Raw genomic sequence first — 144179 nt, 5'->3', positions numbered from 1 at the left:
ATCGTGTGGTGCGCTAAACAACATCCTAGAACAGTATTACATGGATACTACATTTGTGAGTATCTCAGAGCGTGCGGCAAATACAGCCACTGTAGCGGACATTTGTAAATTTGTCATGGACTCCTGCGTGCATGTTGGGCGACCGTTTTTCAATGAGGAGGGTGAGTTAGCGACTACAGAGAAGTACGAGAGGCTCAGAAACTGGAGCAACATGCTACGCGTCCCGGATTACATGTTGCCAGACTTTGGAGTAGGGAAAGAAAAGAAGCAGTGAACATATGACATATGTTTGTAACATAACTTGATTGTTCGATCGTATTTTGGTGTTAACTTGAATGATGTGATATATGTTTACGCTGTGTATGCATATTTGGGTGCTTTGATCTTTGTTTAATTTAAATTTAAATTCAAATTCAAATTCAAAATAAAAAAGTATTTTTAATATAGAAAATCTTTAATCGAGGCGGACAAGTAATAACAACCACCTTCGTTAATTGTTTAATGGAGGTGGGCGTCTTTAACCACCCGTCTCGGTTAATATGTTAACGGAGGTGGGCGGTTAAGGGCACCCGCCTCGGTTAATAAGTATTAACTGAGGTGGTTGCCTTAAGCCGACCGTCTCGGTTAATCGATTAACTGAGGCAGGCAAAGCAACCGGGCCGCCTCCATTAAGTTTACTGTAGTAGTGTATTCTTTTGGGGGCTATATAACCAAGGACTAACGGGCCTTGGGCCGGTGGCTGAGCATCCTTCAGCCTTGGTGGCTTGTGTAGTTGTGTTTGGGAGCCCTCTAACTCACTTGTGTTTACAGGAGTGCGAATCGATTGCGAGTGACTGATCTCTAGTGCGTTGCTTTATGAGATTGTATTGAGTGGCACTAGATGTTCATGTTGTAAGCCGGTGCTGCTTGTTACTCTTGGAGGTTGCCACCTCCTAGACGGCTTGGTGGCTTGTGGCTCCGTCGAAGCACGCAAGAAGATTGTGCGGTGCTCTAAAGAAGTGCTTGTGAGGGGTGTTGTGCTCGCCCCGCGAGGATCGCGAAGAGCAACTCTAGTAGAGCGTGCCATTGAGTTACCCTCACTTTTTGGGGTAGGTTCTTGCGGCGCCCAACATGTGGGCTAGGTTTGTGAAACACCTATTAGCTGCCGAACCACAAAGTGAGCGGTCGACACAACGGGGACTAGCGTGTTGGCAAACATGTGAACCTTAGCAGAAAAATCACCATGTCATCCTTGTTCTTCCCGTTGGTTTGTATTCCCCATACACAAGCTTGTATTTACTTTCATATATATTGTGCTTGTGTAGTTGCTCTTATAATTAGTTAGCTTGTGTAGCTTACTAGTTACCTTATTATTTGTGCAGCATAGAAGTAGCTCTCTTGCGTGACTAATTGGCTTGAGTAGCCTTGTTAGTCACATGCTTAGTTTGTGTAGCTAAGTAATTTGCTCTCTCTAATTTGGCTTGTGTAGCCTTGTTTTTGAGCATTACTAGTGAGCTTAGGAGCTTTGTGCTTTTGCTTACTAGTTTGTGTAGGAGCTCCCCCGGTGCTTGAAGTATTAGTTGCATAGGTTTGTGTGACCTTGCTTCTAGAATTGGTTAGGTGAGCTCTAGCTAATCCGGCACCTTTGTTGGCTAATTAGGATCTTTTATAAGGTGCTTGAGAACTTAGATAGAGGGGTGTAGTCTTGGCTAGACTGATAGTTTTAATTCGTATTTGTTTCTATTAGCCGGCGCGATTAATTTTATGACATGCTTTAGTTTAAAGTTTTTGTTGTAGCTGTAGATCTATATGTTTATGTGTTTAATTCACAACTGCAGCTATTATGCTCGAATTATGGTGAAATTTTTATAATAGGCTAATCATAGTATGCTTAAGCTATGCTAAAAATTTCAGATTCAAGGAGCACATACGACTTAGTCTAAACTTTCAGCTCTGTTAGCACGTATGATTCTGCCCTTCCGGCCTTCCCTAGTCATCTGATGCAATAATGTGGGGGTGGAGGGCTGGAGGCGGAGGTCTACTCTTCCTTAGAAGGGTCAAGAACATGCCCAGAAAAGACAACGGCGCCTGACGTCTCCTCCACGATGAAGAAGGTGAACGGGTGCTCGGCGACGAAATCCACAGGCTTCGGCGGTGGCGGAGAGTCATCATACAGCGAGCAACCCATATCATCGCACTCCACGGTGACCGCTGCTGCCTCGCTCCCCGCCTCGGTCATCTCGATTACTGCCTTGTGGATGACATGGCTGACAAACACGCGACGCTCGTCTTCCTCAAGGAGCATGTCGGTCATGTTCGCCTCCGCTTCATCGAAGGGCAGATGAAGCCCCAGATGTTTAAGGTCCTCGGCGACTATTCTTGTCTCAAAGCTCAGCTTGAACTTCGGCAGCCGGAACTGGCCGACGGGGACACACTTCAGCGGCAGATGGTCGTGGAAGAACTTCGGGGACGACGCTATCTCCTCTACCATGCCTTGCAGACCCTTGCGGTCGTCGGGGAGGAAGACACACATGCAGAACTTGGGTAGGCTGTGGTAGAGCATCCAGTCCCAGTTGGACTCGTTCATCATCTCGTAGGGCAGCTTGAGCACCTTGAACCCGGAGTGGCAGTCGATGTACTGGTACGACCAGCTCTGCAGGAAGGGCACCTCCACGGAGCTCCCGTCCAGGCGGTGGAACTCGCGGTCGACCGTGTCCTCCTTGTCGAAGGGGTCGCGCCACTCTCCCTTGAAGTAGATGGCGTTGGCGACCACGTGCACGGTGTTACGATTGTTGTCCTCTGGGTTTAAGACCTCGGTGATGAGGTTTCTGGTGGCCTTGGCCATCCAAGCATTGATCTGTTCTCTTGATTTTTTTGGCTTTGAAGACACAAAAAAGGACAGAGATTTTATGGGATCCTAGAGACCTAGACAGTCCTACTAAGGTTTAGCCGGGCCGGGCTGGCACGACGTACGGCTTGCTGAGCCCGTCATATCCGAGCACCGAGCTACACCCCCGTGCCACAGGTGCAGCCAAGAAAGATGCGACGCCGCGCTGCTGTTGCCATGCCACAGCGCCGTGCGCCCTTGATCTGCCGCGCTGCCGTCGAGCGCGTGGACCTGCACGTGCCCCTGCGTTGCCGTGCCACCCCACCACAGCGTGAACGCTGGTTAGGTACGCGGTCCTCTTTGCGCTCCATCCGGCGGGGCCGCCATCGCCTCAACGCGCTAGTTGGGCCGCACTGCCACTTCCTCCGCGCGCATCCGGGTGGGGCCGCGCTGCTCCTCATCCGTCCATGTCCGGCGGGGACCGGTTCACGCCGCTCCTGTGCGTGTGTTGGTAAAAAAAAACTATTTAAAAAAAACTAGTTTTTTTACCAATTAGCATGCACTAAACCCTATAAACGAAAGGATCATCATCTTAACATGCATGTACCTACTACAATTGAAAGACAAAATATTTTTCAAAGTACACTAGTACATAAATGAAAATGATTTTTGCTCACGGTCAAAAACGATATTCAGGGCCGGTTTAAAAACCCGCTACTATGCCATAGATTGTAAAACTGTTTTTAGAAATCGATTTTCAGGGACGGTTCTTTTAAGACAACCGTCCTTAAAAATTGATTTTCAGTATCAATTGACTTAAGTCAACCGCCCCTAAAAATAATTTTAAAAAAAGTGATTTCCAAGGACGGTTTAAAAACCGTTGTTAGAAAACGATTTTTAGGGACGGTTCTCTTAAGACAACCGTCGTTTAAAATCGATTTTTAGTATCAGTTGACTCAAGTCAACCGTCCATAAAAATATTTTTTAGAATTTTTTAAAAATCATGTAGAGTCTAATAAAAATAAGAAAAAAATATTTTTAAGGTGGCCAGAAGCCAAGAGGTCTAACTACAGACCACAAGAATTATTTTTCGCTTGCCTGAGAACAAGTCGCACCCGCTGGGGATTTGAACCCACAACCTCTCATGTGTCCCATCCTCTGCCACTACACCACACAACTACCCGTGACTATTTATATGATGCTGTCTATCTGTACTAATATGTACGAATCTTGTAGTCAATATTTTGACTCGTTAACAATCTTAAATGAGAAAACTTCCAACTACAGAGTTTTAGATCTCATCGAGCACTACAACTTTGATATAGGACATTTCTCCATCCAAGGTCATTTGAAGAATTCAAAATTTTAAAATCTGAGAACTTAATATAAATATCTGGGCTCTTAAACGATCTCGAATAAAATTTTCATCAACTACTGGATTAAGGCGCTTTGCTGGGTGCCGAATGCACCCGGCAAAGGCTACTTTGCACTCGGCAAAGCCTTTGCCGGGTGCAGCACTCGGCAAAGAGCCTCCGACAAAAAATTAGTCAGCAAAAATTTCTTTGCCGGGTGCTTTTTATCGGGCACCCGGCAAAGACTTTGCCGAGTGCAAACCCGGCAAGCGGCAAAGAAAAGTGGTCGTTACGGCATCGGCTCCGTCATCCCTTGCTTTGCTGGGTGCCATGTCAGAGGCACCCGGCAAAGATTTTTTTAATTTTTTTTTTCAAATTTTCTTTGCCGGGTGCCGTGCCGGGAGGCACCCGGCAAAGATTTTTTTTTTATATAATTTCTTTGCCGGGTGTCGCACCGCGGGGGCACCCGACAAAGAGTTTTTTATTTTTTTTCGTAATTTCTTTGCCGGGTGCCAGGTCATGGGGCACCCGGCAAAGAATTTTTTTTTTGAAAAAACTTTGCCGGGTGCCCTGGCCCTGGCACTCGGCAGAATTTCCAGCTTTGCCGAGTGCCAGGGCCAGGGCACCTGGCAAAGCCTCAAAAATTAATTTTTTTTTTATTTTGTTTTTTGATTCTATAATCACAAACACAGCATATAAAAGATATATATCACATCTGAAGCATCACAAAGACAATATAGCATATATATATCACATCCATCTCATCACAAACTCAATCCCACACATATATATCACATCGCGAATACAATACCTCACACATACGACATCACAAACATAATAGGTCCAATTACCATCGAAACAAGTCGATAGTGGATCACAGTGCATCACATGTCCATCAAGCGGTGAAAAAGAGATACAAACTAAAGGTGGGGAGGAAATTGAGTGCCTGGTGAAGGAAACTCGGCACCGCCTGCTTGCGCCTGAGATGGGTCATTCGAACCCGCCGACGGAGGCTGCATAAAGGACAAGATATTCAGGCACTTAGAGTGGGTCATCTAATGAAAGCACTAGTCGAAGCAATATGGATTCATACTCACTAGACTAGCTACAACTGGCGGCGGCGCTGGAGCGAACATCAGCACAGGTACACCGTTCACTTGCCCAAAGTTCTGCAGGAACATCGTAATCTCCGCCAGCTGCTTGGCCTGTCTCTCCCGCTCGGCCCGCTCGGCTTGTCTTTCCCGCTCGGCCACCTCGGTCCTCGCCGCCAAGTCCCGCAGCTCCTGAGCCATCCTTTCGTTATCGGCCTGCAACATTTCAATCGAATGTTTTAGTAATGTAAAGGTAACTAAGTTATGTAAAAATCAATGTACGAAGAGTTAAACTGGACTAACCTGGAGTGCGTCGACCCGCTGCTATGAAGGGGACGGCCGTTGGCGTATGGCCGGGCCTCCGCTCGGGGTACTTGCTTGGATCTGGGAGAGGGAGGGAACAGAGCCGGACTCGAGGGTGCCATCGCCAAGCCAGTACCGCCCATGCTTCTTGCCCTGTCCGATCCTCATGACAGTCGTGCCATCAATGTCGTCGGTGCTTGGATCCCAGTCTGGCCCCTGGACCGACCTTGCGTTCGACGCGTAGGAGCTGATGCGGGTGTGGGCGCTCGGGTTGCTGTACGACTCGGGTGGGTCATCCGGGCTGAAGGTGACAGCGGAAGTCGCCTTTCCCTTGCGGGCCAGTCCATACGCCATGAACGTGGACAAAGGCTGGCCACCATGCGACGCCGACTGCGAGAAAGACAACAAGATGATTAGAAGTAACATGCAGAATTGAGCGTCAGAATACTAAAAATGAATTCACGTACCCAAGCTTGCTTGTACGCGCCGAGGCTACGGCTGCCTTGGTGGTGTGTGGGGCCTGTCGCCTGCAAAGCCCGCTCCCGGTGGGCTTCGTGTTCCTGGATATAACCCTCTGTGAACCACCTGTCCACGATCATCTCCCAGCAGTCGGCAAAGGACTCGCATCACCATGGAATCATCTACATGTCATAAAGAATTTGAGATGTAAGACGACCAAATGAAAGCTACTTAATCTCAAAATGAATTAGTATTATTCTTCTTCATTTACCTCAATGTACTGTTCCCGGGTCAGAGGCATCTGTCTTGCCTGTGTCTTGCTGACTTTCTGACCAAGTCGCGTGGCGTAGTACTTGATGATGCAAGTGAGGCGCTCCTCGTAGTGCATGTCGCTGATGCGTTTCCTGGCACTTTTCACCAAGTTCTTCTCCGCCCTCTCCTCCTGTCCCTCTTCACACCTAAAAAAAGTCTACAGACAGACACAATGTATCAATTCATTATGTCAAAAAGTGTCAAATGAATGCGATCTATTGATCAAAGTTGTGCAAACGAGACTTACCCAGAACTCTCTCCTGACCCGCTCCTGCTTGTCTTCATAATCTGCGTCGGGGGCAGATTTGTAGTGGTCCCATGATTTGGCCGGCCCCACAGTCCCCTTGTGCGTGACAATGCCGGGGTAATAGTGCCTGCACAGAAGCCCCAAGATGTGGTTGGGGTTGCGTGAGTCACCAGGCGACACAACCTCCCACTGCCTGCACAAGTCATTAACAAACATTATTAGTTTCTCTGACAATTTTCAACAGGTTATATGAAGTAGCTGTGATTAAATCTAAAGTTAGTTACCTGTCCCCCTGGGGGCGGATCACTGGGCGTAGGGGAGGAAGCGGAGGCCCAGGGAGTTTTGAGGGACCTCGCAAGTAGGGGCTAGCCACAGCAGAGGCAGTGGAACTACTTCCGGCCTCGTCGCCCTCCTGTGCCTCTCCCTCGCTGTCCGTCGCTCGAACCTCGTCCGTCGCCAGAACCTGCTCGTCCTCCGAGGAGTCCGTGGTACAGCGCTCCTCCAGCACGTCACGCGGCCTGACTAGAGGAGGCTGGCCCCTCCTGCTACCGCTCCCGCTGCCGCTGCTCCTGGCCCTCTGCCTCCTCCCGTCCGATGCGTTCTCTCCGGCATTTGCGTCCTGACGTGCTCTCTGGTACCTCGAGTTCACGTTCCTTGGCCCACTGCTGCCCGCCATCTTTGTTCAATCACCTGCAATTAAAAAGAAACAAACAAGACATCATTACATGTATTAGAAATAGATGCTAAGTAAATAAACAAAACACGATTACAAAATAACATAGTATTACATGTATTAGAAGTAATCATCATTATTGGGATTATCTGGATCATATGTCTCGTCATCACTATCAAAATTGTCCAAATAAACAAGACTGTCTGAAGGTTCAATGTTGCCTTCATCGTCATCATCTAAATGTAATCGCTTAAGCATTTCTATGTCCTTGGCATTTTGCACCTCATCTCCTTCTTCCTCGTCATCAACCCTTTCATTGTCTACTTCCATTCCAATCGCCTCGGTTAAGTCTATCACCAACCTCCCTTGTAGCCCATCTTCTTGATAGAACTCTCCATCATATGTGTTTGGGTTGAAGTTGTAATCTTCATCGTTTGGGACAGCTAGTCTACCATGTGGCGATACCTGGTGCACAATAGACCAACCCTGAAGAGCCTTGTTGCCTTGGCATGCGTATGACAAATAATAAACCTGCACGGCCTGATCCGCCACAATAAAGACATATTTTCCTTGATAGATGGAATCGTGTCGAATCTCGACTTGACCAATATTAGGGCTCTGTTTTGTTAGTCGAGGATTGAACCAGTGGCATTTGAACATGACGAGACGAAGAGGTTTCGAACCATAAAATTCAAGTTCATAGATATCTTCAATTATGCCATGATACTCGAGGCCATCAGTGCCGGGAGTACAAACTCCGCTGTTTGTGGTTTTTCGATGGGGCCAAGCTCGCTCATAGCTTCTTGTGTGAAAGCGATATCCATTCACATCATAACCTGAATAAGCTTTCACCTTACTGTCGAAGCCATTTGCATCCTGTCTCAACTCCTTACTCATAGTTGCATCGGTTTGGGCCTGCAAGCGCAAGAAGGAAAGATTGCCGGACTAAGTACGCGAAACTCGGAATCTCGAACTAGGTACGAGGTAAATTGGACAATACCTTTGTTTTGAACCAAGAAATGAAATCGGGCCTCCCTGCTCCCGGACCCCATGAAAGAAGGGTGTCGGTTTGCCGTGGGGTAGGATCCCTTGGTTGATGCCAAGATACACGAATAAATTCCCTATGCAAACGAGAAAGAATCAGTTGGATGTAGAATAGTGACAGCGTATTTAAACAAGTTCTTTGAGAACTTACTCAATGAACGACTTCACCTCGGGTAGGTTGTGGAACACATATAGCATGATCATGCGCCACTCTTCATTTTCCAACCTCTTATTGGTCAATCCACTTGACCTGCCGAGTTGCCCTTGGAAAAGGCTAAGGTTGGATTCATTCTCGTCAACATTGTAGCGATGGAGTGGATTATGCACGCTAGGAAGGTTCTCCGTGTAGTATAGCTGTGTGAAGTTTGTCACCTCCTCCAGAATGGAAGCCTCTGCAATGGAAGCATCAATTTTGGCTTTATTTCTACATTTTTTTGCGAACGGCCTTCAGACATCTCTCGATTGGGTAGCACCAACGGGCCTGCACGGGCCCCCCCATACGTGCCTCATACGGGAGGTGCACAATCAAATGCTGCATCGACAAGAAGAAGCCGGGTGGAAAGATCTTCTCCAACTTACAAAGCAACTCAGGTGCCACTTTCTCCAAGTTTGCAACCACGGTCCGAGATAGCTCCTTGGCACAAAGCTGGCGGAAGAAATAGCTCAACTCTGCCAGCACTAGCCAGAGATGCTCAGGAACGTAGCCTCGTACCATTGCCGGAAGAAGCCGCTCAATCCATACGTGGTAGTCATGACTCTTCATGCCGTTGACTCGCATAGTGCCTAAGTTCACTCCCCTGCTCAGGTTCGCTGCATACCCATCAGGGAACATTAACGCCTTGATCCATCGTAGTACTTCCCTCCTTTGTTCGGGTTTCAAGACGAAATCGGCCTTAGGCCTTTTCCAGTTCTTGCCGTTTGCAGGAGGCCGCATCACTTGCTGTGGTCTATCGCACAACGTCGCCAGGTCCACTCTAGGCTTAGGGTTGTCCTTAGACTTGTCAGTGTCCATGAGTGTTGCCCAAAGTGCCTCAGCAATATTCTTTTCAGTGTGCATTACATCAATGTTATGGGGCAGTAGAAGGTCATCGAAATAGGGGAGCCTCATCAAGTCGGACTTATGAGTCCACATGTGTTGCTCACCATATCCCACAAAACCACCTTCTTCATTGGGCAAGAGAGCATCTATCTGAGCATGAACCTCGGCACCAGTCTTCAAGTGCGGTCTAGGGTCCGTGACTGCGACACCTTTCCTGAAGTTCTTAGTGTCCTGTCGGAATGGATGGTTGGAATCTAGGAATTGACGATGTTGATCGAACGACGAATACTTACCACCCTTCTTCAACCAAATGAACCTCACAGCTTCCTGGCATATTGGGCACGGGAACTTCCCGTGAACACACCAGGCGCTAAATAACCCATACGCCAGGAAGTCATGCATGGAGTACTGGTACCAGACGTACATTTTGAAGCTTTCCTTTGTAGCTCGGTCGTATGTCCATACCCCTTCATTCCAAGCTTTGATCAACTCATCAATCACAGGCTCCATGAACACACCCATCTTACTCCCTGGGTGCCCAGGAATTATCAACGTCAAGATCACGTTATGTCGTTGAAAGGCGACGCCAGGGGGGAGATTGAGGGGGATAACAAACACGGGCCAACATGTGTAAGGGGCAGACATCATGCCATAAGGATTGAACCCATCTGTTGCCAGCGCGACACGTACATTACGAGCCTCATCGGATTTCAAACGACGCTTGTCATTAAAGCTGGTCCATGCTTCACCATCAGATGGATGCACCATCTTGTCAGGATGGTAGCGTTTGCCATTCTTGTGCCACGTCATCTGTTTCGCGGTTTCCTCGGTCATGAATAGCCTTTGAATCCTCGGCACGAAGGGAAGGTACCGTAGGACTCGGGCGGGTATCTTAAGCTGGGTCTTTTGGCTACCACCGTCACCAGACTCTACCTCCAGGAACCTGGAGGCTTTACACTTCGGACAGTACTTTGCCTCCTTGAGTTCTTCTCGAAATAGGACACACCCGTTCGGACAAGCATGTATCTGCTCATATGGCATCTTTAGTGCTTTAAGGAGCTTATGTGCCTCGTACATGGTCTTCGGCAACACGTGGTTTTTTGGAAGCAGGGTGCCAATCATGGCCAACACCTTATCGAAGCCTTCTCGACTCCAGTTTAAATCAGACTTCAACCCCATCAAGCGACTTATGGCATCCAGCTGGGAGACCTCAGAATGAGCGTGAAGGGGTTTCTGTGCTGAGTCCATCATGTACTTGAACGCATCTACGGCTGCCTGCATCTCCGCCTCCTCACGTCCTTCAGCAAACTGTGCTTGGTGAACGTCATCTACCATGTCTGCTACCCCGGCATCAGCATCGAAAGCCTCGATGCGTTGTCTCACCACCTCCTCTCTCATACGATCAGCTTCACCATGGTGGACCCATCGGGTGTAGTTCGGCGTAAACCCATTCTTGTGCAGATGTGTACCCATGAGTTCCTTGTCTAGCATTCTCCTGTTACCACACTTGCTGTAGGGACACAAAGCCATTTTTGGGAATTTTGCGGCCTTGCCAAATGCACGATTCAAGAAACGATCGGTCTTCTGCATCCATTCATAGCTGGCATCACCCTGACTTGTCCGGCCCGTGTACATCCACTGACGGTCCTCCATCCTCTAGCATATATAACATCACCACAGGTGACCATCAATTGCATCTACGCGGTGTCCCTACTCTCTAATAGGTGAGGATAGGTCCTAATCCCACTGGCGGATGCGTAGATGAGGTTAGTTTCCATGCTCCGCTCCTATCCGAGACGGAATTTTGGCAGCACCTCCCCGCCGTTCTCCCGATACACATCCTGCAAGGGAGAGTGTGTATCCGGAGAACAACGGAGAGGTGATGCCGAAACACCGTCTCGAACCGGAGCGGAGCATGAAAACTAACCTCAACTACGCATTCGCGGGCTGTCCAAAAAGCGTGGACAATCCGAAATAGATACGGTCGCAGATATGCAAAGGTCCGCATATCTCCGACCGCATATCACATGTGGAGATGTCTGGGTTTTAGGCAGCCGACGTCGCAACTTGCTCAAAACTTTCTCAATTTTTTACCAGGGCCTCCACATGTGATAACAAGACACATCGACAAGTTTCGTGATTTTCGGACATCGTTTGGATTTTATATAATTTAAATAAACTTCCCCCACGAGTACATCGTCATGTTACGATAACATGATGCGCGACATTTCATGCCACTTCCTGCATACGGCCTCGACATAGCCTAAATATCATAAATACTATTTTTTGAATGACGAAATTCCATTATTTCATGTACCTGCAGTTCAAATTTGGAATAGTCGGAAAAATTCAATGAAACGGAAAAAATTAAGGAAATATTGTTAAAAAACTCATAATTGTTCCAAATTTTGAAATAGCGATATATTTACTGTAGCAAGTCCCCACAAAAAAAAGGGGTAAAAAAACAAAAAAAAAATAATAATTTGCCGGGTGCCACCCAGGGCACCCGGCAAAGAAGCCTTTGCCGGGTGCCAGGTCATGGGGCACCCGGCAAAGAAATTTAAAAAAAAATTAAAAAAATTATTTGCCGGGTGCCTAACGGCGTGGCACCCGGCAAAGGCTGACGGCCGCTGGCCGCCGTCAAGCCGGCCACCTTTGCCGGCGGCCATATTTTGCCGAGTGGCCGGCACCCGGCAAAGACCAATTTTTGCCGACGGCTGAAATTTGCCGAGTGCCCGGCACCCGGCAAAGGCTGCTTTGCCGGAGGCCTTTCTTTGCCGGGTGTCGCCAGGCCTGGCACCCGGCAAATAATTCCTTTGCCGGGTGCCCGATAAAAAGCACCCGGCAAATTTTTTTGCTCCCGGCAAATCAGCCGTTTCCTGTAGTACGAAGTTTTAGATCGATTGATCAGGTACCATGTTTTTAAGAAATGGATCCATCAGCCATGTCCGAGAAACATGAGAGCCTCCACCCCCTTCCACGGCCGCCTCCTCCTCCATTGCTGCCTCCCCCAATGCCGGTGATGTCCTCCTCTAGTGGTGCCGTCATCCCTCGTGATGGCTGGCTTCTCTGACCTGGACTTTCATCTAGGGTTGGAGATTGAGAAGTTGGTAGCCAATTGCTTCCAATGTACGGTTAGTCCCTCCTCATCCCTCTTGGATTCAAGCTTTCCCCAGTCGCCTCTTTTGGCCGCTCCTCGGTGAGACTCAATGATGACTCTGTCAGTCTTCTTCTCCAGTCGTGTCTTGGTGGCACAACTAAGGATTTCGGGGCCATCCACCTCTCCGGCTGGATGTTTCATTTCTCGGTCTCTTGCACAAAAGTTGGTCTTCTTATCTATAAGCTTAAGAGTTTTTCTTGCAAAGCCTTTGTTGTTTTCTTCCTCCTTTGGGGTAATGGAGGCCCTAATTGGTTAAGAGATTTCGATTGTTAGACTCGAGAGTTTGAAGCTGAATGGACCCTGGTTGGTGCAAAGGGCAAGAAATCCTTCCCGGATGTGGTTACATTCAGCGCTCCCTCTCGTATGCCTAGCTTATCTGTGTTCAAGAGGCTTAGCTATCCCAAAGATTATCAGAAAAAATTTCTCAAGCAACCTCAGTCTTCTTTCCCAGCCAAGGTCCCGACCAAGGCCAGCTCGCCGCCGGCGAGGCAAGCTCTCCAGACTTCCAGAGACGCTGGATACCCAAAAGCCATTAATCCGCGCAATCCACAGGCGTCTGCCTAGGCGGAATCGGCGCTAGCTCCTCAGCCCCTTTCGAATTCAAATCAGTTTTCGGCTGATGGGCCCAGCCTAGTCCCCACAATCATCGGACTTAGCGGCAGCTGTTGGGCCCTGGTGCTCGAAATGTCTAGCATGGAAAGCTTGCTCTGATTTAGTAAGATGCTCAATCTGCTACAACTATGGACACAGGAAAAGATTTTGCCTTTCAAAGGCCCCGCAATCACTAGCGAATCAGGCCCAAACCTTCCTTGGAAGACGTAGAGTCACCTGCTAGGGCTATTTCATCCCTACCTGACTCAAATTTGCAGCAATTCGCCTTCGTCGCTCCACCCACTTGCATAGTGCAACCCTCCACCTCGAGCTCTCCATGCACGTCGATGGCGAACTTCGTGGTTGATCCGCGCCCCGCACCTGCCCCTCGGTTTCACCCTGGAGGAGCCAGCCCTCCACCCTCCCCTTCGCCATGAAGTTTTCGTCACAAGTTTCTACACCTTGAGCAACGAGGACCTGGTGATTATCAAGCTCTAGTCCCAAGTCCACAAGGATGACTTTGGTGATCTGGCCACACAACTCCGCAGCTTATTCAGAGATGTTCATCAGGTGCGTGTGACTGACATCTAGCCATGTCCCCTTGGTGATGCTTTTGTTCGGTTTGGGAGCCCCTTAGAGAGAGAGAGAGAAGTTTCTAGGCCCTGTCTTCAAGTTCAATAGCTACAGTATGATTGTGATCAAGCATGACGAAGCTGAAAATGCAAGAGCTTTTGATCTAGACCGTGAGGCATGGGTGATGCTAGTAGGGTTTCTTGAAGATCTGCGCAATGCTGCCGTCAAGGTTTACCTGAACGACGATGCCAAAATCCCAGACTCAGTGAACAACGACGCATTGGCACGATTCCAACAACCTGGCGAAGGTGGTTGTCAAGGTTTACCTGAACGACGATGCCAAAATCCCAGACTCAGTGAAGGTTAACGCTGGACTCCCTAACAACGGCAGATCGTGAACAGTTTCGGTGTTTGTCCTTAAGAAGAAGAGTGTCCCAGAACTACCAGATGAAGAGGCCGTTGTCACCAAAGGCCCTCTGCACCCAATGCCAGTGCAAGCCCCTCGCTGGACTGGACCAGGCCCTCCAGGACGCTCAGATGCATCTCCAGCTGGTTCTCAGGCCGACAACGCCACTGATGTCAAGTTGGAGGACGCTACTGCTGAGGGTATTGAACCAGCTGTCAGAGTAGAAGAAGTTGAAGTTGCGAATTAGGGTATTCAGTTGCCAGAGAAAATAGTTGCTGTTGAAATTCAGCCCATCCAAATGCAAATCACCTCTGAAGTTCAGCTTCCTTCCGGTCTGCCGAAGCTTGTTCTCAAATCCGTGGTTATCAGTGCTGATGCTCCTGGCTCCTCCACCTAGCCTCTGGTCCTGGATCTCAACAAGGTACTAGTTTTTTTTTTTCACAAACCCATCCTGCATAGTCTGCTTCCTTCTTTATCACAACTTGATTTGGATCCTTATACTCTCATTCCTTGCTATTTCAATGACCCTCTTACTCTGGTTCGACTGGTATATTTACTTCCTCCACAGATCATTGACCTGAACCCAGAGGAAACCCGGAAGGATCTGATCAATGTTGAGGAAGTTTAGGATCAGGATGAGGACGATGTGGTTGAGATCTCCAAGCCACCCATGGCCACACCCAGGGCAAAGAAGCTTAGGGAGCCAATGGACGAGCAATTTCCCAGGCGTAGCAAGAGGAACGCTGAGAAGCTCGATGGCTTCAAAGACATGGCAAGTGGAAAAGAAGCAGCACTGACCCCTCAGGCTCTGGCCATCATCCCTGTTGGCAATGTCTTCCCAGCCCCCACCTCACTCCAGAGATAGTGCAGGGCATTGCCACAGGTTTTCTCCAGATTCAGCCTAAGGCTGTGTCTACTGCCATCCTGAAGTAGGATTCCCATGGTGAAGCTTAAGAAGAGAAGCCCCTCTGCTCCTAGTCCCATTCAGGAGTATTTTAGCTTTTGGTGTTTGCTTTATCTGCAGTCTGCATACTGCCTTTTCCCCTAGACTGCGACCTGGAATAAATATTTTGGATGTAAGAAGCAGTTTAAGTCTATCAAGCATCATGTGGTTTGCCTTTTAAGCTTTGCTAAAACCCTCTATTTAAGTTATGTTGCTTATCTGCAATACCTCTGTGTGACTGATCGGTTTCATTATCTGTGCTCCTGTTGTTGGTCCACCAAACCTGAGTACACTTTTCTCCAATTTTTTGGGGGCCCTATGATCTCTGTTACAAGTCTAACGAGGAAGCCCTTTATTACTGTTTATCATTGGCCCCCTGGAACTTTTTTGACCCGCACTTTCATGTTTTTCTTTTTGTTGTATGTTTGGGGAAACTCAACCAATCTGGTTAGCTGCTGCTCTCACCTCTTTTTTCAGCAATCTCTGATCAGCACACTGGGGAGACTACTCAGATTACTCACCTGATACTCATACTGCATCATCAATTTTGGAGTTTCTCTGAAGACAGATCAACTTTGGAGGCTATGTCCTTTATACAGTACTGGATGGCAACTTGTTTGTCATTCTCTAACCCTTATTTGATCTGCAGCATCAATGAATAACAATAGAAACACAAACATCCTAGTTTGGAACATCAGGGGCATCAATTCTTCTGAAAAATGGGATGCCTTGAGAGTACAAATCTCTGAAAGTTCTTGTCAGATAGTCTGCCTCTAGGAAACCAAAAGAGAGCACTTTGATCCCTTTTATTTAAAGAAGTTCTGTCCTAGAAATTTGGGCTCCTTTGTTTTTTCTCCTTCAATTGGAGCATCGGGGGGACTTATCATGATTTGGAACAGTAACCTTTTTGATAGTTTTACAGTGTAGGTTAATAGCTTTGCTATTTCTATGAAATTCACCAGCAAGTTATATAATAAAAACTTCCTTCTAAGTAACATTTATGGCCCAACTCATTCTGCAGAAAAATGGCTTTTATCACTTGGCTTATGAATTTTGATACATCCAGTTTTGATGAGTGGATATTAGCAGGTGACTTTAACCTCATTAGAATAGTGGAGAACAGAAACAAACCTGGAGGAGATCACTCAGAGATGCAGATGTTCAACAACCTTATTTCAGATTTAGATCTTTTGGGGATCCCCTTCAGTGGCAGAAATTATACATGGAGTAAAATGTAGACACACCCTCTCCTTGTCAAGTTGGATTGGGTCTCCACTTCTTTTTCAACGGGTCTGTCCTTCCCAGCCAACACTATTTAACCTCTATCCAAGCCTATTTCAGATCATCTGCCTTTTGTCATAAATATTGGTAGCAGCATCCCAAAAGCTTCAAGGTTCAGGTTTGAAAATTATTTGTGTAACACCCTAAAATTTGCTCCTTTTGAAATAGATGTAAATTGAGGTAATTTTGAATTTTTGTGCTCATGAAATATAGGAAAATAATTTTTTTCATTAAATTTAAATTCATCATAAGGTAGCAACATGTTTGTGCATACATGCCGGTGCATTTGTTTCATTGAATTATGTGGATTTGATTCAAATTGAAAACATTCAAAATGCTTTTGAAAAATAAATTTGAAAATGGCTTTGAAGTAAAAGAAAAGAGGGAAAAAGGGAATTGGAGAATAAAAGAATTTAAAAAAAGGTTGTAAAATTTATTTTTGAGAACTTACCGAAATTTCTTATTTTCAATTAAGTTGAAAAGTGTATTTGAAACTCTATTCAAATTTGGTTTGGTTCATATTTGAAGTAGGTTTTGAAATAAAAGAAAAGGAATTTTACTTCTTCCCTCTCTTTCCCGCTGCGCAGCTCAAGCCACTGCTGCTCCCCATCCTTTTCTTTTCCTGCACAGGCCCACTCCCTTTTCTTTCTGTCCGCTGAGGCTTCGGCCCACGCCAGCGCGCAGGCCCAGCTCTTCCTCCCCGTGTCTGGCCTAGCAGCGGAAGCCGCCAGCGCACCTCCTCTTCCTCTGTCACCGACCGCCCAGGCCCGCCTGTCAGCTGCTTCCTCTTCCTCTTGTCATCGCCGCTCCGGACTCCGCCGCCACGCTGAGTGTCCGCGCTCACCTCGTCCTCGCCGGTTGTCGTGCTCCCCACACCAGGCTGCCCCATATAAGCTGAGCCGCCCTATAAGTAACCAAGACCCTTCTCCGCATGCCGTTCTTCTATCTACGCACCGCCGTCCATGCCCTAGCTCGCGTTGCTGCCTAGTTGAATCTCGCTGAGGAGCCGAGCATGTCCGCCGAAGCCGCCGTGGCATCCTGTTGTTTCTCCGTCAACTCGAGCTAGCCGACAAGCTTTACCCCGTGGTAGTGAATCTCCAAGCACCGTTTTCCTTCTTCCCTTGCTCTCTGTGTTGCTCTCACCATGTCGTCGAACCTCTGCAGGAAGTCGCTGCTGCTCCGCCAAGCCCGGTGCCGCCTCCGGTCCATCTCCGTTCACGTATAGTGCCTAGGTGAGCTCGCCGTTGCTCTCTCGGTATCCCAGTGCTCTCCTTTCGGTCAACCGAGGCCCTAGGCCTTTTCTCTAGTTGCCCTGGCGAGGTGATCGCCGTCGTACATGGCACCACCGGCCGTGAGCCGTGCATGCTTTGCCCTGTTTCAATTTGCTATGACATCACATGAGGTCATGCATGAGTTTTGTGGCCGTTTTCCTTTAAGAAAACAAATCCAAAAATACAATGGAAATACACATATACTTACGATCATCCTAAACAGTCCGCGTTGAGATCAATGGCTCAGATTAGAACATACCCCTTCGCTGTTCTTTTTGCTAAAGAGCTCCTCTGTTTTCAACAAATTAACCCGCAGTCCATGACGTATTCCGCCAAAACGTTTTCTTCTTTTGAAAACATAGTTTCTTTCGGATTAGATTCAAAATACGTTTTTTATTTACAGTTTTGCCTTTAGATTTATCAAAGCTATAACTTTATCGTTTTAACTCTGATTTGACCCATTCAACTTGCGTTAGGTTCGTAATTTTGTAATCTACATGTTCATAGTACTGTTAAGTATGTTTTCAACTTTTGAAATACGAGGTTAGAATTAATCTATTATTTTATTAAAAGAAATCTTGTGTAATTCATATCTTCTACGTTTTAGCTCTGATTTGACCTGTTCAAGTTGCGTTAGATTCATAGCGACGAGATCTACGTGTTAGTAACAGTGTTTACCATATTACTATTTCTAAAATTTCATGGTTTAAATCATATCTTGATTAATAATAATGCAATTGGATTTTATAAATAAACTATGATTTGGTTTACTTTAGTTTTATAATTCAAATCTAAAATTGACTTAATTCAATTTGTATTATTTATAAAATATCTTATATATATGAATTTATATAGTTAAAATAAATGAAACCTATGGTTTTCTTTTCCACGTATAAAGCTAATCTTTCGGTAGTTGTATCTTTTTCGTTATAACTCCGATTAGTGTGCTTTTCGCGTCTATGTGTTCGTAGCGAGACGTAGATTCGTTTTACAAACTTTTCATCTTAATTTTATGTTTGGTGTACTGTTCTAATTTAGATCTATTGTTTGCTTCGTGTATGATTGCATGGATGCTTGTGTGGTGCTTTATGATCATGTCCTGTCGGTGAGCTTTACGTGTTGAATCAAGAAGCAGATCTTTGAAGATTTGGATTGGAAGAAGGATCTAATTTTATGGCAAGTATAGCATGTGATCGTCCTTGTTGTCCTATACACCTCTAATCATTTAATTCATAATGCATGTGTCTACCTTGACTGCCACTAAGGATTTCCTAGTGCTTTGCTACCTTGTGCCTTGTTACCTATGGGGTATTGCATTGGGTAGTATGATGTTAGTGCTCAATTAAAGACCATGATCTTGTAACTTGACTAATGGTATATGCAATAAACATTAAAAGATGCTTTTTAGCAAAAATGGAACAAGGGGGATAGAGCATTGGGCTATTTTATGGTGCTCTTGATTCCTCTCCCTAAGGACTTATCTGTAAGCGAATATCCAGGACTTACAGTACAGCTGTGAGGGCTACATAGCTCTGGCTTTTGCTTAGTATAAGGACCTTTTCTAGCTTGTTAGTGGTTACCTTTATTGGCATAAGAATGGCTTGACGAATTGGGTATAGTGCGGCCTCTGTCCCCTTGTGTATAGGCTGCACGTCATTGTGCCATCGGAAAGGGGGGCTCTATATCTGTTTGCCGAGTGAATCTAATGGCCCTAACTTGTTAGACGAACCTTTAAAAGGATTCATAGTGAACCCTGCCGACCTTCCTTGGAAGTGGGTCAAGAGATTAGCTACCTCAGGCGAAAGGGTAAATCATGACTCACAGTGAAAGTGTACAACCTCTGCAGAGTGTAAAACTGGTATATCAGCTGTGCTCATGGTCACGAGCGGCCTTGGAACATTTACGGAATATATGATCAATAATGGTTAATGATGAAGAACACGGATGATACCGATGATGAAGATGCACACTAATGATTATTGTTTATGCTGTTCATTATTCATGTTTCCCTGATCATGTATTTATATGGGCTTGTGATAAACTTGTTGCTACTCCTTTTGCTAAAATTGTGACAATTAAAAGCTAATCGCAGTTAAACTAGTGTCAGCCTTTTGAGCCTCATGAACCCCATGTTATATTTGTTGAGTATGACATGTACTTACGCTTGCTTTACTTTTTAAATCTTTGGAAAAATCCTAGATGGGTACCAGATTGCTAGAGTTTGGAGAAATTAGGCTTGTGATCAACCAGTCAGTTGTCCCTGTGGAATTGGAGTATTCACCCGAAGATCAGAGTTGTCTTTCCGTTGTTTGCTATCTAAGGTTATATTCTTTATACTAAGTACGTTATATATTGAGCATTGTCTTACGATATTACCCTTATTTGTAGCTATATGTGAGATTTGACTTCCTAGGCTCACATATGGTGTGTGTCTGATTTTATTCTTAAAACCGGGTGCTGCAATTGGGCTGAACACTGTGACTTCAACAAGATTGTGGACCGTCACTGGCATAGCAATCCCTATTATGCAAATGCAGCAAAAACTGTCTCTGCAACATTCAAATAGCTTAGAAAGGTACTAAAACCTAGATAAAAAATATTTCCAACTTAAGCAAACTCATCCATAACAACAATTGGGTGCTTCTACTCCTAGATGGCTTGGAAGATCAAAGGCCCCTTTCTCCCTTGGAAACTTCTTTTAGGCTATTGGTTAAGAATCATTTTGCTTCTCTCTTGGAATCCAAGAGAATTTATTAGCAATAGAGGAACACCATCCGGTGGGTGAATCTTGGTGATGAGAATACCAGCTACTTCCAGGCCTTGGCCACCTACAACTTTAATAAGAATTTCATTTCAGCTCTGGTTGCATCTGATGACACAATTATCACTAAGCATGATCAGAAAGCTGGTATCCTCCTAGAGGCTTTCAAAAGCCGGCTTGGAGTCAGAGTGTTTTAGGGCATATCCTACAACTTGAGTTCTCTCCTTGAATGTCAGAACTTAGATGATATTGATGATGAATTTAGTCCTGATGAAATTGCTCTAGTGATAAAAAAATTGCCTAATAACAATGCCCCAGGTCCAGATGGCTTCAATGGATACTTCATCAAAAAATGTTGGGGGATTACTAAGCAAGAGTTTTTAGGCTGTTTAATGATTTTAACAGCTCCACCTTGGATCTCAGTAGCATCAATGCCTCTCACATAGCTCTCATTCCCAAAAAGTCAAATCCAGATACTGTTAATGACTTCAGACCCATCTCCCTCCTCAATTACTCATTGAAGGCAATCACTAAGACTTCAGTCAGTCATTCAGCGGCTCATACATGTTAACCAATATGGTTTTATAAAAGGTAGAACCATCCAGGACTGCCTAGGGTGTGCTTTCTAATTTCTACACCTCTATCATCACTCAAAAAAGGTGATAGCGATTCTGAAACTGGACATTGAAAAAGCATTTAATAAAATTGAGCTTCAATTCATCCTTCAAATCTTGGAGCATAAAGGGTTTCCTAGCAAATGGATAAACTGGATCAAAGGTGAAACGATCCATGTTGGTATATTTAACGCACACAGATAAATCCGCAAGTGCACGAATACCGCTGTAGCTTTCACCCGGAGGTATTCCAAGTATCGTATCCATAGGGAAACATGCGAGGTTAACTACAGTCCAACTTAACCCAAAGTAGCAATAAGACTTAAGAAAGTCGGGAGTGTAGAGGAGATCGCTAAGGTCTTCTAGTTCTAATCTCGATAAGCTATGTTTTCTATTGTTCAACTGGGGATATTACTATAGAAAACATAGACAGAGTATGATTCCTATAGCAAAACTATCCTGCTAGGCCTACAACCGGGAGGTGGACTATAGAGGATTCAACGAGGCTATAAGAGTCACCCTCGTGAGCTACCATCGATCTGGAATATAGGGTACATCCACAAGTAACCCGGTCTAAGCACCACGCTTACACCTACAATACTACTTTAACCTATAGGATCCTATAGATTAAAGCACTCAAAGAGCTATGAACCAGATGAACAATATAAACACGATACTTACTTAAATTAGAAGTTGATTACCAGAGAAATCTCAGACGTAGGTTAACTTCCGCTAAGGTACAAGCCGTAGAGAGAGCACCGACATGCCAGCATCTCCTCCAAACTCTTTCCTCACTCTCCATCTCTCTATTTCTAAAGACTAGATCCTATGGATGTCTAATCTTCTCTTGATAGCTAGCTCTAATCCTCATGAGGAGAATATGAATTAGGGTTTCAGGATCTGCTTCAGGGAGGGGGGCAGGGCCTGGTTATATAGCCCTGAGCTTGCAACTTGAGCCCTTGGATCAAACCGACTTAAGCAACAGCCTAGATGCGTCCTCAAAGGCAGTGGGAAACTGATCCTCGAAGATGGCTGACATGTGGGCTCGGGGGAGGTTGGCCGGCCCCACCTAGCGGCGTCTCACCCTCCACTTCGGTGATGTGGCTTCTGGGTCCTTCTAGAGCCTTCCCACGTAGGTGCCGCAATGGAAATCCGTATTTTCCTTCGACGTTTGGGTCCTCCTTGGCGGTTTTCAGATTAAACCCTGCTGGAAACAAAGATTTACCAAAACTCATAGAATTTATTAGTTTAAACCCCTAAACCTTCATTGGTGATTATATTTATGCCCTTATCCATGTTTAATTGATGGTTTATATTGGTGTTAACTACCATCAACAATCCACGATTTCCTCGAAGAGAAATCCATAGATACAAACAATAATGTGATAGTCCCAGGAGATCACGCCATCACATTATCGAATATCAGTCGATATCACAAGTCACACATTGAATACCTATCTTAAAGAGTACAATAGAAGGGTTTACTCATTATTACATCGCCAGTTGATGGAATCACTCAGAGCACATGGCATCTAGAACAGCATCAAAAGGCGCTTCAGCGGGTGTAGACTCCATTCTCCTCAGGCAATCTTAAGCATAGGACAAGAACCTCTAACCCTCCCAATCGTCGCCCTGGTAGTCGTACTTGGGCTCATCACCTGCTGAACAATTATCAGTATGATTTTTACTGGCCACTGGCTCCCACCCTATGCTTTGTGTTTGCTTTGTGGTCAGTGGTGTGCAAGGGTAGAGCAAAAGACCTACATATGGCTGTAGTTTTCCTATACAAGTTCGTCAATATTTTATAAGTAATTCTCAAGTTTTAATCCACTTCTATCCATCCATCCCATCCACACACATCCAAAGACCTCACCACACTCTCGCTCTCTAGGTGGCAAGGACAACTCCCTCTCGTGCCTTGCCTCAATGGCTAACAGCAAGAACTTAATCCAACCTAGGGGGAGAGAAGGAAGGACACCTCTCACTAGTCAAGTGAAGCGAGAAACATAGGAAAGGTCCATAACTGTAAAGGAACGGCGAAGTATCGATCGATAGACCAAAACTCTACAGAGGTTTACACTAGGACCCACAAGATTACCATCATCAGCGGTGCCCCACCTAGGCTGATTTCGGGCTGCTTTACAAACCGGTACGATACCACCCTGCCACTTAGCCCTGAGTCACCCTAGAGTCCACCGGCACGCTAAGACTGTGAAACGTAGTACAAGACCTCCAAGGTCACCACACAGTCTCAGGCAGGTTAGAGGATACGCCCTTACCTCTCTACACTATCAACTACTACCTAGCAGTAGTGGTATCACCCTAGCCAGATCACATTCATCTCCCGCCTAACCAGGAGCGAGTGGTGTGCAATGGATCCAATGAACCAGTTCTCTCAGCATATTAGTCCTTAGGGGCACCAGACAAGACATCTTCTCATATGGGGAACCCAACTCCCCGTGCCTTGATGGCACCTCCATTGTAGGGACTCGCCCCACGAAGAGTCTCCTCCTCAAAATCTACTAAGCTCACATGTACCCGCCACAGGTACCTCACATAGATGATGCTCAGGTCACACCCTCCCGGCAAGACTTGTCCCCAAGACTTGTCGTTGGTCGACTCAACCCTCACCACACACCCAAGACACACGCCAAGATCTCCCTAAGCTAACACCATTTTAGTGGCACCAAGTGCCTTAGCCACTCATAAACATTCCTCCACCATGCATCACATCACAAATATAATGCAAAGTAGAAGCGAGTAGTAAGTAACAACGAGCATCTAGCCTTACAGCGGGTGTGTAGGAGTAAGGTTGCGTTAAGGTATAGGCTTCAAGCAATACTACCATGCAACATATCATAGATCATTTGCAGAAAGTAAAACACTAGCATCTATATAATTGCATGTCTAATAGGATTTTGCGAGGTTGGGTGGGACATGGCACCTGCAGCCTGGTCATCTTTGAGCTCCTCCTTGTACTCGTAGTCCTCCTCCTCAAGCTGCTGCTCCTCCGGGGCTGCCAAACGAGACATATAGCCGCATTAAGCGACTCCTATAGATATTCAGAAAGAAGCAATAGAAATCCAAAAGATCCAAAAGCACTCAAACACAAGCCTATGATGTAGAGCTTATTTTTAGAAAAATTTAGATACTGGTTTCATATTTTTTTTGAGGTCGGATGAATTTCTTATGAATTTTCTAAGTTTAATTCATTTTCTGAAAAAGAAAAAGGAGGGAAAACACAGGGAGGACACGTGGCGGCTTCTGATTGGTCGACGTGGCTTCAGTTAATGACAAGTGGGACTGGGTCAGCAGTCAATGGTCAACGGGCCTTGACTGGGCTTGGCGGGCCGATCATGGGACCGATATGGGCCGGGTTGGGCCGGTCTGGGTCGGGCCGGCCCGAAGACGTGTTAGGCTCTCAGGCTGTCCATGTGGTGGGCTTGGGCCGCTACTGGGCTACGTCCACGGGATGGGCGCATGGTGAACCAGGGCTTAGGGCACCGTAGACCCTCCTCAGGTCTACGATGGACCGGGTGCAGGCGGACTTGGTACACACGGTGCACCGCGCACCGGGTGCACACGAGGTGGCAAGGGAGCGGTGCTCCTGTGCTCGGCGTCCTCCAGGTACTCAATGCGGGCCTCTGAGGGCTCTTCGGCAATGATGGCGCCCAGGGAGGGTTCGACTATGGATGGTGGAGCTCCTATGGCTTCCTAGTGCTCCATGGTACTAAGGCGAGGGTGGCACGTGGTCTAAAGCGAAGCCTTTTGGCTTGCCACGGCTGGGTACGGCGACAGCAGGCACATCGGTCACGGCGGCGCTGCCGTGCGCGTAATTGGAGCCCAAGGTGGCTCCTTTCTACTCGTTTGAGTTCACGGGTGAATCGAGACAGGCGACGCTGGTGACCAAGACATGCGGCGGAGTTTGCTCGACGACAAAGCTTGCGGTGGAGATAGGGTGGACGCACGGCGGTGATCGGCTCTAGCGAACTAGGGCTAGGACTAGGTCTTAGGGCCATCCAACTACACAGCGGTGCTCACGGGGTTATGGCAGACATCATCGGCCCCTCCTCGTCCAGCGAGGCGGTCGGGAATGGCGGGGACAACCTCTGGCGCGGTGGCGGATGGCGGGAGAGGGTGAGGGACATGTGTAGGGTGATCAGGGGCTCAGGGCTAGGGTTTGGGGTGTGCACGACTTTGGCGCTCTCCAGTTTGGACGCCGACAGTCAAGGCAAGGACGGGGTGGCGTCACGGTGTGGGGCCATGGCTGGTGGACATCAGCCGGCTAGGCAGGTGCGAGCTGAGCTGGGGCGGGTGGTCACGGATTATGGATGTGGCAGCCATCCAAGCGAGTGCAGGCAACGGCTAGGGCATGGATGATCGGAGATGCGAGGCTCGGCCTCGGATTTCGCCGGCGGAGATGCTCTTCCTCGGTGAGGGGAAAAGTTGGGGAGGGGCGTGGTGAGGGGGATGACAATTGGGTCCTGTGGGGCCTGCCCATCAGCGGGGTTGAGAGGGGGAGTGGGTGCGGTTGTTCGCGGGGCTAGGCCATGGGCGAGCTAGGCCTCGGGGGCGAGCGCTAGTTGGGCTAGCCGGGCGAGTGCGAGTTGGGCTGGCCAGGCTGGCTGGGCTCCTTTCTCCTTTTCCATTTCCCCTCTATTCCCAAACCTTTTCTATTTCTATTTCTATTTTCCACTTCTATTTTCTAGCACCTATTCATGTATACATGTATTTACTACCTTAGTGGGGTCCATCTAGGTCAACACTAGTTGTTAGGTCAAGCCAGGGTCTGGGCCCACACACAACAAGAGCATTTATTCAAAAAGGGTTGATCAAATTATTGTTAACACTCATGAGACCAAAAGAGAAGCAACTCAAATGTTGTTAATGCATATGCTCACTTCATCTATCTTTAGGGTCTACTTGTGCAACTAGGGTGTCTTCCTAGCATGCTTCACTCACCAAGCACGGGTTTTTAGAATTTTTTTTTTAAAATTGGGATTTTTGGGTTCTGGGATTTTAGGGTTGTTACAAAAAGCCTCCTTGACTCTAGAACTTCTTCTGTGCTGCTTAATGGCATACCTGGAAAACCCTTCAAATGCAAAAGAGGGGTCAGACAGGGGACCCTCTTTCCCCCCTTTTCTTTGTTCTAGCTGCAGATTTTTTTCAAGTTATAGTGAACAAGGGCTGGCAGATGGACCTCATAAAGCATCCCCTTAGTGAGGACTTTGGAGGAGGTTTCCCTGTAGTGCAAATGCTGATGACACTCTACTGATTTTGCTTGCTTCAGGCACAACTCTCTTCAATCTCAAAGGTCTGCTTAGAAGTTTTTCTGACTCCAGTGGATTACATGTCAACTTCAGCAAATCTTTTCTTGTGCCAGTTAATGTCTCAGAGGAAAAAAGCTCACATCTTGCCCAAACCTTTGGATGTGATGTTGGTTCCATGCCATTCACCTATTTTGGCCTTCCACTTGGCACAACTAAGCCCTCCATTCTGGATTTCAGTCCTTTGGTTACAAAGATTGAAAGGAGACTTTCAGGCATCAGTAGATTCCTCTCATACCAGGGGAGACTGATCCTGGTAAACTCAGTTTTCTCAGCTCTGCCTACATTCTATATGTGCTATCTTCAGTTGCCTCCAACAGTGATCAATCAAATAGATAGATATCAAAAGCACTGTTTGTGGAGTGGTGGGGATATCAACAGGAAAGGCAGCTGTCTAGCTGCTTGGGATATTGCTTGCAGAACCAAGGAAGAAGGAGGTCTTGGCATAGTCAATATGAAAAACCAAAATGTAGCTCTGCTCATAAAATACATGGATAAATTTTATAACCATGCTGACATTCCCTGGGTAAGCCTCACCTGGTCTAAACTTTACAGAAATAACAGCACTCCTCCCCATGCTAGAAGCCCAATTGGCTCCTTTTGGTGGAAAGATATTATGAAATTAATGGATAAATTCCTCTTGATGGCGAAATGTAATCCATGCAAAGGCAACTCTGTCCTATTTTGGCATGACAACTGGCTTCAAGACACTGTCAAAAGCTCTTTCCCACAGCTCTATTCTTTCACAAAGAAGCCAAAGTGTTCCCTTTGGTTCTTTGTTGATCAAAGCCTTGACAGACTATTCCATTTGCCCCTCTCCATTCAAGCCTCCAACCAGCTCACTGATCTTCAGGCAGTTCTGCAGGAAGGGGTATGGGATCCAGAGGAAGATGATTATTGGGTCTATTCTTGGGGTTCAAGCACCTACAACAGCAGAAAAGCTTACAAATGTCTGCAAGGTAGCTATGAAGCTTCTCCTCTCTTCTCCTGGCTCTGGTCTGCTGGAAATCTAGGCAAGCACAAATTCTTCTTGTGGTTACTTCTAAGAGACAGGCTTAATACAAGGAACATCCTAAGACGGGAAAACAAATTCTTGGAGGACTACAACTGTGTTATCTGCAGCAACTCAGTTGTGGAAACAAGTTTCCACCTCTTCTTCGAGTGTCCTTTCAGTTCAGACTGCTGGAACTATCTTTCCATACATTGGAATCTCTCTCTACAGCCCCTTGACATGGTCATTGAAGCTAGACTTGCCTTTGGCTCACCCATCTTCAGAGAAATTTTTGTCACAGCATGCTGGATCATTTGGACAACTAGAAATAGAGTGGTTTTTTTATAATGCTAGTGTTTGTTTGAATTCCTGGAAAGTAGCCTTCAAGCATGAACTTGGTTTGGTTTGTACCAAAGCCAAGAGTAGTATTAGTGCCCCCCTCAGTTTGTGGAGGATAGTCTCTTGTAATATCTTCCTCTTTATTTTTTGAGCCTGGTTGCCTTGTAACTTGTACAGTTTATATAATGAAAAATTTAAGTAGGGGGCTCCCCTACTGACTCCTAAAAAAATGAAGTTTTAGATCTCGCCGAGCTCTATAATTTTGATATAAATTTTATCTCCATTCGACTTCATTTGAAAAAGTTATTAATTTATTTGTGCTCTAGCTATTTTTAAACTGCCTTTGAAAATCGATTTCTAGGGGTGGTTGACTTAACCTATTTTCCGAGATGGTTGTTTTAAGCAACCGTCCCTAAAATAATTTTTTCAGAAGTGGTTCTCTTAAACGAACCGTCCTTAAAAATAGATATATTTTCAGTGACGGTTTACTTAATAGAACCATCCCTAAAAATGTATTTCTATGGGTGGTTTTTAAGCTACAGGGCTCCCTGGGATAGTTACAGACGGTTTGCTAAGTAGACTATTCTTGAAAAAAATGTGAGGCGTCCCTAAAAATTATTTAGGTACTAGTGGTAAAAACTGAATTGGCTGCTCATCGCATCAGAGAGAAACAAAACATATACCTTCTCCTACCATGCATAAGTCTACTCGCACCTCAAGGTTGTTACAATATCAAGCTAGATGATAATTTCATTGAAAAATACCCACGCATACGACGTGTCAGTAAAATATGTACCAATAAATTAAAGCTGAACTAATATAAAAAACATCCACGAAATTAAATTGTCGACGGAAAATACATCCCACCTTTTCTAATCAGTATTAGTGTGGGGTCAAACTTCAAAGGCCATCCAATTGGCGTCACAAGTCTTCTTCCAGCAAAAAGAACAAGTATCCCAGTGCGATGCTGCTTAATGAGAAAACCAATAGTTGTGTGAGATCCATTGACTTACCTTTGCAGCCATTAATTTACACTAAACGTGGAAGGATAATATTGTCTAATACCGCTAGCAAACAGTTTTATTAGATTGACAGATTACATTTGCTGCATCCTGCATGACAGAATACTACCAGATCGGATTTCTAGTATTTCTTGCAATCGCCTTATCAAGAGTCTAGAAATCATCAATTTATAGATACGGGTATGCAACCATCCAATAAATCAATCTAGCTAGGGACGGTTATGCAGCGAAATTGATTTCTTGGTGCAATTGATATGTGGTGACAGTAAAAACCTTTCAAAAAAAAACCCAAATCTGCTTTAAAAATAACAATTTTAAATCTTGGCTATCTTTTTTATTAACTTCCTCGAATCTTGTAATGAGTATTTAGGGATATAGATGATCTCAAATGAAAAAAAATTAACTACTAAGTTGTAGATCTCATCTAGTACTATAACTTTTGTATAGAACATGTTTCGATCCAAGGTCGTTTGAAAAAAAAATCAAAAGGTTGAATTTCACAATATGAGAACTCATATATTTGGGACCCCAAACAATTTCAACTTAAAAAAAATATTAGCTAACATAAATTTCATCTTTAGTTGACTACATTTGAAAATTTTATAATGTTTTTGTACTGCACCTATTTTTAAAGGTGAGTCGCATTAATAAACCGTGGCGAAAAATCGATTTCAAATCATGATCGGTGTTTTCAAAGACCCCTAAAATTGCGTTTTTATTTCCTAGAGCTATCTCTAACACCAACTCTCCCTAAAAATGGAGAAAATATCTAGGTGCAGTTGGTAACAATAATCATCTTTAGAAATCAAGGTCCGTCTCTCAAAATAATTTAAGACGCGGCTTTTTCACCAACCATGGCTGGAATAAAATGTGACGCCTCTAAAATCGTTTTTAACTAATGTTTGTCATATTAATATAAAATACTAGAAAAAACTAATAAAGTATCAATTTTCTTATATGTAATAAACATTCAACATGCCATGGGTAAGAAAAAGTATGCTTATTACGTAGAAGCAAATTAAATGAACGCAACTATGATGAGTGAACACGCTGCTTGCCACAATGTCGATATACACGATGATGAACAAACTAGTGTGTGGTTCCTGAAGCGGAGTGGTGCCCTTAATGGGGACGATGCAGATAAAGACAACCATGTGTTGACTTCAAAAGAGATCGGAGAGATGTCATTTTTATATGGGGTATATATCAATATGTTGTTGAAGTAGCATCCTCAAGATTAGCATATTCAATGCTTGAGTAGAATATTAAAATTTATAACAATTTTCTTCACGCGTAATGTCAACTTTCGAGGAAGAAACATGTGCAGTGGTTAACCAGTTGGAGTTTTCCAATGTAGTAGTGGGAGTAAATTACGAAGTAGAAATATTTTATTTTATGATGGAACCAATTAAACGCCACTACATATATAGAGCCCCAAAGAAAAGGGAATAACACTCTATTGAGTATTATTGACGTAGCTAAGACATTTTAAAATCATGCAACCGACGACGCCTCATTATGACATTATCTTGACCATCTAATTTTGGAGTGATGAAGAGATTTTCACTTGTCAACCATTGGATGTGTTGACGCTTAGTTTGGTTACCATACCGATAAGAAGTTAGATCCCTTGATGTAGGGTTTAGCCGACTTTTATGTCGGCAGGCACCTAAGGTATGTTCGCACACTAACCTGTTGCATTGCCTCCAGCGATAAGCGCGATACGCAGGGCCGGTCCTGAGTTTTTTTTACCTGGAACGAAGCTAAAATTTTGGGCCTTTTATATGAACATGATAATATTACTAGTAGTACCCATTGGTACTATATACACACATATACAAAACGTTACTAATAAGCAGTTAACTGAATGCAAAAGCAATATTCATATGGAATAATTTGTATACATATTAAATTACCTCAAAAATTTCTTCTAATGTTCCTTGATGCAAAGTCATCCATGATGGTGTCAATACCAATCTCATCCAACAATCGCTTCTCAATGCATAATGTTGCCAATCCATTTAACCTCTCTTGTGACATTATAGATTTCAAATAGTTCTTTAGCAATTTTATGTTCATCCATGTCGATGTCAACATTGTCTGCCATATGGCCTCATCGTGTGGATTAGCATTAGCTGATTCCTCCACAGCAATTATCGTCAATGCATCTGAATCTCTTGAAGTGCTTGTATTACTCTTATGAAATTTATGAAGAGCCCCTCTCTGTGATTGTATCAAATCATCTATTCGCTTTTTCTACTTTCTTTTGTTGTTGCCAGAAACATACTTTCTTGATGACAAGTACTGTCAAAATTTGGAGAAACAATTAGTAACTATAATTTCACGTGAGAAACAATTACTAGTATCTAAATTTTAATTTTCAGATTCATACCTTGGTGCCACAGTACTGTCAGAAACAATTATTAGTAACTAAATTCCCTGCCTGCTCTGCTGCCTGCTGGAACTGCCGAACAAGGAATCAGGGATGAGAGTTGATTAGAGGTGACATTCGGGCCCTGTGTGAGATCGATTTGCTGGCTTGCCGCCTGCGCTGCTCTGCTGGAACAGTGGAACGGACGCGGAGGCCAGAAGATCGCATGATTGCGTCACGCGGAGCGTGCGTCGGTGCGTGAAAACGGTGAGTGGGATCGGCATCTGGCGTATCGACGTATCCTATTACTATCATACCTGGGGAGGAGCCCATCTGTTCGCTTGGCCGGGGACTGCCGTCCCTACCGCCCCGCCCCAGGGCCAGGCCTGGCGGTACGCAAGACATGTCACTAGAGGAGCCTCGTTGGGAATGTGATATGCAAGACAAGCTGACAAGATCTTTTGAAACCCCAAATCTCACATGCTCGAGACGTACCCAGTTGGGGCATGCGGTGGCTATGGGCTGCCATGCATAGCCGGCTTGACCACTCTAGAGTTTCATAGCCGTTGATCCATCAGCCCTGCAGCAGCGACGAAGAATGAGAGAAGTAGATCAGAAAAGAGGGTAAAATATAGGTAGTAGATTGGTATTTGTTGATTGTGTGTGTTGGACACCTCAATTGGTTGTGCCTCTTATATTTATTTACGGAGGGGTGGCCTTATCCCATAAGCAGTCGAAACCCTTGCAAAAGACATCCAAATACAATTTAGATCTATTTCTGACGTCTTTAATATGTTTCCTACTGGGATAAACCCCCCACTACTGGATTTAGGTTCTTTGCTGAGTGCTTGAGGCACTCGGCAAAGGCCAAATTGCACTCGGCAAAGCCTTTGCCGAGTGCGGCATTCGACAAAGAACACACAGCAAAAAATTGATCGGCAAAGACCTCTTTGCCGAGTGTCTTTTATCGGGCACTCGGCAAAGGCTTTGCCGAGAGCCCCGGGGGCACTCGGCAAAGAAAAGCGACCGTCACGGCGCCGGCCCCGTTGACGGTGGCTTTGCCGAGTGCCAACCCTGCAGGCACTCGGCAAAGATTTTTTATTTTTTTTAAAAAAAATTCTTTGCCGAGTGCCCACTAGTCGGCGCTCGGCAAAGTTTGAATTTTTTTTTTAAAATTTTTTGCCGAGTGCCCTCTTGCCGGCACTCGGCAAAGTTTGAATTTTTTTTAAAAAAATTCTTTGCCGAGTGCCCTCTTGCCGGCACTCGGCAAAGTTTGAATTTTTTTTAAAAAAAATTCTTTGCCGAGTGCCCTGTGGCCGGCACTCGGCAAAGTTTGATTTTTTTTTAAAAAATTCTTTGCCGAGTGCCATGGTAATGGCACTCGGCAAAGCTGGAAAAATGGTTTTCCGAGCGCCCATTTTTCCAGCTTTGCCGAGTGCTGTGACCATGGCACTCGGCAACGGGGTACTTTGCCGAGTGCAACACTCGGCAAAGTGACCCAAAACGGCAATTTTTAATTTTTTTTACATTCCATCGTGACAAATAAATTCATACAATCATATATCTCATCCATCACATATATATCTCATTCATCACATATATATCTCATCCATTACATATATATCTCATCCATCCACACATCCATCCGCACATATCACATCCATCACAATATATATCACATATATAATAATAAGTGCTCAAGTCCATCCAAATAAATCCACAAGTCCATCAAAGTCCATAAATGCATCACAAGTCCATCACCAAGTGGACAACAAATGGAAAAATACAACGTGCACTCATCTCGGCCACTGCGACTGTGGTGAAGGCCTAGCTCCATCATTCGGAGGTGCATGAGGTGGATTATTCGAACCACCGTCAGATGAAGACTGCACAAAGGAGAAAAGATTGCATGTGAGACAAGATTATTTGGATAGCTAATCTAGGAAGGTAGAGGCCATACAAGCAAAGCACAAGCGAAAGTAAAAAACTTTCATACTCACAGGAGTAGCTGGAGCTGCAGGACGCGGAGGCGGAGGTGGAACCAATAGCCCAGGTGGCAGAGAGAAGCCCACACGTTGCCCAAGCCCTTATAGGAACTCCGTAATGTCCGTCAGCCTCTGCGCCTGGGCCTGCCGCTCGGCCTCCCGCTCAGCCCGCTTGGCCTCCAGCTGGGCCGCCATCCTCTGGTGCCCGGCCTCCAGCTCCTGATGTTGCCTCATTTCTTGTTCCAGCCGGGCCTGCAATATTTTACTCCAATGTTTCAGTAATACAAAGCTAATTAAGGTGTGTAAAGATCAATATATGACGAGTAAAACAGGAATAACCTCGAGTGCGTCGACCCGGTGCTGTGCAACGGTCGGCCGTGTGCGAATGGCCAGGCTCTCGCTCATGCTCCGTGCACGGATCTAGGAGAGAGAGGGAGTAGAGGCCGTGTCGATGACGCCGTCGCCAAGCTAGAACCACCCATGCTTCTTGCCTTGCCCCGCCCTCATGACGGCCTCTCCATCGAAGTCCTGGGTGCTCGGATCGTGGTCTGACCCATGGAGCGACCTCGCCACCTCAGTGTATTCACTGATGCGGGAGAGGACGCTCGGGTTCGTGTATGCCTCGGGCGGGTCCTCCAGGTTGAAGGAGACGTTGGACGTCGCCTTGCCCTTGTGGGCCATACACCATGCCTGGAAGTCTGAGCAAGCCTGGCCACTATGTGACGCCGACTGCGAGAAAGACAGCACGATGATTAGAAATCAGGCAGAACTGAGCGTCACAATAGATAAATGAATTCGCGTACCCATGCTTGTTTGTATCCGGCGAGGCTACGGCTATCTTGATGGTGTGCTGGACCTTGCATCTGCAAACGACGGTACCGGACATCCCTGTGCATCTTGAGGTACTCCTCCGTGAACCACCTCTCCACCATCATCGCCTAGCACTCGGGATACGCTTGGCACCACCAGGGAATCATCTACACGTCATCAAGTATTGGACATATAAGAAGATCAAATTAAACCAACTTAATCTCAAAACGAATCAATATTGATGTTCTTCATTTACCTCAAGGTACTGCTCCCGGGTCAGCTGCATCTCTCTTGCGTCTTTCTTGGTTTTCCTCTCTCCAAGCTTCGACCCGTAGTAGGTTATGATGGCCTGGATGCGCACCTCATGATGCATGTCGGTGATGAGTTTTTTATAGGCTTTGGTAGTCACCTGCTCCGCCCTGGCCTCAAATCCCTCCTCGCATCTGTAATAAGTCTGCATACAAAAGCGATGTATCCATTCATTATTTCAATAAAAGTCCAATGAATGCGACGTATTGAGCAATGTTGTGCGAGGGAGACTTACCCAAAACTCTGCCTTCACCCGCGCCGCCTTGTTGGGGTACTCCGCATCGATGGCGACGGCGTAGTGGTCAAACGAGTAGGCCGGCTCTGTCTTTGATGCGTACGTGACAATGCCGGGGAAGTGTTGCCTACACAGAAGACCCAGGATGCCGTTGACTACCCGTGCGCTACCACCCGACACAACCACCCAATTCCTGCACAAGTGATTAAGAAAAATTATTAGTTCTTTTTCATCATATCATATGAAGTAGTGGTGATAACATATAAAGTTACTTACTTTTGCCCTTCGGGGCGAATCACTGGGCGTTGGTGAGGAAGCGGAACCTGTGGGAGGCTTGCGGGACCACGCAAGTAGACACTCGAAGAGGAGTCGGAGGAAGCGGAACCTGTGCCTGCCGCCTCCAACTCGTCGTCCTCGTGCGGCCCCTCCTCCTCGTCCGTCTACCGAACCAGCTCATCGTCCGACTCGTCCACGGGTGCCACCTCCTCCTCTGGCTCCTCCTCACGCGGCGTGGGAGGAGACGGCCCCCTCCTGTGTCTGGCGGTCCTCCTCCTCCTCCTGTCTGATCCCTCCGCCGCCCCCTCTGCCTCCTCCTGCAGCTGGCGTGGTCTTTGGTAAATCGAGTTCACTGACCTATGACGGTCACCCGCCATCTTTGTTCAATCACCTGCAATAAAAAAGAAAAACAAGACATAATTAGAAATAGTATTACATGTATTACAAAAAACATAGTAATACATGTATTAGAAATATTTGCAAAAATGAACAAAACAGAATTACAAAAAACATAGTAATACATGTATTAGAAATATTTGCAAAAACGAACCAAACATAATTACAAAAAACAAAGTATTACATGTATTAGAAATAATCTTCATGATTGAGATTAGCTGGATCATAGGTCTCATCATCACTATCAACATTGTCCAACTCATCAACACTATCCGAAGGAGGAATGTTGTCTTCATTGCCATTGCCTAAACGTAATCGCTCAAGCATTTGTATGTTCTTCAGATTTCGCACCTCGTCTCCAGCGTCCTCGTCATCATCCCTTTCATTGTCTACTTCCATTCATATCTCTTCGGTTAAGTCTATGTCAAACCTCCCTTGTAGTCCCTCTTCTTGATAGAACTCTCCATCATATGTGTTTGGGTTGAAGTTGTAATCTTCATCATTTGGGACATATAGTTTACCGTGTGGCGATACCTTGTGCACAATAGACCAACCCTTAAGATGCTCAGCGTCTTTGCACGCGTATGACGTATAATAAACCAGGACGGCCTGTTGATCCACAATGTAGACATCTTTTCCTGGATAGACGGAATCCTGTCGAATCTCGACTAGCCCAAGCTTAGGGGTCCGTCTCATTACTCCAGGATGAAACCAGTGGCATTTGAATATGATAGGAGTAAGAGGTTTGGAACCATAGAATGATAGTTCGTAGATTTCTTCAATTCTTCCATAATAGTCGAGTCCATCAGTGCCGGGCGTAACAACTCCGTTGTTTGTGGTTTTTCGATTGGGCCGACTTTGCTCGTAGCTTGCTATGTGAAAATGATATTCATTCACGTCATAACCGGTAAATGACTTGACCCTAATGGCACAGTCGTTTGCAACCTGTCTCAGCTCGTCACTTATAGACGCATCAGTTTGGGCTTTCTGTTTGAACCAACAAATGAAATCGGGGATCCCTGGTCCCGCACCCTGTGAAAGAAGGGTATCATTTTCTTGCGGGGTAGGTTGCCTTGATCCATGCCAGGATTGACGAAGAAATTCCCTGTACCAATGAGAAACAAGGGGGTTGGACGAAGAAACAAGGACATACGGCGAAATGAAACAAGTTTGTTCAGAACTTACCTAATGAACGGCTGCACCTTGACAAGGTTGGTCAACACATATAGCATGATACTGTACCACTCTTCATTTTTCAATTGCTTAGTGGTCGATGCACTTGCGCTTCCGAGTTGCCCATGGAAAAGGCTGAGGTTCGATTCATTTTCGCCAGCATTGTAACGAGGGGTGGATTATAAACACTAGGAAGTTTCTCAGTGTAGTATTTCTCTGTGAAGTTCGACACCTCCTCTAGAATGTATGCCTCTGCAATGGAAGCCTCAATTTTGGCTTTATTTCTACATTTTTTGCGAAGAGTCTTCAGATATCTCTCGATTGGATAGCACCAACGGTTCTGCACGGGCCCCCCCATTCATGCCTCATACGGGAGGTGCACAATCAAATGCTGCATCGGCAAGAAGAAGCCGGGTGGAAAGATCTTCTCCAACTTATAGAGCAACACGGGTGCCGCTTTTTCCAAGTCATCAATGACGGTCCGAGAGAGCTTTTTGCCACAAAGCTGGCGGAATAAGTAGCTCAACTCTGCCAGCACTTGCCAGACATGCTCTGGGACATAGCCTCGAACCATCGCTGGAAGAAGCCGCTCAATCCATATATGGTAGTCATGACTCTTCATCCTGTTTACTCGTAGAGTGCCTAAGTTCACTCCCCTCTTTAGATTCGCTGCATACCCATCAGGGAATATTAGCGTCTTGATCCATTCAAGTACTTCCCTCCTTTGGTCCTTTTCAAGATGAAATCGGCCTTAGGCCTTCTCTAGGTCTTGCCACGACTAGGAGGCTGCATCTGTTGATTTGGTCTATCGCACAACGTTGCCAGGTCCACTCCAGCCTTAGGGTTGTCCTTAGACTTTTCAGTGTCCATGAGTGTTGCCCAAAGTGCCTCGGCGACATTCTTTTCAATGTGCATTACATCAATGTTATGTGGCAAAAGAAGGTCATCGAAATAGGGGAGCCTCATCATGCCCGAGATATGAGTCCACATATGTTGCTCACCATATCCCACAAAACCACCTTCTTCATTGGGCACGAGAGCATCTATCTGAGCATGAACCTCGGCACCAGTCATCATCTGTGGTGCAGGGTTTGTCACTTTGACACCTTTCGTAAAGTTCTTGATGTCTTGTCTGAATGGATGGTCAAGAGGTAGGAATTGACGATGTCTGTCGAACGACGAATACTTGCCACCCTTCTGCATCCAAATGAACCTCACACCTTCCTTACATATTGGGCATGGGAACTTCCCATGAACACACCAGGCGCAGAATATCCCATACACCAGGAAGTCATGCAGGGAGTAGTAGTACCAAACGTGCATTTTGAAGGTTGTCTTTGTAGCTCAATCGTATGTCCATACCCCTTCGTCCCAAGCACGGACCAATTCATCAAACACGGGCTCCATGAACACACCCATATTACTCCCTGTGTGTCCAGGAATTATCAATGACAAGAATACGTTATGTCGTTGAAAGTAGACACCAGGGGGAGATTAAGGGGGATAACGAAGACGGGCCAACATGTGTATGGGGCATCCATCATTCCATTAGGATTGAACCCATCTGTTGCCAGCGCGACACGTACATTACGAGCCTCATCTGCTTTGTCATGATGTTTGTCATTAAAGCGGATCCAAGCTTCACCATCGGATGGATGTACCATCTTGTCAGGATTGTACCATTTGCTATTTTTGTGCCATGTCATCTGTTTCGCGGATTCCTCGGTCATGTATAGCCGTTGGATCCTCGGTAGGAACGGAAGGTACCGTAGGATTTTCACGGGAATCGTAAGTTGCCTCTTATGGCCATCATCAGAGTCTACCTCTAGGTACCTGGAGGATTTACACTTTGGACAGAACTTTGCATGCTCGTGTTCTTTCCTAAATAGGACGCACCCCTTCGGACAAGCATGTATCTGCTCATACGGTATCTTAAGTGCACGAAGGAGTTTCTGTGACTCATACATGCTCTTTGGTAGAATGTGGCCCTCCAGAAGCAGGGTGCCAATCACGGCCAACATCTTATCGAAGCCAGATCGACTCAAATTTAACTCGGACTTCAACCCCATTAAGCGTCCAATGGCATCCAGTTGAGACACCGTTGACCGATCGTGAAGGGGTTTCTGTGCTGAGTCCATCATGTCGTAGAACGCCTGTGCGGCTGCCTCCATCTCCTCCTTCTCACGTCCCTCATCGAACTGTCCTTGGTGAAAGTCATCTAACATGTCTGCTACCCCGGCATCAGCATCAAAATCCACCACCCGTGGTCTCACCACCTCCTCTCTCATACGATGGGCTTCACCATGGTGGACCCACCGGGTGTAGTCCGGCGTAAATCCATTCTTCACAAGATGTTTACCCATTTCCACCTTGTTTACCCTTCTCATGTTTCCATATTTGCTGTAGGGACACAAAACTAGGCAATGTCCTTTAGCAGCCTTGCCAAATGCACTGTTCAAGAAAGCATCGGTCTTGTTCATCCATTCTGTGGTGTAATCACTCTGACTTCTCCAGCCCGTGTACATCCACTGACGGTCATCCATCCTCTAACATTTGTATCAGCGAGTAATGTAACCATCAATTGCATCTACATGGTGTTCCTACTGTCTAATAGGTGAGGATAGGTCCTAATCCCACCCACGGATGCATAGATGAGGTTAGTTTCCATGCTCTACTCCTATCCGAGATAGAATTTTGGTAGCACCTCCCCGCTATTCTCTAGATACACGTCCTGCCAAAGAAGAGTGCGTATCCGGAGAACAACAGGGTGGTGATGCCGAAACTCTGTCTCGGACCGGAGCAGACCATAGAAACTAACCCATCTACGCATCCGCGGGCTGTCCAAAAACGTGGACAATCCGAAACAGATATGGTCATAGATATGCAAAGATCTGCATACCTCCAACCGTATCTCTTTCGAACGGGAGACGCCTAACTGGGTTACGCGATCTACGACCATGATACGGAAAGAGGGGTTATACCTAGGGTGGCGGCGGAGTTAGGCTAGCGGGGCCGTGGCGGGTCGGTGCAGTGGCGAGGTGACGCGATGCAGGCAGACCAACACGGCGACGGGAACTCCGACTCGGCTCCGACGGGCTCTTCTCTAAAAAAATGGAACAAAATACTATCATTTAAAAAAAATCGGCAGAACCTCCCCTGCACGGTGAGGTTTCCAAAACCTGCAAAAAACAACGGCACGATGGCCGACGAGCACATATGTCTCAAGAGAAGCCATGTAGTTTGGATATCAATCCATGCAGAAGAATATATCCAAGTAGTACCACTACTTCTACTACTACTTCCACTATTGCCACTACTACTACCACTAGTTATACTACTACTACTACCACTATTGCTACAACTACTACCACTAGTTCTACTACTACTACTACCACTACTACTACTACTACCACTAATTCTACTACTACTACTACCACTAGTTGTACTACTACTACCACTACTTCTAATACTACTACTAGTACAACTAATACTACTACAACTATCACTACCACGACAACAACAAGAGAGAAGGCATACCTGACGGGCGCCAGGGGTAGGGGTAGGCGGCGTCGGGGTCGGGGTCGGGGTCACCGGAGTCGGGAACAGGGTCGGGCACGGGCGGCGTCGGGGCAGGCAGTCCACGAGGCGCGGCAGGGGGTAGGGCGCGGCCGGGGGCAGGGCGCGGGCAGCGCAGGCGACGCGGGCGAGCGGGCGGTGGCACGTGCGTGTGTCGTGTGTGCAGGGTGCGTGGCCGGTGGCCCAGCCGGGAGGGGTTAAATCCCCCCTTTGCCGAGTGCCCCCGATCTGGCACTTGGCAAAGGGTTTTTTAATTTTTTTAACCGCCTCTTTGCCGAGTGTCACCTGGCCTAGCACTCGGCAAAGAAGTTTTTTTTAAAATAAAATTTTCTTTGCCGAGTGTCCCAGATCTGGCACTCGGCAAAGATTTTTTTTTGGAAAATACTTTGCCGAGTGCCCCTGACACGGCGCTTGGCAAAGAATTTTTTTTTCGAAATGTCTTTGCCGAGTGCCCCTGTGAAGGCACTCGACAAAGAGGAATTTTTTTAAAAAAAATTCAGAACCCTCTTTGCCGAGTGCCTTCAGGGGTTCTGATTTTTTTTTTTTAAAAAAAATTCCTCTTTGCCGAGTGCCTTCACAGGGGCACTCGACAAAGACATTTTGAAAAAAAAAATTCTTTGCCGAGCGCCATGTCAGGGGCACTCGGCAAAGTATTTTCCAAAAAAAAATTTTGCCGAGTGCCAGATCTGGGACACTCGGCAAAGAATTTTTTTTTAAAAAAAACCTTTTTTGCCGAGTGCCTAACAGCAGGCACTCGGCAAAGAAGGACGTGGCCGAACACCGTTACGCGGGGCAGCCTATGTCGAGTGCCGCGCTTTTGCCGAGAGCCGGGCACTCGGCAAAGAAGTCCTTTGCCGAGAGTCTTTTTGCCGAGTGCCCGGCACTCGGCAAAGAACTCTTTGTCGAGTGTAATTCTTTGCCGAGTGTGGCACTCGACAAAGAAGGTCTTTGCCGAGTGCCCGATTTTTTACACTCGGCAAAGCAGTTTGCACTCGGCAAAGATCCTGTTTCGAGTAGTGCCCCTCTATATATATGAATCAAACTTCCAATCATAAAGAAAAACCAAGCTATTACTTTTTTCCTTTCCCTAACTTTGCCAATCGTTGTTGTTCGACGCGTCTCTCGATGAGATTCAGCGGCGTTCTAGGTGGCCTTGCCGATCCAACCTCAATGTGCTCCTCTGCGATGGATCTTCATGGGAGCTATTCTTGAGCTCTTTAGGCGAAGAACGGGCTTCAGATTGGCTATACTAACTCGCTGGTCAACTTGAAGCAAGGACGGCCCGATCCTTGTCCCTTCTGACCTCATCCTCGGTGGCAGCGGTGGCAGCCAACATACCACGTGATGGTCGAGGCAGGGTTGGAGAAACTTGATTCCCGCCATTATTCTAAGTCAAGGGGTGGAGCAACTTGGTTACAGCTATGCAGGTTCAAGGCTTACCTCATATAGATTAGAGGGGCATTTGAACACACCATTCCTTTAGTTACCCATTTGCAACACCTCTCGTTTGTTCAGTCTTTGGTAGACCATATGATGAGACTTGTGAAGCAAAAGAGAGTACACTAATTCATGTGTTAGTGTACTTAAATGATGTGCTTGGTTACACTATAAAGGATGTTCACTACATGGACTACCCACGTCACGAAATAACTACTAGTAGTGGGTGTGCTCCACATATTTGTAGTAATAAGACTTTACCTTAAGTATGTATATATATGGTTTGTAATGACGACTTTGGTTTGTAGTGGATGTATTCATTCAAATCTTGTGAGAAATGTGATGCAATAATATCAAAAGTAAAATATTAGATATCAACCTCTATTTAGTATATAAAAGAAAAGAAACAAAAGGTCACTGTCAGTTGAAACAACTAAACCATCATTGACCCCTACATTATACCATAAAGGTCTCTATGAAATCCTAACAACGTCATGGCTCACTGCCAGGTTTGCTGTCTACTTGGCAGTGATCCTCATGCTATTAGTCATTACCGGTCTAGTCTTGAACCGATAGTTATAGTATACTTTTACTAGTATGTTGAGACCCGATCGACAGTGATAAGTGAGCCCTATCATTGCTGATTTTCTCCTGGCGAGCCCAATTTCGACAGTGATACCAGGTTTGGACCTAAGGGTGTGATCCCTGGATTTAATGTAGTATAGGTGAGATTTTTTTTCTTCAAAGGGCACCGCACGGGAGGCACGAATGACTTTCGAAGGTGACTTACTCGAGGTTTGGACATTGCTATTTTGTTTTCCATAGTAGTATAAGCACTAGTTTGGCATAGCTTCTGCAACAACTCTAGGTGCATGCTATTTGGACCTATTTTGTTTACAAACGAGTGTTTTTCAAATAGTTCCACAAGTGTCGTCCATACTGTTGTCAAAGGAGGGTGCTGAATGAAGCTAAAAATAGCAGCTTCTGCCAGCTCCCACTAGCACCAGTGGGCCAAGTGCACGAGGGGTCACATTTCCCCAGGTAGGCGCGGGGATATGGACGACGGTATGGCTGGGTGTGAGCGGAGCCACCGAGGTGCATAGGCTCTAGGGAGGGCAGGTTCGGTAGCCGACACTGGCGCACCTACTAGGGCCTGATGGCAGGTGCGCCCGAGGTTGGTTGAGTTGAGGGTCGGGTGGACGAGTGAAGGGCCAGCGGATAAAAAAAAGGAGAAATAGCATAGGAGAAAAATAACAAAGAAAAAAAAAGGACATTATGGTGTCAAGCGGCTTTACCAAATCAGTTTCGATTCCTTCTGTGTAGAGCTGATGGTAAAGCTAAAGCCAAAATGAGTTGTTCCACCAGTAAAGCGAAGCTGTACCAAAAGAAATCTATGGAGTCGAGACCTCCGTCAACATGTGCCACTTGTCAGTGAGTGTTGATAAATAGATAATCTGTTCCGATCCATGCTCCTGTGCACATGCACAGAGGGGAGTTGTCTCCAATAAGAAACAAACGTGCGTTGATTGTTGACTTTGTGGTAGACTCCCAAAGAGAAATGGATCGGAAGTTAGCTACGGACTTGTGTCGTTACCTACGCGCCTTGTAAGGACCACGAAATTCTGAATTGAAAGCAGCCGAATTCCAACAATGGTGCATGGTAAGCACCGGGAAACTGCACATATACATTATTCTCGGGTCGAAAATGTCACAAAAATGACCCAAAGACAAAGTATGTAGCAACTGCTTGCAACACTCACAGCTATCTATTACATTGTTGAATATCATCTACGGCTGCCTGGCATGCCTCTTCCGCTCGATGTTTGCATGTGGACCATGTGTTTCTACCTTCTCGCAGACGACAGTGTAGCGATAGTTAGGTGGGCACGCAGATTCCCACAGCACAATTCGCACCTCCTCTCTTGGCACAGCTGTGGCTGAACGCAGTAGTTCCTGGACAGTCATTCCCGGCAGCTCAGTGTCGGCGGCCTCTGAGGTGGCCACTCCGGTCGTCTTACCGGCGCTCTTGAGCCTCAGTGGCACAGGGAGTATCTCCAGTGCTAGCTTGGCGACACCAAGCTTCGAGAAGTGATCCTCGTCACCACGCAGCTCCGCGACGAATCTGCGCACGACGCCGAGCACAGCGCCCCAGAATTGCGCATTGAGGTTCGTCCTGAGTAGGCTGCTGAGGACCTTGGCGCCGAAGAATGACCCGTCAAGCGCCGCGGCAATCTGTCTGCCCAGCACCGCGAGCTCCGGGTGCTCCCCGGGATCGCTGACACCGAAGGAGAGTGACCTGAAGAAGTACCAGAACTCCTCCCGCGGCAGTGGCTTCACTCGCATGGCGGCTGTGGTGCCGAGGTCCGCGACGCCGTCGTTCTCGCTGACGACTATGACCTTGCTTCCCGGCGCCGCGGATCTCAGAGACGCACAGAGCGAGGCCCATGCTGCCTCGTTGATCACTACTTCGTATGTGTTTTTAATCACAAGGAGATGCCTGCTCCCATGCCTTCCTGAGACGACGACAGGTGACGTCTCGTGAAGGACGTGGCCACCAGTTCGCAGTGTGCCCAGTGCATCTTCAGCAGAGTTGTCACCAAGAAGAGACCCATAGGAGTACAGGATCATGGCGAAATGACGGCGCACCCTATCGTCGCTGCAGACATGCTTGACGATGGTGCCCTTGCCGACCTCCGGGCCACCGACAAGCGGTAGAACGCCCAAGCTGCTGCTCTCAGTTTCAGGCTGCAGCAGAAAGCTGATTATCTGCTCCCGCTCAACAAGACGGCCAAACATGTGTCTGTCGTCAGATTGAAAGCTGGAGACAGCAGGCCGCCGGGGTATAATAGGGCAGCATGCAAGAAGTAGAATGAATTCCTTCATCCCTTCTGCACACTCTTCCAATCTTCGGAGCGTGGCACTCAATTCCTCGACGACTCCATTGGCATCGGCTGCACAGATGGGTTGAGGAGCATTGGAAGTGCAAAGTCGCTTGGCAGGCCGAGATGAACGAGACAAGGAGAATGACCAGGAGCTGCTCACCAGCAAGGAACCGTCATGACGATGGTCGAGCACATAGTATGCACGGTACATGCCGTCCATGAGCTTGCTGAGCCACAGGAGCAGCCTCCGGTTGTGGGTGAGGTGCCGCCGCTCCGCTTCGTCCACTAGGGCGTGGATCTTCAGAGCAACAAGCTCAAGCTGAAGAAACATCTCCTCCTTCCTACATGTCTGCTTGGCGTATCGGGAGATAAGGAAGGAGATTAGCCTGCTCACGAGTTCACCAACGGCTGCCGGAGCAACCAGCTCCTTGATTACCTTCATCGTTCTTGAGTGAGAGCACGGTGGACCTAGCTATATATCTATGGTTTTGTTTTGCTAGGATCTAATGTACTGCTACATATAGTGTGATTGTTAAGTGTGTGATAGTGAACTACAAAAAGCCGTGTGAACGACAAAATATATAAGTCGTAGAGCCAGTCGGTACGCGGGCGATCAGAGCAATCTAGTAAGCGTGTGGACCAGTGGAAATTCTGGACACGAAACTCCTGGGAAAGTCACATCTGACGTACCGATGCAGATGTACTTGACTGCATTTCAGTGATGCGCCATACTCTCGTTCAACTACCCAGCCCCTACCTTCACAAATACTATTACAGTGTACAAAAATAGTATTCGTTCGGTGTAACTACCCAAATGAATTTCACCATGAGCATCTATTATTGCTAACTGGAGGTCCCTCCACATTAATCTTAAGACTTGCTTGCAAAGATGATAATAAATCATATAATTTCTCTTAAAAATAGAAATCTAGGGTCATTTATTTGAAACACTCTAATTGCCATTGAGAATAATAGATAATAGATATGAGATCTGTTTTTGTTTCTAAAAAAAGAACTTTTCCATTATGAAAATAATCTTAAGTAACACCCTCATTTTTTTTTTGTAAAATATGCACCATTACCATTATGTAAAATAACATAAATGACCCCCTAATCTTCACAAACACTATTCCAGAATGCACAAAGAAGTAATTACATCAGAGACGGATCAACAATGGGTCTTTGATGTGAGATTAGAGACTTGTCAAGATGAAGCACGTATGTGATATGTCAGCTCCAACAAAACAAACTCAACACTACTATACTCGCACATTTTCACAGCCGCGTCGTAACCCATATCACAGTCCAATTTCGGCCTCGACAGTAAGCTGTCGGCAGTGATACTCATAGCCATCACCTTCAGTATCTGAGACTGACTGGGGTGTACACTACACCGCCGTATTGGCTTATCATCCGTCCATGATAAGGTTCTTACTTCCATCGCATTGAAACACGCCCCGCATGTGTGGGTATGCACTAACACCGCCGCATGGCTTATGATCCGTCCGTGATCAGATCCTTATTCCATCACAATGGAGTGTGACCTACTTGTGTCGAGGCGAACATCACCGTCGCTTCAGCGTATGAACCGTCTGGTCATAGGGCATGGTCACCGTCGTGTTGCAGTACGATCCGCCCGTGATGATCCTTTAGTCGATGTCAGGTTAATAAACGATTCGACGGTGATACACTATTGACCCCTGCCGCATCAGACGAATAGCGGTGGTGATGGCCGTCTGCTTCACCAAAGACGAGTGGTACAGCGGTGATGATAAAATAACTAACGGTCTATAGATAGCATAATAAAGGTTCTGCTCCCTACAGACTTACGTAAGGTAGATGTGCTCCGCTCCTTCATATTGGCACTTCTTGATCAGCTTGGCAGCCAATGCAGCATGGAACCCCTCATCTTCCTCCTATAGTCATTGCAGGAAAATCGTTTAAAAGCACTGAGACTCCAAAACCTGCACAATGCAAAGCAACATAATTAATAATATTCAATATACCATTGGTTTAGTTACCAAGCAAAAATTGGACTATACAAAGACATGTCCTAACAACAAAATACAATATATGCATATTTACTGCTCTGCTAATGACTCCATGAACCAGGGAACGTAAGGCACATAGTGAGGTTCGTTCAAATAAATACTCCAGGTACTTTTAGGATAGCGGACGATCTGAACAGGGAGGACATGAACTTTTCTGCGGCTCATGTCATATGCCATCAGTATTCTATCCTCCCCAACAAGGAAAATCAAATTCCATTATAGGTGAACTGCAATCACTCTGTAGTCCACATTGGCAGCTTCAGAACCGAGTCCAATATTGTTCAATCCAAATAACTACAACATGTTCACCGTATGGTTCAATGTACATTTATTAGTACCATAGTCTTCAAGAATCCAGATTAAAAGGTCAGACGTATTGAAAATATCAGCAATACATAGATACAACTAACCCTAATCTCCATGGATGGACATTGCAGGACCTCATGGCATAAGAATTTTACTCCATGTCTTTTTCTCCATATCAACAGTAACTATGTGGGACACCTCCAGCATATGCATAAAACCATTAAGAAACACAGTTTCTGAAAATTTGCATACTAGAATATCCTCTCCCCATTCAGATTCTTTACACATCCATACTTCAGTTTTGGATGAGTAGATACTGACAACTAACATCCCAAGCGATCTTACCCACATTTCTACCACATGGAAGTGCAAGGAGCACTACAAGAAAACCTGTTAATCCATGATGAAAAATTTTCGTCACGGATCATAAAAAAACCGTCACTATACGGCATCTGTGATGGTTTCACATATCGTCATGGGTTGAGCGTCATGTATTGACCTCCATAACGGTTTACCAAAAACCATCACGGATTAGCAAAATCGGTGACGGTCTTAGATCGTCACGGTAGAGCCCGAGGCCTAGTTAGCCCAGCCCAAGCCCATTTTCTATGACGAAAAATAACCGAATAAATTGCCACATCATTAAAGTAACTGGAACTAGTTAGTCATATGCTTAGATAGTCTAAATAGTGCAAAAACTCTCATACATTTAGCTTCAGATCAGAGCAATAAAGAGAAATGGCACCAGTAGCAGTTAGTAATACTTTCTCCTCCTTGACATGGAACTCAGCACGCTTCTACTGAAACTAGTTTGTGTGACTGCTAGCTCTGGTTCAGGTTGTGAACCTATCTAGATTGCTACTCTGAAACTTTTCAGAATACTACTCTGAAACTACAGATATGAAACTAGTTAAGCACGCAGTTTGCTATCAAAATTCATGACACCCTCTGATTTACTTGGTACATTGTATCTCACTAAATGTTGCAAACTGAATTACTGAGTGTTCCTATGCAATATAGTTTCCGTCAAACTAGTCTTGGTTAAAATTGGCACATATGTATGCAAGACATTAACTATTCCACCATTTTAGATAACTATATTTAGCATCTTCTAATTAGCTAGGACAGGAAATGTAAGTGATAGAGTAAGTGGACATGTGGACAAGATCTTTAAGGCATTCAGATATATACAGATACAATGTGTGGCAGTACTAAACAACAAAACATATCTCATAAATGGTTGAAGCAGGGAGAAGCATGAATGTGTGGATGAATATACAATAAAAGTTTGTAACTTGTAAGCATAAACAGACAGTTTCATTACTTTTTTCTAAAGGAAAAATACTTTGTATCTCAGATTAATAGACTGCAACCCAATCAGAATATTTTCATTGCTGATTGACACCCAGATCACTGATGGCCATAAATTGAATCAGAGATCAGAGATCTGGACTAGCAGATACGAGAAATAAAGAGCCACCATTCAGAGCATACACAATGAAATGAGGAAAGAGTATTTTATACCGAGTACATTTGAGCCTGAAGCTTGGATCTTACCCCAACGTCAGAATGTTTGAACTGAATCAAACATAAAAAGACAAGTAAATTCATCGGAAATTAATCTGATAGATTGAAACAATACTCACTACCATTTTGCTGGGCATGTGTACACGCACAACTTGCGGCCAGCAAGTAGGGCTAGATACGTCATCAGAGTACACGATATACACTCTCCTCCCTCTACTGCTACATGTAAAAACAAACAAATCGATGGAGATATTAGCATGCCAACACCGACGACCATATATCCGGAACTGAATGGGAATGGGAATGGAGGAGTGGGATACCTGGTAGATGGGACCGTCATCGTCCAGACCAGCTTGCGCGGACACCTGCCGGATAGGGACGCCGAGCAGCGGTCCTCGGAGACCCGCGCCTCAAGCCCGTAGGAGATCCGTCGCCTCCGCTGGTGTCCCAAACCTAGGAGAATGAGTGAACGAGGGCGAACATAGAAGAGAGGAAGGAGAGAAGGGATGAGGAGCTCACCATCCCCCGCAAGCTGGATCCACCGCGGATCTAATGGATCAACTCCGTCTCCGCCAGGATTGGCCTCTCGTTCGCCGGATCCGCCACTTCTTGACGAGCCTTACGTCGTGTCATCACCGACGGCCTGCACGGCTGCGCCTCGTCCGGACCGCACCACGCGACGCAGGCCCATCCCCGACCAGCCAGGGCATGGCCAGGTTGCGGCCTCCTGCCGACCAGCCATCACCACCTCCCCGGCCGAGACTGCGTGGCCGCCGCCGCCTCCTAGACCCGAGCCTGAGCGCCCGCCGCCGCCTGTGGCCTCCAGGCAGAGCGAGCAAGTGCGGCCGCCGCCACCCGCGACCTCCAGCCAAAGCGAGCGCGTCCAGCCGCCACCGCTCGCGGCCTCCAGCCAGGCCGGATCCGCCGGCTAACAGCCAGTCCGAGCCAGCTATGGACGCGAATTTGGAAGGGACGCGCTGCCGGAGTTAGAGCGTGGTGGCGGATACGGGAGTGACAGGGAGAGACATATAGTTGTTCATGCAGCCCGAGGCACGACGGCATGGTACGAAGCCTGCTTTTTTAGCTCGATATGAGCACGGCACGACCCGATGACATGTGGGCCCGGATTGGCCCGGCCCGAGGCAGCAGGCCGTGCCTGGGCCACTGCTCAGGCCCGTGGGCTGGCACGGCACGGCCCGGCCTGAGTCAGCCGGCCCGGCAGCGGCCCAGCCACCCCCTCCCCCTCCTCACTCCTCAGTCCTCATCCCCTCCCCGTGGCCCAGCATCCCCACCTCCCCCTCCTCATAAGGCCCCGCGGCCCGCGTAGCCGTAGCCCCATGCTGGCACGCGCACGCTCCCACCTCGGCCGAACCCTAACTCCTTTCCGTCCTTCCCCTCCCCTCCCCGCCGCCACCTCCCATAATCCCGTTCCCCGCACCACACGGCATGGACGCGGCCTTCTCCTTCCCCGCCGTTCACCTGCTTCTCCGCCCTACAGCCGCCCGCCTCCTCCTCGCGCACAAGCTGCAGAACGCCATGACGGCCATCCACGACCTGCCTCGGGCTCCTCTCCTCCCGTCCCTCCACGAGGCCGCGCCTTGGGTGCGAGCGCGGCGTGCTCGAGCTCCGCCCCGCCGGCCGCCGACGCCTCGAGCTCCTGCTTCCCCGCGGCTCGCCGAATCCCACCTCCACTCCAACCCGCCTCCGCCGACGGTGGCCACCTCCTCCTCATCGCCACGCGCTGCTGCTCCTCCACATGCCTCGTTCTCCGTGGATCCGGCCTCGTTCTCCGTGGATCCGGCCTCCTCATCGCTCATCCTCCACGGATGGAGAGGTCGCGTCGTCCATGGCCTTCCGAAGCAACGACGGCAGCCTGGCGCCCTGGCCTCCCCCTCTCTCTCTCGGTGTAGTGGGCCTTGGGCCGGCCCGGCATGCTGGATTAGCCGTGCTTCTCGGGCTGGCCCGGCACGAAAAACGGCCCAGCAGACCGTGCCTGGGCCGTTGGCCAGGCACGAAGCCCATGGCGGCACGCCCCGCAGGGCACGTCGTGCCTTGTTGGCCCGACCCCCATCGGACCGTGCCGACCCGTTGCCGTGCCGGCCCAGGCCGGCCCGGCCCGTTGGACATCAATAGAGAGACCGAGAGAGGGGCAGAGAGGGAACAAGACTAGGTTTCAAGCCGACGCCGGATATTTATCCGCCGCGGGATTAATCTGGACCGCTCGGCTCATCGGATGGTTATAGATGAGGAGGGTAGTTTTTGGGCCTACTCATATTTGGACCGGATGCTTATTTTGGGCTTAATATAAACATTTTTTTAGGCCCAACATGCTTAATTTTTTTCTTTTTCCTTTTTCTTTTTTCTGGGCAAAATACGTTTAAATCTAAAATGCAAATTATAATAGCTTCGGTTTACATGATCTCTACGTGCCCCCAACATAATTTTAACATGAACTAGACTATCTAAGGTTTAAGTGATTTTTTTTGCACGGTGTTGAAAATAAATCCAACTTAAACTACATGTGATGCCAACTAATATCCAAAAATTAGAGAAAACTATATATAAGAAGTGCTCAATTTGACCTCGCATCATGAAAATTGATGGAAAATAAAGTGTTTCGTGTAACAGAACCGTCCAATTTATAAGAGTACAAGTACAACGGCAACCACCAAAGCGGTCACGCTTTCATACTTGAACCCAAATAAACCTGATAGTCCATCGAGTACCACGAATGGTCTTGATTCATCGTCAAAATACAACCAAGATCGTACATGATTCAGCATACAACCACATGTTACATAGAGTTCATAAATACATTGCCATACATGAGTACGATTAGAATTATTACAACACCAGTTCCAAAAAAAGTTGTAGTGCAAGCAAAGTAGTTTTAAAACAACATCACACATACTGTTCAAATACGTGCCAACTAGTGATCAAGTCCGACAAAAGCATCATAGATAAGATATATAATGGAAGCGCCTTGCCCAAGACTACTCTTTATCCACAGCGGGACAGAAGCAATTCTTACAGTAGTCGTGACAGACGGTATTATCTGCAACAAGTGGGAATAAACCCTGAGTACAGGAAGGTACTCAGCTAGATTTACTCGTCATAAACCAAAAATAAAGTGACTCCAAGGATCATGCAAGGCTTTATAAGTAGGTCTAGTTTGACAACATTTTGCGTAAAAAGCCATTAATTTAACTTTACATTTATGATTCGGTCACCAAGTTAATTATAGCTATAAATCACTAGATTAGCAACTTACCTGTGCCAAACATGTGGTACAACATTTACTAGCATACAATAGTAACCATAGCCGGTGTAAGTTTATCATATCCATCATAACCATCATATTCCATAATTCATTTACTACGATGTTGGAGCTAGTCAAGTTTCTCACTGTCCGGTATAGACGACGATTCGAATCGATTTCAACCAGCTGGGAATTTATTCCTAACACAAACTCAGGCAGACCAGATCAACGATCACCATAGGTCACTATGGCAGAACCACCCAAAATAGCACACTTACGGCGGCGCTCGTTTTCCACCAGACACTAAGCACCCCGAAAGCAAGCTACAGCGGGCGGTATCCGTTGGGCACACCCCAAGGGAGAACCCGAAAGATCCACATTTTTCCCAATGATCCAATAATGAGCACGAGTTACAATACCAGTCCATTTCATACATCAGAGTTTCTTAAAAAGTACATTATTACAATACCAAATATCAGAGTACGGAATGACAAACTACGGAATTTTGAAAATATACATCTAGCGATAGGGACGAGGATCCGTCTGAGCCCACCAGAAGAATCCTCCACACAAGGTACTTCTCATGCATCACCTGCAACAGGGGTAAATAAACCCTGAGTACACAATATACTCGCAAGACTTATCTGACTAGTGGGAATAATTTTCCGACTCCAAGGAATATGCTAAGCTTTATGGTTGGCTGGTTTTCCTTTGGCAGAAAGCAATACTAATAGTGACTCCTTATTTATATATTATTATCAGCCGTATTAAGTTATCATCTAGCCAGTCTATATAAGCACCTGTTCTATTTTCAAGCAAGAGTTGAGCAATCAGTTCTATTTCTTCTCCTTTCAACTTTCAGTTCTTACTACGGTGCTAAACCACAGACAAGCCGTACCAGATCGCCCAGCGATCCGCGAATCAATGTGCCCAGCTGGGTGCCCCGAAAACACACGCCCTGCTTGTACCCCAGGCACAAGCAGGACTAACCCATCACTCTTCTGTCCCGGGTGTCCAGGTCCCCATCCAAACTTGGACTCCAAGCCCCCACTCTTGAGTCCCAGACTCAGTGTGGTGCAAGGACCTCCACCATCTCCGCCTCCAATCAGTCGGTTTGGAGAGAGCCAGATCCGCGACAAGAGAGCAACAAGTCTTCCCTGCGCCCATACCCAAGTATGCACCCGGGACAATAAATCTGTGACTTGCCTAGAGTCATATGCAACGACCGGTCCTTAATCGACACAGACAGGGAAAAAGTGTAACCGAGCTATGCCCTGTTGGTCGCAGGAGACAACCCCTCACACCCACCAGTACCCAAACCATATCCCTGCCCGGTCACCACTTTCCTTTCCACCATTTTATCATGAGTGATCATATTTTATTACCTATTTGCGAGTAACGGCAGGTTACTCACGCTACTGATATCCTGAGCATAGCAGCTACTCGACCTGTACTAGTAGGACTCATGTGTAGATATATTTATGCAGGTAGTTTTCATAAAATGCCTGTAACTTAAATGCACATCACATATATATATTCAGTGATCATTAAAATATGGGTTATGCTCCGAGGCTTGCCTTGGGCAGGTGATGGGACAATAGGGTCAGCACCAATAGACTCCTGGGCTCCCTCTTGCATGAGGATCTCCTCCTCGTACTCCTCAATCACCTCGTCATACTCCTGTTTGTCGACGGGCATGAATTCTACTAGCTCGCGATCTACATGAAATGACAATGCAATGCTTAATAATATGACAATAGAAATTCTTAAAATAAAAGTACATCGATTTAACTACTAAGCTAGTGATACCAACCACGGTACTAAGCTATCTATTGTTACCGATAAGTTTGAAATATGACATTCGTTATTACTATAGCAACTACATGTGTTCTTACCCCTAAAGCTAATTTTACGCTATATACGATAAAGCTAGGGTAATGGCTACTCTGTTTAAGAACGCATTGTAAGGCTACAAAATTTACAACAAGTACATAATAACCTAGGGAGCCTACTGTAAAATTTTTATATCCATAACTATTACCAATCTTCCACAAATATTCCTACAACTATTAATCTACATAATATTACTTTCTGGTTTTGAACTTATGACCCAATACTTGCCACAGCTAACTGCAATCAAACTGTACTAACAAATAGACGGTATTTTTGCGAACCTAACAAAATTAGTCTCACTATTTTTGGACTACTACACAATTTACTACAAATTATTAAAGTTCAGCTTGAAAACTAAATTGCATAAGCATTTCTACTTTACTAGAAATTGAAGAAACCGAATTCTAACTCGCGGCCCAACTCGCGTGGCTCGGCCCACAACGGCACGGCGCACGCGCCAGCGAAGCGCGGCCCACATGGGGGCGTGGCCCAGCCGGCCAACGGCCCACATCGAGAGAGACCCGCGCGCGATGGCAAACATGCAAAAACGCCCCTGAACTACTCTGTATTTATTGTGAGCTCTAAGGCACTATTCTTCTAGTCTACGGTTTTACAGCTACGCCCTTCCCCTTCTTCTTCTTCACCGCAGCGATGTCCCCCGGCACCCGTGCGTGCACTGGCGTGATGCCGCGGGCACCGGGCGGTCACGCCAGCGTCACCCAACCCTCCATTTCCTATCTAAGGGACCAATGGCTACCTCGAAGATAACGCGCAGCGACTGGAGGCGATACGGCAAATGTGGAGCAAACAAATTAGCTAGCAAGCTCAAGGAACTACCCACGGAGACCGTTGAGATGTTGGTCCGGCCGGAGAAGGCCCGAGCCGAGCTGGCCGCGTGCGCACCGACGATGCGATGGCGCACGACGATGGCACGACCACATCGGGGAAGGCTGGGCTACTGCAAAGCTATGACTAAGGTGCGTAGGGTGCTCAGGAGGGTAAGACTAGGCTGGTGATGCAATGAATCGCCACGGGGTGCTATGAGTAGGCGGCTTGCCCATGGCGTGCACCCGTCTGGTCTTAAGGACCCAGTGGAGCGGCGATTTGGAATTGAGGCACCGTGCAGTGGCACCTACAACGTGGTGGGGTAGGTTGGGTGACTGGCTACCTAGCGGAGCCGAGGGTGTGATGAATTGGAGTATAGTGTTGCGGTCACGGCGAATTGAAGGAAGGGGTCCCGTCGGCCATGGCGACAGCGATGATAGGGGAGCTTTGGGATGGCTTGGTTTGGCCTGGCTATGGACGTCAACGCAAAATATAAGCACGCACAACTATGTGGAACAGCAGGACATGCTCCAGGCGGCTGTCTGCATGGCCAAACCAGCACACCGATGAAACTCGGTACGGTGCCACAGCGGACAGCGCCGAATAAGAGAAGCACAGCGCAACGTGACGCCGAGGTGATGGTGGAGCAGGTGGTCGTCCCACGTGCGAGCAGCCATGGTGAGTCAATGGGAGTAGTGCTGGGCGTGGTGAATGGCGGCGTGTAGCGCGGGACCCGATGCGCCTCCGACCAGAGCAGGGCAGGGCAGGCATCCTGGACGCAGCGCGTCAGCCACGGCGATGTGACCCACGCACCAGCGAGTGGCCGCAGGCGGCCAAGGCAGCAGCGCCAGGACCCTACGCGTGATGTGCCTTCATGGTGGCAGTGAGGACGTGGCCGGCGCTTTGGCGTGCGTGCTAGGCGAGCCAGCAGCAGCACCAAGCTGAGCAGCGACGGTGGCCGCGGCCAGCACGCGGTGGGAGGCGGCCTTGGCCCGCAGCGCAAGGGCCATGCGTGTGCGTACACGCACAGGCGCGATAGTGGGATGCAGCTGGTATGGCAGCATGCGCTAGCAAGCCAGCAGCAGTGCCAAGCCAGCAGAGGGTGGTCACTGCACCCGAAGCTAAACCATGTGCCGTGCACGCTTTTTAAAGCAGCTCAAAAACTCGAACCCGATACTCCGAGCGCCAAACCAGTTGTTCGATGCGCAAGAGGGTACGTAGGGCTATCGATCAGAGTCATGACATCTCACCACTTCCTAAGCCGATCGCTCTACAACAATTGCCAAAAGTGGCTTTGTCGACCCCTTTTCAAACTTACGCAAAAATACTTAACTTTGGACGGTTACTCGTCGAATTCCAATTTAGACCTACTAGGTATGCTAGCTAATGGGCCTCGTCCTCGACCGCACATATTTCATCGGCGCCTATGAAGTACGTACAACCACTATCAAAGTTTGTGCAAATGTTCTATAGCATTTTTGTTCGATAAAAATTCGGTTAGAATACTAAACCATATTATGTGACATGAAACGTAACATTGATTTCTTGTTTCGTATAAATGTTTCAAGTGCCGAACACTGATTTATAATTCATGTTATACACATTTGCACATAAGTATCATGCTCATGTAGTGTTTTAGCAAGAATAGTACAATGTAAGACCGAGGGTGTTACAGTCACCTTTGGTACAACTTGGGTCCACATTTTGTGGGTTTGATCAGCGCCGCACAATCAGGGACACTACCGAATGCCAGCTCGATCAGGCCTAGCCTGCCCTTGGCATCACACCAGCTCCCCACACATTCTTACTACCTCCACTATGCGCACTTTAATAGAATGAGGCTCGGCCTGAGTTGAGCTACTTGGCTTCACGGCCGAAATGAGTTATCTGACCAGCTAAGTGAGAGGCATGCGTTTAATCTCGACAGAAGTGCCAATAACGATACGGTCCTTAATCGACATGGACGGGATCAACATAGCCAACCTAACACCATTGCATATAAGTTCCCGCCCGGTCTCTACTTAACATCACCCCATGGTTATTTTCCACGATAGTAAATATAACAAACCATGCTCCGGTATCCACCTATATCTTGAAGGTGACAGGAAATCACCCGACTTCTACCGATCTAAGCATATGTTCGATCCTGGACCTACATAGGGTTCAAGGTATATATTTCTGGACAAGTAGTACCATGCAACAAGTGTTTCTAATCAACTCTTATAACCCAATGCATCAAACATAAAGGACTCAAGCGATAATTTTTTATAAATCATAGGTGACTTAAAATGCTCTGGGGCTTGCCTTTCAGGAACGAGGTGGGGTGATGGTCAGGGCACTTCGGGAGCTTGTTAGTGGCTGGCTCCTCTCCTTCAGGAGCTATGGGTTGTGGTGCCTCTTGGTTGTCCTCCGCCTCTCCTTCGAATTCTAGCAGAGTCACTTCTTCGGGCGATCCTATATGTATGAGCATAAATAAGACATCATGAATGCATAGATAGTGACATGCATGCTATGATATGACAAAATGCATGTGCATACAAGTTCTCAACAATAAAGTTTTAAGGTGATAACAAGATAAATTTTCTTTTACTGAGTATGTGTATATCTCTTCTTATATAATTTAAACAACTCCCATAAAAAGCATTTTCAGGACTGCAAGACAATAGCCACATGTTTTGACCATAACTGGAGTTATACACATCCAAACAATATGTTTGTGGAGTTTCTGGAAAGCTCTTGAAATTTCCTACAACTTTCCTATAGTCATCTCGAGATGATTCAATAGTTATCTAGGTCAAACAATTCAATCTTCCAGATCTGTCCAGAGGATAAGCGAATCTGACAACAGATTTTAACAGCTATAACTCCCAAACCATTTAGCCTATGACCCTAAAATTTTTAGACAAGCTAGATGAGTAAGTTATCTACAACTTTTGTAATAACAAGTTTCACAGAAAATGTAATTATCATCATGAATTTGTCAATACAACAAAACTACTCCTACAGCCATCTAGCTGAATTATAAAGCAATAATTAAGTAGCTACCTATAACCAATCAATTTCAAGCACAACTATCATTATCAACAGATCATATGTATCACTAGGACCATAGAAAATATCATGGTTAAGCCAAACTAATTTATTCATATACATTTATTAATTTCCTTATATAATAAGGTGATTTAAAGGATAAATATTTACAAAGCTCAATAAATTTTGAGAAAATCACAGTAGCTAACATATGACCCCAAAAGTCTACTGTACAAATTTCATGCCAATTGGATAAGTATAGCCATATATACAAAAATGACAAGCTGCATAGGTTATCTTAGCAAAAATAGTTTAGCCTAGTGAAAAGTGTCAAGAAATAGATTTTATATTTTTCTTAGCTGCACCTTAACACAAGAACACTGTACAAACATTTGAATGAGCACTAGTTATGTATTTTTGCCTCATTTATTTTCACTAGAAACTAGCGATTATTTAGGATTAAATAAGAAGACCATATTCCAAGTATGCCTACTACAAGTTTAGCATTTTATATAGCTAGAGCATGTCAACACAAGATCAGCAAAATTAGAATCACAATTTTTGCACTTTCCTAGCTCAAGATATGCATTTTACAAATTTGAAACAAGTTAAAAAGCACTTATCTAGCTCAAATTAATTCTCCTAAAAAATACCCCACATAGTAGATTTCATATTTTTATCAAATACTATATTTCATGAGGAATCCAATAAAATTTGGTTCACCAAAATTAGACACTCCTAGCTTGAGATATGAATTTTTGAAGCATGCATTCAAATCTATGAAAAATAAGAAAATTCAATACACACAAAGACTGACAGATGGGGCCCACAGTCAACAGGACCCGTGCATCAGTCAGACAGAGGTAGAGCGATGGTTGACTGGCGGCTAGCTCGTCGATGGTGAGGTCTCTGGCGAAACTTCGACCACCATCGTGTTCCTCTTATCACCCTGCACCCAGGGATACCCCAGGTTGGGTCGGCGGTTCACCGGAGCAAGCTCACCAGCGAGCATGGCAGACGACAGTGGTCGCGTGGTGGCGCACCGGTCGTCTCTAGCCATGGCAAGCTCTAACAAGGATGGCCCTACCTCAATAGTGACATAGCATAGCTCTAGGGCAAGTTTAGGCCACGGTGGAGCAGTGGGGATACCTGATCGCGTGCATGGTGGCGCCCAGCGCACACAGCGAGGCTTCCATGTTCCAGCTAATCGACTACGAGCGGTGGGTCTCCATCTTCATGGTAGGTGCTAGAGTTCGTGACCATGCACAAACAACTTTGTGCGGGAGATGGCGAGACCTAGAGGCTACTAGCCATGGTGAGCTTGAGCTCGCGGCCATGGTGGACACGGCGGGAGCGACGGTGTGTTCCCGCTCCATGGTATAGTTGCATCTAACCTAGCTCCAGTCTGAGCAGCAAGGATTTAAGGCGACTACGGACCGGAAGAGAGGGAGGTGGGGAATGTAGTGGAGCGGCTTGGCCATGGCGAGCTAAGAGCACAGGGTGCTCGGTGATGTCGCGGTGGTGGTGAGGTAAAATACACTCTTACCAAAGCTCAACGTGAGGTCATAGTGGTTCAGGGAGGTAGAGGTGAGGGTGGAGCTACTATGGCCGAGAGGAATCAATCAGTAGAGCTATGACAGCGGTGAGCGGGCACAACGGAGCTGCAACTATGGCGATGGTGGTGTGGTGCTCTACATCGGTGGTGCTCACGCGAGGGAGAGAGAGGGAGTGAGCGTGGGCGGAAATGAGCAATAGGGGCGCGGGGTTCTTGACCACACGCTGGCTTGACCGCTCGGGCCGGCACCAACATGTGGCCGCCATGCGGCGCGCCTAGGCTGCCCCCGGTCGGCCACGACGCGTGCCCAGGCGCCGGGTTCAGTCACAAATGAGCTGATTGACAGCGCATTTTCATCCCCCTAGATCTCCTAATCCATTCATCCTTTACAAAAACTTTATTAACGAAAGTTGTAGAGCTATATGTAATCTACAAATTTGCTTTAAGAAGTATCCCCAAATTCTCAATAGTTTGAAATCTACAAAGCCCTACATTGATGCACTTGAAACTGAATTCAGTGTTTTAGACTTAAATTTTTTTATTCAAGTCTCAAAACAACATTTCCTTGCTACTTTGGAGCTATTTTTGAACATGTTAGGCACTGAATTAGGTCTTGACCCAAAAATAAAAGTTGTTAGTCTAGTCAGGTACTACAACTTTGATTAAGGGTGCACTACCATGCAAACACTCTAGACTATAGTTCAACTTTGGTCAAAGTAGTAACATGAAATTGACTTTTTTAGAGTAACTATGACTTAGAGGCTAATTTGGTCCATGCCATGAATACCAAACTTGATCCATGTACCATTCTAAACATGTCTAAGGTGTTTTTGTGACTCCACACCCATCTCCTACATTGGTCACTCATGATCACAAGCATATACATGTTGCAACATAGAATAACAAAGGTATGTTTCATATGTTAATGCTCAAATATGAATGAATGATGCTTATGCTCATGCAATGCAAGTGCCACATGCATGCTTAACACTAGGGTGTTACATTTCGTTAGGGATTACTCGTACTTGTACTTTGGTGGCTCCGACAAAAAATTATTCACAAATTCATATATCTCTCACATAGTTACTTATGAATATGTGAGAGATGTGCTCATTGGTGAACAATGTGCAATTTTGTTTTGATAAATTATTTGAAATTTTCATGGGATGATTATACACCAAAACAATGTTTTAATGCAAGTTTGTAGATTTTTCTAACCGATATTTGATATTATTACATTTATTATATGGTAATTCAACAAATAATTACAATAATAACTAAATTTGGTCAGAAAAATCTTCAAATTGACATAGTAACATATTTAAAGGTCCATAAGCGTTCCATAAAAATTTTAGGCAATTTTAATAAAGTGAGACTATACATCCTTCACAAATAGATGCATGTCTCACTTAGTCACTTAACAAAGTGTGAGATGTATCAATTTTGGCATAGTAAATGATTTTGGTATAATAAACAACTTCAAACAAAAAAGTCATCAAGAACAAAGTTGAAGAACACATCGAGATACACAACTTTTGTTTTAGCCATTTCTTCATCAAACTTTGTTTGGACAACTTGAAATTTGAGTTTCAAAATTTGAGAACTTCAAATAGAATTTTGGGCTAGCAAATGATTTCAAATGAAAAATTCTACAACAACAAAGTTGTAGAACTCATCGAAATCTACAATTTTTGTTTTGGTCATTTCTCCATACGAGTTTGTCTGAACAATTCAAAATTTTAATTTCAAAATATCACAACTTCAAACAATATTTTGAGATAGTAAATGATTTTAAATGAAAAAGTCATTAACAACAAAGTTGTAGAACTCATTTAGATCTATAAATTTGTTTTGGTCATTTCGGTTCCGATTTTTTTGAATAATTTGAAATTCAAATTTTAAAATTTTGAGAATTTCAAACATCATTTACTCAAATCTCAAAAGCATTTAGATTTTCAATTATATTGCAACCGAACTATTGGCTCAGTGGTTAGCCCTTCTCAGCGTGATATGTAGGTCCTTGGTTTGAATCCTCGCAACAACTTTTATTTTTGTTTATTCCTATTTTTTCTTTTTTCCTGGAGACGACCTGGGCTTGCCGCGGGGGGGGGGGGGGGGGGGGGGGGGGGGGGGGGGGGGGGGGGTGGGGCGGGGGGGTGGGGTGGGTGGGGGAGGGCTTTGCCTGGAGGCCACTGGCCGAGCGGGGGAGAGAAGTTCGTGTTCGAAGCGAGAAGGTCGATAGAGTAAAAATTACTCGTATATATAAGGAACAAAAGGACAAAGAATCCTGCTCATACATAACTGAACAGCTAGTGCGGTGGTAAGTTCGATCCATCATAATCTACAGGTGCTGGGTTCGATCCCTTTAGTTGGCGCAATTTTTTTTACTTACCATTTAAACATTTGTGCCTACCTGAAAGATGGGCCACGATGACTGTGTGGATGATGGGCCAACGTGGATGTTGGTTAGCAACAGTTGCTGGGTTCAAGTCCCATGTGGTGCAGATTTTTTGTTTCCAAGCATTTTTCCCCTTCCGAACCATATATATGCGTTTCTAAGCATTTTTTCCGCTTTCACATCATATATATGCAGAATATTTTTAGTTTTATCATATGCACCATATACATGCAACAAAGTAATAAAATTATTTGGTTCAAATAATTTAACAAATATGCTTTTGGGGTTGATTCTTTTTGCAATCACATTTTTTAATTTTCTTTGCACTCAATACATGATAGCGGGCCTAATGTTTTGGGCTAACTAGAGCATGACGAATTTAAAATCATACACTGTGACGATCCGGATAAAACCATCATGAGTTAGCGGGCCGGGAATATCCACTGTTGCACAACCATGACGGAAAAAAATTATCGTCACGGATTGCGTCTGTCAGTGACGGTTTATAAATCCGTCACGGATTAACAAGTTTCTTGTAGTGGAGATTGTGGGATCGAACCCCAAGCGAGTTGAACCATAACAAAGGTTGCTATGTGGTAGTACCACTGATGTGCTAGTCACCGGATTTCAGACAACATAGCGAAGCCCAACGCACCAGCAGAGGAAGAGGCCTCTACAGCAATCTCAGATGACTAAATCCTGAATGGGGAAGGGCAAGAAGGAAAAGGAGGGGTATTCACGGGTGAAGCTGGCGAATCGGTGTTTGCCTTTCCAGTTGCCATACATGAATCCAGCGACAAACTGGGGCAGCTCCTTACGGTGCTCGGATTCGGAGATGGGACAGTACCAGGAGCGACACACACACACTTGCAGCTACACAAGGTGCGGGTGATGAGGCGGCGGAGGATAAGGACCAAGACATCGTCTATAAGGATGTCTACTTCGTTCCTCTTGTTGTTGGCCTCCTCCTCCATCTTTACTAGGATGTGGTGGAGCGGGGCCGATGATGGAAGCGGTAGCGCTATCGCCTGAATCAGAGTAGGAGCACCTACGGGGATGTGGTCGTGAGCCCCTTAATGATCAGATGGAAGCTTGATTCGTACTCAGATGAGATAAGAGGGGAATAAAAAGCTAAGAAACATGGATAAGGGAAGTACGAGAAAGCATTACCCTTGCCTTTGGATCTTGCAGCTGTGAGCTCGAGTGGCCACGATGGTGATGAGTACCTACCTGGTCACCGGTGGATCTGTGCGGGCGTGCTGGTGAGGCGTACCGGCGTGGAGCACTAGCTTGTCGGCGGTGAGTGGTGGCTTGCACGCTGATGAGTAGGTGAGGAATAGCAGCACTTGAGGAGGAGACGGACAGGGTGGCGGCTGGGCAGGTTGCGGTCTTTGTAAGCTAACTACAAACGTGCCAAAAATTCTAAAATCACGCGGGAGTCTCGCGCTGGCTTGCAAATTTTGATGATATCGGCGGTGAAGGCTACCGGCAGTGGTGATTGGATCTTAAAGAAGATGGTACGTAGCACTTAACGATGGGCGTGTCATATGGAAATTGAACATTGGAAAGGAACAAAATATTATAAACATTATTTTTGCAAGTTACAACAAGAAAATGTTAGCACCTAACGGCAAATAGCGGCGGTGATACAATTTTTTCAACGACGCTTATATCCGACGGTGACATAATTGTACAATGTTGATACTAATTCAACTGGGCCTTAGTAGCTTACTGAACACACAGCGTACTTTTTACAATAACAATGGATACTAACATGACAAAGTTCGTCAGCTGATGTTGCATAATAAAGGTATTGATCTCTACAATAACAATGGACGCGATTACAAAGCCGTACCATACGGCAGTTTGCACATACAATGCAACACCCCATCAGCATTGTTGGTATTTATTAACTTATCACTTGTTTTAATAGCCACCTAATGTATGTCTACATCTCTTAATATTACTTTATTAGGTTGTCATCCCTAGTGATGATGCTAGAGATGCTTGTTGATACTACATAGCATTACTACTAGAATAATACTAAGTAGTTCTTTATTATTTTATGTGACTAGGAAGAATATATAGATATAAAAGTGATCTGCAAGTGCACAGATAATATACCATTGTAGCACTTCACCCGAAAGTATTCCAGGTATCATTATTTATATTTTTACCACATGGAAGGTTAGGCGAGGATATGTATTGATAACTTATACGATTGATGGAGAAGTAAACCATAACCAATATTCTACTCATAACAGGGGTAAGTCAAGAGGTAAATGTATATAAATGGTAAGTTATAACTAATCATTGATCACTCAAAGTACTCCTTTCTATGACATTAGCATGGCTAAGTAGAATATTAGAGGAATAATTCCTAAGTCATTCTTAAATAGAAGTCAAAGTATACATTGATTAGTGCAATTATACTTAGCAATCATGGTTAAGATCAACTTCATATCTACACATAAGGGATATTACTAAGGAAGATTAAGAACAGAGCTTGTCTTCCTTCATAACTAGATCCTACATGCATACCTATATTCGGGGAGTGGACTACAAAGGACTCAACGAGAGTGTCACATCCGCGATCTACCACATGACCTGGAATATAGGGTGCATCCGCAGGTAAACAATGTATAAGCACCACGCTTACACAATGTCGACCACTCACCTATGGTACCTTAGAGTGAGCGCTATGATGAACATTATAACTAGGAACATGAACAATATGAATAATAATGTCATAACGATTGTAGTAAACATATAAAAGTAATAAGAGATACAAAAGAGAGAGGGTACAAGGATTATACCAAACCACGCTCTTGACATGATCGGGAATCCAAGCTAAGCCTACTTGCCTCCCTCTAAACCTAGCCTAGTTAGCTATGCCCTAGAATATAATGGAGCTCTGAGGATGATTAGGGTTTTTGTCTTCTCAAATGACTTGATGACTGGGGATGCCTCGGGGGGTGGCAGGGGCTAGTTTATATAGGCCGAAGCGTCAATCCTAAGCCCTCAGATCAAACCGACTTGAATAAATGGCGTAGATACAATCTAAGAGGCGGTGGAGAACCGACATAGCAATGGGGGCTGACCTGTGGGACCTAGGGGGGCGGGCGGCCTATAGGTGGGGCCGTCCAGCCCCACCTGATAGCGTCTCATCCTCTGCTTCAGTGTGGTGTCCTCTAGTATCCTCTGGAGCCTTCTAGAGTTGTTTATCCCTCGAAAAGTGCGATTAAGTTTGACATCTAGGTCCACCTTGACGGTTTTCTGGATAAACCCTACAAAAAATATAGATTCTCTAAAACTCATAGAATTTGTTAGTTTAAACTCCTAGACCTTTGTTGGTGATTATATTTATGCCCTTATTCATGTTATATTGATGGTTTATAATGGTTGTTAACTACCGTCAACATCATCACAATGAGGTAACAGTGTTCAAAATCAACAAAAGACATTCTTTTTCGATTAACTCGGTTACACTTTTCATTCACTAGGTGTACAATAACAAGGATCTATCAGCAACTACAGTTATGATGACAAAAACCTTAGCCTTGTTCTTTAGCACTACTTCAGTAGTATTTTATAGTGAACGAATAATGTTTTTTCTCTCACAACAAATCAGCATGACCATAGGTTTATCGCCGCACTAAGCGATGGACATCTCATGAAGCATAAAAGCCAAACGAAGGCGTAACTAACCTTCACCGCACCTCCGAATCTTCGCCATGAGTAGGGATGATGCCTAGAAGAAGCCTAGGGAAGAACCACCTCGTGGAACTCCCTCTAACATCTGAGAGGGTGAGGAGCCCCATGAGGAGCCTTGCCCAAGCCATTTTTGTCAACATCGGGGAGGAATGCATGCCACGGTGTTGAGAGATCCTAGGTCGAGATCTATGGGCTCAAAAGGTTTCCCGGCAACAGCAAGGCACCCTCCTCCACCCTCTTGGATTTCCTATAGGTATACTGACCTAGAAGTCTCCCGCACGCTAACCATCAACAAGCCTAGCCGCCGTGTCATCGGTGACCCAGGCCACCGAAGATTTTATTATTCTTCCCCATCTCTTCACAGAACTTCCTCTAACACCCAAGATGAATGGCCACTAGTAGGCCACTATAGAACCTAATCTTGAAAGCCTTCTCCTAGCAACGATGGAGTCACCAAAGTACGCCATGAACCATGGTGGACGAAAGGAGTTGCTGCTCTCTCAGTCTAAAGCTATGGGATTTGGAGGGAGGGGAGGGGTGAGAGACTTAGTGCACCCAGACCCAGCTTAAATAGGCCAGCCTTGAAGATACAACCAGACTCAGTGCAGTTAAGATGCATGATCTAGGAAGCACACATCTGGGAAGACGAGGTATACGACGGTTTCTGGTGTAATAAGTGGTGGGGACGGTGTTAGAAGTTGGGACGACATTCAACACTCATGCACACTTCCCTGAGTTTTGGGCTTCCTATGCATCTTCCCAGATTTTGGTGTGAACACATACCCCCAAATTTTGATGTGAACACATGCCCCCAAATTTTTGATGAACCCACTGTCCCTTGGGGCTACAAAAATTTGGAGGCAAGGCAGAGTAGGAGGAATACTATTTGTGTTGATTTGTTGTGCTGTGACACATATCTTTTCTTCTTTGTTTTCTCCTTCCAGTCTTCTTCTGAACAATGGCTCATGGCAAGCGTCCTTCGGAGGAAACTCTAGAAGCTGTGGATCCGCCTCCATGCCTTCATGTCCCTCTTTGTCGCCAAGGGTGAGAGGGAATGATTTCTTATCTCTATGGCTGGCTTGCATTAATCCTTTGAATATGCCGGGCTACCTCTCTGTCAGTGCAAAAATGTGTCCATGCGTCGAGCACACAGCAAGCCAGAAGGATATGCTTGATGGAGTAAGGCTGGAGATCCGCTTGGCTTCAAAGCAGGGTTAGCCGATCCTGCGAATTCCTCCCGAGGCATGCCAGTCAATTTGACCTACAATTGACAAGGAGAGAAAGTTTATCAGTAATTTAAGGTGGAACATGTCGGTTTTTACCCAGATAGTTCCAAGTGTGCCGCTTCAGGAGCAGCCAGATGGGAAAATTGACTAAATAGCCGATACGCGCAGAAATCGGTTGTTACGAACTTTAAAGCTTGTGGGTAGCGATTGATTTTATGTTGACAAGTACAGTGCATGCAAATGTAAGTAAAATCATTAGCTAGGTGGGTATTACTAGTGTAAAGCATTGAGCCAATGTATCTAATGAGAAAGGGTATAACATGCGAACAAATCGACTGTCTAGTACAAATGGACCTACAAACGCTCTGAATCTAATCTGTTACCATCAACAATGAGGTTTGACCGGATCGATGGCAGCTATGATGATAATAACAAACTAAAACTGAAGAATCCGTAAAACCATCTATAGATTGATAGGCTTTCCGAAAGACATGCTATATGTGTGAAAGCTCGAGGTAGCCGATTCAAGTGAAAAAGGACTACAACATATGAACAATCGACTATTTAACATGAACAAATCTATGAACTCATCAGATTTAACCTGTTATCTCTAATAGTGGGGTTCGACCGGATCGATGACAACCATGATAAAGACAACAAATCAAACCTTCAAAGTAAACAGATCTATCCACATTTAACAAAATCATGGAGACACACTGCAGGTGTTAAAGCATAGGTGATCGGCTATTTAGCTGATGTAGGCATAGCAAACAGTTAAGGTCACGCCTGATCAAGAACAAATCTACCAACTAGCATCCTCCAATCTAAAGTGCCATCAGTGGGGATCGGCCGGATCGTTACAGCCATAATAGTAAACAATAGACCAGATTTAACTAGCCAGCAAACCTCTTCAAGATCATACGTGCCTTAACCGCGTACTATGCATGATCAAGATCGAGGTAGAAGAGTCGATAAAACGTAACACATCGCTCATTGTAAGAAATATCGTATTGTAACAAAGTAAATGACGGACTAAAAGGATATGAGGCCGATCTAGATTGATCTCGATAGGGCAGATTGATGTTGCTGAAAACTAACAACAGTAAGAACATCAGCAAGATTGGTAACTTAATGAATCTACCCGAAGGATGCCACCCTCAGGTAGAGCCGATAACTTGACCATAATCTAATTCGAGCAGTGGAGGTCGAACTTAACCGATGCAGTCGTACTTGAACTAGATAAGAGTCGATAACTAGCTTATACTAGAGTTCGCAGTGGAGGTCAAACTTAACCGATGCAGCCGTATAAACAGAAGTATAAGCCATGACGGTACTTATAGACAAGCTGGAGGTCGGCCAGGCCAATGCAGTCCTGCTTGTTGAAGAACTCACCGAGATCTACACTACTCCTACTCCTAAGGGTTGGCGTAAAGCTGAAAAAAGTAACTTGTATTGATTGATTGGATGTCCTCTTACAATAGCTGGGGTCCAATATTTATACCCAGAACCTAAGCATGAATCCTACTTAAGTACGACTCATTACAATCTTTGGTATAAAAGAAAACATTCCCAACTTAAGATAACTTGGACCCTAATCTTTCCCTTTTTGTAGAGTCCGACATGTATTTCCTGACGCCAACCGTAGCTCATCGTAGTTCTCTGCTGACCTCATTTGAAGAGAGTCGATTCTAGTGCCGCATCTGAATAAGCTAATATTGATCCTTATGCAATCGATTCCTTGATGACACAATCTTGAAAGCTTCGAGTTCCAGTGTTCTTCTTTCCAAATTTTGGTGTAAACACATGCCCCCCAATTTTGGGATAAAAGTAATTTTATTCCAAAATTACCATGTCTATACCCCTGATAGGTCTATAGTCATGGGTAGAGAATCTTGATCTGGGGTCTACTATCTATCACCGCCCCTACCTTCTTATGAGCCCATGCTTCAAAGCTTCACGAGAGCACCATTGCTTCATGGGCGCTTGGATCCATCTTTCTAGACCGACTATAAATGTCTCTCCGACTCTGGCGAGAGCAACTCAACAACTCAGTTATGTTTCTCTTCTGCTTGCTTCCTCGAGTGCCCTTAGCTCCACCAAACTCTCCATGGTCTAATTCCTTGTTATGAGGGTCTTGAGTGGTTAGAAGAATTCTTGTGCACAGGGTGATTGTGTCGCTCATTTCAGTGCCTTGTCGAGCAAGAGGATCAGCTACCGTGGTTAGAAGAATTCTTGTGACATCACCTGAGCTTTCTCACCATGATCACAGAGTTGTTCTAGTATTTGCAAGGGCTAAAATGTGTGGACACCTTTCCCTTGTTCGCCTTATCAAATGCTCATTGGGGAAACCATAGACTTCTTTCCCACGGTTTCCCAGCCACCGAGAAATGGGCATCTTTTAAACAGGTGGCCTTTTCTCTCCCCCGATGCACTTCTATCAGCGGGCCAATACGACTTGGTCCATGATGACCTTCGGCCTTTTGGGGATCCAGACTCCCTTCAATCCAAAGAAGTCTTAGTGGGTTGATCGTCAGTTAATGTAAACCTTTTGTATTAATCCCACGATATTTTGTAATTATGGGAAGCAATAAGTCTGAATCTATTGTCTCTTCATGATCCATCCCCTGAATTTTTAGAGTGTCAATCCGTTTCCATATCTGACTTTAATTCCATAACCCCGATGAAGCCTATCTTCTCACCTCCCGGGCTATATATACGGGCCATGGCTGTGGATCGAAAAACAACCTGCTATGTCCTAAACCTTCCATATCTTTGTTGTGATTTTTGCTTTCCCATAGGTTCGAAGGCATGGAGAACGGTAAGAGGTCTGCTGAGGAGGCCTTTAACAAGTCTGTGTCACCATGCCAGCATCTTCATCATCAGGCGGGTGCAACCCGAGATGCTCCCATCGTCTCAGAATATAGGGCGGACTTCGCTCAACTTCTGGGGTCATCTTCATCAACAATTCGCCGCTCGCTCCCCTGCTACCCAAGGAAACAGATCAATAGTGATGATCTGATCGCATCCATCGATCAAGTTGGCCAGAAGCGCGTCAACTGCATTTCCATCGTGGAATCGGCTCTGACCACTTTGATTCAGCGCTGACCACCCTCCGATTCCGATCTATCGGATGTCGATCGGGAAACTCTAGGGGTTGCGGCCACCATCCATCAAGATGCCCCAAGGGGCAGACCCATCGATCAGGTGGGGGAGAGATTGGCCAAGGCCGAGGCCAGAATCATGGGTGAGATTTCTACCACAATTTTCTGTTTCTTCTTAGTTTTGTCTTCAAGATCTTTTTAGATCTATCGGCACAGTTGGAAAGCCTTTGATCAACATCCGAACCGCGTCAGAGAGGTTGCTCTTCATAGTGTTCATCATGGTGCTGCCATGGCATTGGCTGCTGCGTAAGCTCGCTCTGGCCACGAGCTTCAACTTCTTCCCCATGGTTTTCCAGCCATCGAACACCCTGAGGATCATGAGCGCCTGGTCAAGGATTTCTTCAATGCCACCAACTCCATAGCCCTTGCTTCCTAGGCCGATGACATAGTGAACAAAGTATTTTCTGGCCTTTAGCTTGTAATAGGAGAAGCTAGCAAACAATCTCTTTGTTTTAAGTGGTTTCTATTTTGACTTGTACTTCATGTTCCATGTACCAATTTGTCTATGTTTGTTTTTGCTCTATAGGCGATACATATCGTACCGGCTTTTACCCCTCTGGGTTTATTTTTGAACTAGAGGCGATACCCTTATGGTATCAGCTATTAGAGCCGATGACTGAACAAATCAGCTATCAAGTATTAGTCAAAATGCTAGGATAATATTTCTTTAGATATTTTCCATTGATTGCTCGATCAAACTCTTCTTCTCCTCCTAGTATTTCCAAAATATAAGCATTGCCAGGCGCACAATGTTTAATCCGATAAGGTCCTTCCCAATTAGGTGATTATTTGCCGAACTTGCTGTCCTTTGACCTGATCGGCAATTTCGCTTTCCAGACTAAGTCTCATTCAGAAAATTGTTTGCTCTTAACCCTTTTATTGTAATACATCGCAATCCTTAGTTTATTGGCGTCGATATTCTCAAGAGCACGCAACCGATGGCAACTCAAGTCCTCTAAGTCGTCTATCATAAGATTCTTGTAGACTTCGTCTGACAAATCATTTTGCAACGTGACACGCCTTGACCCAGTTTGAATCTCCCAAGGAAGGACTGCATTATGACCATATACAAGTTCATAAGGTGACATTTTAATCGATCCATGATAGGCCATCCTATATGCCCATAGTGCCTCATTAAGCGTTGAATACCACTTCCTTGGTTGCTCTTCAATCTTTTTCTTGATCAGCTTAATCATAATCTGATTGGATGCTTTTGCCTAGTCATTAGCCTAAGCATAGTAAGGAGAAGAGTTTAACAACTTAATTCCCATACTGGCAGCAAAATCTCTGAATTCTTCTGATGTGAACATTGTCCTTTGATCGGTAGTGATAGTTTGAGGAATCCCAAAATGATACACAATATGCTCCTTAACAAAATCAACCATGTTCTTTGAGGTTACCATCTTCAAAGGAATTGCCTTAACCCACTTAGTGAAGTAATCCGTTGCTACCAATATGAACTTATGTCCTTTACTTGAGGGTGGAAAAATCTGGCCAATTAGATCAATTCCCCAACCTCAAAACGACCATGGTTTGATTATTGGATTCATAGCTGATGTGGGCAATTTCTGGATATTACCAAAATGTTGACAGTCCTAGCACCCCTTATAATATTCAAAATAGTCTTCCAGTATTGTTGGCTAGAAGTACTCAGTCCTGCGAATAATCCATTTCATCTTATAAGCCGATTGATGAGCTCCACATATCCCTTCATGCACTTCACCCATCAACACCTTAGCTTCTTCTTGATTTAAGCATTTAAGCAAAACCCCATCGACTGTTTTGTAATATAACTGACCATCTAGCAAAACATACTTAGTCGATTTATACCTTGGCCTCCTGGTAACCTTCTGTGATGGATTCTTAAGGTAATCGGCTATTTCAACTCTCCAATCATTATTCGAGGTCTCGCTACTTAAGACCTCTTGAAACACTTGATAACCTGATACACTTTAAACTAAATGATTAGCCTTTTGATTCTATGCTCTCGGAATATGCTGAAGAGAGACATGAGGAAATTCCTTGAGCAACCTTTGGCACTCATCATAATATCCCCTCAGAGTATCTTCTTTACATTCATATAGGCCGATCAACTGATTAATAATTAACTATGAATCTCTGAATAATTCAATTGCCTCAGCCTTTACTTCATAAAGAAGTTGAAGCCCCTTAAGAATAGCTTCATATTCTGCTTGGTTATTGGTAATCATTGGTTCAGTTGGAAAAGCAAACTCAAAACTTGCCCCCCAAGGTGAAATAATAACAATACCAATGCCACCACCTTGCTTGCATGATGATCCATCATAGAATAACGTCCAAGGTACCGGCTCTACATAGCCAACATTTGGCTTATGATGCTGGGTGACAAAATCGGCTATTACTTGCCCTTTGACTGCTTTAGCCGATTCGTACCTCAAGTCAAATTCTGACAACACAACAATCCACTTCCCCATTCTTCCATTTAATATTGGCATTGATAACATGTGCTTGATCACATCAGTCTTGGAGACAACTATACACTCAGCCGATAACAAGCAATGTCGTAACTTAGTGCAAGAGAAATATAAGCACAAGCATAACTTTTAGACGGGAGAATATCTTGTCTCTGGATCCAAAAGCCTTCTACTTAGATAGAAAACAACTCGTTCTTTTCCTTCGAACTCTTCCATTAAGGCCAATCCAATCATTTGGTCATCGGCCGATATGTACAACTTAAAAGGCTTACCATGCTAAGGAGGGACGAACACAGGTGGACATTTCATGTATTCTTTTATCTTTTCAAATGCCTTTTGTTGTGCGTCACCCCACTTAAATTCTTGATCATTTTTCAACTTCAACAAGGGAGAAAATGGCAGAACTCTTTCCAACAAATTTGAAATAAACCTTCTGATAAAATTAATCTTACCAAGCAAAGATTGTAATTCTGTTTTAGTAGTTAGGGGCACTGCCTCATCAATTGCTTTCATACTTTTTTGACCAATTTTGATTCCTCTCTCATGGACCATGAAACCCAAAAATTGTCCAACTGATACTCTAAAGGCACACTTATTGGGATTCATCTTTAGACCATGCTTTCTTGTGCACTCCAGAGTCTCCCACAAATCAGCTAGATGTTCCTTGTACCCCTTAGATTTTACCATCACATCATCAATGTAGATTTCAACAATCCTACCGATCAACTTATGAAAAATATAATTCATCGCCCTTTGATAAGTTGCACTGGCATTCTTCAAACCAAAGGTCATCACAACCCATTCAAATAAGTTGATTGCACCAGGGCATCTAAAAGCTATTTTTGCTACGTCGTCTTCAGCCATAAAAATTTGGTTATACCTTGCATTGCCATCCATAAAACTAATAACCCTGTGCCCGGCTGCTGCATCTACCTACATATCAGCTATTGGCATTGGATAACCATCCATGGGTGTAGCCTTGTTCAGATCTCTAAAATCGATGCAAACTCTCAACTTTCCATTCTTCTTATACACAGGAACAACATTCGATATCCACTCTGCATATCAGCACGGTCGGATAAATTTTGCTTCTAGTAATCTTTCAGTCTCCTTTTTGATATCATCAAGAACGTTTGGGTTGAACCTCCTCAGAGCTTGTTTAAATGGTCGATATCTAGGTTTGATTGGCAATCAATGTTCAACAATCGATCGGTCTAGACCAGTCATCACATAGTATTCCCAAGCAAAACAATCTTTAAATTCCTTTAATAGATCTACTAAGTCTTGCTTATACTCTGGATCCAACTTGGCACTTATATACGTCGGCCTAGGCCTATCCCAAGAACCAATATCTATCTCTTCTAATTCATCGGTCGATGTAAAGCCATGTCCTAGCTTACCATCTGTACCATCTATTGGATTATCCATTAAAACAAATTCTCAAAGATGACTGCTTGGATCGGCTGTTGGCTTTCATCATTGACTTTAATGAAGCCTCCTAACCATAGCTTGCCAGAAAAACACTCGAAGTCTTCTAGCTCCCAATACATTGGATCAGCTATTGTGATACTTATAGAATCATCAGCATGAACCAGCTCAACATCGTCTCCATGCCACTGAATCAAACATTGATGCATGGTCGATGGTATACAACAATTTGCATGAATCCAATCATGACCAAGGAGTAAACTGTATGACCCTTTTCCATCAATGATGAAGAACGTGGTGAGTAAAGTTTTACTTCCGATTGTCAATTCGACGTTCATTGCCCCCCTGGTCTTGGATGCATTACCCCCAAAATCCTTAAGCATCATGTCGGTCTCAATCAAATCTCCTGGTCCCTTGCCAAGTTTACAAAAAAGTGGTGTAAGGCATAAGATTGACAGAAGCACCTCCATCCACCAACATCTTGCTCATCGGCTTTCCATCAATAAAACCTTTTACATATAAAGCGTTTAAGTGCCGATACTTGATTGGCTTATCAAATATAGCCTGCTGTATCACCGTCAACTTGGCAACTATTTCCTCATACTCCGATTCATCAAAATCCGAATAGACTTCTTGGTCTGCTGGAGCTCTAAATTCCGATGGCAATAGAAAAGCCATTTGAATATTAGCCGATGGTTGACCCCTATTGGCTGTTTGTTTAGCACGCCACACTTAAGGTCTACCAGATGCCTGAGCCTATTCTAGTTCCTTGTTCCTTAGGCGTTGCAACCTTCTTTTCTGGCTTCTTGTCAAACCTCCTGGACACCATTGCCCTTCCTGCCAAACGTATTCTACTTCATTATCTTCTTCTTCATAATCAGCCTAGTTTTGATCAACAACTAGCTTTCCTAGCCGATCATGAATACTTTTATTTTTTAAGCGCCGATCCATATTATTATGATGATACTCATCTCGATCATGGATAGGCTGGTAGCTGGCTTGAGATTGCCTAAACCCCCAATATTGCTCGCTGCACTCTGGGCAATTATTTCTAGTGGGCAATTTCAAACCTTCATTCCAATAATGTCTGAAGAAAGAACAATTCCAATATGATTTAGCTTGCTCTCTTTCATACCTCTCGTCCTCTTGTTGACGCTGGTATTCTTTCTCTTCTAACCAATGCTGATAATCCATTTTCTTCTGCCGCTGTCATTTATTCAATAAAATTCAAGATGTAACACGCGTCCTGGTCGCCCCATCCCTTGACGTCTCTCCCTATTCGTATTGGCTCTTTTGTTGGTCACGATGCCTTCTAATCTCTCTATATTCATCAGCCGATATTTGCATCTCGGGATAGACTATTCTAGTTTCTCTTGCTCTGGTTGGTGTTAGGACCTTAGTCTTTCCTTTGAGCAGCCTAGCATCGACCATATTCTGATCTCTTAGGAAAGGATTATCATCAACTTTCATCTTTCGAGGTGTATCGAATTTGAGCCTCCCTTGCTGAATAGCCCTCTATATGTGTTGTCGGAAAACTCTACACTCATTAATAGAATAAGAAGTAGCGTTGTGAAATTTGAAAAACTTCTTATTCTTCACCTGATCAGGAGGCAACATAATATGATTGTCGGGCAACTTGATATGTCCCTTCTCAAGCAAGAAATTGAATAGCTTGTCTGATTTTGTGACGTCGAAATCATAGCTTTCTTCGACTCCTCTTCCCCAAGGATTTGGCACCATTACTGTCTTCTTACCCCAATTCCATTCAGCCACGACAACCTCTTCTTCTTCATCGTCTTCACAGCTGTCATCAACTGAATATGGATTATAGGTTTTGGTAATTGCGGTATTCTTCTAGAATCAGGTATCTTTGAGTATATTCTAGAATTGGCTATTGAACGCTGCCACTTGTTGAGCCAACTAACCTAAATTATTAAACTCTTGTCCCAGCAGCTTCTCTCAACACATTGGCAACATCCCTTGAATGGCCAATGCAGCTAGCTGATCATCAGTCAAGTTCAATGAGAAGCATAAATTTCTAGTCTCTCAGAATCTCTGAAGAAAGTCGATGCCTAATTCATTAGTTCTCTGCCTTATAGTCGTTAAATCAGTAATTTTCTTTTCTCCTATCCCAGTGTAAAAATATATATGAAACTTCTTCTCTAGGTCAGCCCAATTAGTAATGGAGTTAACTAGCAACGATGAAAACCAAGTGAAGGCTGGTCCTGATAGGGACAAGGAGAAGAAACGAACTCGATGGGCCTCTTCAATAGACGCTTCGCCCAACTGTGTAAGATACTGACTGATATGTTCTATTGTGATTGTGCTATCTTTGCCAGTGAACTTAGCAAACTCCAGGAGCCTATAATTTGTAGAAAGAGCGACCAAATCATACCACTCTAGATATGGGCGTTTGTGCGAGAAGGTCTGCCCTTTTGGCTTCAAACTGAACTGATTCTTCATCATCTTGGTCACTCTAAGCAACAACTTATTAGCATTTGAATTTAGATTTCTCTGCAATTGCTGACCCATATGTGGATTAAAATTTTGGGTACCTTGATAGCTCGGATTTAGAATCATGTGAAGGGTATTGTAATCTGTGCCATAATGATATCCTTGTGGAATCTCTCTCCGCTGGGTCCTTTGATGGTTTGCTGCTTGACGTCTCTGGTTAAAAATGTTAGGATCTATATCTCTATGAATCCTTTGAACTGATGACGCTATTTTTTGAGTCGACGATGGTATCTGGCCTGATGTGCCAAAATTAACCATCTAGTTCTAACCTTGCCCCGTCGACTGTTGCACATACTACACCACTGATCTAGGATTATTTTGTACTTGAATGGTGGTGGTACCTTGAATTTGCTCAGATGAGCTCTGAATTGCTGGACATCATCATTACCAATTAGTGTTGCTTCTTGATGGCTAGTACCAGCTTGATTAGTCCCTTGAGTCGATGGATGTGGAATGTTGTAATAAGCCGGCCCAACCTGATCAATTAGAAATCCATGAAACACCTCTTTCATGGTGTTGTGGAATGTGTTCAAGAAAACTATATTATGGTTCAATATGGCATCATGAACATATTTGTTTACAGCCTCCACGAAGAAACACCTATCTTCAGCTTCGTCTGTATCTGACTATCCATGCAACAAAACTCTTGGTAGTGGATATTTCTGAACAACTTTATTGTCATGTGTCTTGGTGTAGGACAACAAACACTTGTTCTGAAATTCTTCTATAGCTTTATTGAAGACATCTTTATCCTCATCAGGTAAGTCTTCATAAGGCACCCTAAGGATGTCACTGTTGTTGTAAGTCGCCATAACGTTTGTGGGGTCCCACCGGTCATGCCAGAACATGTGTCAGCGCAAAAATGTGTCGATGCACCAAGCACACAGCAAGCTAGAAGGATCTGCTTGATGGAGCAAGGCTGGAGATCCGCTTGGCTTCAACGCAGGGTTAGCTGATCCTACGAATTCCTCCCGAGGCATGCCAGTCAATTTGACCTACAATTGACAAAGAGAGAAAGTTTATCAGTAATTTAAGGTAGAACATTCTAGTTTTTGTCTAGACACTTCCAAGTGTGCCGCTTCAGGATTAGCCAGATGGGAAAATCGACTAAATAGCCGATACACGCAGAAATTGGCTGTTACGTACTGTAAAGCTTGTGGGTAGTGATTAATTTTATGTTGACAAGTACAGTGCACATAGATGTAAGTAAGATCATCAGCTAGGTGGGTATTACAAGTGTAAAGCATTGAGCCGATGTATCTAATGAGAAAGGATATAGCATGCGAACAAATCGACTATCTAGTATAAATGGACCTATAAACGCTCTGAATCTAATCTATTACCATCAACAGTGAGGTTCGACCGGATCGATGGCAGCTATGATGATAATAACAAACTGAAACCGAAGAATCCATAAAACCATCTATACATGGATAGGCTTTCCGAAAGACATGCTATATGTGTGAAAGCTCGAGGGAATAGCCAATTCAAGTGAAAAAGGACTATAGCATATGAACAATCGACTATTTAACATGGACAAATCTATGAACTCATCAAATTTAACTTGTTATCTCTAACAGTGGGGTTTAACCAGATCGATGGCAGCCATGATAAAGACAACAAATCAAACCTTCAAAGTAAACAGATCTATCCATATTTAATAGAATCATGGAGACACACTGCAGGCGTTAAAGCATAGGCGATCGGCTATTTAGCCGATACAGGCATAGCAAATAGTTAAGGTCACGCCTGATCGAGAACAAATCTACCAACTAGCATCCTCCAATCTAAAGTGCCATTAGTGGGGATCGACTGGATTGTTACAACCATAATAGCGAACTATAGACCAGATTTAACTAGCCAGCAAAATCTTCAAGATCATGCGTGCCTTAACCGCGTACTATGCATGATCAAGATCGAGGTAGAACAGCCGATAAAACGTAACCCGTCACTCATTGTAAGAAATATCGTATTATAACAAAGTAAATGGCGGACTAAAAGGATGTGCGGCCGATCTAGATCGATCTTGATCAGGCAAATTGATGTTGCTGAAAACTAATAACAGTAAGAACATTAGCAAGTTTGGTAACTTAATGAATCTACCCGAAGGACGCCACCCTTGGGTGGAGTCGATAACTTGACCTTAATCTAATTCGAGTAGTGGAGGTCGAACTTAACCGATGCAGCCATACTTGAACTAGATAAGAGTCGATAACTAGCTTATACTAGAGTTCACAGTGGAGGTCGAACTTAACTGATGCAGCTGTACAAATAGAAGTATAAGCCATGATGGTACTTGTAGACAAGTTAGAGGTCGGCCGGACCGATGTAGCCCTGCTTGTTGAAGAACTCACCGATATTTACATTACTCCTACTCCTAAGGGTTGGCATAAAGCCGAAAAAGTAACTTATATTGATTGATTGGATGTCCTCTTACAATAGCCGGGGTCCAATATTTATTCCTGGAACCTAAGCATGAATTCTACTTATGTACGACTCATTACAATCTTTGGTATAAAAGAAAACATTCTCAACTTAAGATAACTTCGACCCTAATCTTTCCCTTTTTGTAGAGTCCGATATGTATTTCCTAACGCCAACCGTAGCTCATCATCATTATCTACTGACATCATTCGAAGAGAGCCGATTCCAGTGCCGCATCTAAATCAGCTGATATCGATCCTTATGCAATCGATTCCTTGATGACACAATCTTGGAAGCTTCGAGTTCTCGCGTTCTTCTCCCCAAATTTTGGTGTAAACACTCTCATGCTGTGAAGGTTGGACAACAATTGATTGTACATCTTGCTGGGTCCATGGTATCTTCATCTTCATCTTCATCCTCCAAGTCGGGTCAGGATATCTAGAATCTTATTCGTGAAAGGAGGGAGGCCAGAAACCTGTATTCTGAAGCCACGCTTGAGGTAGGTCGGCTCGAGCAATGTCTCGATGCCATTAAAATAGCCCTCTCTACATCTAAAGAAGAGACCAATGTTGTTCAGATGAGGGCTGATGAAGCTCATGCTAGGGCATCAGGTAATTTTTTTAAAGAGTCTTTGCTTTTATATTCATGACTTTATTCGGTAACCCTTCATTTTCGTTCGATCTTGAGGAACAATTGGCTGCTTCTCGTCGTGAGGTCGAGGAGGCTTGTCATCGGGAGATCAACCTGGATAATCGCCATGAGACCCTCCAACGTTTAGCACTTGGCGCAGTTGCAGGAATCAACACCAGGTGTGTTTCTCTTGAAGATCGTCTACATGATATCCCATTTCGTGCTAGAGAAGTGGCAACTCATGGTGTCCGCTATGGTGCTGGTGCCACTCTTGCTGCAGCGCAACTACATTTAGGGCATGAGCTTTGTCACTTAGAACCTGGTTTTCTAGACACTGATCGGCTGGAAGATCAAGTGGACCTGATTGGAGACTTCACTGATGCTACCGAGGCTATCACAGTGACCATCCATGCACAAGATGTTGTAAACAATGCCCTATGGTGCTGGTGCCACTCTTGCTGCAGCGCAACTACATTTAGGGCATGAGCTCCATCACCTGGAACCTTGTTTTCTGGACACTGATCGGCTAGAAGATCAAGTGGACCTGATTGGAGACTTCATTGATGCTGCCGAGGCTATCGCAGTGACCATCCATGAACAAGATGTTGTAAATAATGTTTTCTTAGGACCATAGATTATATCTAGGGTCTTATAAGTTATAAGTAAACAATCTACTGTTTGAATGTCACTTTTGATCCAATGTCTTTTATTGTTATTTTTTGTTCTAAAGGTGATACTCTAGGTGTTAGCTATTATGAGCTAATGAGACTAGGCTATCAAGCATCGACCCAAATTAAATACTTCGATAGTACTTATTTACGTATTTTTCCATTAAGGACTACACGATAACTAATCCGTATCATACGATGGTTTGCACATATAAAGCAATAGATCCTCTGAGGTATAAAGATTATGGAATCCAAAGAACGACGCAGCACATCATAAAACTTCACCCTCAGTGAGGTTCTCTACCTTCCATCTTGCAACCCTTATAGTCAAGGGATGTGATCTGCTTCTTGACCATGAGAGCTACAAGATTGAATATAAAGCACCCAATCTTGAAGAACGAGCACCTCACAAACTTGAAGCACCTCCAATCGAGTATGGAGCCCCTGAATAGGAGAGAACCAGATGATTGTAGATCTTCTGTTAACAAGATCTGCAAGAAGATCTATAATCATCAAGGTCAAGCTCTTGTTCAATGGTAGCACCTCACAAAGGATGGAGAAGGAGCACCTCGCAAAACTTGCACCGGCATCTCAATGAGGTGCTTTATATTCCATAATCTTGCTACCTTTGAGGATCGAGGGATGCAAATCTGAATCTCGATCCTAAAAGGCAACAACATTATGGAATCTAAAGCACCTAATCTTGAAGGCCTTCTCCAAACACTAGCATTCCTGTGATGTGCTTTATCTCCATCTTGCACCTCTCATGGCCTTGCAAGGATGAAGACAAAGCACTTCTTCGCGATGAGGAAAGATACAATAGCTCACATGTGTGTGGATTCAAGAGTATGTGGATTGAGCCCAAGAGGTGCATCTAGACCCTGGTTAAATTGGCCAACCTTGAAGATGGAGAAGTGCAAGTAATGGTTATGCAACTGTGTTGTGGGTAGTTGGGAAATAACTCACGCTGACTTTACCGCCGGAAGACCAAACAATAGTGGAGGGCCGACGACCATAACACGTATCCCAGTTAGCTCATCTTTTCATACAACTTAGAAAATACCACTGCCACATCTATTGTTAACCCGTCGGTGGTAGAAGTTTCAATTACTGGTTTTCTTCCTCAGGAGGCCTCGCTATCGGTCCAACCGGTAGTGGAAGTAAAACACAGTCGCTTCTATTGCTACGACAGTGAAAGTGGTGATAATGATAAGTCAATCTGTAGTAGTGTAATAAATGTTGTCTGTAATATGTAATTGTGGCACTGTGAACACATGGTGGAGATCTATCCACGTGTGTGACAAATAATTGACACAAGAGTTGAGAGGTTTGAGGCTTTCCCTGTTGAGTCATATTTCATACTAATTGCTGACTGGAGGTGCCATATTGAGTTGTATGTCGTGTGTGTTGTGTGACATGTTTCTTGGCTTGTGAATGTGTAAGTGTTAAGTGGGCTAAAATGGTTGACGGTAATGGAAATTGTCAAGTGCAGAGCCCATGCGCGATGAACTAGGAGCGGCAAAGGGTGGATCAGAAGTCTAGGACTGAGACCAGATTTTGGAGAACAGAATATTTGTTGACGGTAGTTACCGACCATTATAAACATCAATATAACTCAAGATAATGCATGAAAATGATTACCAATATAGACTTAGGGGTTTAAACTAACAAATTCCACTAGTTTTAGTGAATATGTGTTTTCAGCAGGGTTTAATCAGAAAACCATCAAGAGGTATCTAAATGTCAAAGGAAAATTGGAATTTCGACGCGAAACCAAATCCAGAAGGTTCCAGGGGACTCTAGAAGCCAGTCACCAAAGCGGAGGCCAAGCAGTAGGGCCCCACCTATAGGACGCCCGGCCCCACAGGGGCCCACCTGTCAGCCTCGTCGTTATGTCGGTTTCCCACCGCCTCCTAGGATGCATCTAAACCGTTGTTTAAGTCAGTTTGATCCAAGGGCTCACGTTGAACCCTCAGGGCTATATAATCTAGCCCTTGCCCCCCTCCCTAATTAGATCCTCAGAGATCTAGAGAGATCCTGAAACCCTAATTCATATTCTCCTCATGAGGATCAGAGCTAGCTATCAAGAGAAGATTAGTCTTCCATCGGATCTAGTCTTATAATTAGAAATAGTGAGATAGAGAGTGAGGGAAGAGTTTAGAGGAGATGCCAGCCTGTCGGTGCTCTCTCTACGGCTTGTCCCTTGGTGGATCCAAGTTCTACTTGAGCATGTCTTCAAGATATCTCTGGTAATCAACTTCTGATTCAAGTAAGCATCTTGTTTATATTGTTCTTTAGGTTCACGACTCTCTTTTGAGTGCTTCATTCTCTTCCTAGGGGGAGTAGAGTATTAATCGTGAGTGTAAGCATGGTGCTTAGGTTAATCTTGAATGCCCCCTGCATTCTAGATCGGTGGTAGATCGTGTGTGTGACATCAGTACTATATAGCATCGTTGATCCTTTGTAGTCCACCTTCCATCTGTAGGCGCACGTAGGACCCAGTTACTAAGGAAAGCATCCTCTGTTAGTGTCTTCCCTTAAGTAATGTCCTCAGTTGAATAGTAGAAGATATAAGCTTACCCAAGTCAGAACTAGAGACCCTTAGTTATCCCCTCTACGCTCCTATTTATCCTAAGCTTGTTCCTACTCCTTGTTAAAGTAACTATTGACCTATTCATTATCCCTCGTTAAGTTAGACTGTAGTTAGTCTCACATGTTTTCCTATAGATACGATACTTGGAATATTTCTCGGTGAAAGCTACAACGGTATCCGTGCGCTTGTGGATTTATCTGTTGCGTTAAATATACCAACAAGCTTTCTGGCGCCGTTGCCGGGGAAACGATTGCTGAATTAACTACAAGCCTAGCTTAACATTTTATCTTTTATTCTTTCTTTTATTTTAATTTTTCTTTTAGCATGGATTCCACTCCTATTTATCAACATGCTAAACCCACGAGCGCAAGCCTAAAGCCACTAGAATCCTTAGAGCCTATCACAACACCTAGTTATGAGCTGCGCCCGTGTTTAATAAAATTGATTCGGGATAAATCCTTCTCGGGAGAAGGCGATCAAAACTCATACTCACACCTACAAAACTTTGAGCAGATCTGTGCATGCTTGCGTATCACTGGAATGTCTGACAAGACCTTAAGATGGAAGTTATTTCCGTTCTCTTTGATGGAAAAAGCTAAAACATGGTATAGTCAAACCGTAGGAAGTGTGCAAGGAGATTGGAAAACATTATGGCCTAAATTTTGTTTGTGTTTCTTTCCCATCTCTAAAGTGGTTAGCCTTCGGAAAGAGGTTCTAAATTTTAGACAACTAGAAGAAGAATCTCTTAGCACATCATGGGATCATTTTAATGAACTCATCATCACTTGCCCAACCCTTGCTATTCTAGGCCCGATGCTCTTTCAACATTTGAAAGGATCAAGATGCCCAAGAGGGGGGTGAATTGGGCCAATTCTAAATTTTTGCAATAATTAAGCCCTACACTTAGCCCATTTAACCCCTTGTGCCTAGAATGTGTTTTTATTGTTCTACCACACAAAAGTTTTGCACCCTAGGTTCCAATCCTACTCAAGCATGGCAATTCTAGGAATGTAAAGACATGAAATGAATTGCTCAAATGTAAATGCTCAAAGTAAATAGAGGGAAGGGAACATGATGATGTTTTCCCAAGGTATCAGAGAGTCGCCACTCCCCACTAGTCCTCGTTGGAGCACCCGCACAAGGGTGTAGCTCCCACTTGATCCACGCAAGGATCAAGTGCTCTCTACAGGCAGATTCTTTGACACTCCATCGCGGTGAATCGCCCACAATCTCTCACAACATGACATGGGTCATCCACAAGCTCCGTCGGATGATCACCAAGCTTGCAATTACCACTGAGCCGTCTAGGTGATGGCAATCACAAGAGTAATAAGCACAAACTCTCACTTGACCAAGACAAGCCTAATGAGAAAGGTGGATGCACACTTGCTACTCTCTATGCACTAATGAGGTCCTTAATCTTGGATTATCAAATCTCAATTACCCCACTAGGCTCTTGCACTCTGTTCCACTCCAAAGGTGTTTCTCAGCTGAATAAATGGGCAAGAGGCCTCCCATGGACGAGTGAGATAGTATTTATACCCCCTCATTCAAAACATAATGGTTGGAGGCCAACTCAGCAAGTTTCAGGGTGATCGGACGTGCCGGTCAGGGTGACCGGACCCTCCGGTCAGTAGTACATGTCACTATGATAGATAGAGCCATTAGCTCTGACCAGACTCTGACCTGCGTCCAGTCATCACCCACCAGACACGTCCGGTCAGCAAAATGCCCCTCTGGATGCTCTCTAATGTTGATCTAACGCAGGCACCCTAGCGTCCGATCATGTACTATTCAGCATCTAGTCAGTACATGACTGCTACTGTCGATCAAATGAACTGATCAGACTCTCCAAGCTGCATCCGGTCACAACCAAACCAGCGCCCGGTCAGTCATTTGACCCTTCATTCACTTTCAATTCAAAATCCTTCATGAATGAAGATGACTTCTATTGATCTTAGGGCTATTCGTGAGCTACCTAGTGCTAAGTTTGACATGTGTGCACCACACCTAATCCATTAGACTCACCTAGGTCAAGCTACTAGTCCATACCCCCCTTAATAGTACGGCCAAAGAAAAAACAAAGTCCTAAACTACTTTAAGTGTCTCTTCAACGCCAAACGACACTTAGAACTAGTCCGTCCTTAACCTTGTCGTCCATCCTTTGAAAACCAAAATGATTTCCATCGATGAGGACATGACAACCATGATTGCCCAATCAATTTCCATTACCATGACCTAACTCAAATTGCCTCTACAAAACACACGTTAGTCATAGTAATCTAGTGTCGTCATTAATCACCAAAACCCAACTAGGGGCCTAGATGCTTTCAATCTCCCCCTTTTGGTGATTGATGATAACACAACCTCGAGTATGTAAAAGAGATGACTGAGGTTTTCAACATGCTTGGTTCATATAAGCATTTGACAATAAGAACAAATGAGTTAGGCCTGCTTATATGACCCAAGCCAACATAGTGTACTCAAAAGATATGAATTAAGCATGAGTACATGAAGTAAAGCTCATTTGAATCGAAGTAAAGCAAATGAGCTTAACCAAGTGACATGACATATATATATATATATATGTATCAATGTAGAGAGCACACATGTCACATAAGTCTCACCATCACGTGTATATAATACGATGCATGAAAGTAAACGTGAATACATGAAGTATCACACACAAAATACCAAAAGAATCGAATCAAATCCATCTCACACACTCCCCTTAAATCTAACATACTCGCTCCCTCTCCCCCTATGGTGTCAAGCACCAAAACCTAAGGGTTGAATGGCAGGATAGGAGCAGTCAAATCAGGCACTGAGGTGCGGTGAGAGATCTAGAACTGAGATGCATCATCCTCTGACCCAGAGCTCTAGGCGGTCTGACCCTCTATCACTAGAAGTGAAGGTGAAGCGGTCTAGGTCTACTCAATAACTGGCACGGCCTATGACTCTAGAGGTGTCACTGTAGGAAGTGGAGCCACAACTACTGCTGTCGCTGAAGCCTCAAGTGTAGGACTGACTGTCTGAGGTGGCTCGGACGATACAACAAATGATGGAATCATCTCAGTAGTCCCTATAACTAGAGTTGCAGTGGTAGGAATAGGGACTCTAAACTTTGGTGGCGTAGGCTACCCCATAAGCTCACTGAAAGTAGCACCAAGACTCCTCTGGAGACTGAGGTGTCCGTCACTAACACTGAAGAAGTCTGAGTCAGAGTGTAGCCCGTAACAATTGGAGTCAAGTGAGGACCCTACGCAGTCACTAGTGAAGCAAACCACTAGGACACCTCTTCTATAGGTGAAGCAAACTGAGTAGTTGGCTGTCCCTAACTCTGAAGCCCACTAGGCTGTATAGTTGGAGTCACTAGAGTGGTAGTAGCAGGCTGGCCTAGCTGAAGTGTAGACTGCTGAGGATCAACCCCAATAGTAGTGAATACATGCTGCATGAAGCTGAGTAACTGCTGCTGAATCATAAGCTACTGCTGCTGCATGGCCTGCTGCTGTCGCTGAAACTCATCCTGTCGTGCCTGAACCTGAGCAAGTGCAGCCGCGGTCTCCTATGCCTAGTGTGCCTAGTCCTGTCTCATCCGCTCAAGTACAACAAGACATGCTAGGTCAGTCTACAGTGGCTATGGTGGAGCTAAGCTAGAGCCACAGGCCTCTCTATCATGTGGTCGTGGAGCAATCTACAGAATTGGCTGATAGTCATCAACTGAGCTATCAGTAGGGTCGTTCTCAACCACATCCTCCTGCTAGGCATTGAGCTGCACCTCCTCTGTCTCTACAATGCCTCTGATGATCTCATCCTACTGAGCTGCTGTCTCTGGTACCTCTAGGCGACAGCTCGGCTAGCGAGGTATCCTCACACGACTGTGACATAGCATCTAGCTCATGTCATACTATGGAAACTCAGTGGTAGCACCTGTCCACTCTGCCATTGTCTCTAGGGACTTGTGTGGAACTGCCTTTAGGATTAGGAAAGTGATCCAATGTGCATAGGGTAGCTGATGGTGACCTTTGAAGCCCTCTGCTAGTGTGTCCTCCATCTCTGAAAGCATCACATCCTAAATATCAAAGATAGTCTAAGACACCAGGTAATGCACTAGCCATAACTGAATTAGAGTTAGTCCCTCATGGTAGCCCATCCTCGGGAGTAGAGTCCTCCTCATAATAGCATCAAGGAGCCGAGCTATAGGTGTAAGGTCATGTGGTGTCCTACTCGACCCCTCGCCAAATGGCTCTATGAAGCATGGTCTGACAAGATCTATAGATGGCACAAGTCCATCGTGAGGGCATCTTGGAGGCTCTGTCTGTCCATAGCATACCTCATGAAGGTGAATAGGTGAAGGCAAATAGGTGACTCTGGAATCCTCAGTATCTCTCTGACCCTCGAACTCTAGAGCCTGTAGTCATGCCCTTGGAAAGCAAAGTGAATAAACCTGTGTCTCAGGTCAATCCACAAGGAGGAGTAGAACTCACGGACCCAAGATGGAACATAATGACTAGTCCATCCAAGGAGATCTGGCAAGCCTAGCAGATAAGAAAGGTGAGGATGGATCTGCTCGCCTATAGCTACAACTAGAGACTCTATGGAGCAGACCCATTGAGATCTAAAAGCAACACCACTGTTGAGATATCCACTATACAAGTCCTCCTACAACACAATGTAGAAGTGCTCTGAGCCATGCTTATCCCGCCTTGGTGGAAACTAATCCTCAAACTATACGAACCATAGCAGATGCACCTATCTAGCTATGGCTGCCCTTAGGTCAAGGTGTACCACCAAAGGTAGACCCTGTGGTCTAGGAGGTGGACGAGAGTCCTGCCTCTATGTCTGAGGCCTCAGTGACACCTGAGTGCGTGTGTGACTAGAGTGTCGAAGCGGTGGCTGTGCTGCCTGCTCTGCCTCCTCAACTTGCTCTCCCTACTAAGCGTCCTCTGTTTGCTCTGCTGACTGTGTCTACTGCTCAGTCTCCCCCTGAGTCTGACTCTCCTCTGCACGAGAAACCTCTAGAGCGTCCTCTAAAGAGACACGCCATCCTCCAAGCATGATAGTCCTAGGTGGACTACCAAGACTAGCCTCAACTCACTCGATGGTGGTCCTCTGAGCTAGGGACAACTGATCTCCTATGCGAAGGCCACTGCCCCGTCCACCTCTCTTGGCTCGCTCTACGATGTTTGCCACTGCTGCTGCTCTCTCTACCTCAATGTCATCCCACTTGCGCTTCTTCTTTGTAACCATCTTTTTTGCCTTTCCTTTTTCCTGAGCGATCAGGCGAGGTAGAGGCCTTGGATCCTCATCACCTAGACCACCCCCAACATTCCTACAATGTGCCATCTCTGAATCTAACAAAAACCGACTACCAAGTGTCACTCAAGAGGCTTGGCCTCAATCCGTACTCACGGGCTTGGCCCTGAGTTCACTGACAACTGCCAAACCAACCTTAATGACACTGACATGCTGCACGATGGAATAGATAGGGTATACATAATCAATAGAGTCATCTAGAGATGCAATAAACCCTAACTAGAAGCAAGCAATAGATAAGTAGGAGAAGGCGGTGGCTCGCTACCTGACAATGATGGACAAATTGATCGCAGATTAGTAGGGAAGAGATGTCACGAAGGGCACACATCACTGCCTAGGGCTTAGGGTTCGGTGGCGTGATGCAATTCTATGGTCGAGGGAGCAATGCACGGTGGAGGCTTGGTAGGGTTGCTCGTAGGTAAGGTCATGGAGGAGCGAGATCACGGAGACGGCTACACTAGGGCACAAGGTGGCACAGGTGGCAACTATGGCGTGGCAGCGCAATGCAGTATGGTGCGAGCATGGTGGTGGAGGCGTAGGCACAGGTGTGGCAGTGGAGGCGCATGCACGGTGAGGGCAAGGTGGCACAAGGGCTCGGGCGATGCGGTGGAAAGAAATATATACGATGGCCCCATGTGACAGATAAGGGAAGAAAGATTCAATCCACACGGATTCCACTAACCGGACGCACCGGTGATCTTGATCGGACGCTGTCCTTTAGAGTCCAGTCAAGTACAGAGAGGTCTAGAGACCCTCAAATATTGATCGGACATGTCTGATGATACATGACTGGACACTGAGTAGAGTGTGATCAATCCTTTAGGTCTGCCCTTCGCTTGACCGGATGCAGAAACACTGTGACATGGGACGCTAATGGAACACTATTCATCATCCGGTCCTTCCTAAGCATCTGTTACTCCTCTTCCTCTAGAGAACTGACCAGACACTAGAAAGCTGAGTCCGGTGCAGAGTTCGGTCGATCTTTAGCTGCTGTTGTTCCTCGTTCCTTCACGCTGCTTTTTCCCAATCAAGTCCCAACTTCAATAAGACTAAAATAAACACCAATTGGGACTGATATGAGACACCTTTCTCAAACCCTCAAAATTTTCAAAATAATTTGCCTTCGGCTATATGAATTTTTATGAAAATAGGTGATAAACAGGCGAGGAGCACCATGTGGCCACACAATAGGGAAATTAACCATTGGGAGCTTCAAATGCTCTCCCTATTTGTGGACAAACACATCGGGTGCTCAAAAGATAACCGAAAAGAAACGACAAACCAACACACGTGCACATGCGATGCAATACTTGAAAGTAAGTCTAGTTGCTTGTCAAGTTTGATCCAAGGTTAAGCTTTTTCACACACTTTTCAGCGGTTATCTTAACCATGTTAGACAATCCCTAAGGCATTACTAAAAATTAAACATATTTTATATTACAATGCAATGCAAGGGACAACACAATCTCAATTTTTAGTGAAGTTACTAAGGTCAAGCACATTGAGCTCATTTCTCAAGCGACAAAATGTAGCCTCATCTAGCGGTTTAGTGAAGATAGCCGCCAATTGATCCTCGGTCCTTACACCTTCTAGTGATATATCATTTTTAGCAATATGATCTCTAAGAAAGTGGTGACGGATATCTATGTGCTTGGTGCGAGAGTGTTGAACTGGGTTATTAGCAAGCTTTACCGTGCTCTCATTGTCACACAAGAGAGATACCTTTTCTAGAGCTACACCATAGTCTAGAAGAGTTTGCTTCATATAAAGAATTTATGCACAACAAGCACCCACGACAATGTACTCCGCCTCGACGGTGGACAAGGCCACACTATTTTGCTTCTTAGAGGACCAAGACACTAGTGATCTACCAAGCAAATGGCACCCTCCAAATGTACTTTTTCTATTAATTTTGCAACCGGCATAATCCGAATCAGAATAACCAACAAGTTGGAATCTAGCTCCTTTGGGATACCAAAGACCAATGCTTGGTGTGTGCTTACGGTACCTAACGATTCTTTTAACGGCAACTATGTGAGCTCCTTAGGATTATCTTGAAATCTAGCACACATACACACACACTAAACATGATGTCGGGCCTAGACGCGGTCAAATATAATAAGCTACCAATCATAGAACGGTAGAGAGTTTGATCAACCGATTTACCTCCCTCATCTAGGTCAAGATGTCCATTAGATGGCATTGGTGTCATGATTGGCTTACATTCATCCATTTTGAACCTCTTGAGAAGGTCCTTGGTATATTTTTCTTGAGAGATGAAAGTTCACTCTCTCATTTGCTTGACTTGAAAACCAAGAAAGAATGTAAGCACTCCAATCATAGACATCTTGAACTCCTTTGACATCAATTTACCAAACTTTTTACAATAGTCTTCATTTAATGAGCCAAATATGATATCATCAACATATACTTGAAGAACTCTCCATCAAGCTTCTTGGTGAATAGCGTGGTGTCAACCTTTCCAATGGTGAAACCCTTCTCAATAAGGAAATCCCAAAGGCGCTCATACCAAGCTCTTGGGGATTGCTTAAGCCCATATAGCGCCTTAGACAACCTATAGACATGATTAGGATATCTAGGGTCTTCAAACCTAGGAGGTTGATCAATATAGACTAGTTCATTTATGAAGCCATTTAAAAATGCACTCTTAACATCCATTTGATATAATTTCATTTCATGATGAGATGCATATGCAAGAAGGATACGAATGGCTTCAAGTCTTGCAACCGGTGCAAAGGTCTCTCCAAAATCCAATCCTTCAACTTGAGAGAACCCCTTTGCAACTAGCCTTGCCTTGTTCCTCACAACAATGTCTTGATCATCTTGCTTGTTGTGGAACACCCACTTTGTTCCAATGACTCTTGCATCTTGTGGTCGCTCTTCAAGTGTCCAAACTTCATTGTGGGTGAAGTTGTTCAACTCTTCATGCATGGCATTTATCCAATCCAGATCTAGAAGAAACAAACGAGTGATGTTCAATAAATAAAGCAAGTTTTTGAGAGCGAGTCATTACTCCCTTTGAAGGACTCCCTATGATGAGATCTTGTGGATGGGCTTGTAGTAGGGGTGAATTTCTTCTATCAACCACTTGAGGGGGAGGTTGTGGAGCATCAACATCTTGAGCTTGTGCCACCATTTGATCATGGGAGACATGAGTATCTTCACTTTCTACTCTCTCATCTTTATTATCATCTTGTGGCATATTTGATGAAGAGGGTGGATCTATCACTTGTACATCATCTTTGGGCTTGATGTCTCCAACTGAAATATTCTTCATGGCCTCCCTCAATGGTTCATCACCTACATCATCAAGATTCTCATGTGCTCCTTGAGAGCCGTTAGATTCATCAAATTCCATATCATATGTTTCTTCAACCAAGCCGGTGGCATGATTAAATACTCGATATGTTTTGGACTTTGATAAGTAACCAACAAGAAAACCAATATCACAATGTCTTTAGAACTTTTCTAGGTATTGCCGCTTCTTGTAGATGTAGCATTTGCAACCAAACACCTAGAAGAATGAGATGTTCGGCTTCTTCTCATTAAGCAACTCATAAGGGGTCTTGCCAAGAAACTTTTGAAGAAATAGGTGGTTGGATGCATAACATGCGGTGTTGATAGCTTCCACCCATAGAGCTTCGAGTGTATTGTACTCATCAAGCATTGTTCTTGCAAGGGTGATAAGTGTCTGGTTCTTTCTCCCTACTACACCATTTTGTTGAGGAGTGTATGTTGCGGAGACCTCATGCTTGATCCCAACTTAATCACAATATGCTTCAATATTTATGTTGTCAAATTCTTTTCCATTGTCACTTCTTATCTTCTTGACCTTCACTTCAAATTTATTTTGTGCTCTCTTGGCAAACTTCTTGAAACATGTGGCCACTTTAGTCTTGTCATGAAGGAAGAACACCCAAGTATATCTAGAGTAGTCATCAACTATCATAAGACAATAGAGATTGACTCCCAAACTCTTGTAAGTTGTAGGTCCAAATAGGTCCATGTGAAGAAGCTCTAGCACTCTTGTTGTTGACATGTAAAAGCTTTGGTTGGATGAGTGTTTGCAACTTGCTTGCCCGCTTGACATGCACTACAAAGCTTGTCCTTCTCAAATTTCACATCCTTCAAACCTCTCACCAATTCATTCTTCATTAGCTTCTTGAGTGAGCTCATCCGAACATGTGCAAGTCTTCTATGCCATAGCCACCCAAGTGATGTTTTGATGAATAAGCATGTCTTCAAGTTTGCATCTTCAGAGGTGAAATCCACTAGATATAGGTTGTTGTATCTAAAGCCCTTGAATATAATTTGGTCATCATCTTTCTTTGACACAACCACTTTCTTCTCGGTGAACAAACATTGAAAGCCAAGATCACACAATTGACCAACGGATAGCAAGTTAAAACTCAAAGAAGCAACATATAGCACATTTGATATTGAATGATCATTTGATATTGCAACTTTGCCCAATCCTTGAACCTTGCCCTTTGAATTATCTCCAAATGTAATCCTTTCTTGACCATCTACTTCTTCATCTAGTGAGGTGAACATACGAGGATCACCGGTCATGTGTTGAGTGCAACCACTATCAATAACCCAATGACTTACACCGGTCTTGTAGTTTACCTACACATAAGAGATCAAGCTTGTTGTTTAGGGACCCAAACTTGATGAGGGCCCTTGACTTTCTTGACTAGTGACTTTGCAACTCAAATTTGCTTAGGTCTATTCTTGTTGGGTGGACCTAAGAACATGACTTTCATCTTTTCACTAGAATCCTTTCTAAGCATGTAGTGAGCATTGAAGGCAAAGGGTCTAGCATGCTTGGGCAAGGGTTGTGGTGGTGGAGTTTGACACTCATGAGCAAAGTGACCTTCTTGTCCACACTCAAAGCATCTCTTTGGCTTAGGCTTTGACTTGTATTGTTGTTGATGTTAAGCTTGAGCTTTCTTCTCTTGATTTGCCAAGTATCCAATACCACTTCTATCCATCTTCATCACGGTGTTCATGAGTAGTTCACTTTGGAGATATTGGCCTCTTGTGAACTTGCTCAACCCGGTCTTGAGATGCTCTTTCTCCAACTTGAGCTTCTTATTTTCTTCTCTAAGTTCATCATGATTTATCTTCATCTTGAGTCTCTTGTTCTCTTCTTTAAGCATCCCATTCTCAAGAGCCATATCATAATCATTGTCAAGATTCTCTATCATAATTGTGTTGGTGGTTGATAGCTTTTCAAGATCTTTCTTGAGCTTTTCATTCTCATTCTTGAGCTTGACATAATCATCATAGTTGTCGGACTCAACCACTTTCTTGCCTTTGCTACTAGAACCTTGCTCAATGCTCTCAACAATCAAGTCATCACATGATGTAGCTATATCAATCTTAACAACATTGTTAGTAGCATCATGTGGCTCATTGGATAATAACTCATGAGAAAGAATAAGATTGTCATGATTAATCTTGAGATTGGTGTACTCTTCTTTTAGCAAATTGTAACTAGTGATGAGCTCACTATGCATCCCCTCAAGTTTATCTTGTTTTTCTCTTAGTTCCTTTTTAGAGGTTTTGAGCTCCTTGAGTTTGGATGACACAATTTTATTTTCTTCTCTAAGCTCAACACTAGCTTTTTCGGCTGTCATACTTTGCTAAGACTGAGACCTTCTCAAGTTCTAGCTTTTCATTTTTAGCTCTTGTCTTTCTAATGATTTTAGTGTATTGGTTTAGCAACTTGACAAGATCATCATAAGAAGGTGATTCAAATTCCTCATCACTATCACTACCACTTTTATCATTGCTAGCATTATCATCACCACTACTATCATCATCATTTTGTACCTTTTGTTCACCCTTGGCCATAAGGCATAGGTGTGTAGAGGATGATGGCGGCGGTGTCGGTGAAGATAGTGAAGAACCAATCACAAGGGCGGCCACCTTCTCCTTCTCATTCTCACTCTCATCATCGGATGAGCCACTTGATGATTCAATGTCCGTGAGCCAATCACCAACAATGTATGCCTTGCCATTCTTCTTCTTCTTGTAAAATTCCTTCTTCTTGCCATCTTTCTTCTTGTATGGCTTGTTCTTCTTCTTCTCATCATCATCTTCATCACTTGAGTCATCTTTCTTGCCCTTGTACTTCTTCTTGTACTTGTATTTCTTGGGTTTGGGGCATTGATGAGCTAGATGACCAAGTTCTCCATAGTTATAGCAATCCATTTCGGAGATGGGCTTTCTTCTACTACTAGTGAAGAATTTCTTTTTCTTGCCATCAAACTTGACACCATTCTTGTTTAGCTTCTTGAGCATTTTGGCGGTTCTTCTCACCATGAGAGCAAGACTTGCATCATCAATCTCATCATCACTTGAGCTATCATGATCAACTCTTTCTTTGCCCCTCTTCTCTTGGCTAGCCTTGAATGCCATATCTTTCTTCTTGGTGGAAGAAGAGTCATCTTGTGGAGTGATGTGCATGTACATCTCATGTGCATTGGTCTTCCCTAATATTTGAGTTGGTGTAGCGGTGAAAAGATCACATTGATGAAGCACCGTCATGATATGCCCATACTTGTCAATGGAGAGGACACTCAAGATCTTCCTCACAACATTGGATGGTTGCATTTGTGTGAGTCCAAGCCCATTGACTTCCTCTACAAGAACATTCAAGCGTGAATACATCTCATTGGCACTTTCTCTAGGAAGCATCTCAAATGAATTAAGCTTTTTCATCACAAGGTGATAGCGTTCCTCACGCTCACTCTTGGTTCCCTCATGGAGCGCACAAATGTCCGACCATAGTGCATGTGCGTCTTTGTGGTTCTACACATAGTTAAAGACATCCTTGCAAAGGCCTCTAAAGAGGGTGTTTCTAGCCTTTGCATTCCACTTCTCATAGTTAACCTCATCGCCTTGAAGGTTGGCGGGATCTTTAGGTTTTGGGAAGCCTTAAGAAGCGGCTCTAAGAACTCCAACTTCTAAAGCCTCTAGGTAAGCTTCCATGTGAATTTTCCAATAAGGAAAATCAGCTCCCTCAAAGATAAGAGGGGGTCCATCCCCATGGGACATCTTGCTCTAGGTGGCTAAGCCTAATTTAGGGAGCATGAGACTTCGATACCAATTGAAAGGATCAAGATACCCAAGAGGGGGGGGGGGAATTGGGCTAATTCTAATTTTTTGCAATAATTAAGCCCTACACTTAGCCCATTTCACCCCTTGTGCCTAGAATGTGTTTCTATTGTTCTATCGCATAAAAGTTTTGCACCCTAGGTTCTAATCCTACTCTAGCATGGCAATTCTAGGAATATAAAGACATAAAATGAATTGCTCAAATGTAAATGCTCAAAGTAAAGAGAGGGAAGAGAACATGGCGATGTTTTTCTGAGGTATCGAAGAGTCGCCACTCCCCACTAGTCCTCGTTGGAGCACCCGCACAAGGGTGTAGCTCCCCCTTGATCCGTGCAAGGATCAAGTGCTCTCTACGGGCTAATTCTTTGACACTTTATCGCGGTGAATCACCCACAACCGCTCACAACATGACTTGGGTCATCCACAAGCTCCGCCGAATGATCACCAAGCTTCCAATTACCACCAAGCCATTTAGGTGATGGCGATCACCAAGAGTAACAAGCACAAACTCTCACTTGACCAAGACAAGCCTAATGAGAAAGGTGGATGCACACTTGCTACTCCCTATGCACTAATGAGGTCCTTAATCTTGGATTATCAAATCTCAATCACCCCACTAGGCTCTTGCACTCCCTTGCACTCCAAAGGTGTTTCTAAGCTGAATAAATGGGCAAGAGGCCTCCCATGGATGAGTGAGATAAGTATTTGTACCTCCTCATTCAAAACATAATGGTTGGAGGCCAACTCAGCAAGTTTTGGGGTGACCGGATGCTCCGGTCAGTAGTACACGTCACTGTGACAGAGAGAGCCATTAGCTCTGACCAGACTCTAACCTACGTCCGATCATCACCCACCGGACGTGTCCGATCAGTAGAATGCCCCTCTAGATGCTCTCTGATGTTGATCGGACGTAGGCACCCTAGCATCCGGTCATGTACTATTTAGCGTCCAGTCAGTACATGACTACTGCTACCGATCAAATGAACCGACGGGACTCTCCAAGCTGCGTCTGGTCACAACCAAACCAGCGTCCGATCAATCATTTGACCCTTCATTCACTTCCAATTCGAAATCCTTTGTGAATGAAGATGACTTCTATCAATCTTAGGGTTATTCCTGAGCTACCTAGTGCTAAGTTTGACATGTGTGCACCACACCTAATCCATTAAACTCACCTAGGTCAAGCTACTAGTCCATACCCCCCTTAATAGTATGGCCAAAGGAAAAACAAAGTTCTAAACTACTCTAAGTGTCTCTTCAACGCCAAACAACACTTAGAACTAGTCCGTCCTTAACCTTGTTGTCCATCCTTTGAAAACCAAAACGATTTCCATCGATAGGGGCATGACAACCATGATTGCCCAATCAATTTCCATTACCATGACCTAACTCAAATTGCCTCTGCAAAACACACGTTAGTGATAGTAATCTCGTGTCATCATTAATCACCGAAACCCAACTAGGGGCCTAGATGCTTTCAACATTTTTATATGGGTCTTAGCAAGGATTCTGCGCAAACTCTAGATGCAGCCTCTAGAGGAGCTTTCCTTCATTTATCTGCTAGTGAAGCAAGGGCTATGCTTGATAGAATTAGTGGAAAGACTCACTGCACTAGCATTTTTAATGAACTCCCTAAGGTAGATAAGGAATCATCTCCCGAACAAGAAGAGGAAGTTTTGATAGCTAAATCACAACCACTCCAATCCCAAGATTTAGCTATCAATCCTGAACTACCAATACCCCAATACCCTCCAAGAGAAGAAGGAATTCCCCCTTTAGAAATCCCTGTTAAAATTAAGGATGACCTCTTTGGTGCTGATTTTGGGAGGACATTAAATTCTCATCTTCATAAGAGACCTTCGAGTGAATATAATTCAAATCCTCTCAAGAAGAGATCTCTTGGAAAGCGTCCTTATTCCCATATAGGACATCGGGAAGAATTTGAGGATGGCATGTCTAGTGATGCCATAGAAGGAGAGCCAAGCCATCTAGAAGCCATTCTTATTCTCTCCCCTTCTATGCCCACATTAGATGTCTCATCTGAACCCATGTCTCAACCCATCCTTGACCCCGATGATCCCTCTTATGCTCTCTCTCCTAAGTCTCATGATGATCCTAGAAATCCACCATGACACACAAAGCATAGGAATCATGAAAGCCACAAGGAAGACCAAGAAGAGCAACAACAATGGCTAGAGGATATTAAGAACCTATGTGCCGTTGCCATTGAATGGATGGACGAGGCTTTAGACAAGATCAACCTGAGAGTCACTAATCCAAGGGAAATCTTGGACAACAAAACGTCCAAAGAATGTCATAGGCATGGAATGATGGAGATAATGTTTCCGCCTATAGACATTCATGAAGAAACACCCTTGGAGATTGAAAAGGAAGATGACATCAGCAAACAAGGAAGTTATTGCATGAACACCTCATCAAATCCATGCTCACGTGAGAAATTTCCTGAATCAATTGGTCTCTCCAACATTGCCACACACAAGATCTTCAACCCCCTCATACTCTCTATTCATAAAAAACTTTAAAAGGGTGGTTGTAGATGCATATGTTTATCATAAATATTGTAGATCTCATTGTGTGAATCTTGAGATAGGAACACAAAGGTTGGTGTTGGAGGCGAAACCACTTCACCAATTTGAAACACAATTAGAAGGTTTCCCAAGGACAAGCTCCTGTCCTAAAACAAGCACTTTCAGGAGATAACATGAGCTTTCACTTTTTGCTGTAATGCCCTTGAGAAATGAGCAAAGAAATATAATTGTGAAAATATTCCTTTGGGTATTTTTGTCACTAACCGTTCTAGGTCTGAAGTAAAAAGAATGAAGGATGATGATGCAAGGTATGTCCAACCCATTATCATGCAACATTTAATCACATCCATCCAAACTTGATTTTGCATTTGCAAAATTCAAGCATGGGGGATGAACTTCTCTAAAAAAAATCTTATGCCATGTTGCTAATTCATCTTGGTTGTCTCTACCTTTAAGCCATGCTCAATTTGCTAAACAATAATCATGCTCTTTCATCTCCAATTGAATAAATCTATGTAATGCTTCCATACTACCTTGGTTTGATATAGTATGCTTAAGGTTTGGAGTATATTCTTACATCTTTTAAATTAAGCATGGTGCTTAGTTTAGGAGTGTTGATCCTACTTCAGAAGGCCTTTTAAATTAAGCATGGTGCTTAGGTTAAAATGCTTTCGTAGATTAAATTAGACAAGGTGTCTAGTTTAATTTTTGAACCAAGAATATGCTATAATAGATTACTGGTCATTTTGTTGGACTAACCCCTACAGGAAACTCTTAATTCAATTTAGGTAAGTCACGAGATGAATTCAAATCAAAGATGAAGTAAGGCACATGGCGAATTCCAATAACTTTGTGCAAAGAAGACATAGTTCATTCATCATGGATGAAAGAATTGTAAGTATCAAAGGTCATTCACTTTGTCTTCTACTGCAAGTTACCTTTGCCATGAGCCATGCCTATGTAGAACATGATAAACGAAAATTATGCTAAAATAATTCTAACACTATCTTTTCATTAGCAAAGATGGAAATTACAAAATTCTAGACAAACAACCTGTGTTTCAAAATTATATATTCCTTCGGGTATGTGTTGTCCACTAATCCTTTGCAGGCATAAAACAATGATTCAGGCAAAAGGTCTAACAAGGTGTCAAAAGATCAAAAAGTAGAAAATGGCATGACAGAAGTATGAGAAAGAAAAGTTGTGAACTAGGAAACAAGAAGCTCATGAACAACTCGTACTGTGAGGCTAGCCAAACAAGGAAAACTTCAAGGAAAAAGGAAGGACCATCACGAGTCATCTACCCTTCGTCATATGGTGGCATCACGCTCCAATGACAAAGGTAACATCCAAAGGTAAATAGTAATTATTTAAAAAGCTTTTCCTTAGTTCTAGTAGGCACATAAATAAGAAACAAAATATGTTTGAGTTATAATTTACTTGATCCAACCTGATTAACTCAACATGTTTATTCTTCAAGCTTGTTCCTAGCGCCACTTCCCTGATCTCGTAGTCTTAACCAAATGAGCTAAAAAATGCACATCCTATCTCTGGAAGTTGATAGTCATAATCATGTAAAGATTGATACATTATGCACAGATATGCAATCTTTCCATAGGGTAAGCAATTCAACCCTTTTTGCCAAACGAACTTAAATGCTACATTCATGCTCAATCTTCTGATCTTATCACCCATGACATAATTGAACAAAACACATAACATCAACTTCATCTTGTTCAATGTGCCTAAGGATAGAGAGGAATAAGAAAATTTTTGGTTCTATTGGTGTTTTTCCACCAATAGAGCCCATGCACTTGATCTCTACCTTGTCTGTATGAGCAGGACATACTTCAAGTAGAGTGTGGGAGAGTCATTGATTCTCTAATTTCTACAAGTGAAGGTTCTTAACCTGCTAAGCCAAAAATCAAAACTCAAAACTAAGACAGGTTTGGCGGAAGAAGGTAATATCATCATCAGAGACACCGACACAAGATATGTAGTCATCTGGGTCTCCTTTGCTGAGACCGAATGATGCACCCGAAAGGTAAAGGATTCTTCTCCAACCGAGTCCTGTCCGGAGGACTTAAAAATTTGAACCCTGGCCGTGAGGTAACATCGGTAATCATCCATATTTACTTTTTAGCATTGCATGAATTATTTTCACTCTTAGCATATTTATTTTTCTGCATTAGCATTGCATTTAGAAAAGAAAAATAATAAAAAGTTTTTCATTACTGCATTACATCATTGCATCATTAAAGCCTAAAGTCCCATGTGAATAAATCTATGGTGTGTAAAAGCCCGTAGGAATATTTACTGTGGTAGCATAAAAATATAAAAATAAACATGCATACATATTTCTTTCTACATTATATAAATAAGAAAATCCAAAAATATTAAATAGACATCCTGTTAGAACTTGGTCAATTAAGAAATCTGTCTAAACCTCCAAGGACAACAAATCTCTGAATGGCTGACCGTTAACCCTTATCCTAATATGTGTCATGAGTTTTGGTGTTCTTGTTGGAGTATTTTGCAGGATAATCAAGAGTAACACCATCCATCCGAAGTACATTCTTCCGAACCACTGCTACACTCGCTACGCGAGGAACACAACTTCTGGACGGATAAGAAAGACCACGACAACACCCAGCTTATGGGAGGAGCATACTCCATGTATCTAGCTAAGTATTTCTTTCTCTTTTTGGTTCTACTATTTTTAAGTTTACTTCATATTTGCTAAAGTCATAAAAAGATGCATAACAAACTAAAACAAAATAAAAATTTATTCTTGCTATATATATAATAGTAAGGTGTGATTTTAAATCATGAAAACAAAATAAAAAGTATGTGTCTAGTTTTCTATTTTTAAGAACTGAATAAATAAAGAGGACTCGGAAAAATCTCTTAAATGGAAATAATAAATAGTTGCTCTGTTATAATTCATTTCAAGTACCTAGTTTTTAGCCTCGAATTCTTCCGAGTTTTGGATACGACTAATTTGATATAAAGATTTACTCTGAACTTGAAACTCGTGGGTGGCGAATGCTTCATCTAAGTCTAGGTAATTAACGGATATGATATAAGAAGGTCTGAGCTGCTGTTTATCTTGTTCCTAGTGACACTAAAGTTCTGAAGATTTATCTTTTAAAAACCACAAAAATGCTATATGATGAGTTCCTGTATGACAAATCTTGTATTCCCACTAGAGACATACATGTTATTTAGGCTAAAAAAACTTCTACATATATGCTGCTTGCTTTGCATTGAGTTTAGCCAAGCTTTGTTGACCTTTATGAGAGGTTTGTCACGCTCTTAAAATCAAGATCACGTAAACACCACATATACAAATATGCACTACTCCTACATTGGGGGTAGACTCAAAAACATGCCTTCCATCTAGAGCTACCCAAAAATATTCTACTCCTACACTGTGGGTAAACACAAAAACATGTTTATTAGGTTTCCCATCCATCAAATAAATGCTCTAAGTTCTTGTTGCTATCTATTAAAAGTTTTATTGCAGAAAAGAGACATGGGACTATGCAAAAGTTATTCAAAAGAGAGAGAAGAAAAAAAAAAGAGTTGAGAAAAAATGGACACAAAAGTGTCCGAGATATTTAAAACAATAGGTACTTAGATGCCCGCCTGAAAAAAAAATAAGATAGCCACTGCTCTCTAGCAAGTGTTTCTAAGTTTCAAAAGAGAAAAGTTTTCCCAGGAGCATAGTAGAATGATGTTAGCCACCACATATATATCCAACATATATTTGACACACATGCACATCTTAATTTGATTGTATAACCTTGATTTGATTGTATGACTCAACTCTCTTTAGATCCGTTGTTTGACTTTACAATATCTTTATACTATGAATCCTGGGTCTAAAAGCTGGCCAGCCAGCGTGCCACATCACGGGCTTTTCACAGACGTTCGATCAGGCGCGGACGGCCCAGATCGGACGAGCCGCAGTCATTTTTCAAAAAAAACCCTTCTATTTTCAAAAATCAACCCGCGCTCCAGAGACCCTCTCAGTATATTTTGTAAAAAAAAACACCTTAGATTATTTCAAAATCTATCCGCAGTCTGCGAAAGAATAGTTCGCTCTGCGTGCAACGCGCAGCTGCGTAATTTCTCAAGGCTGCCCTGAGCTAGAGGAGCGAGGTGGTGCTAAAACTGCTAATGCCTCCGAACTCGACTGTTTCACTGCGCACTCTGCTGTGCGGCCGCGGCTGCGCGACGCGAATTGGGCCTGGCCCGTTACTCCTTGAGAGTGCCATTCACTCCTCACAGCGATTGATGCTAGGCTGGCCCAGCAGAAGATAGGCCGTCACTCCCTGGGAGTGCCAATTCTTGCTCTTTCTCTCCCCCCCCCCCCCCCCCCCCCCCCTTCTATAGACATTTCGAGGTTGAAGAAAATGCTAAATACGAGGTTATACGAAACTACTTAGTCACCAAAGCGCATCACCTATTCACATCAACATGTTGATATGTACGTTGGTTGCAGAATAAATAAGATTTTCTTTGTGTACTCAAATATGTGGTTTTTAGTTCAAGGGTTGCGTACAAAAAATAGAAGAGGATTTGGTAACTATAATAAGTATTTTATAAATTATTACAAAAAAAGCTTTGCGTACTGCTTTGCTGGTATTTCTTTCTTTTCCATAATAGCATAGTAGTATTGATGCCAGCCCTTATCTTTTTTTTTAAAAAAAAAAAGATCCTAGCCATTCTGGATCATGGGACGAATAAGTGTACCTCCTACCAACTCATCAAGATACGAAGTTGATTTGAAATCCTCACGAGTAGAACTATGCAGTGCATCCATAATATGGCATGTTTTAGTAACAATTTTTTCGTATAAACTTTTACCTATGCTTTTTAAGGGCCCTCATGATGATAGTCTCAAAAATGCATAAAAAACATAAAATCAAAAAAAAAAATTGCTAAGTTTCTCATCATTGCACCTATATTCTTACTGCCACTGGCCGGCGAGAGTGGCCACGTCGTCTTCTTTTCCCGGTCGTTCGATCGGACGCGCGAACAGCTCAGATCGGGCGAGCCACGATCTTTTTTAAAAAAAAAACCCTCAAATTTTAGTCCAATCAACCTGCAGTGCAGGCCTCCTCTTCTGCTGGGACCAGGATCGGGTGCAGTAGCTATTACTACTGCAACTTAAGCAGTAGCAGCATCTCAGCCGTTCAAGATACCAGCAATGGCTAAGATCAGAGCTACTTTCTTTCCCATTCTTTCTCCCTCATGTGCTCTCGGTCTCTGTTTTTTTTAGAGAAGAAAAGGTAACGAGCAGGGAATAGTTGGCCCCATTTTTGGCTTTCACCGCGAGAGAGGCTGACACGGCAAGCTGCTCCAAGAGACGTGCGGATGGAATTTTCTTAATACACTTGTTTGTTAAGTACAAAACTAATACAAAGTTGTCTAATGATAGATCAACTTTTAAATTTCATTCCACCAGAAAACAACTTTAGATAGAAATCGTACGACGAAAAGGCAATTATATTTTTCATAAACGAAAAATGAGGATGCGACGACCCGATCCTTGTTCACTTGGCACTATGCCCAGATCATGACATGGCGCGTCACGGGGGTGACGACCCGGCCCTTGCTTATTTAACACCATACCTGTGTTCCGATATGGCGCGTCGCTAAGAGGGTTACGCCCCAACAGGATTCTTTTTTGAGCGAAGAGTTTAACTGGAAAAATTATTTTCACTTATGGAAAAACAATTTATTTTTTCATGTGGGAAAAACAATTTATTTTCACTTGAGCATATATGTTGAGAAATTATTACATAGAAAATATTACTTTTTGGACAATAAATTCAGTTTTTTTAAACATTTCGTGGCTAAACAGTTTAACCGAAAACTCAAATATAGCATTACAAGAAGAATTTTACTTTTAAACTGCAAAATCTGATGCCAGATAGAACCAAACGTGTCTAGAATTTTAATATCTTTTTGGGAAATTGCAAGTTTTTTTTTTGAGATTCCTAGATTTTTGTTTCGGATTGGTAAAAAAGAAATCAAGAAACAACATAAGAGCAAGTCTAATAATACAGCCAGCTGCTGGTTGTATCGAAACTTATAACCAATCTATCAGCTAACTTGTATCATAGTTAGCCGGCTTACAACCCACTTGTCTGTCTCACAGAACTTCTTGGTTCTTGTGCATAAGCTAGCTGTAAGCTTATAGCCCGCTTCTCTTCTCTCTCATCTCCTCTCTTCACGTCAGCATACAACCTATTACAACCCCTTATTATACTTGCTCAATGGGTGGAGATATCGTTCTACTAGAACAAATACTCCATCCGTTCCTAAATAACTGTCGCTTTTGGTTTTCTGTGCCGTATGTTTGACTGGATTTATAGAAAATACTATGTGCTAATATTTATATCTCTAAATAAATTTATTATAAAAATAGATTGAAGGATCCATCTAATGATATTAATTTTGTATCATAAATATTAATATTTGTTTATATATATTTAGTCAAAGTTATTTCTTGAAAAGCGAAAACGATAGTTATTTAGGGACAGAGGGAGTATTTTATAGGAAATCATTTTTTGTTTATGAAAAATATAATTGCCTTTTCGTCGTACGATTTCTATCTAAAGTTGTTTTCTGGTGGAATGAAATTTAAAAGTTGATCTATCATTAGACAACTTTGTATTAGTTTTGTACTTAACAAACAAGTGTATTAAGAAAATTCCATCCGCACGTCTCTTGGAGCAGCTTGCCGTGTCAGCCTCTCTCGCGGTGAAAGCCAAAAATGGGGCCAACTATTCCCTGCTCGTTACCTTTTCTTCTCTAAAAAAAACAGAGACCGAGAGCACATGAGGGAGAAAGAATGGGAAAGAAAGTAGCTCCGATCTTAGCCATTGCTGGTATCTTGAACGGCTGAGATGTTGCTACTGCTTAAGTTGCAGTAGTAGTAGCTACTGCACCCGATCCTGGTCCCTTCTGCTGCGCCGCGCATCTCCCTCCTGCTCGTCCCTCGCTCCTCCCTTCGCCTAAACTAACCCTAGCGGCGGCGCGAGCAGGAGCGCGAGGCGGCGACGTCAGCAGCAGCGCGCGCAGGCCGTGGTGGCGACGGCGCTCACGCAGGATCTCGCGAGGCGGCGGCGCGAGCGCAAGGCGGCGACGCGAGGCACGACGGCGGGCAGCAGCACAAGGAGCAGCGCGGGCGACGGCGGCGGCGTGTGCGCTTGGTAGAGGTAGCCCGTAGATGAGCTCGGTAGAGGCCATGCCAATAAGGTGCTCGAGCTTTTGCTACTCCTCTTCGTCTCCAGGCAGCAAATTTCTGCCGTGCTGCTGTTACTGCTGGCCGCATGGATTCGCCGACGGCTACAGTAGCAACAGCGGCGCAACCCAAGGTCGGATGCCCGGATCGCCACTGCCGCCGTTACAGATGTGCTGGACACCACCGCCTCCGCAGCTCCGGCCACAGCCTACAGGCTACAGCTTCTGTGCCGTCCCCCACCTTCAATTCTCATCCGCTTGCTTGCCCCGTTTGTTTGTCCAGCCAATTTAATCACGGGTTGTGTGGTCATGGCGGGTCACCCCGTTCTTCTTCTCTTCCATGAGTTCAGGAGGTAGAGTGAGAGAGAACATGGAACGACAGGGGATGGAGGGCAACAATCTTCTGCATTTTCTTGATACCCCAAGCTGAATCAGGTGGAAATTCTGTTGTTAACACAAGATATGAAGCTTTTTTACCCGAAAACAAAAAGCCAAAACATGATTGCTCAACTGAGGAGCGTAATGATTTGATCAGATACATGTTGAGTTAGTTGATTGTCAGTATTTCTGCTAATTGTTCCCTAAAAAAAAGTATCTGTGATAATTGTATCTAATGATACTTTGTTTTTTCCCTGTCTATATGCATGCAGGAAAAAATACCAGTTTCAACAGTTTGTGTGTGATCCACAATTTTCTTGCCCTTTACCACTTAACAGAAAGCATGCACCACCAGATAAAAATCACCAGCAACATAATAGCAGCAAGTATGGTTTTGGCCATACTTTTAGGCAGATAACAAAGCCCTAAAGAAAATGGTGTGACCACCCCACTGATGCTAAATTTTCGAGTGTAATGTGGCACTTGATATATCACATTCACATTAATTCTGTGTTTCCTGTTTGCAGTCGGATGTGGGAATCATAGAATTTGTTGGATTAATCAAGGTTAATATCGTAAAAGGCACAGATTTAGCTGTTCGCGATGTGATGTCGAGCGATCCATATGTCATGATTAATCTAGGGCACCAGGTAAGCACATTTTTGTAGGTGGATATGGTGGCTCAATTCCTTTGGGACTTCCAGCCAACAGTCATATTTTTCAGTCCATGAAAACAAAGGTGATAAAGAACACCCTGAATCCTATCTGGAATGAAAGACTAATGCTTTCGATCCCCGACCCAATTCCACCTCTTAAGCTGGTATGCATTCATTTGTTTGTGACTTTTGAGTGGTTGTAATTCAATTCAGATGAAATATTTTGTTCAAACCCTTCACTGACCTTTGTTCTGTTCTTTTAACCTGACTATAACAGCAAGTATTCGACAAGGACACATTCAGCTCCAATGACCGGATGGGGGAGGCCGAGGTGGACATCCGGCCACTGATTGCAGCAACGAAGGAGCACGAGAACTCAGCCATCACCGAACCGACACAACTCTACAGATGGTCAGCCAGTGAAGACAGCAACGGCGTGCTCGCCAAGGACAGCATCATCTCCGTTGCGAATGGCAAGGTCAAGCAGGAGATCACGCTGAAGCTCCAGAACGTCGAGCGCGGTGAGGTCGAGATCGAGATCGAGTGCGTGCCACTTAGCCAGTAGCAGTTTTCATTGTGAACAGGACTGGAATCAAAAACAGGGAAGAGAATACAGAATGCTGGTTTGAACAGTGATACGGACGCTGGTTTGCAATGCTAAGAGAGACCTTTCACTTTACTTGCTTGTTTGCTGCATGCCTGTAATTCGTGTGCATGTGTCTGAGATATGTTGTACGGTACATACGCAAAGGGAAATTACCTACTTGTATTACTTTGATTTTAGGCATATGGTTGAACTATTTTCACTACATTTCCAGACCCCAGTTGTTAGCTGGTACTACCAGGATGGTGAAAAGATCTGTATTCTTCTGCCCATTGACAAAAGTTGGCTTGCTCCAGTGGGGAAGACGCCAATGGTGGCCGACAAGGCAGCCAATCTTAAACGCCAGGGATCTCAGGGAATTGGCAAGGGTGGAAACCGACTATAGATTTTTGTATGAAATCTACACATTAATGCACTTGAAAGATTTTTGCAAAGTTCTCTACGCAAGTTGCATGATTCTTTGGAGCCAAATCTGCAAGTTTCACAAGTTTGATTTCTCAGAAATTGGTTATTGTGTGAGTCAATTTTGATTAGCAGTGGTTTCAATTCCCAAAGATATGCTGCTTTCAGATATACCATGATGTTTTTGGTAAGCATTGTAAAATATAAAGATCAGAGGAGACATGCTCATATACTTCAGTGCACCTTCTGAGCCATCAGATATGCCGTGATGTTTTTTGGTAAGCACTGTATGCAACCAGATGTTGTAGCTAATATGAAATGTTCACATCTTAGTATTGACTCTATGCAAATTTACAGATCAGAGGAGACATTCTCATATGCTTGATCTGAGAACCTGGTGGAGCTTATGAAGCATATTATCATTGTTACTTGAACAGGAGTCTATACTATTAGGGGCTCTTTTGGAAGCGAGAGGGAGCAAAACTCAGGGATGGAAAACCCTCCACTAAGAACTAGAATGATAATTAGAATGATATCTCCATGGATTACCCACACAGGGAAAAGTCCGGGATCTCGGAGGGATTGGAGTTTCTAAATTAGGCCTACATGTAGGAGTAGCTATCAGTTCCCCAAAATATAAAAAACGCAACATGGAGGAATATGCCATATTGTGTCCACGCAACTGTTGAGATAGATGCACTGTGATGGATCTATCAAAGTCTCCTACAAATAAAATGGAGTATGCATATTACTTTTGTGGCACAAAAAGTACCACTTTATTCCTTACATGGAACTTATCTACATTGCAGCAAGCAAATTTCATGGCACCGTAATTTTACATGTGTGAGATCTTGACACCTCAAATCATGTAGTTTAAAGAACACTATAGAATTTCAAGGTAGTAGAGACAACATTTTCTGCTCAGTTTGAGTCAAATGTCATCGGAAAACAATTGCATTTCTCTCTTCCTCTACTCTCACTTACATCATGTCAGAGCTTAATGTATGCTACGAAGCGAAAAGACTTTGCAATCTCAACCCAAAGCATATTTTTTAAGAATAGAAGAATAAATAATCAAACATATTTACCCTTACACTATTGCTACGAAGGTGCTTTCATTTCCTTGCCCTCGCTGATACAAAAGTAATCAGACATCAAACAAAAGAAATTATAAACGTTATAAATCCCACGTAGAATCACCACTGGCTAGCTCAACATGGCGCGGCAACGCCGCGCCCCAGGTTTTCTAGTATACATTAAAAGTATGTTATAGCTTTCTCCCTACCTATGAACTCCATATAAAGCCTCAGTGGTAGAAAGAAAAAAGGCATAACATCTTTATTGCCTTGGTGAGGATCCACAAATACCACATATATTGAGAGACTTGAGAGTATCATACAATGGAATCTCTGAGTTTTATTTTGAAAACTTGCAAAAACTTCAGAACAATGGTGGAACAAAGAAACTTGAGACATAGTGCTTGACTTGATTGTTTTATCTTTCAATTACTCAAGACCCAAGTGAAGGCTGAGAAGCCCCATGGTTGAAGGTAATATGGGTAAGTTTGAAAGTCAGATCATTTTATTCTAATCCGGAGGAGAATTTTTGATTGAACATCTGTGTACTTTTGAGGCATGAAAGCATAGCAGCAACTCCTGATCTATTGCTGAGTTAGCTTTGCTAAGGGACTAGCAAAGGTTAAGCTTGGGGAAATTGTTGACGGTAGTTACCGACCATTATAAACATCAATATAACTCGAGATAATGCATGAAAATGATTATCAATATAGACTTAGGGGTTTAAACTGACAAATTCCACGAGTTTTGATGAATCTATGTTTTTAGCAGGGTTTTATCAAAAAAACATCAAGAGGGATCTAAATGTCAAAGCAAAAATCAGAATTCCGATGTGAAACCAACTCCAGAAGGTTCCAGGGGACCCCAGAAGCCACGTCACCAAAGCGTAGGCCGAGAGGCTACCAGGTGGGGCCACCCAGCCCCACCTGTAGGTCGCCTAGCCCCACAGGGGCCCACCTGTCAGCCTCATCGCTATGTCGGTTTCCCACTACCTCCTATGATGCATCTAAGCCATTGCTTAAGTCAGTTTGATCCAAGGGCTCACGTTGGACCCTCAGGGCTATATAATCCAGCCCCTGCCCCCTCCCTAATCAGATCCTCAGAGATCCAGAGAGATCCTGAAACCCTAATTCATATTCTCCTCATGAGGATCAGAGCTAGTTATCAAGAGAAGATTAGTCCTCCATAGGATCTAGTCTTATAATTAGAAATAGTGAGATAGAGAGTGAGGAAAAAGTTTGGAGGAGATGACGACCTGTCGATGCTCTCTCTACGGCTTGTACCTTGGTGGATCTAAGTTCTACTTGAGCTTGTCTTCAAGATATCTCTGGTAATCAACTTCTGATTCAAGTAAGCTCTTGTTTATATTGTTCTTTAGGTTCACGACTCTCTTTTGAGTGCTTTATTCTCTTCATAGGGGGAGTAGAGTATTAATCATGAGTGTAAGCATGGTGCTTAGACTTAGGTGAATCATGAATGCCCCTGCATTCCAGATCGGCGGTAGATCGCGTGTGTGACATCAGTACTATATAACATTGTACTATATAGCATCGTTGATCCTTTATAGTCCATCTCCCGTCTATAGGCGCACGTAGGACCCGGTTACTAAGGAAAGCATCCTCTGTTGGTGTCTTCCCTTAAGTAATGTCCCCCAGTTGAACAGTAGAAGATATAAGCTTACCCAAGTCAGAACTAGAGACCCTTAGTTATCCCCTCTATGCTCCTATTTATCCTAACCTTGTTACTACTCCTAGTTAAAGTAACTCTTGACCTATTCATTACCTCTCATTAAGTTAGACCGTATTTAATCACACGTTTTCTGTGCATATGATACTTGGAATACTTCCGGGTGAAAGCTACAGCGTTATCCGTGCGCTTGCGGATTTATCTATGTGCGTTCAATATACCAACAATGTCTACGGCTCACATCGAGCACATGAAGAGCAATTGCACATGGGTGATAGACACAGCGTTGACATGTCATGGACAGGGTTGCACCAAGTATTGCAAGGCCTCGCAAGTTATTGGTGGACCACCGGGACGAGGACATGGAGGTTGGGCATGCGTCGACATCAGGGAGTCACGCTTAGCGACGGGTGCATGAGGGTTTGCCGGTCTGGTTCTCAAAACCACGGATGGATGGTTTGGTGGTTTAGTCCTCAAAACCATTGGACATGGGTGGTTTGCTGGTTTGGGCCTCAAAACCATCAGAGGACGGTTTGATGGTTTGAACCTCAGAAACATCGAAGGAAGGTTTGTTGGTTTGGGCCTCAAAATCAGACGTGGATAATTTGGTCGTTTTGGCCTCAAAACCATCAGCGACGGGTTTGACTGGTCTAGGCCTCAAAAGCAAGGAGCAGGCGAATTGGCGAAGACATGGTGGAATCTCGGAGCTTACGTCGAGGTGAAGCAGAGTCAAGAAGGCACCGAGTCTATTATTGGACCTTTTAAGAAAATGTTAGATGGATTTATCAATGGGGGCGTTATTTGGGCTAAGTTCTATATATATGAGAGGTGGCTTTTGAAAGCCTAAGGGATTAGACTCTCATGTGTGAGGTTGAGATCTTTTGGTTAGGGCTAGGAAGAGACGGAGACGTGAGTGGCTTGTTGATTGAGCTTTTCGCCATCCAAGCTTTGTGATGAGCTAGGAAAGGCTTGTAATCATAAGTGGCAAAGTAATTGAGAGATCAGATTCGTGCACCACTTGTTCTCGTCCCCCAAATCTGATTTTTTTTCGTGATTTTCGTGGTCGAATTTCTTACTGCTGTAGTTTGGGGCATGTTTTTGAATTATTTTGGAATAGTTGGAACTTGTCAAAATCATGGTTTAAATCCCACCTATCATATCTCAAGTTCCGTCCTCCAAAAGCTCCATTTTCTATCTCCTATAGTGTTTTGCTTGGAGATCTTTGAGATGAAGATTTTGGGTTGTTCTTGGTTGATCTTCCTATAAGCCTTTGGGAACTTATCTACACTAGTACAGAAACAATTTCTCTTGGCAGTGGCCATTTTTTCCGGTGGCGGTTTGTAATGTATAGGCACCAGTAGAAACAAATCTGTGAGTCCAAACCTTGAACTGGCTGTGTAAATTCATTTTAACGGGTTGTTTTCTTAAGTTTACTGTCAGTAAAAATACATGATTTCTATTGCGCGGTAGCCTTAAAAAAGCAGCTAGTAAAAATGTATTTATAGTGGCGGTTTTCATAACCTAGCGCCACTACAAATAATTTGAAATAGACTTCGAATATAAAAAATTAAGTACTAAAATTTGAATTTTCAAACGACCTCGGATGGAGAAATGACCAAAATAAAAGTTGTAGATCTCGTAAAGTTATAGAACTTTGTTGTATACAACTTTTTCATTTGAAATTATTTGATGTTTCAAAATGCTGTTTGAAATTTAATTTTTAAATGGCTGAAGAACTCTTCTCTCTTTTTTATTTTTAGCTAAAACTTGTAACTAGTCTTTCTCTCTCATATTAACTTCAAATTACTTAATTTTTTTCTAAAATTTTGTAAAATCATGCTCTATCAATTTATTGTGTTCTTACATCTAATATTTCGGTCATCTTTCTTTTTAACATATCAAATTTTGAGTTTTAAAAATGACAACTTCAAACAGCATTTTGAAACATGAAATGATTTTAGATGAAGAAGTCATTAACATAAAAGTTGTAGAACTCATCAAGATCTACCACTTTTATTTTGGTTATTTCTTCATCCGACAAAGTGGTAGTAAACATCGTTCACAATGACATATCTCTTGCATAGTTTCGTAAACTATGCGAGAGATTTATGAATTTATGAACAATGTATACTATCACATTGTCAGATGAAGAAATGACCGAAATAAAAGTTGTAGACCTTGATGAGTTCTACAACTTTGTTGTTGATGACTTTTGCAACTCAAATCATTTGCTGTTAAAAAATCTTGTTTGAAGTTGTCATTTTTTGAAATTCAAAATTTGAATTGTTCAAAACCAAGTCACATGAAAAGATGACCAAAATAAAAGTTGTAGATCTCAATGATTTCTAGAACTTTGTAATTGACAACTTTTTCATTTGAGATCATTTTGTCACGGAAAACTACATTTAAATTTCTCAAATTTAAAATTTGAATTTTTCAAATGACTTCAGATGGAGAAACAACCAAAATAAAAGTTGTAGAACTCGAAAAGTTATGCAACTTTGTAGTTGATAACTTTTTCATTTGAAGCCATCTTATCAAGAAAACTATATTTGAATTTTTCAAATTTAAAATTTGAATTTTTCAAACGACCTTGGATGGAGAAACAACCAAAACAAAAGTTGTAGATCTTGAAAAGTTATGCAACTTTGTAGTTGATAACTTTTTGATTTGAAATCATCTAGTTGAGGATAATTACGTCTAAATTTCTCACATTTGAAATTCAAATTTTGTAAACGACTTCGGAAAGACAAACAACAAAAATGAAAGTTATAGATCTCGAAAAGTTATACATCTTTGTAGTTGATAACTTTTTGATTTGAATTCGTTTAGGGTCTCAAACAATCAATTTAAACTCGGTTGAGCATAATATGAGGAGAAAGAAAATCCATTATGGACACAGGAGAGTGTAAGGTGTAGTGGTTAGAGGAGTACCCCTTAGGGGGAGGTTGTAGGTTCGAATCCTGCCGGCTGTGAATTGCGCAAAAAATGCTATGACTTGTGACTTTGGCGGAGCCGGATTAGAATAAATTTTTTCCTATTTTTTGAGCCCGATTTGCAATTTTTGAAAATCATTTCTAGTGTCGGTAGCCTTAAGAAAGCAGCCAGTAAAAATGTATATATAGTGGCGGTTTTATTAAGAAAACAGCCAGTGTAAATCATTTATAGTGGCGGCTGTCTAGAAGACGCATGTGAAGTTCACGATTTTCACTGGCCTTTGGCACTAGCGGTGGATAAAAACATCAGTAAAAATAAGTTTAGAACCGCCGGTATTAATGTTTTGTGTACTAGTGTAGCTAGCCACTAGTTTTCACTTATTTCCCATGAGCACCTAAAAATCATCTTTTGGAGGATTCTCGACAAAACCCCAAATTGAGAAAGAGATTTCAAAATTTCCATTCAAGGGGAGGTTGTAGGTTCGAATCCCGCCGGCTGTGAATTGCGCAAAAAATGCTATGACTTGTGACTTTGGCGGAGCCGAATTAGAATAATTTTTTTCCTATTTTTTGAGCCCGATTTGCAATTTTTGAAAATCATTTCTAGTGTCGGTAGCCTTAAGAAAACAGCCAGTAAAAATATATATATAGTGCCGGTTTTCTTAAGAAAACAGCCAGTGTAAATCATTTATAGTGGCGGCTGTCTAGAAGACGCATGTGAAGTTCACGATTTTCACTGGCCTTTGGCACTAGCGGTGGATAAAAACGTCAGTAAAAATAAGTTTAGAACCGCCGGTATTAATGTTTTGTGTACTAGTGTAGCTAGCCACTGGTTTTCACTGATTTCCCATGAGCACCTAAAAATCATCTTTTGGAGGATTCTCGACAAAACCCCAAATTGAGAAAGAGATTTCAAAATTTCCATTCAAGTTTTGATCTTTTTTATTTGATCTGTTCGGCGTTCAGTGTGCATTGTCTAATCTATTGGTCATTTTCCTTATCAAGGAACCTTAGTTTGTTGTCTCATTGCAGGAGGTGGAGCATCATCGTCTTGTTGCCTTGAACTATCAGTACATGGTTTTGACCCTAATGCAATGTATCGCATTGCAACAACGCAAAATTGGTTGCAATAGTTAGGGGTTATCGCCACCATTTTCATTTTTTGTTGGGATAGTGGACAATGCTGTCACGAATATTTGGGTGTAGCAATTGCCATGCATTTTGTTGCAATAGGTAGACATTATTGCAACCATTTTTAAAAATTGGTAGGTGTTATTACACCTCACTGATGAGTCTCTCTCTGTCTCTTTTGAGGTAAACTTTGCTTTTATAAAAATCAAATAGTTTGATACAGATACACGCCACACACGCACTGGGAAAACCAGCATTTACAAGAGAGTTTCAACATCCTGATAAAAGACTGGACACAGCCAGCAGACGCATCTCAACGAAACAACACATCCTAACCCGATTTGATGAGACTCTCTCACCCCACTACATCTCTCTATACTACAACTATTGCAGTAGTACTGACCGCGAGATCCAATAGGGGTGCGTTTGGTTGCTTAGATATCCATGGATGGAATGGACCATCCATGGATATACAGTGTTTGGTTAGGTGGATCACTGGGACGAGCAAATCCTTGGATAGGACAACGGCTGCGCCTGAAGCCCCAGAATAACAACTCCGTGTAGTTTTAAATGCCTCGTATCGTTTGTCTTCAAATGCCATCGAAATTTTATTACACTCAATTGAGTAATGACCGGCCACTTAACCAATTCTAATCTCATCTCGTAGAAAACCACCAGACTCCTAATAGACCTGATTCAGATGATAAGAAACTGAAACTAAGAGGTTGCTGCCTGTTTGTCACACTCGAGTTTTGGTCTAATTTCAACACCCTCTACGATGAGCCCTGATTTCCAATTCAGGCTTCTGTGCTCCATCAAACGGATTTCGATGGTTCCATCATCTAAATTTCCATTGTAGAAATCGCCCAGTGTCACCTCCATCCAGCCATCTCCCCTTGCTCTTGGGTACCGCACAGCACCCTCCTCTTGCTCATCTTCAAGTGAATCCGATAGATCACTGCTGCCACCAATGTCAGGTGGCGTTCCTTGCATGCGATGAGCAGTATTGATTGGAAGGTCAAAATGCTGGAAGTCATTTTCCTGTTCTTCCAACTCATCGTCGCTCTCCTCCTCCTCCGCATCACCCGTCTCCTCTAACTCTATATTGTATTTTTCTTCCTCTTCAGTCTCATTCTCCTCATTGTCAATGTCCTTGTCCTCCTCCACCTCCATATCATCGTCGTCTTCTTCCTCCTCCTCGTCTTTCTCACCATCGTCCTCATTCTCATCCTCCTCCACATCTATATCGCTGTCGTCCTCTTCCTCACTGTCCTCATTCTTGTCATCCTCTTTGTCCTCCACCCATAAATGGTCGTCTTCTTCCTCCTCCTCCACTTCCTCATTGTCCTCATTCTTGCTGTCCTCTTCATTTTCCCATTGATGACGCTGCAGCCAGTAGCGGGAGCTTGATCCCAATCTTCTCTGCGACCTTGCACGAGCATGCAAAGAGATGGTGTGCCTCGCGGATACTTCACCAGCAATAGTAATACATGCCTCCTGTGTCTCGGAGTCCAAGCCGAAGGATCTGTCGTTTAGGCCGAAGACCAGATACGCTGTGTATGTTGTGTTGAGTGACAGCTCTCTGCAGTCAATGGTAGCAATTATGTCTAACCAACAGACATCTATGAGCTCAGCTACTTCTTCAAACCTGTTAACCAAAACAGAAAGGAGTGGCTTTTTAGAGACTGAGAAACGGAAGATCCATACATTCCTTAAAAATGCACTTGATATTTCGACCGGAGACTATACTCACATAGTTTGAAATAATAATGAATTTTAGTTGTTCTAAGTCAATCAAACCTTTTAATTATTTGATAGGCTATGTCCACCGTATTATATGTAATCTTAGAGACTTTGTTATCAATGAAATCTACTGTAGATCAAAGGCAGCTATATTATCTAGTTGTTTTCCTTCTCTTGTCTTCAACAAAAAAATTTAGAATCACTGCATATTGGTAGCGGGAGCGCTTCTATACAATTTCCCTAAAAAAAGGTGCTTCCTGAAACAATGCAAGCAGGGGCTGATCAAATGGCTGCTCTGTTTAGAAAAGGGAGAATGCTCCAGTGATTTGCACAAGTGATAGAACTTGAACTAAATTGAAAAGGACTCAAACTGTAAGCACCCTTCTGAAACATTTTCCCAAGTTTTAGGGAGCGTCTGTATGTAGTGAATACTGCTCAACATATATGAACAACTCTGGCTAATATTTTTAATAACCTACTTGAACTATTTTAGAATAGGTCAAACCTATAAAAGTTCAGGAGCCAAGTTCCTAGTTTTCCGAAAACAAGACAATATCTTTTTTGGTAAACCTTGCAATATTTTTCTTTCAGCAAAACAGGAGGGTTTGCCAAATTGATTATATATTGAAATATTAAAAGAGGAATATTTGCAAGAAAACATAAAAGGAAAATCAAGAGTTTTCGTCTTGCCAAGCACTAATATATGGGAATTACTTTGATTCTAGCTCCACTCTAGCATGTAAGAGCTTTTATTTTGATACTAAGTCAAACTTCTCTGACCTTGGCCAAGTTTGTATTAACATCTATGATACAAAATCCACAATCAAGGATTATGGGCCTCTTTGGATCCCATGGACTAACAACTAGTTGCTAAAGTTTAACTCATAAAGATCCAAACAGGATGGCTAATGGGTGGGCTAAAGTTTAGTCAATGCCCCAACTTGTTATTAGTTCAGTAGTCTATCCAACCCAACTATCAGGGGGCTAAAAGTGCTCCTGGTATCAAAAAGTCACCTCTCTCTCCTATTCTCTCTCCTCTCTCTTCCTATGTTAGTCCAGGATCCAAACATGAATAGACTAACAATTAGTTGGCTAATTTTTAGCTAACTATTGTTTAGTTATGGTTAATAACTAGTCCTAGTCCATCCAAATAGGCCCATGCATTTGGTAGAACTAATTTTATGCTGTAGATGTTATTGTGTTTTCTTATATAAACGTGGTTATAGAGTTAGAAAGTTTGATTTAAGACAAAACTAAACCTCTTAATCTTTTGAACCATAGGTGTATGATATAATGAACGTTCACAAGTTAGCAACCTCCTAGTTTTGATGTTGCAGTCAACAAACCTGGAATCACGAGAGGCAGTCCTCCTCCAGTACTGGGGCGTACCTCCCCATGTAATGGCCAATGATTTTGATGCCAGCATGTAGGACTTGGCGCCGGTTGTTCTATCCAACCAAAAACTCTGTTTTCATAAAGCATATTAGGAAAACTGGAACTGTATATGCATCAAGACAGTTCAATGGTGGATTTTTGGTCTGGTTTTATTGTGAACTGCAGCAACTCCCTTCCTTTTTAGAGTGTAAAACAAACATGAAACCAAAAGGGAATGCCAATAAGTACTGCTCCACCGGTTTGTTGAATTGTGGTTAAACTGATCTAAGTGTTCTTACCAAGTAATATTTGTGTTTCACGTATGTTTTAACATTTGTGTTTTACGTATGTTTAACACAGCATGATATTTTAGCAGTTGATGATATATTGAAATAGAAATTATTGATCAAAGTTAGAGGTGCAAGTATTGCCACGCACAGTAGGTGTGTGTGCATAGTAGTCACCTTGTTTCCGTCGTCGATGAAGATGTGTTGTTCGGCGAGGGTCGTGAAAAGCTCCTTCTTGGTAGATGCGAACCCAAGGTCGATAGGATCGACTGCACGAGAGAGCATGGATCTGTAGTCTGCTGGAATGAAGCGGTCCCACACTTGATCACTTGACGCCACTGCATGGAAGGCCGTGCACACAGCAGAGGAGCGGCAGGCGTCCACTGGGCTAGTGAAGGAGATCACAAAAGGCAGCACATCAAGCGGAAAAGGCAAATTTTCACAAACTAGGTCCCTGTCTGTGGTGGCCATTCCGGTGACTCCACCTTCATAGCCTTCCTCCTCAGGCACCACCCAGCTGTCTGCCAATTTTACACGGACGCTTGGAAACCTTGGATGTCCACTGACGGCATACCATTTCTGGCTAGATAATTCAATGGTGTTGTGGAAGGCGGACTCCGCAGCCCTCCTGTCAGATTCACTAGCGCCGTTGGCTATGGTGATTTCTCCAGTGATCTCCTTGAGATGTCGAAGATGCTCGACTCCACCAAGCATCCGGCCATATTGCTTCTCTCTCTGGGCATGGAAACCTAGCTTGAGACAATCAAGATTGGGCATTGCTCCTGCCCGGAACACCATGCTAAGCACACTGGACCTGTATTTGAAGTACCTGAGAGCTGGGAACGATGCGCTCTGGATGACGACCACTCCCACACGGGCTACTCGAACGTGAAGGGTGAGAACAACCAGAGCAGGTAATTCACTGAGACGATCGATGTCATTTCTTAGCAACTCCCTGACAGAAATTTTAAGAACACGGAGCTTGCGGAGCCTTCCCATACACTCGGGGAGTCTGGAGAAGATGCAGATCTGTGGCGACATCTCGAGCCTCTTGATGCATTCAGGGACACAGGAGACGATGATGGATCCTTCCAAGGGTATTCTTGCAGCACCCAAAGCTCCAGGAGCCAGGGTGAGTGAACAGAGATCATCCAGTTTCCCAACAGAAGTGGACAGAGCGTCCAGGTTCCTCTTCAGATGCTCCTCAGATCCAGCTTTCGAACAGGTGAGGTGAAGATTCTGCAGGTTAGACAGCCCACCAAGGCTCTGCACGTTATCTTCAGAGTTATGTGCAAGGTCAAAATACTGCAGCGTGTGGAGAGACCTGATGCTGCCAACCCCATCGGGGAGTTCGATCTCATCTTTGATTCGGAGATGGGACAACCTCGGGAGATCAATAATGTCCAGCGGAACTGAAGATACTCTTGCATCTACTTGGAACGTTTCCAAGTGCTGTAGCCCTACCATCTTATCAGGAAGTTGTACCGTTATATCACTGGTGATGTTCACATATCTCAGGTGAAGCAATGTACATAGTCTTGTGAAGTCTAGACTAGTGCATCCATTGTGTTCACCCCAAATTTCAAGGACTAGAACCCGGATAAGCTTGAATTTACATGAAGCAACCAGAGGCAAACACTCAAGGAGTCCAAAAAAAGCGAGCGATCGAACTTGGGGCATTGCTACAGTTGCTGCTCTTGGGGCATGTTTGGCACTGCATAACAGGAGTGATAATCGACGAACCTTGATAGAAAGCCCTGCTGTGATATGAGGATAATCTGTCACTGTGGTAAAGTTCGTTTCTTTGGACTTGCACTTAATCATATCAAGTACCATGTGGTGCACTGTACAGGATATGACCCCATCAATATGCTTGACACGATTAGGATGTATCAGTCTGCGGCTGATCAGATCATTGAAATAGCTGTCTGCAATTTCTTCTGTGTCTTCTTCTGAAGCTGTGCAGATAAAACCTTCAGCTATCCATCGCCTAATCAAAGCAGCCTTTGAGATTATGTAACCCTCTGGATACATACTAAGATATAGCAGGCATGTCTTCAAATGTTGACGAAGACTATCGTAGCAAAAGTGTAGGATTTCATTCATCATCTCTTTAGTTCCAGAACTTGTCAACGTGGTGGATAAGAAATTCTTTATATCGGACTGTTGTTGTTGTTGTTGTTCGACCAAGTCCCCAGTTGGGTCTGTTGGATTGACGAAGCTCTTGCCACACCAGCTACACATGTTGTTGCAAGTGCTAAACCACCACTTCTCCTTGTAATTTCAAACGATAGTTCGTCCAAGACTTTGTCACTTTTTTGGAGTTCAGAGCCAAATACTATGTTCATGAATAACTTTGTAGAGTCAACATCACCAAGAGGCTTCATCTTTAAAAGACAATCAGACTGATAACCACTACACTCTAGAGCTACATCCTCCATTTCCGTTGTTATAAGAATCCTCCTGCAGTTATTAGATTGAGGGAAAGCACTAACAACAATATCCCATACGGTTGTTTGCCATAAATCATCAATCACGATGAAGTACCTGAAAATAATACAAAGTAATTAGGAACATTTGCTCAAGTTAACCAATGGTGCTTAACAAAATACAGTCCTCCACTAATTTGGACTCAAGTAGTCACATATAGTGGGATAATGATTTATACAACCGCCAGTTTTTTTTCCTGAAGCTGATTTTTCCAAACTTAGAAAACAATTCATGTGCATCTTGGAGCATGTTGAAAAGTTACTGAATCTTCATTGTCACTTGTCTTTCGATCAACATGAAGTCACCATTAGAGCCATGAGTTATTTAAGTTCACCTCAATAGATTAATAGAACAAGTATATATTTTCCTAGAACCATACAAGGAATTGATGAGCTCATCAAATTATTATTGTAAAAAATCATTACCAAACATGAAAAGAAAAGAAAAATATAATACATAACAACACAGTGTGCTATTTTAGTAAAAGGATTCTACTGTTTATGACTACATTTTGGTGTCGCCAATAATCCAACATCGACTAGCTATAAGCCATCTATGTGAGATTTTGGGTTGAGGTGAGTAGAGAGGATGAAAGGAGAAAATCTATCTACTACAACCTCTGTGACATAATATAAGGGATTCTGTGGCTATTGCACCTCAGGTACGTGTATACCTAGAATCCCTTATATGAAGAGATATTACATTTAGTAGTTACTAGTCAGTAATAAAGCATTTAAAATCCCTATTACATGTTGATTTGTAGTTTTGACGACTTTACAGAGCTACACCATTTGGAGATATTATTTAGGAAACGTTTGTTTCTACTGTGACTCAAGGCAGCCTGTAGATTGGGCTGTAAAAGCCTGGAGCTTAAAGCGAATAGTTGTCTGGCAACCTGATGGGCTGCTGGATTGCTGGCAATTGATAGTAATGCTGCCGTTAATTTCAAATCGCAGTCCATAAAATCGGGGTTACACCAAATCGGGGTTATACCACCTTCTTGGATTGTTACAATTTAGCAGCCCAGTGATAATCCATAATCCAAAGCTAAAAACCTAAAACAAACATGCCTGTATTTTGTTATAAATTGATGAATGATGACATTGATAGCTTTACAGTAAGTTTAGGTAGGCAGGCATGGCCAAACTACACATCCTTACAGATGCATGGCCTACAACTTCACCCACTCCTACTCCAAGCATAGTCACTGACCACAACGGCAGAATTGTAGATGGCACAAGTGACAAATTAATGTAAGGATGTCAAGATGCATGGGCCCAAATGTTTTTCTCTAGAAAACGCCAAGTGTAAAATTATTAGAGGTAAATACAGAGAGTATGATATACTGCCTCTGTCTTCAAATAAATCAATTCCTAAAATCCGTACAAGTCAAATTATTTTAGATTTGACTAACTTTATAGGAAAGATTAACAACATCTATGATATAAAATGAGCATATTATGAAAATATATTCTATGATATATCTAATGATACTAATTTGATGTCATAAATCTTGACGAATTTTCTAGAACTTCGGTCAGAGTTAAAAAAATTAACTTAAGACAACTCTAAGAATCTATTTATTCAGTACCTCTTATCTTTTAGATACCCATTGATGTCGTCAATGAGGCTTTGCACACTGCATGCACGAGTCAGTCGTCGATGCCTCTGAATTTGAGTAAGCACGTCCCACAGGACCTTCCTGATGTTAGGCTTCTGCGAAGCCCGGCACATGAATTGTCCTCCGAGTTCTTGGTATAATTGCTTAGCAAGAGTGGTCTTCCCAATCCCTCCTTGTCCAACAATAGATAAAACTTCCAAATTCTGATTATCTCCACAATTGATCCACTTCATATGTTGGACCCTTGTGTTATCCATGCCAACAAGGTTGAAGGCCTCTTCATACCGTGTTGGACTTGGAAGCTCATGTTGCTCAGTGTTGACGCTCGCGCTGTGATCATCATGCTGCTGATACATTTCTTGCCTCTCACTCTGCTCCCGCACAAGAGTCCTGTGCTTTGCTTGCTTCCGATGCCTTGAAACCCGGCTGCTGGATCCAGATGCATGCTGCATCTTGGGGTTGTCTGCCACCTAGTTGTCAACGCTGACACCTTGTGCGGAGAACACAAACATGGTATTGGAGCTGTCATCCTCCAGCAGATACCTCTCGCGACGATCAATTGCCTCCAGCACCAGATCCAACCAGAGCTGTGCGACCTTGTTAATCCTCGTGCTCAGCTTCATTCTGGGCAGACGAGCAATCTTAGAACTACCAACCCTGCGCCAGCGGCTGTTCCTGTTGGCGCCAGATCTGGTGGCCGGTGCCGGCGGGGCCATCATGTCGTCGATGCTGTCCTCTATATCATAGGTTGTCACACCAGACGGTGGTGCCACACATAGCGAAGAACACTGAAGTAGGAAGGCTAAAGGAGAAGGTGTATTCCGTATTGGCTTAGCGTATTTATGTACTACGTTTCTATTTACGAACTGTCATGTGGGGCCAGGAGGCCAGTGTCTTTAATAAGCACATAAGTGCTGAACCCTGTACCGGATCGGACAACCAGACTCGTAATACCAGTAAGCTAAAGCAGAGGGGTTTGCCCTACCCGCTTTCTCGCATCTGTGCTTCCCGATCGCTCACGTCGACGGCGACCCGCCGGCGGCCAAGGGTGTAACAGGTGGCATGGGTAGGGAGTGCTTCAGCTCTCCACCAGCGCTAGTTATCTTCCCTTCACCGACGACCGGCGGCGGATCCAGCGGCCCGACGTCACCACCACCACCACAACAACCACCATCACCAAGGCGCTCAACCCCATCGCGGTACGTCCGATTCCGCTCGCTTTGATCTACAGCTCATAATTCCGGTTGGCAGGTGATTTAGGTTAACGTCCCTATGGTGTTCGACCTGAGATCCCAGAGGTCCCTCCTTAGGTTGAGCTGGGTCAGTGACGGCCTAGGCGGTACCGATCTTGAGTTCCTTGACCAATTCGCCCACTATCACCCGCATCCACAACATAAACCCACCACCAGACCCCAATTCACCCACCCTTCTTCACCAACTATGGCTCCACTGTTCGACTGGGGGACTACACCAACAATCATTGGTTTGGAGGCGAAAACCATTGTGAGCTCATCCAATTCTAGCACGATTGATCGCTTGACAAGGGTTGCCAGCCACCTGTCCCTACGTAAAATTCTGTAGTCAAGGCTATCAATTCGGTGCGGTGGCGTTGGAGGGGGAATGTCCACGAGCTTGGGTTGCAAGACTCTAGTTCTCGTGTAAAATCCCTTGGCTCTGCCTCGCTCCCAGGCGGCGGTGAAAGTACTAAGCACGCTGAAGGGGAGGCATCGTCCAAACCTGTTGCTTGTACTGCGATATTCTCTGTTCTTCACCAACTAGTCATCACGGCTCCACCAAAACCTTCGAAGCAAACACAGATTCTTCTGGACAACATGTTAGAGTGCAGAGGACGAGAAAACTCGATGGGATCAGGTGATGGAAAACTTCGACTTGCTCTTCTCTCAAGTCAATGAAATTGGAGTGGTCCAGCAACAAATGAAATCCCAGATGGATATTCGAGGTGCTACCATGGACCAATACTCAGCTGAGCAACACATCATAGCCCAGCAGGTTAAAGCCAATGGGGCAGCAGTAGCTCAACTCACCATGAAGCAGTTTGAGAAGGAACCCAAATTTGGTGATGATAGTTCAGGTTCTACTATTGATGAGGAGGATGAGACCTTTGACAATGTGTTTGCCAAGTACAAGGGAACCCACAAGCCTAAACCTTCTAAGAAAAGAAAGCCTCCATCAAAGTTTGATAGGACAACTTCTCTACCTAACCAATCCATGCCCAAAATGCAATTTCCCAAGTTTGATGGTGCCAACCCAAAGGTCTGGAAGGATAATTATGAGAGCTATTTCGAACCATATCAACTACCTAAAGGTATGTGGATAACTGCAGCTCATCTCCATTTTGAGGGTAATGCAGCTAAGTGGTACCAGGCCTACAAGCAGAATCACCACTTCAGAAATTGGGATCACTTTTGCTTAGTGGTGGAAGAGGAGTTTGGCTTAGATGATTTCAGAAGTGCCATGAATGATTTGCTGGAACTAAAACAAACAGGAACTGTTGAAGAGTATACTACTCAGTTCCAAACTATACAATTTGACATTACCATACACAATCCACACTATGATGAGATGTTCTTTACACCACAATATGTGATGGGATTGAAGGATGAAATTCGAAGTATTGTTGAGCCACAAATGCCCACTACAGTGCAAAAAGCATCTATACTGGCCAAGATTCAGCAGAAATTGGTGGAGAGGAACAAAGGCAAGTACAATAGAGCTCCACACCAATTCAGACAATATGCACCAGCCAAGATTGACAACAAGATCTAAGCTCACCCAAGTACACTGTGGAAAGACAGACAACTTAGGGATTATAGAAAAGCAAATGGCTTATGCTTTAGTTGTGGTGAGAAATTTGTCCCTGGACATTTGGAGGTCTGCACCAAAAGAAACAAACCTCAAGCACATGCTATTGTTCTCAATGACTTGGATAGGGAACTTTCTGATGAAGTTCTCAATGACTTGGCAATAGAAGATCAGTTGCAAGAAGAATTTGGTCAATTGTCACTCAATGCAATCTCTAGTCAAGATCATCCTAACTGTATCAAACTCAATACAAGAGTCAAAGATAAAGTGATGCTTGTCCTGGTTGACAGTGGTAGTACACACAGTTTCATCAGTTCTCAGTTTGTATAGTTAGCAAACCTCAACACTATGCCTATAACACCAAAGAAAGTGAAGGTAGCAAATGGAGAGTGGATTGTTACTGACAGAATGGTACCTCAACTGTAGTGTTACTGTCAAGGCCAAACATTTGCAATTGATATGGTGGTATTAGACATGAACCCATATGATGCTATATTGGGGTTTGATTGGCTACAGGCTCACAGCCCTATGGAGTCTGACTAGAAAAATAAAACAATCAAATTTTCAGAGAAAGGAAGAATGGTACAACTTCAGGGGTTGCTAGATACACCTTTGCACCTATCTGCTATATCAGCCCAGCAGGCCTACAATGCTGCCAAAGGCAATGATGTATGGGCATTTGTGCTGATGGATCATGTACCCCCACCATCTCTAACATCTACAGCAGACACCACTCTACCACCAGAGGTAACAAAGCTGCTACAGTCTTACAGTGATGTCTTCCATGATCCTAAAATATTACCACCACAACATAGTTATGATCATGCAATTCCTCTGCTACCGGGGGCAGTCCCAATCAACTCTAGACCATACCATTATTCACCTCTGCACAAGACTGAAATAGAGAATCAAGTTCAACAGTTTTTGCAAGCAGGACTAATTACTCAGAGTCACAGTCCTTTTGCATCACCAATTCTCCAGTTAAAAAAAGATGGATCTTGGAGATTCTGTGTGGATTACATAAAATTGAATGACATCAATATTAAGAATATATTTCCAATGCCTGTGATTGAGGAAATTTTGGATGAGTTGGCAGGTGCCAAGTTTTTCACGAAGTTAGATCTGAGATCAGGTTATCATCAAGTGAGGATGCTCCCTGAAGATGAGTACAAAACAACTTTTAAAACTCATCAAGGGCATTATCAATTCAAAGTAATGCCCTTCGGTTTGACTAATGCTCCAGCCACTTTTCAATGTGTCAAGAATCAGGTTCTCCAACCTTATCTCAGAAAATTTGTTCTAGTCTTTTTAGATGATATACTCATCTACAACACATCATTGGAAGATCATCAGCAGCATCTACAACAAGTCTTAGAAACTTTAAGGAAACACTAGCTGTACCTCAAGGAATCTAAATGCACTTTTGCACAGCCCAGCCTAGAATACTTAGGCCATGTTATATCTGCACAGGGAGTATCTACTGCCCCTGACAAGATCAAGGCAATGCTTCATTGGCCAGTGCCTATTACAATGACTGACTTGAGGGCATTTTTGGGGTTAACTGGCTATTACAGAAAATTTGTGAAACATTATGGACAAATAACTAAACCCTTGATAGATATCTTAAGAATGAAACACTTCCTGTGGAATCCTTCAGCTCAAACTGCTTTTGACAACTTAAAGATAGCCATGACCACAACTCCAGTACTTGCCCTGCCAAACTTCCAAGAAACATTCACTGTAGAGACAGATGCATGCCAAGATGGCATAGGAGCAGTATTGATGCAGAAAGGCCAGCCCATAGCATTTCTCAGCAAAGCTCTTGGGAAAAAACACAAAACCTTGTCCATCTATGAAAAGGAATTCTTAGCATTGATCATGGCAGTAGAAAGATGGAGGCATTATCTCCAAAGAAAAGAGTTTATCATCCAAACTGACCATAAATCTTTGGCATATCTAAATGAACAGAATTTACATTTAGACATGCAGAGAAAAACAATGGCAAGGCTAATGGGATTGCAATTTAAAATCATTTACAGGAAGGGCAAAGAGAATGTGGCAGCTGATGCTTTATCTAGGGTAGGTCACAAGATGGCTGTCCAGGCAGTATCTTTTGTTCAACCTACCTGGATCCAAGAGGTACTAAACTCTTACACCACTGACTCTCAAGCACAACAACTACTGCAGAGACTGTCTATTGCTAGCCCAGATCAACAAGGATACAGTCTCCAACAAGGCCTCATATGGCACCAAGGCAAGATTTGGATTGGGCATAATTATGCTTTGCAAACAAAAATCATTGTTGCATGCCACTCTAGTGCTCTAGGAGGCCATTCTGGCATTGCAGCCACCTATTCCAGAATGAAGAAGCACTTTGCCTAGAAAGGGATGAAAATAGATGTGGAGAATTTTGTTAAACAGTGCAATATCTATCAACATGCAAAACATTCTTTACAACACCCAATGGGTCTTCTGCAACCACTACCAATACTAGGAGGAGTATGGCAAGATCTCACTATCAATTTCATTGAGGGACTTCCCAAGTCAGAAGGAAACCGTGTGATTTTGGTAGTGGTGGACAGGTTGACTAAGTATGCTCACTTCTTACCCATCAGGCATCCTTATACTGCTGTAGCTGTTGCTCGAACCTTCCTAGACAATGTGGTTAAGCTACATGGACACCTAGCTTCTATTGTCACAGATAGGGACACTATCTTTGTCAGTCATTTCTGGAAGGAACTGTTCAAATTGTATAGAGTGAATCTGTAGTTAAGCACAACTTATCATCCTCAAACTGATGGCCAATCAAAAAGAGTGAATCAATGCTTGGAGATGTATCTCAGTTGTGCTGTCCACGATTCACCTCAGTCTTGGAAATCATGGCTAGCATTAGCTGAACTGTGGTATAATTCTTCTCTACACACTGCCCTCGGTTTCTCTCCATTCAAGGCATTATATGGTTATGAGCCAAATCTGGGTGCAGTACCTTCTATACCATCAGACACATCTCCTTCTGTAGCAGAAATCATTGAGCACAGAGAACAACATTTGCAATCATTGAAGCAGAATCTGGCCAGAGCATAAAACTGAATGAAATTGTTAGCAGACCAGAAACGCCAGGATTTCACTTTCTCTGTGGGAGATCAAGTGTTGCTCAAACTTCAACCTTACACTCAATGCACTGTGGCCAGCAGGCCTTACCCAAAGCTAGCTTTCAAATACTTTGGGCCTTCCACAGTCCTGGAAAGAGTGGGATCAGTGGCCTACCATTTGCAACTACCTAAAGGCTCTATGATTCACCCTATTTTCCATATTTCCCAGTTAAAACCTTTCTCTGCAGATTATACTCAAGTCTACGATTCCCTACCAGTCATTACTGATTTGGAAGCAGCTGATACTGTGCCTGAAGCAATCATCGACTGTCGGCTGGTCAAGAAGGGAAACACTGTGGTACCACAGGTGAAACTGACATGGGTGGGGCTACCAAGCAGTGCAACAACATGGGAAGACTACAATGTTGTCAAGGAACGCTTTCCTACTGCGCCGGCTTGGGGGCAAGCTGGACCTCAGGCGGGGGGAAGTGTCACATCGGACGGTGGTGCCACACATAGCGAAGAACACTGAAGGAGGAAGTGTCTGTAAAAAGCACATAAGTGCTGAACCCTATACTTGATCGGACAACCAGACTTGTAATACCAGTAAGCTTAGGCAGAGGGGTTTGCCCTGCCCGTTTCCTCGCATCTGTGCTTCCCGATCGCTCACATCGACGGCGACCCGTCGGCGGCCAAGGGTGTAACATAGGTCAGCTCACGCACCTCGGTCATCCAGCACTTGGCCGTCTGATCCGGAGCTTTCTCCTCCGATAGCTCCACCAGGGGGGGGGGGTGACGATATCTTCAACAAGATCCATTTTGAGGCTCTCGATCCGGCTCTTGAACAGCTTGGGCAGCCTGCTGCCACCAGGAGCCAGCAGGCTGTCGAGCTTCCTGAGCAGCGGACCCATGGAGCCTAGCGAGGAGCTCATCGGAGCCTCCATGACCTCTCTCCGTCCAAGTTCAAGGATAGAAAATCCTTGCGTGGGGAGGCCGGCTTGATTGGCACTGTAGAAGCAGAGTATAAAAGGTGTCTTTGGATGAGAGGCTAGGTTGAAGCATGAAGGAGAAGGGGAGAGTTAGGCAACCTAAATCCAATTAAGCAATTCTGACAGAAGCCATAGTTAACAAGCACAAGCGTTGCTGATTAAGGCTGCGGTTGAAGGCGTCGGTCGGTGCCAATTCCTTAACGAGGTTACATGCAGACAGTTGTAGCCACAAAAAATGAAATGACAGGGACTACATATTTATCTCATCATAGTTTTTTTTAAAAAAAAGAAAAAGAAAAGGAAAATACTGTTTAAGATAGTTGACCCCCGGTCGTAGACATGGTCTGACAGGCTAAGGTATCCTATCGCGTGCATCGGTGCGGTTGCTTTAAAAAATTTCCAACTCGAATAGAAAAATAACCTTGTTGGCTTGTTGCTACTAGTTTAGTTATCTACTCGTAATAAACAAGGATGATAAATCATGAAGCCATCCAAAATTTGCAGGGGCAAATTCTTATGTGTGACCTCTAGTTTGTTAGTCTCCTTTTCTTTTTTGCTTTATTTTTCCGGTCTTGTAACTCTCTTCACTTTGTATAATAATTCTGTTGTAGGGGCTGCAGCCCCTCCAAATTCCTCAAAAAAAAAATCTCCTGTGTAAGCCCTCTAATACTGAATCAAAAGAAAACACCATCTTACTATTACTAATTAAAGGTGGCCCCAATAAAGGCTTGAAGGACCGGAAACGACGACCAGAGGGGGGGGGGGGGGGGGGGTGAATGGGAGCCTCAAATTTCTTTTGAAACTTTCGACCACTATCCCAAAATCAACCCCGAAAGGCACACAGCCAAAAGCAATGAAAACACGAGCCACTGGGTGTCAAGAGGACCTAGAGAAGTTCCTTAGATCACTAGAAACCTAACGCAAAAGACGGAACTCGAAACGGAGCACGGACGGGCAAGGAACAAACCAAACAGCACGAAACAGGGCCGGACTGACCGCAGTTTAAAAAACAGAAATCGAACTTGCTGAAACAGATTCTGTACGATGTCGAAAAATGAACGCCGGACAGTCTGAGGGTTAGTGGCGGACTGTCTGCAGTTCAACGTGGCGAGAGAAGACATAGAAAGCTGGTTCTGTTCACAGTCTGAAACAAGATCCCGGACTGTCCGCCACTTGGGGCCGGACTGTCTGCCGGTACGGACACCGAGCAGCAGCAGGCACACAGAAAGGAGCTTGACTCCCGGACTGTCCGAGGGTCACTAGCGGACAGTCCGCGAATCACGAAACAGCTAGAACAGAGCGCCCAAAAAATCGCCTCCAACCAAAAATCTCCCGATTTGCGGTCAAATCAAAACCAATTAACACCAAATTTTAACCACATGGTCAAAAGGCAATAGGTGAGCTACCCCTAAGAGATCATCGCCCAATTTGAAGCCAATCAACGGGAAATCGGAGGAGAAAGGAAAAACGCCCAAAAACGACTTACAAACTTGATTCGCCCTGATCATTGAACTCGTGAGGAATTGGATGATTTCCTTCGGTGGAAGGGATCAACACACGTCCTAGTTCATCTCAGATAAAAAAAGAACGAGTCAAAACACTCTCAAAATGACGAATCGAGCCATGAAAGAAAGGGGCAAAAACATGAACGCGAAGAACACGAACGTGAATAACAAAAGCACCTCACAAATCGAATCCCGGAGGACACGAGGAGGTTAGGGCCTCCATTCGCAACCAAAATCATAGGTTCAATTACACCGGGATACTAGTTCATCGGTGGACCTCTTGAGAAGAACCTAGGAGGGGGAAAACCTAAGGTGGAGAAATGAAATGGCAAGAGGTAAGGGAGATGGGGGCTCTCTCATCCTATTTAACAGAGCTATTACACAATCCTAGTTTTGCCCCTAGATATTTTCAGTCGAACCACTTAACCCGAGGGCGTTATGGTCCAATCCAAGGTAATCTTCATCCGACGGCCACCGCGCCCTTCATGAGATAGCTTCGCCGCGACACGAACTCCTCGATGCCGCCACGTGTCGTCCGTTCCTCCTAGGAACCTCCGCCCGGGTTTTGAGGCACAAACCCAGAAACCGTCTGCCCGATGGTTTTGAGGCCCAAACCGCCGCGAGTAGTGTACTCCATACGCGTCCCCTGCCTCTCGACATGTGTCACCGCCGTCCTCGACCGATCGGCCGCCAAGTCCTTCTGAGCCCCGCTCGACTCGCACGTCCGCCGTCTTGACTCGGTCAACACGGTCACTCCCATGTACACTTGCGCTTGTCGATGTCCCCAGATGTCAGCCACCGCGGCTAGCCACCCGGCCTCCTGGTCCCTCAGTCCAAGCCTCACGTCCGTCCTTCACCGCTCCTGATCCATTGGCATGGCACGTCCCTACTTGACCTTCACCTCGCCGTTGACCACCGCCTCCGAGCTCCACACCTGCGCACCACAAGCCAAGAGACATGTTGCACAATCCAACTCACGCCATGGTTACCTCACCGACTCAACCCAAGACGCAAGTCACATTGACAATCACTCATCACAAATCCGAACCACAAGGGCACATATCAACCTTGTATTCACAATCTCCCCCTTGATGAGTGCATTGTCAACACAAACAAATGACAACAGAGAGAAAGAAAACGAAGAAGAAGTGAAAAACAAAGAACTCACCCAAATGACCAAAAGCCAAAGGAAAAGCCAAAACCGAGTCATTTGAAATGAGCAAAACTTGGTCCCCAAAGACATAGGCAATGGCTCAACGCAACCAAGTAAAACACAACTAGCCCTCAAGAAGAGGCAACGGGCTCAACACCACTAGCAAAGCTCAAAACACCTGAAAACAACTAGACCCTCCAGAAGAGGCAAAGGCTCAACACATCTAGCTAAAGCAACTTAGATGCAACTCCCCCTGAACAAATGCAATCTCCCAAATGCATGCATTCAACAAGATGATTAACTCTCCCTTGGTATTGTGTGATCTATCTCTCCCCCTTGTTGACACATGCACTTATCAAGCCCTGAAAAATTGTCACTCTCTCTCAAAATATGCTATGAATGCAAGGGATGCAGAAATACAAAAGCTTCAGGAGTATAGCAATTAGATTGAAAAGATGCTCTAACCGGTGCTATTATGTGTGTGTAGCAACGTATACAAGTGCTAGCAAATGCTCAAACTGATCAAGTGAAACGAAATATGCCATTTAAGCAATTTTGATCAAGTTTAAGCAATTCAAGAAGGGGTTCACCACTGAAAGTAGCACATAGCAGGTATAAGCAGGAAATCAACCTAGTGCTAACGAGTGTATACAAGGTGAACTACCCCAAGCAGCGGTCACACATCATGTCAAAGACAAACCTAAGACTTGTGTTTTCATCAAATTTTAAATTTTATCGGAGTTTGCAGCTTAACATAAGACTTAGTGAAAACATGTGTGTGCGAGAGGTTATCTATACCGTCAGGCCTAACTTAGCAACCATGCCAAGCCTATGTCATAGACAATCAGAAGCTTAAGACAATGGTTTCGACATCCACTACAAGGCCCAAGTTCATCCAAATGTGCAATTGGAAAGCCGTCTCGATACTTGACGTAGGACAGTATAGACCCATCTCGATCTTTTCTCATCACTTATCTTGTTTTTCAAATTTTAGCACAAGAATCTTCAAGTTGTCCAAGCAAGTGAATGACTCAAGGCATAAGACATAGCAACCTAGTATATAAGTGATATCATCAGGGATCTCAACAAGTCCTACACATGCTAGTTGCCAATCTCAGCTGTAAACTAATTTTCATATTTCAACAATTTTTAATCAAGTTCACAGATTGTAAAACAAGCTTAGCTCATAACATGCATCAAAAGATCAATAAGAGCTTAAGCCATAAGCACCATCATGTACATATAGAACATCCCAAATAGAGCATAATTTCAATCTCACAGTTATAATCATGAAGCTCAAAATGCTCTAATATACATGATGAAACGCAATGCAAGTATGATACAAAAAGCAAAACAAAAGCTAAACTGCAAAGAAAACCAAAACTAAGATACAAGATCCAAACCTTCCCAAGCTAAAAAGGAAAAGCAAAAATCCAAACTCAAAGCGTTGGACTTACCTTTGGTTGAGGTTGGAGAATCATTTGAGACATCCGGTCATGTGGCACAAACATCCAGAGTCAGTGAGTTACATGTTCTCCAGTCCTCCGACCTGCTCAATAAAAAGACATAGGATAGGCAAACGACTCAACACTGGGGTTAGTAAACTATGAAGCATACCAGTGTTGGTCCATTTGCTCAGAAAAAGGGTTAGCTGAAAAAACACTTATCCTTGGCCAAGAAGCAAAGCGATCACCACGAAAGGCAAAACGTGGTCCACTAGAGGGGTAAAAGCCAAAGCCACTGCCATGAGGTCAAAAATCATCTTGATCACGACCTAAACCCCATTGGGCATGACCACCATGTGGTCTCGCAACCTGAGGCCTAGCACCTTGAGGCATTGCATCTCTAGGCCTAGCACTGCACCTCTGAACAGGCAGCGCATGTATGCCATGGGGCGGGTGGTACATGTTCCAGTTGTTCAACTCGTACTCTCGCCGCTCATCTCTCTTCCTCCTAAAGCAAAACTCAGCAAGGTGACCATCCCTATGGCAATAGTCACAGTGATACCTCACCTCACTCTTGGGTCATTGTTGGTTCACTCTCTTGTGGGTATGGTTCACTCTTGGTGGCTGTTTGGCTTTAGGAAGGGGATCCTCAGAGATGTTTGGTAGAGTATCATGTGGGTTCTTGAGATAATTAGGTTTTGGAACCCAGACTTGTTTCTGAGGTGGAGCTTTTGGAGGTTCTTCAAATACTCCATCTTTGACAGTGGGCTCAGTGGGCTTAGGTGGAGTAATTTTGATCAACTTGGGAGTAGTGGAAGGTTTCTCACTTGGGTTCAAACCACTAAACTCACCAACCTTGCCATAGATATTTTCACCCTTCCCACCTAAAGCAAAGCCTACACCCGATGCACCGGTTCCCCGCCTGAACTGGCTCATCATAATGCCCAACTGCAGCTCACTGTAGGACACCTAGCTCAAGATGGACCGAAGGTTTGAGTTGTCTTCCTCGGTTCTCATCTTGTCATGCCTGTAGGACTCCAGCTCTAGCTCCAAACCTTCACAGCATGCACATCTAGCAGCAGTGCTATCTAAACTGGCTTTCTCAAGTAAAGTGATCCTAGTAACCTTCTCTGCCAGCTCAGATTGCAAGCTCGAGCAGGACTTACACGCACCCAACAAGCCAGACCTAGACTTCAACTCATCATTCTCATCAAGCAAAGCAACATACTTGGATTGCAAATCAGTAAGGCTAGACATGTGAATAGCACACTCATCACACTCAACCTCGTCAGACAATACCACAGCACACTTCTTAGCAGCCTCAAGCTCCTTCAGTGCAATTTCTAGCTTGCCCTTAAACTCTCTCCTCTCGTGAGCAGCACGCTTAAGCAACTTATCTTGACTAATCAAGGAAGCACTCAACTTTTCATTCTCATCAAAGAGCTCATCGGTGGAAAGACATACCTCAAATTTGGAGTCATCACCGTGTGCCTTGCCGTCACCGCTCACAACCTCATCACCAAGTGCCATGGTGCAGAAGCCTTGCTTGGTGGTGTCGGTGTGGAAGCAAAGTCCACTCAACTTGTCCTTGATCTTGCGCTTGGACTCATTGTCGCTGGAGGTGGAGGAGTCACTATCGGTGGAGTCCTTCTCAAGATCGCTGAGGGAGTCGAGGAAGGTGCACTCATGAGCCTTGGGCTTCCTGAGGTACTTCTTCTTGAGCGCCTCCTTATCGAGTCCTCGCTTGGACTTGTGCTTGTCGGAGGTGTACTCACGCTTGTCCTTGCGCTTGCCGATGTCATGCTTTGTCGGAGGAGTGCTTGTTCTTCTTGGGGCAGTGGGCGACGAAGTGGTCGGGGTCTCCACAGCCGAAGCATCCATCCTTCAGACCACCATCGTGCCGATGGTTCAAGCAGTTGTTGTGAAACCACGAGAATCGGTTGATGACCAGTGCCAGCTTGTCGTCCCCAAGTGCCTCCATCTGCTCCTCTGTAACAGACACCAAAGAAGACAAGGCAAAGGAGATATGTGAAGGGTTAGATGAAGAACTTGAACCATTACCTGAGACCAAAGCCATAGTTGGTGTAGAGAGATTCTTGATTTTGGCTTGGGTCTGGTAATCGATCTCGGTGGACTTGAGCTTGCTGAAAAGCTCATCCACAGTGAGGGTGTCGTAGTTAGCAGACTCAATGATAGCGGACACCTTCACATCCCAAACCTTCTGATCTAGGGCATATAGTAACTTGAGAGCCCTCTCATGATCATCATAAGGCAGATGCAGCCTGCATCTTGTTCACAATCGATAGAAAGCGAGAAAACATGGCATAGACAGACTCTCCATCCAATTGAGAGAAGTTCTCATACTCACACTTGTACATCTCAAAGAGTCTGGTTTTGACTTGTGCGGTTCCCTCGTGATAAGTCTGAAGACTCACCCATATCTCTCAAGCAGTAGTACAATCAGAAACCCGCTCAAACACCGAAAGCGAAAGACTCGAAAAGAGAACACTACGAGCCCTGCTATTTGCATTGTGTTGGTCAATCTGCTCCTGACCGACACAAGCAGCAAGCACCTCGTAGTTGGGGTCTTCAAAAATCTCCCAAACTCTTCAATCAATGCCCCGAAGATGCGCAGACATGCGGATCTTCTAGTAGGGGTAGTTTGTTCCATCGAAGAACGGTGGTTTGCCAGAACCGCGCTCCATGTCGCCTTCATGGATCATGGACCAATTAAGGTATAATGATCCTTAACCGGTTCTGATACCAATTGAAGGACCGGAAACGGTGACCAAAGGAGGGGGTGAATGGGAGCCTCAAATTTCTTTCGAAACTTTCGACCACTGTCCCAAAATCAATCCCCGAAAGGCACACAACCAAAAGCAATGAAAACACGAGCCACTGGGTGTCAAGAGGACCTAGAGAAGTTCCTTAGATCACTAGAAACCCAACGCAAAAGACAGAACTCGAAACGGAGCACGGACGGGCAAGGAACAAACCAAACAGCACGGAACAGGAAACGGCGGACTGTATGCTACAGTACCCCCGGACTGTCCACGGTTTAAAAAACAGAAATCAAACTTGCTGAAATAGATTCTGTACGCTGTCAAAAAATGAACGCCGGACAGTCTGAGGGTTAGTGGTGGACTGTCCGCAGTTCAACGTAGCGAGAGAAGACAGAGGAAACTGGTTCTGTTCTCGGTCTGAAACAAGACCCCGGACTGTCCGCCGGTACGGACACCGAGCAGCAGTAGACACACAGAAAGGAGCTTGCTCCCGGACTATCTGAGGGTCACTAGCGGACAGTCCATGAATCGCGAAACAGCCATAACAGAGCGCGCGAAAAATCGCCTCCAACCAAAAATCCCCCGATTTGCGGCCAAATCAAAACCAATTAACACCAAATTTTAACCACATGGTCACAAGGCAATAGGTGAGCTACCCCTAAGAGATCATCGCCCAATTTGAAGCCAATCAACGGGAAATCGGAGGACAAAGGAAAAACACCCAAAAACGACTTACAAACTTGATTCACCCCGATCTATGAACTCGTGAGGAATTGGATGATTTCCTTCGGTGGAAGGGATCAACTCACGTCCAAGTTCATCTCATATAAAAAAAGAACGAGTCAAAACGCTCTCAAAATAATGAATCGAGCCAAGAAAGAAAGGGGCAAAAACAAGAACACGAAGAACACGAACGTGAATCACAAAAGCACCTCACAAATCGAATCCTGGAGGACACGAGGAGGTTAGGGCCTCCATTCCCAACCAAAATCATAGGTTCAATTACACCGGGATACTAATTCATCGGTGGACCTCTTGAGAAGAACCTAGAGAGGGGGAAAACCTAAGGTGCAGAAATGGAATGGCAAGAGGTAAGGGAGATGGGGGCTCCCTCATCCTATTTAACATGGCTATTACACAATCCTGGTTTCGCCCCTAGATATTTTGAGTCGAACCACTTAACCCGAGGGCGTTATGGTCCAACCCGAGGTAATCATCATCCGACGGCCACCGCGCCCTTCATGAGATAGCTTCGCCGCGACGTGAACTCCTTGATTCCGCCACGTGCCATCTGTTCCTCCTCGGAATCTTCGGCCACGTTTCGAGGCCCAAACCCGGAAACCATCCGCCCGATAGTTTTGAGGCCCAAACCACCAAACCGCCGTGAGTAGCATACTCCATACGCGTCCCCCGCCTCTCGACACGTGTCACCGCCGTCCTCGACCGGCCGGCCGCCAAGTCCTTCTGTGCCCCGCTCGACTCGCACGTCCGCCGTCTTGACTCGGTCAACACGGTCAGTCCCATGTACACTTACGCTTGTCGTTGTCCCCAGATGTCACCCACCCGGCCTCCTGGTCCCTCGGTCCAAGCCTCACGTCCATCCTTCACCGCTCCCGATCCATCGGCACGGCACGTCCCTACTTGACCTTCACCTCGCCATTGACCACCGCCTCCGAGCTCCACACCTGCGCACCATAAGCCAAGAGACATGTTGCACAACCTAACTCACGCCATGATTAGCTCACCGACTCAACCCAAGACGCAAGTCATGTTGACAATCACTCATCACAAATCCGAACCACAAGGGCACATATCAACATTGTGTTCGCAAGGCTCCACGTTAACTCTCATTAAACGCGCTAAGAAAAAAGATAAATGCTAGAAATTCTCACATTAATCAGAAACATCCAACCATCAAATCTAAAAATTAGCTATTCATAACCATTGGATCTCACTTTGTTTTCTAAGAAATTACCCACCACTTCCATTATAGATAAAAAAGCGTAAAAATTTTATTGTGCCGGAGAAAAAATTCAGCCCATGTAGAAGATCTTGAACGACATGGTATGGTCGGTTATAACAAAAGATCAGCTTCGTTCAAGATACGTTAAAAAAAGCCACGTTCAATATACGTTAAAGAAAACCCATATGTGCATGGGCCCATAAGCTACGTTCACTAGGTTAATTTTTTTTTTTGCGAAAGTCACTAGTTTAATTAATTTACGCTGGTACCCATGACATCCATCAATCTATTAACCCAAAAATTAGATGGAAGATTAATCTATGAACACCAAGAAACAATGCAGTTATATATATAAAAATAAAGAGGAGACAATTTTTGGCAAACATGAAGATAATTTAAACTAACCCTTCTCTACCATTATGATAAAATACATCAAGTTATCTCTAATTTTGCATCTAAATTAACAACTTATGTAAAGGATAATTTAAAAACTACTAAATTATATATAAATTACCCACCTCTATCGTTATAAAATAGAATTTAAACTAACCCCCTAAATTTGCCTAAAAATTACTCACATAAGCCATCATGAAACATATTTTAAAATAACCCACATCTTTGTATGTAAATGATCAATTTCCACCATTATGAAAGACAATTTACAATAATCCCTAATATCTTTTTATAAATTACCCACCTCCACCATTTTGAAAGATAATGTAAAGTAAACCCTAAGTTTGCATTCAAATTACCCATATCTGCCATTATGAAACATAATATGAAGCAACACATTTTAATATGTATCTAAGTTATCCACCTCAACCCTTTAGAAAATAAACAAAGGCATCTCTTAAATATAATCCCTCAATCCCTACAAAGGTGCAACTCTCACTTTTTGAGGAGCCAAGGAGTTTTAATTTTGACAAGATCTACATAAAAAGTATGAAAATTTATGATATTAAATGAGTGTCATTAAATTGATCAAGAAATATATTTTCATTGTATACTAATCTGAAGTCATGAATATTAATAGTATTATTTTTATAGTATACTTATCTGAAGTCACAAATGTCAATAGTATTTTTCTATAGGTTTAGTCAAACTTAAAAAAGTTTGACTCGATACAAACACATAATTGCATCCTTTTGGAATACAACTAGGACATATGAATACCAATACAAAATATTACAAAAAATAATTCAATAATCATAATTACAACTCTTAATTCAAAAGTAAAGCATATATAGCTATCTTCCACCACATAGAATACATTATGATAAATATTTTTTAATAACTAATCAAACGTGAAAATATTCCTTAAACAAACCACATAGCAATTGATAATTCACTTTAAGTTATATTAGTACTCTGTGATAATGAATTTGGTGAGTTCTTATTTTAAATAAGTTTATAAATTTTTACTAAAACGTCCTACCATATCTATATTATTAATTTTGTTTTAAGCACTATGTGTTCTATAAAACAATATTATTGTAAATATAATTATGTGATATAACAAATTCAACATGTTGATTGTCATGGTGCAAGATTATTAGTACCACAGTAAGAACTATATAGGGTAGCCTAGGACCTATAATATTTTTTAATAAAAATTATTCATATAAAAAATACAATGAGTGTTGGCATTTCTTAGCGCAATCACCAAGTGTGGAGGTTTTAAGTCCATCCTCGGCAATGGCGCTAGAAATGTCTGTTGGTATTTCTTAACACCATCACTAAGATTGAGTTAACCTTAGCGACGCCACCAAGAAACACCAACTACGATAGTCCTTAACGATTACAGACGCAAACGCACGGATATATTGTTGTAGCATTTCACCCGAAAGTATTCAGGGTATCATTATTTATATTTTCCAAAAGGAGGGCAAGGTGTAAGAGTCTAGCATGAATATGAACAAGATTACATACTTGCATTCGTAAACCAATAGTTCATGATAGGGGTAAAAACGGTATTTTAAGGATAGTGGACACATATCTAGGCCAACCTCAAGGATAAAAGAAAAACAAAGAATAAAAGAAAGTTCCTACGTGGAGCCGATAGGGTCAAATATAGTTGTGCAAAGAATAGTTAATGATCATACAAATTATATGACCAGAGTTAGAACTAAGTGTGAGATGAACGGAGAGATCCCCAAGCACTGGTCTGCCAGCAAGCCATAGAGACTTTATGAACTCCTACACGAATATCCAAACATGGGGGATTACAAGGGATGGACAGGGCTGTCACCACCTACCGCCTACCCCTCAACCGGGGGGCACCGTCATATACGAAGGTTCTCGTGCACCCGAGTACCACGCCCGTGTACAAGGAAACTACCCATATCCCCCCGGGACTCCAACCCTACGGATCGACAAGCAAGAATATGAGCAATCCCGAAGGAATGATGAACCACCACCTCAACCCTAGCTCTACATCTACTCATATAAGTTATATGAATGGTTAAGCATGAAGTTACACATGTTAAGATCATAACACACAAACTATATGCTAGTTCATATATCATGATTATAACAAGACAACTATACTCTAGTTCATATGCACTACTATATTGAAGATATGAGAACATGACTATGGAAGAAATTCTCTTTGTATTCATACCAAGCTTTCTCTCTTTTCTCCCAAGGAGCCAAGCCCTCCTTTATAGCTCTTGCTAAGCTCACAAGACTACTACTAAAACTAAAAGAGAATACAAGTAGAGATGTGAGGTGTGTAGCTCCAAATGATGTGTGTGTTGAGAATGAGCTCCACCCTTTCTTTTATACTACAACATGGTCGGTTTGGCATAGGAAAATAAGGAAACCGCCATGGACCACCTCAGCATGGCGACATGCAACTGCCATAGGAGACTAGGCCTGGGCCACGCCGCCTGGGGTGTGGGCGCACCTAGGGTGCGATCGCACCCTGGCTGGCTCACCTGGCCACCACCTTTGCCAGGTGGGCTAGTGGCTGGGCCTGGGCCCCTCCCATGGTGGTGCTCAGCCCAGGTTGTTGCATGAAGGTGGGCTTCTCCATTTCTTCTCATTGCGCATTTCTATTTTACGCTTTCTGTTTGTGCCTTTTTGCTTGGTTCTCCACTTGTATTCAAATACTTGTCCTACAAAACATGATTTCTCCAATACAAGTGGACCTAGGTCAATAGTAAAGGCATATGTGTCAAAAGATTGTTTATTTCTCCCATTTTGGACTTTAATTGGTGGTCGAATTTGATCGTTAGTGACCGCCAACAAATCCCCAAAGCTTAACCTTTGCTCAGTCCCAAGCAAATAGCTAAGTACTTGGTTGTTGATCAGGAGTTGCTACTATGCCGATACAATTCACAAGTGCCATACCTATAACAAAGTATTCTTCCACAATTTAAATAAGTCAGCATTTTTATCCACCCATTACTTTGATCCCTGTGGGGCGTATAGCTTTTCCAAGTTCTTGGGTGGTTGCAAGATAGAACGGTTATAACAGAATCACCAATCATTCATTCCTTGATTAACTATCTATCCGGAAGGTTTTATGAGTTTTGTAAAACAAATGTGAGTTCCTCAAATGATTCTCTTTGATCGCTCAATGTGTATGAAACCTCACCAAGGCATTTAAAATTTTCCTTCTTTTTCATATCCTACCACTAATGGCTTTTTAGTGGAGTTTTGGGTAGGTACGAAAGTGGGGCATACTTGCATCACATATTTTGCTAAGTCAAAAACCGTACCTCAAGGAGATGCAAGTCATACACTTTGATCAAGACGTGCAAGTGTGTGGATTTTTTACAAAGTTCCTAATTCTAGATATTTTTGGTACTCCTTGAATCATGGATCCCTCTCTTTTTGGATGAATGCCTTTTATTTGAAAATATGGGCTATCTTTATTTCTTTATTTCTTTTTCTTTTCTTTTCTTCATGCTCTTTGGCATGCCTTTTTTCTCTCATGCCTTTTGGCATGTATATTTTTCTTTTCTAATTTTTAGCATAGCCCATACTATTCTTTTTTGGCATATGAAATTTTTGAGAGAGAGATACATGATAAAGTGAATGGAGTAATTATTTAGTGGGCGGAAAGACATGTTTTTGCGTAACTCTTAATGTAAGAGTCAGCAATTTATTTATGGGTGTGCGTGTGTTTTAATCATGGGTGCATGACGAGAATGTCAACAAGGGTCACAACAATTTGACAATGCTCAATGCAATAACAAGTAGCATGACTAAGGTTTTGCATGTATATCATGTCATATGGCCTTGGTAGGTATTCATAATCATTGAGAAACTTTTGATTTTAGTATTTTTTAAAATGAAAACTCTAGATATCAAGTTTCTCTTAGAACAAAGTCATAGTAAATTCTATTTGTACCATATCATAACTCGCAACAACTTAGAAAAGGAGCATGCATTTGCAACACACAAGTTTTCAAGTTTTTAGGATGAGACATTTTTAGCCAACAAACTTAAATCTTGGGGAATACTAAGTTATAGCCTAGGCATAGATGAATTATAGACAGAGCAACTATTTATCATTTTAACATATGAGAAACTAAACATTCCTAAAACACATATGAGAGTGAAATTCATAGTTTTGGTATTTTTATCATATTTTATTTTATTGGTGTTTTTGAATTTTTTAGATATTTTTAAATGCTAATAAATAAATAAATGCTGAAAATAAAATTTGAAAAATTAAAAAGATACAAGGTACCTCTGCGGGGGTCCTCTCCTAAGCTAGCTCGAGGCCTAGGGTCTAGGATTGTATCCCATGGACTACCAGTAGGCCGCTTGCACTTCCTGTTGCTGCCTTAGCAGTGCGTTGATGTTCGTGAACTGTTGCTGCTGCTGCTGCAAGTGCCATTGGGTCACATCCTGCATGTGAGTGTTAAGTGTATTTTGAATTTCACCTGTGCGGATTTCCAACCCTCCGAGGCGGGTGTTGATGCCGTCCAACTCTTGACGGTCCAAAGTAGACTGTTGCGGACGGATGGGTAGTGGTAGCCCCTTGGAATCAGAGGAGTGAGTGTGTCCCTCATGCCATCCTGATCCTCCGGCCTTGTGCCAAGCTGACCCTCCAGCCTCATGTGGATGCGGGGCGTATCCCCAGCCAGACTGATACCCAGGTGTGAACCTAGGTGTCTGCATAGCTGGGAACCATCCCGCATGGTGCGTCTGAGGCACCAGTGGTGTTGGTGTTGGAGGTGGCTGATGGAGCTACCTGCTTCGTTCCTTGTCCTGTGAGAAGCGGAACTCCTACGTGCTTTGTCTTGTTCAACAAGAGTGAAGGTTAGCTCTGAGGACTTATACAAACGAAGATCTAGGTTAGGTAACTGGATCTCATTTGTATATCCCCGGAAGAAAAATACAAGGTCCCCTGCATCATTATATTTCAAATGGTGCCCTTGCATCAAGTAATGCCCGTCAATTTTGATGCGTGGAGTAGAGATGTATGCCACATCTTGTCCATCCAATGCACCAATACTAGCAGCAATACGAGTCACAAGAGACGTGCAAGGAATAGCGGTGGAAGCCTTGATTGTTTCTAGGCCAATGATTAAACATTTCTTTCATAGGAGCAACTTTTATCTTTTTAAGCATGGCATAGTGCAGTTGCATTTCAGCATGATAAACAAAACGAATGTCTTTACTAGCGAACAAAGTCATGGCAATCCATCGATGCATGAACCTCAAAGTAGGATGATGAATATTCATATTTCAAGGTTGAAACTTGCCAACTACATTTTGACTAGAAATTACTCTCCAAAATTCATGACGATTTAAACCTCTGAGAGCATGACCTAGGTCAATTGAGCATTTTGCAATGAAGCCTAAGTGAGAGCTAAGAATTTTCCATGTAAGATAATATTCTTTCTCAAAAAGATAGGAAAGTAATCCCACCCTCAACTTCTTTCAAAGAGCATAGAAATTGAATGATTAGGAGGCTGAGAACCTTGCTCGTCAATGGGAGCAATGTTCTCCCATCCTACAACCCTCCAAATGGTGGTGAATTCGGTGTTCATACCTATCTTTTTGAGGAGGTCGGGGTCATATGCTAGTGTGTGGATGAACTCGCGGTTCTTGATGTGGTTGTACGCCGGCATCTCCCGCTCTCCCTCCAAGTCAAGGTAGGGATCATCGTCACCTTCCTGCATCGGTTGCTCTTGCTGTTCTTCTTCCATTGGCAGTGTTTTTTCATCTTCATGCATCGGGCTCTCTTCGAGCTCGGTGTGGCACATGCTTGAACTTCTGCTGAGAGCGACTTGAGCTCGCTCCCATGGCCTTCTTGAACACGCTGGAGAGCTTCCTACCGAACTTGCCCATGATGAAAAAGACAATAACACAAACTCACAAATGGGGTTACGTTAGGGAAAAACAAGTCACACAACCCGTGAGCTTGGCTTAGTGATGGTCAGCTTAAGAAATTTCTGCAGAGTTTCCTTGCACTTGAGCTTTGTGGAAAATATTTTTGCAAGTGGTGGAGCAAGTGAGAGTAAGAGGGAGTAAAAAATGGAGAGCGTGAGGATGAGGGGAGCCTCAACCTGAGTTCTTCTACTTATAGTGCGTAGCACCGGCCGAGAGGGGGAGGGAGCAACGAATCCTAGCCGTTGGAGAAGCAGGAGGGCCAGCAGCGCCGGACAGAGGTGTGCCCGCTCGGTCTCCCCTTTGGCTGTTTGCTCCCAATGGCTATGTGGATGATGTAGCCATTGGTGCTTCCCTCAGATTCAAAATTTTGCTCTCGAATTTGATTTTCCACAAAACTTTTATTATATTTTGAATTTTCATAAATATTTTAAAAATAAGAAATGATAATAAAAAAATCAATACTATCATAAAATGATTTTTATTTTATTTTTCTAAAAAGTTTATTTTGAAGCAAAATTTTAAATTTTGAATTTTGAAAATTTAAAATTTAAATTTTTTGAAGTTTGAAAGATAACTATCGATTTACCTTCGGTAAGGGCTCGACATTTATAGTCTGTCAGCAAGACTTCTCCTCCTTCATTAGTCTATAGCTGCATGAACAAACTCGGGGGAATTCTCAGGTTACCCCGGGATTTTCCCCCGAATGGTTGACATGAATTGCAGCAGCCATTTGAGCAATTTGCGTTTCAAACATTTTATTAAAACTAAGTTGTTTTCTCATAGAGGAGGATAAATTTTCAAGTTTTGAATTAATATTTTCAAACATTTTATCATTATATGAAAGCTTTTTAGTGATATTTTTTTTTATTCTTGCCTGGCCTAATACCAGGTCTTTCAAGGTAGGTTGATTCAAATTATAATTTGAGTTGAAGTTCGAATTACCTCCTTGCGGGCAGGACTGATTGTTCCACCCGTTGTTGTTACCATTGTCGGAACCCGTTATTGATGTAGGCTGCGTCTTCACGGGTCTCAGGGCAGTCGTTCCCTAGGTGTCCGACTTCACTACAGACCTCACACGTCATATGTGAGTCCATGACCTGAACGGTGGCCTTCATAGCTTCCTTCTTGTGGGCCCTTTTGTTCATTCTTGATAGTAACAAATCTATTTTTGTGGCTAGCATATCCATCTCCTTCATGGTATGCATGCCTTTTTGTTATTTGCGTTCCTCCCCCTAGCTTTGATTGGCCACCATCTTCTCGATGAGAGCCGTGGCATCAGCGATGGTCAGGGAGAGAAACACCCCTCCAGCAGCGGCATCTATGGGCCCCTTTGACATGGGCATTAGCCCCTCATAGAGGTTTTGGAGCATGAGCCAATTTTCCATTCCGTGGTGTGGGCATGCTTGGATGTAATCCTGCAACCTCTCCCATGCCTCGGGGATGGATTCTAGTGAAATTTGCTAGAAGCTTGAAATTTTCCCCCTCAGGGCATTGGTTTTGCCCATCAAGAAAAATTTCGCGAGGAACGTCGCGGAACATTTGTCCCACGTACTGACAACTTCCTTTTCTTTATAGAACCACTGTTTTGCCTTCCCCGCAAGAGAGAAGGGAAACAGATGGAGCCTTATGCTAGCTGGTGTGACATCTTTGATGACGATGGTGTCGCACAGCTCCAGGAAGTGTTGCAAGTGTGCACTTGCGTCCTCGCTTGGC

The 144179-nt window shown here is 43.9% G+C and overlaps 4 protein-coding genes, 1 non-coding gene and 1 pseudogene across 18 annotated transcripts; 2 read left to right on the top strand and 4 right to left on the bottom strand.

Annotated features, from left to right (window-relative positions):
- Nucleotides 1-2017: 2017 nt before the first annotated feature.
- On the bottom strand, nt 2018-2824 carry LOC136488864 (putative serpin-Z5). The gene has a single exon (XM_066485658.1). The coding sequence runs from the start codon at nt 2822-2824 to the stop codon at nt 2018-2020; it is 807 nt and encodes a 268-aa protein (XP_066341755.1).
- Nucleotides 2825-42849: 40025 nt separating this feature from the next.
- On the bottom strand, nt 42850-44632 carry LOC136484896 (disease resistance protein RGA2-like). Its single transcript, XM_066481874.1, has one exon. It carries the CDS (start codon nt 44495-44497, stop codon nt 42962-42964), a length of 1536 nt encoding a protein of 511 aa, XP_066337971.1. The 5' UTR covers nt 44498-44632; the 3' UTR covers nt 42850-42961.
- Nucleotides 44633-45221: 589 nt separating this feature from the next.
- On the bottom strand, nt 45222-48973 carry LOC136484894 (uncharacterized). 13 transcript variants are annotated; one of them, XR_010766245.1, is made up of 6 exons: nt 48459-48973; nt 48260-48378; nt 48062-48158; nt 47937-47990; nt 45886-46019; nt 45222-45794 (listed from the first exon to the last, which is right to left on the bottom strand). XR_010766245.1 is itself a non-coding variant. In XM_066481871.1 (6 exons), the coding sequence occupies exons 2-6, from the start codon at nt 48277-48279 to the stop codon at nt 45764-45766; spliced, it is 255 nt and encodes an 84-aa protein (XP_066337968.1). In that variant the 5' UTR covers nt 48280-48392; nt 48459-48973; the 3' UTR covers nt 45222-45763. The 13 variants fall into 13 exon arrangements, 8 of the variants coding, with proteins under 8 accessions (XP_066337968.1, XP_066337969.1, XP_066337962.1 ...); XR_010766244.1 differs by having other exon boundaries at nt 45222-45791; XR_010766246.1 differs by having other exon boundaries at nt 45222-45791; nt 48062-48155.
- A 412-nt stretch (nt 48974-49385) lies between these two features.
- LOC136488863 (probable ADP-ribosylation factor GTPase-activating protein AGD11) lies at nt 49386-105936 on the top strand (annotated as a pseudogene).
- Nucleotides 105937-113326: 7390 nt separating this feature from the next.
- Nucleotides 113327-120463, bottom strand: LOC136486760 (disease resistance protein RGA5-like). Of its 2 annotated transcripts, none has more exons than XM_066483746.1 (4): nt 120333-120463; nt 116429-118798; nt 115907-116055; nt 113327-114495 (listed from the first exon to the last, which is right to left on the bottom strand). In XM_066483746.1, the coding sequence occupies exons 2-4, from the start codon at nt 118493-118495 to the stop codon at nt 113565-113567; spliced, it is 3147 nt and encodes a 1048-aa protein (XP_066339843.1). In that variant the 5' UTR covers nt 118496-118798; nt 120333-120463; the 3' UTR covers nt 113327-113564. The 2 variants fall into 2 exon arrangements, with proteins under 2 accessions (XP_066339843.1, XP_066339844.1); XM_066483747.1 differs by having other exon boundaries at nt 115937-116055.
- A 23386-nt stretch (nt 120464-143849) lies between these two features.
- On the top strand, nt 143850-143956 carry LOC136490347 (small nucleolar RNA R71). The gene has a single exon (XR_010767636.1). It is a non-coding gene; the product is annotated as a small nucleolar RNA R71 (small nucleolar RNA).
- The last annotated feature ends 223 nt before the right edge of the window (nt 143957-144179 follow it).

The sequence above is a fragment of the Miscanthus floridulus genome, chromosome 10 (genome assembly GCF_019320115.1).
Source record: "Miscanthus floridulus cultivar M001 chromosome 10, ASM1932011v1, whole genome shotgun sequence".
In the NCBI taxonomy this organism is placed as follows: domain Eukaryota; kingdom Viridiplantae; phylum Streptophyta; class Magnoliopsida; order Poales; family Poaceae; genus Miscanthus; species Miscanthus floridulus.
This window is presented reverse-complemented; position numbering and strand designations above follow the sequence as displayed.

Bases quoted from the DNA above. Each gene is read 5' to 3' on its own strand.
- LOC136488864 (XM_066485658.1), bottom strand. From the start codon at position 2,824: ATGGCCAAGGCCACCAGAAACCTCATCACCGAGGTCTTAAACCCAGAG.
- LOC136484896 (XM_066481874.1), bottom strand. From the start codon at position 44,497: ATGAAGGTAATCAAGGAGCTGGTTGCTCCGGCAGCCGTTGGTGAACTC.
- LOC136484894 (XM_066481865.1), bottom strand. The intron at 47,991-48,061 runs GTAGTGAGTATT...TGTTTGATTCAG, and splicing joins TACACATGCCCAGCAAAATG to TTCAAACATTCTGACGTTGG. The intron at 45,795-45,885 runs GTAAGTCTGTAG...TCTTTGGTGAAG, and splicing joins GCGGAGCACATCTACCTTAC to CAGACGGCCATCACCACCGC.
- LOC136486760 (XM_066483746.1), bottom strand. From the start codon at position 118,495: ATGTGTAGCTGGTGTGGCAAGAGCTTCGTCAATCCAACAGACCCAACT. The intron at 116,056-116,428 runs GTGACTACTATG...TTATGAAAACAG, and splicing joins TCATCGACGACGGAAACAAG to AGTTTTTGGTTGGATAGAAC. The intron at 114,496-115,906 runs GTTGCTAACTTG...TTTGGTTAACAG, and splicing joins TGCAACATCAAAACTAGGAG to GTTTGAAGAAGTAGCTGAGC.